Consider the following 144179-nt stretch of genomic DNA (forward strand, 5'->3'; position numbering starts at 1 on the left):
TCAAGTGAACAACAACAAAAAAAATCATGCAATGAAGACTCGTGACTCCCAAAGCAACCAAAAATGGAATACTTCTCAAGCAATTTTTGTAGGATTTGTATTTAAACACACAGTGAACCACTTCAAAATTCCAACGAATCTGGAGAAATTAAACCCTGTTTCCAAGAAGTGCTCAGAGAGCTTTCAATACATTTTTTCATCACTGAAACAGAAGTGACTGGCAAAACTAAGCTGTGTCTCTTTAGCAGGACCCAGTGCCTACCAGACAGCAGCAAGTGGAAAGTGAGCCAACCTGGTGTCCAACGGACACGGAGGACAGGAGTCCTCTCCTCAAGCTGCAACTGCAGTACAGGTTCATGGTAAAGGAAAGGGTTCTTGGCCGGGGGCGGTGGCTCATGCCTGTAATCCCAGCACTTTGGGAGGCCGAACAGGGTGGATCACCTGAGGTCAGGAGTTCGAGACCAGCCTGGCCAACATGGTGAAACTCTGTCTCTACTAGAAATACAAAAATTAGCTGGGTGTGGTGGCAGGCACCTGTAATCTCAGCTACTCAGGAGGCTGCAGCAGAATTGCTGGAACCTGGGAGGTGGAGGTTGCAGTGAGCCGAGACCATTGCACTCCAGCCCGGGTGAGACTCCATCTCAAAAAAACAAAACAAAACAAAACAAAAAAAGGAAAGGGTTCTTTCACTGGGCAGAATTGGCCAGAAATTGTCAGGTCTCATGGAGTTCAGGCTTCAGCCATGACAACCCCAACTAAGCCAGTTCTCAGAATTCAGTCTTTACCATGGTAACTACTTGGGGCACCTCCAAATTGCTGAACTGGAGATTCCAAAGGAAAGCAGCCCAAAGTAGCTGCGTGGTCTGCAAAGACTTTTCCATATTTTATTCAAATAGCACCTCATCAGCAAAACCTTACCGAATATTCAATGTCGGTTTCGAGAGTCTTCTTAATCCCAGTCAAAACATTTCAATGTACATCACTTCATCTGATCCCCCGCAACAGGCCTGGCAGTGACTTGGGGCTGAAACCAGTATCCAGTACCTACCACAGTGCTTGGCACATGGTAATAGCTCAGTGAACTGCCATCATTTTGTAAAGGAAGAGACAGGCGTAGGCAGGTTGAAGTGGCTTCCTAAAAGTGCCTAGCGGCAGGCGGGGCTAGGACTCAGGCCTCCTGACTGTTACCCTGTTGCTTCTCTTATTCCACCACCCTGGACTTCAAAATCCAGCTCCATAAAGGTCAGGAGAGCATTTCACTCCTTTTCAACAAACATGCACTGAGCATCTACCCTAAACCAGACCTTTTCACCACTCTTCCACTCTTCTCTGCCTGGTTGGCTCTTTCGGGTCTTGGTTTTAATGTTACCCCTTAAGCAAGACCTCCTGACTGCCCCTCCTACACCCACCCCACCTCTGCACACCCATCACCCTCTATCTCATTTCCTATTTGTCACTTATCCCAACTTGAATGATTTTGTGTGTATGTTGACTTACGGTCTGCCTTCCCTGACTGGAATGTAAGCTCTATGAGGGCAGGGCACTATTGGTCCAGACTTTCTGTGGACAGTCCACGCACTGTAATATGAGCACGTGAGGCGACCACTGTAACAAAGCCAGTATGTGCTTAGGTGTGTTCATAAAAGAATAATGGACTTCTGGCAGACGTCCTGAAGACAGAAAGGGAATGGAGTTGTTTAGTATGGGGACAAAAAGACTCAGGGAAGACATACCAGCTCCTTTCAAATGTCTGAAGGTGGCAACACAAAAGCAGGGAGTGAACTCGCCCCAAGAGATCCAGTGGGACAGAGGTGAGGGAGAGGATGCTGCGGGGGCAGATTTTGGTCCAAGATGCTCCTCGCTATGCTTATGTAATTGTTGGATACTTACTGTCTTCCCTACTAACCTGTAAGTGCCGCAAGGGTGGCCTGTGTCTATGGTATTCCTCACTGTATGTAAACAGGATAGCATAGCACGTGGTGTGTTTGTCACTCAATAACATTTTGACTGAATAAAGGTCGGGTGGAATATCAGTGTTCGCTCTGCCTGGAATGATCCTTGTCCTCACCCCGCTTCACATGGCTGACCCTTGACTTGCTCGAGATCTAAATGTCACTTTATCAGGACAATCTTCCCCAGTCCCCTTACCACCAGATTACAGTACCCTCTCATAGTGTCCTGCATTTAAAAAAAATTTTTTTGAGACAGGTTCTTGCTCTGTTGCTCAGCCTGGAATGCAGTGGTGTGATCACCACTCACTGGGGCTTTGACCTCCTGGGCTCAAGCAATCCTCTTTCCTCAACCTCCTGGGTTGAGTGTCTGGGACTATAGGTAGGTGCACAACATCACATCCAGCTAGCACTTACATTTTTTTGTTGTTGTTGTTTTTTGACGGAGTCTTGCTCTGTCACCAGGCTGGAGTGCAGTGGTGCAATCTCAGCTCAGTGCAACCTCTGCCTCCCGAGTAGCTGGGACTACAGGCGCACACCACCATGCCCAGCTAATTTTTGTATTTTTAGTAGAGGCTGGGTTTCACCATGTTGTCCAGGATGGTCTCGATCTCTTGACCTCATGATCCACCTGCCTTGGCCTCCCAAAATGCTGGAATTACAGGCCTGAGCCACCGCGCCCAGCCACGATTCTTTTATTTGTTGATTACTTAAGAAAGATATTGGCTGGGTGTGGTGGCTCATGCCTGTAATCCCAGCCCTTTGGGAGGCCGAGGCGGGTGGATCGCCTGAGGTCAGGAGTTCGAGACCAGTCTGGCCAGCGTAGTGAAACCCCGTCTCTACTAAAAATACAAAAATTAGCCCGGCATGGTGGTGGGTGCCTGTAATCCTAGCTACTCGGGAGGCTGAAGCAGGAGAATCGCTTGAACCCGAGAGGCAGAGGTTGCAGTGACCCGAGAACATACCATTGCACTCCAGCCTGGGCGACAAGAGCCAAATGAGTGAAACTCTGTCTCAAAAACAAAACAAAACAAAACAAGATAACCCGCCCCCACTAGAAGGCAAGAAGGCAATCAGTCTTTCCTGCATGAATGATTCCTAAGAACTCCATGAGATTGTTACATCTCCCGTAGAATACTCTCCATGAGAACTGGGATTGTTTAGCTATTTGCCGCTATCTCCACTGTGTGTGGCACAAAGTAAGCACTCAGATATTTCTTGAATGAATTAACTTTACAGCTGAGAAAACTAAAAGGTTCAGTGAAGTAAGTGGTCAACATTATACAATAAGCAAGCAGCAGAGCCTGGGTTTGAACCCAGGTCTGTGTCACTCCAGAGCCTGGGCTTTTTCTACTATGCTTAACTGTGGGGATGCAAAGCCATTGTTCAGGACTGCAAACTCCGCTATAAAATCCGGGCCCCTTGGTGATAATGTTGGGAGTTAGAGCATGAAGAAATGCTGCTAGGCAGGCTGCTTGCCCATAGGCCCAACAAGACACTGGAGGGCCCTTTGCTATGAATGCGAGGACCCTCCCAACCAGGTAACGCATGCCTGACAGCCAAGAGCACAGCAGCAAGTGGAGGGACAGAGCTGAGACTTCATGCTCTAGCCTGGCCTGATGACAAGCAGGTTGGGGGCAGCAGGCTAGAAAGCAATTCTGCAATTCCCTTCATCCTTCTGGTCACACTCAGGATGAATCAGCAGAGCCTGCCTTTGGGGCCAGCAGAGTAGTAAGCATCTGGGCTTTGGAGCCAGACTTGAGTCCTGGCTCTGCCACTTAACTTGCTGTGTGACTTCTCTGCACCTCAGTCTCATCTGTATACTGAGGATGATAGAATGTGCCCTCAACGCATGACTGAATTATAGATTTAAAAATGCCTTGTATACACATGACCAGTACCTAAGAAGGGCTCAAAAATGAGAACTATTATCATTTCCAATTTACTTTCAAGCCTCACACTACATCATCTGTGTGGCATACGTCCTGTCAGGGACTCTCATCTCATTATACTCCTGCATTGGGTCAGGTTAACAACTGTACCTGCTCAGATCTAATGTAGGGTTTTGTGTGGTGAATTAGAAAACATGGGTTCCTTCAAGAAAAGAGCCTGTTGTGTGTGGATCATCCCCCACCAATGTCTCTCACTGGGCCATAAACAAGGAAGCTGGAGTGGATGACAACAAAACACAACAGATAGCGTGGTTGGTGCCATTGCTGGACTAGACAAACTTGCAGTCAGCACACTCTAGACTATAAAACTTCTCATGCACAGAGAGACATGTCTTTAACTTGGAAGGAGGACTATTTGTATTTGTGTGATCATGCTTTCAGCCAAACTTGGAACTGCCTTCCTACCTAACTGGATATACTTGGAACTGCCTTCCTGCCTAACTGGATATAGAATTCTCTCTCCTCATACCAGCATTTTCATAACATTATCCATTACTAAGCTAACAGGCTACAAATCCATGTAACGGAATTTGACTGCTTTGAGTCACATTTCCTAAAGAGTCCAATTGTGACCATAAGCAAATAAATCCACCCTTACACATAAGCACCAAAAATCTGCCACCCCATAAGTTAAGTTCTGTTAGGTTTCTGTTTGTTTATTTGAAAACATTAGTCTTCCCCTTTTCCAGTAGGTATATAGGTAGAAAAATAAATGAAGTCAGCACTCTTTACGTCTCACTAGAATAAACTGTGACTCAAATACTGTGAGTGGTTATTTGCAAGGCTATAACTTTTTTAATGACAGATTTTCCTAAAAGAAACCACTATAACATCTGTCCAAGTACTCCAGAGAAAACAAAAAATACATAAAGATTAAAAGTCTATTACTTTAACAGCACATTGCCAAACACGGACAACTAGGATAAATGCCAAGAAATCTTAAAAAATAACTTTAAAAGATGCAACGTTCAAGTCATTCAAACGTGTAGGTTCCACAAACAACAGGAAAACAAGTCCAAGAGCAGTTCTACTTGTGCATGATGGTAACTCAGACTGGACTTCATCAAAGTTCATTCAGGTGTTTCATAGGCGTCTGAGCAGAGTTTGTATTTTCTTCCTTTCTTGGAGATGTGTACACAGATTAGAGGAGAGGAAAATCTTCCAGATGCTGATGTTAAACACAGCAGGCTTGGTTCCCCTTGATAAAGTATGAAGGCAGATTTATTTGACTCAAGCTTTTTCAGTTTCCCTAGTGAAAAGTCTTATGCATGCTGAAATAGACGAGTTACTGAATTTGTCATGCGAAGTATTTACATAAAGTGAGGTCAGTAACCCGACAGAATAAAAAAAAGTAGTTGTTAAATTATTGTATAACCTTTTACAACTTGAATAACTTTGTGGGTAAATGACACTGACGTTCAAACCCCTCAAACATACATTAACAAGAAACTATTTACTGTGTGAAGAGGCACACATCATGTAAAACATACACTTCATGGGAGGGATTCCTGCATAGCAGGAAAGTCGCTACCACTACGTAACAAATGGCTATGCCAACAGTCAAAGCTGCCACGAAAGGGTACAACATTAGAATTCCCTTAAAATCTCAAGGAGTGTTTGTAATAGCACAGATACCTTTTGGAGAGTAAGTACATGTTTTGTTCGGAAGGGTATTTTTCACTGGAAAATCTGAACATCATGTAAATAAACCAATGTTCTAACTGGGTAAGATTTAAGGCAATGCTACTCAGACCTGAGGGAAAAAAATCCAAAACAGTTTGTTTTTCTTCTGAATCACGAACAGGTCAAAATCAACATCAAAAAGTATTCTTCCAAGCATTCCATGCACCTTTAGGTATTATCAGCATTACAAAATAGAATCTACTTTCATACTCCAAATATGAAATGAGAAATTGTTCTGTGCTCTTCCTTGAAAACTGTAAAAAAAATGCATGGCAGCTTAGATAATTAATATTAAAAAGTACCGTGAAAATGAAGACTACTACACCTCCTGCACACAAAGCAGCCACCTTGCTGCAATCAATGCCCAGAATATTCGATTTCTCTTATGACTGACTTTGGTGTAGTGTGGAACGATCGTGGGTTCATAAATTAACTGTTGACATTAACTACAGACTAACAAATGATGATTAGACACAGTAAGTTCAAAAATTTTACATTTTGCTCCTGTTTGGCTGCTAAAGAGCAGCAATTTAAATTGATATAAAAACTTCTGACGACAAAGCTTGCTATACAGATAAAGTACATAATCAAAAATTAAGCAGCAATTAAATTTCTTATTTAAACTTATCTGCTATAGAATATTTACACATTTGGGAAGAGAGATCTCTGAAACCATCATTCTCTTTACTTGCCTCTTGCTCTCTGCCCACCCCAGCCCCTCCAAATATAAATCAAGTGCCCTGAACTATATACACCTGTACTTTGGCTAAGCCGGCTAGATGCTACTCCTTCTATGGTCTTGGTCTGGAAGAAAAGACATAAGGTCTCAGAAGTCATTTGCAGCCTTCTTTTCTGAACAACAGTGTACTCTAGTCAATGAATCTGTGCTTTCACAGCAAGCGGGGGAAAAGGGTCCCCACACTTCACTCCCCAACCTGAATGGGGCAAGATCAAATGCCATCAGCTCCTTGCACCACAACAGGCCACCAGAGAAAAGGGAAAGAAAACGGTCAGGACAAAGGCAGCAGCTATCAACAAGTTTCCCAATAAAGGAACCTCTCCTCCCTGGGTTCCCAAGGAACTAACATGCCCTCCTCACTCTCCCTCCCCTAGCACACAAAAAAATTAATTCACATCACAAGAACTTGGTACTCTGGTTAAGTGTCAGGTAAGTTTAAGAAAGAGAAAATCCATCACTTTTTGTACTTTAACTGAGACATAAAACTAACAGAACACATAACATCACTGTGAAAGTAACTTTCTAAAACAGATCCAGTCTACAGAGTGCAACCAGGAAAACTTAAAGGAATATAGTTTGTTCACAATCTGCCGTGTACAGGATATTTATATTCTTTCTATGCCATATAAATAGCATTTATATAGCTTACACATTCAGAGACATGCACTGGGACTTTTAGGTAGTACAAATTTCTTCACAATCACATGTGCAAATTTTACAAATCACTAAGTGAGTATTAGTAAGCTTAGGCTGGACCGTGTCTCGTATTATCTAGCAAATTTAGCGGGGGTTCAGAATCATCCATTGGAAGAACCAGGCGTGTTCCTCGAATGACCAGTTCATGGTCCCCAAATGCAAGCTCCCGATCCAAGGCATCTTCAGAACTGTTTCCCATAAATCTCCTTGGAGCGCTGGATGTGGCCGATTCAGTGTTCACAGTAGAATCTCCATATGTCAAACTGATATCACCATCATTGAGAATAAGATCAGAATCATCATCTTTCAACTGTTCCTGGTTCTAAATGCAAACAAAGTAAGATTTAAGAATTGTTGAGTTCAAGAGACATTTCCAACAGGAGTATTTTAGAGGATTCCCTATTTAAAACCTTAAGTGGTAGCCCACTGCCCTCAGGATAAAGTATAAAGTCCACACCTTGGCTTAAAATACAGCGTGACTTGGCCTCTTTAGTTCCTCTCCTGCCACAATCTGCCCCTCCCACACCAACAGCCCCATTGTCTGCCAGCCAGACTGAAGTGCTGACAGCTGCCCAGACTCCTCGTGGTTTCTCTTACCTCCAGGTCCTTCTACATGACCCCTCTTTCCTTTCACATGACTAACACCCTTTTATCACTTTAGCTCTGAAGTCTTCCTTGAGCTTCTAGGACTAGGTTAGGTGTCCTTCCTGTGTGCTTTCATGGCATCCTATACTTGGCCCTCTCCCTGTAGTGGCACTTACCCTTGAGCTGTAACTGTGTGTGTATCAAGCCCTCAAGAGGATTACAGTCTAGTGTGTGAGGGGAGCAGACCGATACACATGTGGTGAAGACACAGGGTAAATGCTACATGGTCCAACCACCTAATACAGTTTGGGGCACAGAGAAACTTATCAAGCCCTCACTGCAGCTCCACAGCAGCTTGGATTCTCATGGAAATATTACAGCCAAAATAGTATACTTAAATAAGGTTCTACGAAAGGGAAAAGTATCAGGAATACATAGTCCTATTTTGGCAAATAAAAAATGTAAGTAAGAGTGCATAGAAAAGTCTTTTCTTCTTTATGTTTCTGTATTATCTGAAATTTTATTATAATGAGTACATATTACTTTTAAAAAACAGAAGAAGTCATTTTTTCTAAATGACTTTAAAGAGAAAGGATCATTCTAAATATGCACATTGATCTAGCATGAAACAGTCTGTCATTAATGCTCCTTGAGGGAAGTATATTCTCCAGATTCCTAAATCCCATGTCTGTTTGAAAATTTTGAATTTGTCTAAGACCGTCAAATAGACTGAGAAGACTATTAGACAAAATCTAAAAAGGAATTTAATCTGCTGTTGCTAGAAATTTCCCCAAATACTCAAAGGCCAAAACAAGTGTGAACTGAAAAACAAATGGCTGGGTATGGGTGGCACATGCCTATTGTCCTAGCTACTGGGGAGGCTAAGGCGGGAGGACTGCTTGAGCCCAGAAGTTTGAGGCTAACCTGGGCAACACAGCCAGAACCCATCTCAAAAACAAACAAACTCATAGCCACCAACCAGCCTAAATCCCTTCCTATCTAATCTAGTTAGGACAGTAAGTCTACCTAACCGGTATCTATCACTTAATTCAGCAATACTCACTAGCTCTGTGGCTCCTTCACAGGTCCTCAGGGGCTCTTCAGCACCTTCTAATATCTTTATTAAGTTTGAGGTTTGGGGCAATATCTATCAAATTGTAAAATGCACATGCCTTTTGACTCAGTGATTTTACCTTTAAAATCTATTCTATATACTTTTACATAGTTGGGTAAGTTTATATGTAAAAGGATATTCACTATAAGTATTGTTTATAATAGCAAAAAAGGAAATGACTGAAATGTCTATCCATAAGAGACTGAATATATGAATTTTGCTATAGCTATGAAATGGAAATTTGTAGCCATGAAAAGAGAAGGTAAGACATTTACTGTACTCACATGTAAAGGTATCCATGATGTATCAGTAATTGAAAAAAAAGCAAGTAATGGGACAATATGCCTATTATAATCCCATTTGTGTAAAATAATAACAAAGCCATATATACACATATTCATTTGCAAGAAAATATATCAGGGAAGTATCCACAGTGAGCCTATAATAAAGACTGCCTCGAGGACTGCAGGTAGGAGGAAGGCAACTTTGATTTTTCACTTTGTACATTCCATACTCCATGGATATTTGGTCATGAGCTTGCCAGTTTTATAACTAAAAAAAGCAGTTAACAAAAATAATATAAATTACGTCTGGGCCAGGTGCAGTGGCTCATGACTGTAATCCTAGCACTTTGGGAGGTCAAGGTGAGTGGATCACTTGAGGCCAGGAGTTCAAGACCAGCCTGGCTGACATGGCGAAACCCATCTCTACTAAAAAATACAGAAAAATGAGCTGGGTGTGGTGGTGCACACCTGTAATCCCAGCTACTTAGGAGGCTAAGGCATAAGAATCATTGAACCCAAGAGGTGGAGGTTGCAGTGAGCCAAGATCGCGCTACTGCACTCCAGCCTGGGTGACAGAGCAAGACTCTGTCTAAAAAAAAATTAAGTGTGATGGTTGTTATGGGTTAAACTGTATCCTCCCCCGCCCTCCCCACCAAAAGATGTTGAAGTCCTAACCCCCAGCACCTGTGAATGTGACCTTGTTTGGAAATAGGGTCTTGTTTAAAATAAGGTAGGCCCTGATTCAGTATGACTGCTGTCCTTATGAATAGGAGGAATTTGGACACAGAGGTAGGTACGCACACAGGTAGAATCCCATGTGAAGATGAAAGTAGAGATACACAGTGATGCATCTATAAGTCAAGGAAGGTCAAAGATCGCCAGGAAGCCACCAGGAGTTGGAAGAGAGGCCTGGAGCAGATTCTCCCTCACAGCCTAGAAGGAACTGACCCTGCCAACAACTTGACCTTGGATTTCAGCCTCCAGAACTAAGAGATGATAAGTTTCTATTGTTTAAGCCATTCGGTTTGTGGTACTTTGTTACAGCTGCCCTAGGGAGCCTGTTGTGTTTTGCTACATTCCAAGGACACAGGGTTGTTGTGGACCTCTTCTGGCTTTTGGTGATGGCGAGTGGGTCTCTGGAATCCAAGAGCCAAGCTTCACTGCCTGAACCAACAGAGCTGGCTGACTTCTCTGCACAGTCATGTGGGTTAACAGGGCATAGCGGAAATGCAGACAATGTTTGAGAGGGGAGCCTGGGCAATGTGGAAGGGAGAGGAGGGGCAACATGGGGTGTGCTCCCCATCTCACGGGCACAGTCTGTCAGAAACATGCATTGACTCGACATAACACAAAGCCGTAGGATGCTCCTCCCTGGCCCAGATGCCACCCCTACTCTGCCTACTCTTTCCTGTCCATTTCTTATACAGCTTCCCCTCTCAAGGTTCTGCGTGTTGCATCTGAGTAGTCAAAACTGGTGGGCTTTGTTAACAAGGGAGCCTATATGATGTCATAGATTATTTCTGAAAGGTTGGTTTAGAATGGAAGGCTTTTTCTTCTTCTTCTTCTTCTTCTTCTTTTTTGGATAGAGTCTCACTCTGTCGCCTAGGCTGGAGTGCAGTGGCATGATCTCTGCTCACCACAACCTCCACCTCTCCAATTCAAGCAATTGTCCTGCCTCAGCCTCCCGAGTGGGATTACAGGCGCGCGCCACTGTGCCCAGCTAATTTTTGTAATTTTGGTAGAGATGGGGTTTCGCCACGTTGACCAGTCTGGTCTTGAACTCCTGACCTCAGGTGATCCGCCACCTCGGCCTCCCAAAGTGCTGGGATTACAGGCATGAGTCACCACGCCTGGCCAGAATGGAAGGTTTTTAAAAAAGAAATTGAAAAATAAAAATGCTCACATTTAAAAACAAAGGCTGGCTAGCATTTCTGTTATTTTTTTTCTTAGTAGCAACATTTATCAAATTACCAATCACATTTTGGTAGCTATGGAAAAAAAATATGGAATCCAGATTCTATCTAGATATGTTCATGCGTCCCAACAAGGTGGAACAGAGGCAGATAAGCTTTCCCAAACATCCAAAGGTTGGGAGGTGTGAAATAATAGACCATCTGTTGCACTTTAGGGATGTCAAAATTGTTTTAAAATCCTCTCAATGTAACTGAGACAACCCTCATTTGTGGATGAAAGCATACACATTTAGTACTGAGCTCAGGACACATACTGCAAAGAAATGAAAGCCAGCATGGAAATAGAACTATTTACTAAAATCACCCACAGTAAGATGAGGCACGATTCTATATCTGTTTTCAAATGCTCTTTCAAAGGCTGTGAATTATATTTATAGGTTTCAGTGTATTTTCTGGTTGAGCAAAATATGCTTAAATTCCCTCATGGAATTTATACCTCAAAGGCAGAAAACCAAACCAAAATAAAATAAAACCAGTGACTCATCCACAGAGCAGATAAATTTAACTTACTGAAGAATTTAGTTTTCGATAAAACCGACTTACTTCGTAAGCCTGGGGGCTGGTGAGGCACCTGGCGATGGGTCCACAGCAGGCAGGGAGTGTTGTTGTCAGCGGAGGCCCGCTGTGAGTCAGCAGAGGCTTCAGATAGCTGCGGTGGTTAAGGAAGAGCTGTGGTCCTTTCTTTACAAATTTAAAAGAGCAATCCGTTTGATAATAATCACCATCACGGTGTAGCAACCACTTCGGAGGACAGCAAAGGGCTTTCACGTCTATGGTCTCATTTCCTCCTCACATTATGGCAGTGAAACAGCAAAGGGGTATTTTATCATCTCCACTTCACAGATATGGAAACTGAGGCTCAGAGAGGTCAATGACCTACCTAAAGCCACACAATGAGGTAAATGGGGACCAATCTGCTAGCCCAAATTGGTCTGAATTTCAAATCTTGTGCCCTTACCACCACATCACATTGCTTTTCTGATTTTACTGAAACCAAAAGGAACATCACTGTAAATTGAGCACTAAAGGAGATAAGGGAGAAAGTAAACAATGTTAATGGCCAGAGAGGAAATTAAATGTTCCAGCAGAACATAGTAATAAAATGTTTTTCATCATTTATTGTGAATTCAGCTGGCCTCCTGCATGCTATAAGTTGAAACTTCAGTATCAGACTGACTTCCTTAGGAAGCTATAAGAAGGAAAGGCAAGTCAAATCTCAAGACATTTTTAAAAACTATGTATCATGAGGCCCTTTATCATAGGCCCTCATTTCAGTATTCATTTATTTGCCAAAAAATAAAAACAGACATGAGAAACATGACAGAAGGAAAAAGAGGGAATCACAAGGAGAAAATGATACAGACACATAAATTCCTCACTTTATTTGTTTATTCATTTGCTTATTTTTTTTTTTTGAGACAGACTGTCACTCTGTCACCCAGGCTAGAGTGCAGTGGGTGATAATAGCAGGTACATGCCACAATGCCCAACTACTTTTTTTAATTTAATTTTTGCAAAGACAGGGTCTCACTATGTTGCTAGGCCTGGTCTTGAACTGAGCCTGCCTCAAGCAATCCTCCCACCTCAGCCTCCCAAAGTGTTGAGTTTACAGGCGTGAGCCTCCATGCCCTCCCTCCTCATTTTCTAAAATGAGAACCTAAGGTGGTTCTCAATTAAAAATGAGAAAGTCAGAGAAAATTTCATGAATCCTCATATTAATAAATTATAAGTAAAGATTAAAGCACTCTATATAAACATGCTTTATAAAACATCTGGCCAAACACAAAGCCACTAAAAAACTGGAATGATGAATTCCACTAGTGTTTTGGGTAAAGAAATGACCAGGTCTTCATCTTCTGGTACTGAATGGGTAGTATTGAGGCTAACAGGTCTTGATGTTTGTCTCTACAAGAAAAAATTCCTTAGAAAACAAAACTTGCCAGATGTTGACAAATGGTTTTTAAAAAAAGAAGAAGAAGAAGAAGAAGAAGAAGAAGAAAAAAGAAAACCTACATAGTCCTGTATTTATTAATGAAATTAAAAACTTTTTCCTACAAAAAGCTCCAGGCTCAAATTGCTTCACTGGTAAAACTTTCCTAACATTAAAAAAAAAACAAAAAACAAACAAACAAAAACCACTAATCTTAACACTCCTTCAGAGAACAGAAAATGAAGGAATACTTCCCCAATTCATTTTATGAGGCCAGCTTAATCTTGTTATAGAAACCTAACACGGACACTATAAGAAAAAATCACAAGCCATTATTGTTCATAAAAATAGATACAGAAACCAGATGCAAAATATTAGCAAATTAAATCCAGTGATATACACAAAGGATAACACATCATGACCAAGTGGAATTTGTTCCAGCAATGCAAGGCTGGTTTAGCATTAAAACAACCAATCAATGGAAATCAAAATAACAGATTAAAGAAGAAAAATATAAACACATCATCATCTCGATGCAGAAAAAGCATCTGATACTAAAAATTTTCAGCAGACAAAAACTAATGATAAAAACTCTCAGCAGACTAGAAATAAAAGAGAATGCTCTTAATCTGCTAAAGGATATATCCAAAAATGTACAGCTAACATCGTACTTAATGGTGAAATATTGAAAAATTTCCCTCTGAGGTCAGGAATAAGATAAGAACGTCCAGTATCATCACTTATATTCAGCATTGCACTGGAGAAGTCCCCTACAAAAGCCAATGTAAAAAGACACAAAAAAGAAATACAGGGATTGGAAAAGAAAAAAAAAAAAAAAACATCATTACTCATAGATCATTTAATTATGAATATAGAAGACCAAAAAGAATCTATCAGAAATCATAAGTGAACTTAGCAAGACTGCTGGACTCAAGGTCCATATATAAAATCAAATTTTAGGCTGGGCGTGGTGGCTCACACCTGTAATCCCAGCACTTTGGGAGGCCAAGGCGGGCAGATCACGAGGTCAGGAGATTGAGACCATCCTGGCTAACATGGTGAAACCCCGCCTCTATTAAAAATACAAAAACCTAGCTGGGCGTGGTGGTAGGCGCCTGTAGTCCCAGCTACTTGGGAGGCTGAGGCAGGAGAATCGCTTGAACCTGGGAGGCAGAGGTTGCAGTGAGCCGAGATCGCGCCACTGCACTCCAATCTGGGTGACAGAGCGAGACTCCGTCTCAAAACAAAACAAACAAACAAACAAACAAAATATATATATATATTTAAATCTATATATTTACATCAAACAAGTATAAAATAGAATAAATACCATTTGCAATAGGATCAAATACTTCAAATACTTAGGGACAAATCTAATGAAAGATGTACAAAAGCTGTGCACTGAAAAGTACAAATCATTAATGAGAGAAATTTTAAAAGACCTAAATGAATGGAGCAATATGCTGTTTATGATATGGAGTCTGAATATTGTTATGATATCATTTCTCTACAAATTCATTTATGGATTCAATACAAACCCAATAAACTTGCCAGCAGTTTTGTGTGTGTGTGTGTGTACGTGTGTGCACGTGTGTAACTTGACAAGCTGTTTCTAAAATTTAAAGGAAAACACAAAGCACCCAAAATAGCCAAGGCAATACTGGAGAAGAAAAAAGCCAGATTTTAATTACTCTACTGGATAGTAAGACTTATTATAAAGTACAGTAATTAAAAGAATGTGGTATTGATATAAAAATAGAGAAACAGGATAAAAAAGAGAGTCCAGAAACTTATCCCCACTTATTCAACAAATCTTTGTTGTATTGCAATTCAGTGGGGTAAGGATGGTATTTTTCAATAAACGGTGCTGCATCGACTGGATATGCATATGGAAAAAAGTAGATCTTGACCCACTATCTCTCATCATGCACAAAAATGAATTTGTGATGGATCAAAGACTTACATGTGATAGTTAAAGCAATCATACTTCTAGAAGAAAACAGGAAAATATCTTCATGACCTTGGGATATGGAAGATTTCTTAAGACACAGAAAACTCTAACCATAAAAGGTGAATAAAATGGACTTCTAGCCTGGGCAACAAAGTGAGACCCTGTCTCTATAAAAAATTTTTTCAAACTAGCTGGGTGTGGTAGCATGCACCTGTTGTCCTAGCTACTCAGGAGGCTGAGGCAAGAGGATCACCTGAGCCCAGGAGGTTGGGGCTACAGTGAACTATGATTGCACCACTCCACTCCAGCCTGGGTGAGAGTGGGAACTGATCCTAAAAATAAACAAAATATAATAGACTTCATTAAATCGAAGAACTTCTACTCCTTAAGTGCAGGATTAAGAAAATGAAAAGGCAAGCTACCAAGAGAAAATATAATAATCAACAACAACAACAAAAAATCCCAATTCAGGAATATAGAGAAACTATAAATCAGTGAGAGAAAAAAACAACTCAGTTAAACAATGGACGAAAGACTTAGACTTCACGAAAGAGGATATCTAAATGGTCAAAACACAAGAAAAGGAGCTCAGCCTCACTGGTCATCAGAGAAATGCAAATTAAACCATATGAGGTATCACTACACACTCATCAAAATGGCTAAAATTTAAAAGACTGAAAAATAGAACTCCCTTACTTTGCTGATGGAAATAATCATAAAGTCACCAAGTTGGTTAAAACCAATTAAACTGGTTGTAATCACTCTGGAAAACTGGTTGGCAATGTCTGTTTTAAAGCTAAACAGGCCGGGCAAGTGGCTCACTCCCATAATTCCAGCACTTTGGGAGGCCAAGGTGGGTGGATCGCTTGAGTCCCGGAGTTCAAGGCCAGGCTGGGCAACATGGTGAAATCCTGTCTCTACATTAAAAAAAAAAAAAAAAAAAAATAGCTGGGCGTGATGACATGCACCAGGAGTCCCAGCTACCCAGGAGGCTGAGTTTAGAGGATCACTTGAGCCTGGGAGGCAGAGGTTGCAGTGAGCCAAGATTGTGCCACTGCATTCCAGCCTGGGTGACAGAGCCAGACACTACTTCCAAAACAAAACAAAACAAACAAACAAAACTTTAAACATATACTTGTCCTGAATTCCACTCCTTGCACTCCTTGGTATATACCCAAGAGAAATGAGTGCTTATGTCCACCAAAAGATATATATTCATGCAGGTTTTCATAATAGCCAAAAGCTAGAAACAACTCAAATATTTATTAACAGTAGGCTGGTTAAAAACAAAAATCCTGTAGTATATTCCTACTAGAGCTCTACCCTACTACAGCAATAAAAAAAGAATGAATTGCTGTTACATGAAACAATATGGATAAATTACACAGATGTCGAGTGAAAGCAGCAAGACAGAAACGAATACCTAATATACGAATCCATATATATAAAGATCAAAATCAGGTAAAACTAACCTGTGTTGATGAAAGTCAGAATCATGGTCACCCCTTTGTGGAGGAGGATAGAGAATGTTCATTTATATCTTTATATGGATGAAGGCACACAGTTGTTGACACAGGTTGAAATTCATTAAGCTGTACACTTAAGATTCATGTACTTTCTTGTATTCAAGTTATATCTCAATTATAACAAATCATTTGCCTACACAAATAAACTGAAATCTAAAATAATGAATATTTAATTATATCAGGGTGCTAGGTATTAAAATGATCAAGTCTTCACTGAGTAGGATTTAATAGGGCAGTACTGAGTCAAACAAGCCTTGGTGTTTACTTCTATAAAATATACAGAAGAATAAGCTATTATTCTACTCTTTCTCAACATTAGGATCATTGAATTGTTTTATATATTATGCAGAAAATGTACAAAACATTTTATGCAGAAAACTCACTAAAAAATTACTGCTAAATTAGAGGGATGAAAAAGTCCCAAGAGATATGGGAGTGGCTTATATCCAAAACCCTGACAATGGAGCCAAAAGTAATGACATAATCTTTAAAAAATTTTAAGAGCCAGGCTCTCTTTCTCTAATGGGAGTCTTAATACCCCAGATAAGCTTGCATTCTTGTTTCCATACAATAATTTAATTTTGAAGTACTTGCAAACAGTGAATGCAAAAATTACCAAAAAGAACATGGTAAGTAGTAGCTTCTAATCATTAAGCGTCAAGTGATTTTTCTTAAATATACAAGGCTTTCATCAGAAAGTTGAAAGCAAGGACATATTTCCTACATGGTTGTCTCCAATTTGCTCCAGTAGAACATAAACCAAGTTTTGAATCAGATAAATCAGAGCCTGAAAGAACTCCATGGCTCTTTTTGCTAGGTGAATTTTCAAATAAGAAATTAATTTTAATAATGATAAAATGTTTAAAAAGCATGATTTAAAGCAGTGGTCCCCAATCCTTTTGGCACCAGGGACCGGTTTTGTGGAAGACAATTTTTCCATGGATAGGGCTGGGGACCAAACAGTTTTGGGATAAAACTGTTCCACCTCACATCATCAGACATTAGATTCTCATAAGGAGTATGTAACCCAGATCCCTCGCATGTGCAGTTCACAATAGGGTTTGGGCTCCTGTGAGAATCTAATGCTGCCAATCTGACAGGAGGCGGAGCTCAGGCAGTAATGTTCACTGGCCCATTGCTCACCTCCTGCTGTGTGGATCAGTACTGCTCCGTGGCCTGGGAGTTGGGGACCCCTGATTTAAAGAGGTTATAGAATATCAACACTACCAGCTATGAAACAGACTTACAACAGGGCAAGAAGGAAATCTGGCAAACAAAAACATTAGCTATCTATGGCATGCTGAATAGAGATAATCTCCTAGTCTTTGGAAAGGTCAGGGGAAAAAAAGTGTATTGCTGAACAGCGCAGTATCGAACATTATCGCATTTTGATTTCATTCTCATGCTTTTCCCTAAGGCTTTCCTCTCTTACCCTGCCAAGTACGCTGACAAGAACCAAGAAATACCTTCCGTGGGATTCACTAAATTAGCTAAAGGACAATAAATATTAAAGTTTGCTCAATAAATAAACCTATATATCAAAGAAAGTATGTCATTTGGGCTTTGGTTCCCTTTACACAGCCAGCTTCTGAAATAACCAGTCCGTATGGTTTCATGGGTTTGCAGAGGAATCTATCTGTGTGGGTTTCCTTTTCCACAGCACTGATGGGGAAAGGAAAGATGAAAGGTAGGTTTTATATTCTGCTCCAGGAAGAGAACAGTCAAAACACTTGTTCCATTAAGCTGTAATTATCTATGTCCACACTATCCTTTTTTTTTTTTTTTTTTTTTCTCAATTAAGGATACTTATGATCAAAGTTGTACCACATCCGGAAAAGCCAAGCACTCTCTGCTTTGGTAGTTCTCCTTTCATTTTCAGGAATACCCTGCAGATAGATAATACATAAATCAATATCTATACAAACATATGAACATTTATTTAGAGCCATTCCTTTGGAGAATCAGAAATAGAGCCTGCTATGCTATAAGACACTCTGCAACAAGGGTAATATTAGAAATGTAATAGCTTGAATATTGAAGCTTTGGAATAAAAAATTGAAATGTTTTTCTGAACACCTCCATTACTCAGGCTGCTTGCTAATTTACGAATCTACTCTCACTTAAAAAAATCCATGTGGGGGCCGGGCGCGGTGGCTCATGCCTGTAATCCCAGCACTTTGGGAGGCTAAGGCGGGCAGATCACGAGATCAGGAGTTTGAGACCAGCCTGACCAACATGGTGAAACCCCATCTCTACTAAAAATACAAAAATTAGCCGGGTGTGGTGGGGTATGCCTGTAATCCCAGCACTTTGGGAGGTCGAGGCGGGCAGATCATGAGATCAGGAGTTCGAGACCAGCCTGACCAATATGGTGAAACCCCGTCTCTACTAAAAATACAAAAACTAGCTGGGGATGGTGGGGCGCACCTGTAATCCCAGCTACTCAGGAGGCTGAGGCAGGAGGTTCACTTGAACCCAGGAGGTGGAGGTTGCAGTGAGCTGAGATTGTGCCACCGCACTCCATCTGGGTGACAGAGCGAGACTCCATCTCAAAAAAAAAGAAAAAAAGAAAAAAAAAATCAATGTGGAATAATTCATGTACTGAACCTGAAAGATTTAACTCTCAAAGTAATAGCACCTTAGAAAACATCACATCAACATCCCTATATTTGGGAGTTGTCATGGATCTGGAAAGTAACTAGCAACTTCAAAGTTGCTACTATGTTCTTGAAACATTAGCAAAATAAAAACAAGTACTGAAATTCCATGGTAAGCCTGACCAGCCAGGAGGAGAAACTAACACAGCAAGTAGGCCTCTCCTAAAAGTTTCCAAAAATATAAACTGTGTCTTTATCTGTAATGTGGTGCAGTCAGCAGTTGGGCAGTTAGGCAATCTGCTTCCAGTCCCAGCTTATTGACATTAAGTAGTTTAAGGAAGTCCCTTTCTCTCTCTGGGCTCGAATTTCTTTATGTATAAAAACATGATGAGGTTTAGAGAATCCTGAAGGTCCTTTCCAGTGCTCATGTTCTATGGTTCCATAATCTTCTTTTCTAAAAGCACATAATTTAGGCCAGACACAGTGGCTCATGCCTGTAATCCCAACACTTTGGGAAGCCGAGGTGGGTGTATCGCTTGAGGTCAGGAGTTCGAGTCCAGCCTGACCAACATGGCAAAACCCCATCTCTATGAAAAACACACCAAAAAAATGAGCCAGGCATGGTGGCAGGCACCTATAGTCTCAGCTACCTGGAAGGGTGAGGCAAGAGAATTGCCTGAATCCAGGAGGTGGAGGTTGCAGTAAGCTGAGATCGTGCCACTGCACTCTAGCATGGCCGACAGAGTGAAACTTCATCTCAGTAAGTAAATAAACAAATAAGCAAGCAAGCAAGCAAGCATAGAGTTTAGATTCTGGGTTTTGGTTTCTTCCTGTCCTTTCTAATGCTCAAAATAAATTTCTCTCTCCCTCAACGTGTCATGTGTCATATATCAACTTATACACAACACAAAAATGTTTGGAAATACTGTATGGGCTTACAAAAGCTGAAGAACACCTGCAATTCCTTTCACATCATTAGAAGTATCTGTGTGCCTCCACCTCTTGAAAAGCAACATTTCACCATCCCTCACCACATGAACACCTGTACATCCCACCCCCACACACTCCACACTTAGTATAATGTTCCTCTGCGCTTTCTGGTGGACATTCAAAATATTAAAGAAACAATATAACCAAGACAGCCACAGGGTTTTTGTTTTCTTTTAATTTTGTTTTTGTTTTTCGAGACAGTCTCTCGCACTGTTGCCCAGGTTGGAGTACAGTGGCACGATCTCAGCTCACTGTAACCTCCACCTCCCGGATTGAAGTGATTCTCCTGCCTCAGTTTCCTGAGTAGCACCCACCACCACGCCCAGCTAATTTCTGTATTTTTAGCAGAGACAGGGTTTCGCCATGTTGGCCAGGCTGGTCTCAAACTCCTGACTCGCCATGTTGGCCCTGCTGGTCTCAAACTCCTGACCTCAGGTGATTCACCCACCTTGGCCTCCCAATGTGCTGGGATTACAGGCATGAGCCACCATGCCAGGCCCAGCCGTAGAGTTTTGAAGGTAAGGGAAAAAAAACAGTTCTTTGTTCTGTATGTCATGACTGGCACTCACCTACCTGGCTCTCTCCCTGTCACTCCTTTTCCATTTCTCCTCTGTGGTTACAGAGGTGACACAGCTGGTGGAGACTTGTACAGAGAGTGATCGAGCATTTGTCTTTTGAACGGCATGATTAACTTTATTCTTGTTTTGACACAGGGAGAAGGCACTGAGGAGTTATTACTCCTTGGACATTACCCCAGGAGCCTGGCATCATGGGAATTTATCCAGCTTGGTTTTTACAAGTATGTCAAGCCCATGGAATTCTACTTTAAGGGTCTGATCACAAGAGGCAAGTACTTACTATATCTCATACATACATTCACACTCATCACTCAACAGCTAACAAAATTAGCATTTAGGAAATGAATCTGACAAATTTTTTTTTAACCTCACCCTGAAGACAAATATACTGACTGGGGTTTGTTTCAGACAAGAAAAAAACTGTGTTTTGAAAGAGATGCTTTCCATGTTCAAAAATCTAATTTCTGTGATTTCTCATCTAATGTCTATACGGAGGCATGTATTCAATGGTGCTCAGAAGCGATTGAAAAACAGATGGAAAATACCAGACAAGGGTGGTCAGTCTAGAGAGGGCAGCGAGTTACAATGCATTCAGTCCAACGGGCTCAAGTTCATAGCAACAACTGAGAAACTGACACAACAGAAGGAAGGAAGCAAGGAAACCTGGCCAAGGCTGAGGGGCAAGGTAAGAAAGTGCGTTCCCCTGAGCAGGCAGGGAAGACTGGTTGAAGACTCAAAAGCTTCTAGGCAGTTCTCTAGGGCAGCTGCTGGTCATCCAATTTGAAAGTTACACAGGAAGAGCAGCTGGAGTGGGGCTTACATCAGAGACAAGGCTTCATGCGCAAACAAAAGTGGAAAAAGCCTCCCCGTGCCAGAGGAGTCACTCGAAAACCCAGAAGTCCTTAAGAGACTGCTCTCCTCTGGGGCAAAAGCCCAGGCAGGATGGCCCAGAGACATGAAAGCTGTCGCCCTTGATAACCACACACTATGGCACTGGGGCAAACTTGGTTTTGTCTCTATGGAGCAGTGAGAAAAGCCAGGAATGATGTCAGTTAAAAGCTGAGGCAAAGAGGACAGGATCTAAATAGAAGGATGAAGTTTACAGTAGGTTGTTTTCTTTCCAAATGACTGCACATTTGATAGAAATGCCAGGAACAACAAAAACGCATATTTACCAAGTGTTCTTGGTCTGAATCAACACCAACCCTAAAGGAGAAACACAAAGAGCAAATGAGATTTGGAAGCCAAAAAATGGTCTACTCACACATGTACATTGTCAGGCAACCACTTTTCTCAACACAGAAGCTGCTATGGAATGGTTAATGTTTTCTTGCTTCTCTATGGCTGTTGATGCAGATTTTTGGCTCCTGCCACTTTCCTTAGCAACAGCTTGGATTCTAAGGCAAGCAGGGTGTACCCATGATTCTCTTCCTGCAATCTTACTTACCAGTTTCAGAAAAAAATAGCATTTTCTTCTCTGAATATAGGTCCATTCGAAGCAGAATCAGAGAGAGCAGCACTGCCCCAGTTGCTAAATAAGAATTACTGGGTAGCTCCAAAAACAAGGCTGGCACAGTGCAATTCACCTCGCAGCTCTCATGGCAACATTCTGTTTCGATGACTGAAGAGAGGGTCCAATTACAGGTTTTTCTTTTTTTTTTTTTTTTTTTTTTTTTTTTTTTTTGAGTCGGAGTCTCGCTCTGTTGCCCACGCTGGAGTGCAGTGGCACAATCTCGGCTCACTGCAAGCTCCGCCTCCCGGGTTCACGCCATTCTCCTGCCTCAGCCTCCTGAGTAGCTGGGACTACAGGCGCCCGCCACCGCGCCCGGCTAATTTTTTGTATTTTTAGTAGAAACGGGGTTTCACCGTGGTCTCGATCTCCTGACCTTGTGATCCGCCCGCCTCTGCCTCCCAAAGTGCTGGGATTACAGGCGTGAGCCACCGCGCCCGGCCAATTACAGGTTTTTCATAGGCTAATGGATAGACATTAGCCTTGCTTCTTCACAATTCTTTTTTTATCTGGTTAAAATTCCTGCTTTCTGTATCCCAGGGAAAAGCTTCATTACAAAGTTCTCTAGCTTCTCTCTATTCCCTAAACACGGGCACTCACCAACTCTGTTCACTCCTCCTCTTAATGCTCTCTCAAGTCTTCTCTCCTGTCCATCCCAACTGCTCAAGGGCAGCCCTCATCCTGAGGCTCATGGGCTCTGTCATGGAAGCTTTTTCAGCTGCCAGGCTCTCCCTGAGAGTCAGCTGTCGCCAGCATAGAGCTTGCTGTGTTACTCCCTTGACAAAGGACTCTGAGAGTGGCTTACAACCCAGAGGGTCAAGTCTGAAGTCCTTTGTGGGGCATTCAAGACGCTCTACAAACTAGCATCCTCACCCCACTCCAATCTACTTTTCCATCCTCATTTTCCATCATTCTCTTCTACATGCCCCATTCTAGCCATACCTGCCTGCTCCTCTCCCCAAATCTGTCCTCTCCTGAGCCTCCCATGCCATTGCTCATGCTGTTCTCTCCAGCTGCAATGTGCTTTCCCTCATTTTTAACGTGTTTTTCAAGTTCCAAAGTAACCTTTCTATGACCCCTTCAAGCAGAATCATTTTTTCCTCTGTGCATCTGCAGCATTTTCTACAGTCCTTTGTTATGATACTTAGCACAGTAGAGTATAGTTATTTACCTGTCAGTCTCCCCAAAAAGACTGTGAGCTCCTTGAGGGTAAAGGCCATGTCTCAATTCATCTCTGTATGCCCAGAGTCTAGCACAGTACCTGACACACAATAGGTGCTCAAATGTTTATTGATTAAATTAACTACTACAGACAACACAGAAAAAAAAAGCAGTACTAGAAGCTGTAGCAGTAGCATCCCAGAACACAAATAACACTGAAGGGAGAAAATGATGCAAGGCTGCATCTGGAAAGCAAGGGAATCATGGTCAAGGACTTGAAAACAGATCGCTATGACCAGATTCATAATTCAAAGAATGGCTCATTTTTCCTTTGTTAAAATGGCCAGGAGCTGTTTAACATCTTCTCAGTCACATTAGACTCTAACCACATTTATGCATCTCGAGTGACATCTAGTGGTCTTGAAGATAGCACACTTGCAATACTCAGAGGGTACATTATCAGAAGCTAAGTCAATGTAATAAACATTTATAGAGCACTTATTATTTGCCAGGCACTGTACTAGGCACAGGGCATAGAAATGAATTAAACATGGCCCCTGCCATCAAGGAACTCACAGACTAGTGGGGGAAACCGACACAACTAGGGCATAATCCCTAAGGGCTTCTATCAGGGAGCTCTGGCTTCAAATCTGGACTTGGCTGCTTTCTAGCTGTGTGAACTCAGCCAAGTGATACAGTCCTATAAATCATCACTTTATCACCTGGAAAATGAGGCTAATATCCACCACACAGAGTTGCTGCAAGGATTTAATGAAAAAATGTATGAAAAGGTTTTAAAAGAGTATCTGAAACATTAACACTAAGTGGTAGCTCTTATAACAATATTATTACAAGACTGAATAAAGTAAGTTCTACAATGGGAGAGGCCCAATGTTGCACCAACAGAAGAGTGGTTCTGAGGGAAAAGAACAGGGGGAAAAGGAGGTGGCACTTGAGCTGTGTCATTTACTAACAGCGAAAGAGCATTCCAGGCAGAGGGAACAGTATGAGCAAAGGCTCAGAGACACAGAAGTGCAAAGGATGTGTAGTAAATGATAGAGAGCCAAATGTGACTGTCACAAACTATGCGAAAGGACATGGGAATAGCTGGCTGTTTCAAATTTACTGAGGATCCACTGTCCACATGACAGCTAAAGTGAACCTTTTACACTGTAAATGACTTCATGTCACTCCCTTGCTTTAAAATCCTCCAGGATTTCCAATTGTATTTTAAAATCCAAATCCCTTACCATGTTCCACAAAACTTTGTATTAGGGGTCCACAAACTACAGCCTACAGGCCACACCAGTACCTCTTCTGTTTTGTAAATAATAAAGTTTTACTGGGATACAACCATGCCAATTGATTTACGTATTGTCTAGGGCTGCTTTTACACTATAGTTGAGTAGCTGAGACAGACTGTATGGCCTCTAAAGCCTGACATATTTACTCTCTGGCCCTTGACAGTAAAAGTTGGCAGACCTCTGCTTCCATAGGATCTTGCCAACCTCACTTCCTACCTACCCTTCAGTCACTATACTCCAGCCATGAGAGCTTTTTTCCTGTTCATTCAACAGGCCAAGTTTGCCCCTGCCTCACGATTTCTGTAACTTGCTCTTCCCTCTGCCTAGACTGCTCTTCTTCCTGATAACTGTTTAACTGGCAACATCTAGTCACGCAGGTAAGACTGAACTCAAACGTAACCTCTTAGAGAAACCGTCCCTGGCCTCCCTGTATAAAATACATACCCATCCCCAGTCACTATCACAGTACCTTGCCCGATTCCCATCATAGCATTTAATATCATCTACAGTTGTCAGGTTCATTTATGTGTTACTAGTTTATTGTCTGTCTTCTCTCACTAAAGTTTAGATGTTATGAGTCTAGGAACCTTCTCTATCTTATTATGATCACTGTGCTTCTCTAGAGCAGGATTTCTTAACCCTAGCATTACTGATATTCTGGCCTAGATAATTCTCTGTTGGCAGGTGGTGAGAGTTGGTGAGGAGCCTGTCCTATGCATTGTAGCATGTTAAGCAGCATCCTTGGCCTCTACTCACTAGATGCCAGCAGCAGCTCCCTCTTCCAGTTGTGACAACCAAAAATGTCTCCATAAAGTGCCAAATGTCCCTTGCGGGGAGGGGGGCAAAAGTATCCTTAAGAAGCACTGAGGCTGGGCGAGGTGGCTCATACCTGTAATCCCGACACTGAGGCAGGCAAATCACTTGAGGTCAGGAGTTTGAGACCAGCCTGGCCAACATGGTGAAATCCCATCTCTACTAAAAATACAAAAATTAACCAGGCGTGGTGGTGCATGCATGTAGTCCCAGCTACTTAGGAGACTGAGGGAGGAGAACTGCTTGAACCTGGGAAGTGGAGGTTGCAATGAGCCAAGATTGCACCACTGCACTCCAGCCTGAGCAACAGAGCAAGACTCTGTCTCCAAAAAAAAAAAAAAAAAAAAAAAAAAACCACTGAGTTGTAACCTACAGTGCCCGGCACATGGCTGGTGTTCTGTAAATGTTTATCAAATGAATGAATAAAAGGTATATTTGAAATGCTGTGCTAAGAACTTTACAGATACTAGCTCACTGAATCCTTACAACAACCCAAGGAGGTAGGTACTATAACATACATGTTACAGATGAGGAAACTGAGGCTTTAAAAGGTTAAAGAACTTGCCTAAGATCACAGAATTTGTCAGTGAAGGGGCAAGAAGTCAAAGCCAAGTCTAAGTCTGCATGAATCTTAAACTTTCAGGACTTAGCAGTGCCCTTAAAACTGTACTAGACAAATTTGGGGGGAGGAAAGAGAAGCTTAAAATACAGCCCCTGTTCACGAACAGGCCAAGAATAATACCAATAAAACAAGAAAACAATAAGAAGTAACCTAAGACTATAAGACAATATTATAATTAAGTGACAAACTGTTACAGGACAGGCACTATGCTGCCAAAGAGCTTTGACAGCTAGTGATGTAGATTACATTTTGTGTGAGTAGGTATTTTTTTTTTTTTTGTCTTTTCTTTTTGGGAAGATGGTAAGCATAGATATTTTGTTTGGTTTGTTCTTACATTTAATTTTGTTATCCTTAGGAAAATGAGGGAAAGTCTTCATCTACAAGCTCTTGAGAAAAGAAAGGAACTGTGTCCTTTCAAAATGTACCATGCCCATTGTTTGATGAAATTAATTTCTAAAAGAAATTAAGAAAGACTGGAGGCTCCTCTGCCTGCCATTTAATTATCCAGATGACCCTGAACAACTCAGAACCTTTCTAAGCCTCTATTTCATCACTTGTGAAATGGAGTTATCACGTTTGGATAAATATGTAAAATGTACTTAACACAATGCCCAGCACATAGTAAGTGTTCAATAAATGCCAGGTCCTCCCTAAAGTAGTAATTAAGGTTATAAGAATATTGTGTATTTTGTACTATGCACAATAAAAGCACAGAAATTATAAGGGATTTGAATAGTAAAGAGAAATTAAGACAATAACAACAACATTCAAAGTGTGATTTAGGGCTGGCTGGTTTTTAGAATGTTTTTAAAAAGGCATAATAGAATTTAAAAAATGGAGGACAGGATCTATAAAGTGTGAAACACTGTTTTCTCTAATGAGCCCTATGTATTCTGGAAGCTTGGTCGCTCTTAATGTCTATGAAGTTTCAGCCAAACACAGAACTAAAATCTACAAAGGCTTTAGCAGCATAGGCTGCTGTATCCATGGAAACAAATGCAGAACTCTTGAGATACAAGGAAGCTTTCAAATTGAATACATTAACTGGTACACATTCAAGACTAAGACCTCACGATCTTGGCTTTGGATTGTTAGGTTAAAAACAGTGCTGATGAGAAAAATGATAATATCTAGTAGTGATTAGGGTTGGGGTAAACTGCACTGTCTCATACATTGCAGGTAGAAGGCAAATTTTTTATCTGACCTGGTGATACTGATCAAAAGCCTTAAATATATACATATCCTTTTGAGCAAGCAATTTCATTTCTAGACATGCAAAGAATCAAACAAGTACACAGTGGTGTACACATTTAAGAATGTTCACACTGTTAATGGTAATAGTAATAGCAAAATCCTCAAATTGTAATGGTAATAGCAAAATCCTAGAAACAATACAAAAGCCCAACAACAGGGACTTGAGTAAATAAATCAGGATATATGCAGCCATTAAAACAATGATGTAAACATATTTACAATGTAAATGTCCATGCTATTTTACATTCAAAAGTCAGGCTACAAGAGTACCTTTAGTATTGCCCCTTTTTGTCAAAAATACATATCATATATAGCAAAAGGTCTGGAAAGATATCCCTCAAAGTGTTAACAATGAATTTTTCTTTTGCGTATACATTTTCCTTTTTCTGTACTACATACTACATATTTTTTAAAAGGAAAAAATTAAACATTACAGATTCACCAAAGCTTAAAAATTGAAAATGGGCAGAAAAATAAACCAAATTAAAATTTAATCTTAAAATTAGGTCTCCAGTTAGTACTTACCTGATATGCAAGCATGACAGCATTGCAGTGGTGCCACCTCCAAATACCCACACGGTAAAAAACACAATCAGAAGCGTGGTGCTGAACATCATTTGCCGTGCATAAGTGGCAGTATCTCGAATGGCCAAGGCAAATGCCATTGCACCACGAAGGCCTACAGGGGAACAGAAAAGGTATTTCTTCAATAACTCATTACCAATGCAAGCTTCATAAATTCAGAGCAATAAAGTGCATTCTAAAAACTTAGAAGCATGTGAACAAATATGCAGTAAATATTAACATACTTAAATATGTATAGGCTGCGCAAGGTGGCTCACACCCTGTAATCAGCACTTTGGGAGGCCAAGGTGGGCAGATCACCTGAGGTCAGGAGTTCGAGACCAGCCTGGTCAACATGCTGAAACCCCATCTCTACCAAAAATACAAAAATCAGCCGGGCATGGTGGCACACGCCTGTAATCCCAGCTACTCGGGAGGCTGAGGCAGAATTGCTTGAACCAGGGAGGCAGAAGTTACAGTGAGCCAAGATTGTACCACTGTACTCCACCTGGGTGACAGAGCAAGACTCTATCTCGGGAAAAAAAAAAAAAAAAAAAAGTACAAATAGAAATAGAATTTGTATATGTTACTGACATGTACTGATGTTTTAATAATTTTTTAAAATTCATTTTTTATTTACAAACAGTAAAATTCACTCTTTTTGGTCCATAGCCACATGAGTTTTGGCAAATTAATAGAGGTGTGTGTGACTACTACTATAATCAAGACACAGAATGGTTTAAACATCCTTCCCCCAGTGAAATTTCTTTGTGTTACCCTTTTTTAGTCTAACCTCTTGTCACTCCATCAAACCCCTGGCAACCACTGATGCATTCCCCATCGCTATGACTTTGTCTTTTTGCGAATGTCATGTAAAGGGAATCACACAGCAGGTAACCTTTCAAGACTGGCTTCTTGCACTTAGCATAATGCCTCTGAGATTCATCCATGCTGTATGGGTAAATTGTTTGTTCTTTTTAGTGCACAGTAGTATTCCATAGCATGGATGTATCACAGTTTGATTAGCTATTTGTGCATTGAGAGACAGACAAGTGGGTTGTTTCCAGGTTTTGGCAATTATGAAAAGAACTGCTATAAACATTCACCTCCAGGTTTTTGTTTGAAAATGACTTCATCTTTATCTTTCTCACTTTCTATGACATAATTCTAAACCAAGGATTTGGAACCAGAGTATGAAAAATTCCCACAGAAGGGAATGGGACAAAAAAAAAAAAAAAATATATATATATATATATATATATATATATATATATGTGTGTGTGTGTGTGTGTGTGTGTATGTATATACATATTATATTGTCCCATAAAATATATGTATATACATATATATAAAATATATACATATATATATTTTCTATTCAAGGATGCAACTTCAATGTTTAAAGGAGTATTATAGGTCAGGCACGGTGGCTCATGCCTATAATCCTAGCACTTTGAAAGGCCAAGGTGGGTGGATTACTTGAGGTCAGGAGTTCGTGACCAGCCTGGCCAACATGGTGAAACCCCATCTCTACTAAAAATACAAAAATTAGCCAGGCATATTGGTGCACGCCTGTAATCCCAGCTACTCGGGAGGCTAAGGCACGAGAATTGCTTGAACCTGGGACGCAGAGGTTGCAGTGAGCCAAGATGGTGCCACTGCACTATAGCCTGGGTGACAGAGTGAAACAGTGTCTCTAAATAAATAAATAATATAAAAATAAAGGAGTATTATATGACCAGCATAACATCTCAGTGTTACATCAAGCTGGCATACGCATTGTGAATGGTCGCTTGAGGTGGGCAAGAGAAGAAAGTTATAACTTACCAGCAAACATCATCATATGTTGAAAATTTGATCCAATCTTACTTCTTCTACCTAAATTAAGTAAGAGGGACAAGGGGTAAATATTGGCAGCTCTTCCCAAGAAAATAGCAACCTAAAATTATTAATAGGTTAAGGATCATTTCATTTTACTATTAATATTATTTAGACTATACATTCAAGATGGTGAAAGACTATTTTAGCGAACTCAGTTTCTAACACACAGTCTTTTGGTTCCATTGTCTAACATAGCACTGTCCAACAGAACTTTCTGCAACAATGGAAATTTTCTATATCTGCACTGTCCAATTCGGTGAGCACCTGAAATGTGGCTAGAGTGACCAAGGAACTGAAAATTTATTTCATTTTAATTACTTCAAATTAAAATAATCACATTTGGCTAACTGCTACCAAATTGGACAGAGCAGGTGTAACATGCAGGAAATTTACTAGATTAAGAGAAACGTGTTTAAAAGCGGAGTTTCTTTACTATACTTCTAAGATTATTAATAGAACAGGTTAATTCACTTTCATTGTTAGTGTTGGTAGGAAAAAGAGCAATGCTGAGAAAACTTCCCCTTCCTTCCTCAGAATAAAGAAAAGTGCAGCTGAATCACCACCTCATAGCACTAAAATGGCTGCCAGACCCACTGTACTCCACTGAGTTTATACTTCCAACTTGCTTCAAAGGGAAAGTTTAATGTGAATTCAGACTGGTTTTAACTAGAAACCAATTTTAGTATCTTTTTCTCCAGTTTGCTGTCTGTAGGACTCCTACTTTATGATGGCAATTTTTATTTCAGGAGTCATGATACAGTCTCCACCTCATTTCCTAAGAAAAATATAAGGGAAAATTTAAGATTAAAAACAAAATAAGGCCATGTGCAGTGGCTCACACTTGTCATCCCAGTACTTTGGGAGGCCGGGGCGGAAGGACAGCTTGAGGCCAGGAGTTCAAGACCAGCCTGGCCATCATGGTAAAAACCTGTCTCTATTAAAAATACAAAAATGAGCTGGGCATGGTGGTGTACACCTGTAATCCCAGCTATTCCAGTGGCTGAAGCACGAGAATTGCTTGAACACAGGACACAGAGGCTGCAGTGAGCTGAGATTGTGCCACTGCACTCCAGCCTGGGTGACAGAGTGAGACCCTGTCTCAATAACAAACAAATAAAAAAACAAGGTGGGGGGAATGGTGTTGGTCTAAGTAACTTTGGAAAAGAGTAGAATCTGTAAGACTAAAGGCAGAAGAACTGCACAAAAGCATTCTATGCTCATGACAAAGCTGTTTCCCATGGGAACACTGGTTAACAATTCTGATACTATTATACATGTATACTGAAACTGAACAATTAGGTAAACGAACGGCAAGTGGTGACAGCAAAGTTTCTTACTGTTAGAATGGGAGTTTACAGTTCAGAAAGGGGAGGAGGCCAGAATAATCCATGTGGTAATGGATTAAAGTTGGAGACATCAGTATGAACCCATATTGAGCTTAATAGAGATATACATGGTTATATGCAGAAATATGTATATATATGCATATATGAGTTAGCGTATATTATATCTATGTATATGGATATATAGATATATACATATATAATTCCTTGCTCTGTCAGCTGAGAGAGCCTAGAAGCAAAGACACCAAGTAACACTGAGCACACCTAGTGCTCAGATTTTGATTTCTAATACTATTCTCCAACAAAAGGAACCAGGAGTTCTTGGAGAAATGGCCAATTCTTGGGCTGAGCCAGAACAGATACAAGATGAGCCTGAAGCATCCTGTAGTTCCAGGGAGTAAGGAAGTACTCAAAAAAAAAAAAAAAATTAAAAACAATGATGAGAATAAAAATTTAAAACGATGAGGCTATATCCAAGGCACACAGAAGAGCCTGCCAAAAGAGCTCTCAATGGCCAAGCTGGAACAGTTTGAGCAACAAAATAAAAAAAGTTGTATTATAACTCAGAGTATAAAATAAATATCAATGAATCCATATTGATATAAATAAATGACTGGGCTGGGTGCGGTGGCTCACGCCTGTAATTCCAACACTTTGGGAGGCTGAGACGTGTGGATCACTTGAGGTCAGGAGTTCGAGACCAGCATGGCCGACATGGCGAAACTCCGCCTCTACTGAAAACATAAAAATTAGCCAGGTGTGGTGGCGCATGCCTGTAATCTCAGCTCATGCCTATAATCTCAGCTACTCAGGAGGATGAGACAGGAGAATCACTTGAACCCGGGAGGTGGGGGTTGCAGTGAGCTGAGATCACGCCATTGCACTCCAGCCTGGGCAACAAGAGTGAAACTGTCTCAAAAAATAATAATAATAATAATAATAAATGACTGAATAAAACAAATGAGGAATACATAAATCTCCTGGGTGAAAAATTCCAAATAATTTTGCTGATACTCTGTCCTCAAGGAGGTGGAACCTAACTCCCCATTCCTCAATCTTTGCTCATAGCAACTTCCTTCCAAGCAGTACAACATGGGGAGGGGAGGGGGGAAATGTGTAACTTTATAATGGATAAATCTGACAAACACTATCTTAACCAAGTGATTAAGACTATCATCAACATTATTAAGTATATACCCTTGATATAATGTCATGAGAATGGCATTTTACCTCTGTGGTCTTCCTCTCAAAGAACATGTAACTCCAGTCTAATCATGGGGAAAATATCAGACAAGTTCCAACTGCAGGACATTCTACAAAAGACATGGCTAGTACCCTTCAATACTGTCAAGGGTCACCAAAAACAAAGAACACATATGAGAAACTGTCACAGGCAGAGCCTAAGGGGACATGACAACTAAATGTAATGTGGTATCCTGGATGGGACCTTGGAATAGAGAAAGGACCTTAGGGAAAAACTATGGGAATCAGAATAAAGTTTGAACTTTAATTAGTAATATCAATATTAGTTCATTCATTGTGACAAATGTACCATGCTAATATGTTAATAATAGGGGAAACTCAGTGTGGGGCATATGAGAACTTTCTGTATTATATTCACAATTTTTCTGTAAACCTAAAACTATTCTAAAATCAAAAATTTTAAAAAGCGATTCCGGCCGGGCGCGGTGGCTCACGCCTGTAATCCCGGCACTTTCGGAGGCTGAGGCGGGTGGATCACGAGGTCAGGAGATCGAGACCATGGTGAAACCCCGTCTCTACTAAAAATACAAAAACTTAGCCAGGCGCGGTGGCAGGCGCCTGTAGTCCCAGCTACTACTCGGGAGGCTGAGGCAGGAGAATGGCGTGAACCCGGGAGGCGGAGCTTGCAGTGAGCAAGATCGCGCCACGGCACTCCAGCCTGGGTGACAGAGGGAGACTCCATCTCACAAAAAAAAAAAAAAAAAAAAAAAAAAAAAAAAGTGATTCCCCAAAAAGAAAAGAAAACATAACCACTAAACATGTGGGCCAATGCAGCAGTGACTGCTAGTTCTCCCCAACATCTGTTCTTGCTTTCTTCCTTGGTAGTTGGCACTCCTCCCTTTCATCTTTATGCAGCCGTCCAGATAAAGTATATAACTCCTAGCCTTCCTTGTGAGTAGGTGTAATCAATGATGTTAAGTGGAAGGGACGTGTGCACATTCTGGGTCAAGCCCTTCAAGGCAACCGGCAGACAGGGGTGAGACACGTTGGATCACAAGAACAAGAGCAAGTCCCTAAGGATGTTAGCAACAATATTGCTTCAGTCCCTGATGACCGTATGGAGCAGAACTGCCATACCAGTTCAGATTTTTAGATAAGAAAGAAATTTCTATGCTGTTTAAACCTGGATTAGTTTGAGTCTTTTCACATGAAACCAAACCTATGTCCTAACTAATATAGCCAGAAATAGAGCAACTCTCTCCTGTTAAGAGGCCATTTTCATGGTAGGATTTTGTATTGAGGAATTTTAATTCCTAACAGACTCAGAAACCTATAGAGAATATTTAGCTTTGTTTCCAGATTAAGTATAGTGAATAGAGCCATTTGACTGTTCAAAATTTTCTCCAAGACTAGCAGGACATTAAGTTACTGATCTTGTGGTTGTCCTTCAGCTAAGATCTTCTCCTATTAACAGTACTTTATCTTTTTTGCCTAAAGTTCAGTTGCAGACTAAGGCTCTGAAGAATGGTATTTCAGTAATACTTCACTTTCTAACAGAGATCCTATCTAGAGTTTTAATTAAAAACAAAACAAAACAAAACTTCTGCTAATCTCTTTGGCAGAATCTTCATTCTGAGGTGAGGTTTTAAAATATTTCTTTTAAAAATTCCTTATTCAAACATTCCCACTGACCACAATTGCTCCTTCCATATTTTGTGTTCAACTATCCCACTCTGATCATTCCTCCATAGCACTGGGACCTTCAGTCCAAAGATCCCTATATTCTTTCCTGAAACAATGTCTTCTTTCCTCACTTCCCTTCTTACCATCATGTTAATAACACCTTTTAATGTTAAACATTAAATGAAGTGTTTAGATTGCATCAGTCATGTAATAACACTATGATCTCTTGTCCTTCTGTTTTCCTTGCACCCACTTGAAAAAACTCCAAACCTGGAAGCTCACAGTAAGTACTGCTGGATAAAGTCATTCAACGGGGAAGACTGGTTCTACTGCTAATTCCTATTCCTCAAACACAATGGATCCCTAGTACTTCTCAGCAGTCCCGTTGAGTTTCTTTGGTTAACTTATTCTTCCACTCTCTACAACTATTTCACAAACCTGCACCTTCCTCAAAATCCCTATGATCTGTGTAAGCCATCCTCCAAGATAGTCCCTAACCATCCCTGCCTCTTAGTATTCACACCCTTGCGTAGTCCCCACCCACACTGTACCAGGTTGGTCGGTATAACCAATAGAATATTATGGAAGTGATGCTGGTATGTCTCTTCAAAGATTAGGTTACAAAAGGCATTTCAGCTTTCATTTTAGGGCTCTCTCAGCTCACTCAGTTTGGGGGAAGAAGCCATGGTGTAAGCTGCCCTATGGAGATATCCACGTGGAGAAGAATAGAAGCCTCTTGCTGACAGTGATGTGAGTTGAGTGAGCTTGCAGTGGATTCCCTGGCCCTAGTCAAGTCTTGAGAAGGTGCAGTCCCAGCCAAGAGCACAACTGCAACCTCTTGAGAGATCCTGGAGCCAGAACCACTCAGGTGAGCTGCTCCAGGATTCCTGACCCTCAGAAACTGTGTGAGATAATAACTGTCTGTTGTTTTAAGCTGCTAAATTTAAGGTAATTTGTTACACAATAGACAACTCCCCATCTTACTCTCAGCAGATGATCTCACCTCCTACTTAACAGATAAACATAGAAGCCATCAGAGAGGAGCTCCATCTTACAAATATGCCTTCATTTCTACATACCCTATCCTCTCCTGTAGTCATGGTAGAGTTGTCTCTCCTCCCAGTGAAGGCAAAATTTCTCTCTACATGCTTTAGATTTCATTCCTGCTTTCTCAAGAGGCTTTCACTATTGCCTCCTCTCTTTCATATACCCAGTTTCTTCCTTCCAATTTTTTTTTTTTTGAGACAGGGTCTCCCTTTGTCACCCAGGCTGGAGTGCAGTGACCCAATCACGGCTCACTGCAGCCTCAAACTCCTGGGCTCAAGGGATCCTTCTACCTTACCCTCCCAAGTAGCTGGGACTACAGGCATGTACCACCATACTTGGCTAGTTTTTAAAATTTTGTTTGTAAAGATGGGGTCTTGCTACATTGCCCAGGCTGGGTTTTTTTTTTTTAAGACTCTTTGTATATATGCGATAGAAAGAGAGAGGGAGAGAAAGGGGTTGGGGAGGGAGAGAAAGAGAAAGAAAGTGGCCTCATTCAACGTTTCCTTATCTTTCACCTTCTGCCGTGTGGCATAGACTGCTAACTGTTCCCCCGTATCCAACCTCTCCTTCCCTGTAGTAATAAAGGGAAAACACTTATCTTTTGGGGTTGGCAGAACAGTGGGACACTTGTCTGTCATTTTAATCTGTCAACATTATTTGTGCAATAACCACAAATTGAAATAGAATATAATAAAATAAATATACTAGAAAAAAGAACTGGAATCCTTATTTGTTTTACTCAAAAGAAAACTGTATATATTTAAATGTATTCTTATGAACCACATACTCAAAACCCACATAAAAATCTCAATTAAAAATAGTTTTCATAATAAAACACATAACAAAGGATACAAATGCTCCTACTACAAATGTTGGGTTAAAGACGTGGTTCTGGAAGGTGAACAGTGTCAGTCCCATGTAGGAGAAGATGAAATTCTCTGCCAAGAAATTGAGAAGCTCAAACAACTGAAACGAAATTGTAAAAGATTAGTCCAGTAAATAAAGTTACATAATTTGAAAGCATGAGTATTACTAAGATAATAAAACAGACACTCAAATAGATAAAGTTCATGCATACACACAAAATGTGTGGTTCAGAAGGGAGCAAATGTGGAGATGACATTTCTAGTCCTGCAGAAAAAGCCAGAAACGTTCCCCCCTCATTTCCCCTAATCAGCTTTCCTTCTCCAAAGCCCCATCTCCAATTATTCCTCTCCTCCTCCTCCAAACTCTGTCAGTTTTTTTTGAATGTTCCTTGTGTTCCTGCTACTGCCCTAGTCAAACTTTCATCACTTCCTACCCATAATGATGAAAAAGGACCTCTAACCATCCCTCGTCCTCCAGCTCCCCCAAACCAATGAATCTCTAAAACTGATAGTTTCAAGATACTTTCCTCTTGCAAGCTATAAGATTCTTTTCAACTTTTTGATCCTGGCATAGAGTGCTTCGTGAGAACTCTCGTATTCCCGGCTTGCCCTGTGACTTCACTTTTTGCGTGGGTCTTACCCTTGTGTAGGGAGTAAGCATCCTACAGATAGGGCTTCCACATTGTGGAAGAGATCGATGTGTAGGATAGCAGAACTATCTGTGGGGAGAACTAAACCCTGCTGCCCACCTGCCCCATCCCATTCCCATCATAGCCTTGGCAAGGGTATATGATACTTGCTGAATGAAGTTAAGGCCCTTCATAATCTGGTGTCCCTCTGGCCACCAGTGTTATCTACAATGGCTTGTTACTATGAGCCCTCTGACACATAACAGAAAAGTGGTTAAGAAATGGGCTTAGGAATCAAAATGCCTAGGCTTTAGCCCTGTCTTCCCCTTTGCTGGCTGTGTGGCTTTGGGCAAGTTAGTTAATCTCTTTAAACCAGGGTTGCCTTATTACCCAAAAATGAGAATAAAAATTAAAATAAGTAAACGTGTATTTAACTTTCTTTAAATTATTTAATATGTTATTATTACTACTTATTTATACTTAATGATAACAGTTATACCTTTTTCAGTTTTTACTGTGTGTCCAACACTATACTAAGGACTTCATATGCATTATCTCATTTTAATCCCGCAAAAACTCAGTGAGGTAGGTATTATTATTATCTCCATTTTCAAAGATGGCAAAACTGAAGCACAGAGAAGTTATGGAACTTGCTCCTGGTCACACAGCCAGCAAGTGGTAGAACCAGGATTTAAAACAATACAGAGACTCCAGAGTCCCGGCTTTACTTTGCAACACAGGGATCGGCAAACTTGCCCATGAATGGCCAGAGAGTAAACATGAGAGGATTTGCAGGCCAAGAGGTCTCTGTCACAACTACTTCACTCTGCCAGTGGAGCACAAAAGTAGCCATAGACTACATATTTTTAAAAATGGGTGTGGCTGTGTGCCCAGAAAATCTTATTGGTGGACACGGAAATGTGAATTTCATATAACTGTCATGGGTCACAACATATTCTTCTTTTGATCTTTTGCCAATCAATTAAAAATGGATGGAAAGAAAAACATTCTTAGCTCACTGACTGGCAAGGGCCGGATGTGGCCTAAGGGCTGGAGTCCGCCACCCTCTGCTCTACACTTTACTGCCTTCTTTTTATCCCTGCCTTTATCTGTACTGCCTCCCCTAGGCCTTCCTGAATCTTCCCCATCCTTCTAAGGGTACTGTTTCTTCTAGGATAGCTTTCCGGATCCTCAAGCCTCAAACCATTTCCCCTACTTCTCTGATGTCTTCTATGACATATAATCTGAAGTACATAATCTAGGATTCCTATTCCTCATATTTTTTAAATGTACATAAGCTTCATATCACCAACAACACTGGAAGCTCTTACTCTTTTCCTGTTTACTGTTGTTGTTTTTTGTTTGTTTGTTATTGAGACGGAGTCTTGCTCTGTCATCCAGGCTGGAGTGCAGTGGCACAATCTCAGTTCACTGCAACCTCTGCCTCCCAGGTTCAAGCGATTCTCCTGCCTCAGCCTCCTGAGTAGCTGGGAATATAGGCGCATGCTATTACATCCAGCTAATTTTTGTATTTTTAGTAGAGACAGGGTTTCACCATGTTGGCCAGGCTGGTCTCAAATTCCTGACCTCGGGTGATCCGCCCACTTCAACCTCCCAAAATGTTGGGATTACAGGTGTGAGCCACAGCACCCGGCCTGTTCTTGTTTTTTATTCCCCACCCATGACTTGGAAAAATGCTGACTCCCCTCCCACCCTGCCCCCCGCCAGCTGATTTTCTTCTCTTTACTTATTGCACTGAATTAATTTGTAAAAAAGATTTGTAGCCCTAATGTATATGCTTGGGGGGAAAAAGCCTTATCTCTTTTGAGGAGCTGGGGAAAAGCATAGGTCATAAACTTAATTTGTGGCTCCAGCAGGAAGAAGAAATACTGTTGCTCCTGCTTTTAGAACCACTCCTTTTCAGGTGAATCCCATAACCTTCTTGTCATTTGGCAAAATTTAAACCTGTTTCTCACTATAGCCATAGTCAAGTATGTACCTGTTTCTATTCCAGATATTACATTTTGTTCATGTATTTGTCCTCTATACCTCCTAAGACTAGAAAATTCTATTCTATCTCCTTTATAATTCCCTTCAGATACCCTGCACAACTGATCATTCAGTACCAAATAAAACCAGACCACTGACTAGTCCCGACATTCCTGGAAACATAGTAGCTTTGCAGCACCTGAGCAAAGACTGAAGGAAGTTGATCTTCTTTTAGTAGGGCTAATCAGATCAGAAGTTAATCTTATCTACGTCATCTCTTAGAAGGTCTAGTAAGATCAGAAGTTAATCTTCTTTACGTCATCTCTTAGTAGGTCTGGTCAGATCAGAAGTTAATCTTGTCTACGTCACACAACAGTAGTTCGAGTAAAACCAGAGTGAGCTTCTAAAACATTCCCCTATAAAGCCATTAAATTGGGAAAACACTGAGAGAAAGGGAAGCTACTCCACTGGTTATTGAAGCCACGATAATAATAGTCTCTGGCTATTCTGCTGATCTATTTCCACCCTAAACGCTGTCACTCTTCAGTTTGCCAATCTCACCTACTTTTAGAGTCAAAGAAAGAGGAGCTGAAATGAGTAGATATCATCTTGAACAGATCAAAGACTTTTTTTTTTTTTTTTTTTAGTAAAAAAGACTTCTGTTTTGCTGAAAGAAGGAAAAGTCTATTCACAAACTATAAAGTTCCTCTTACCTGTTTAGTTCTATGCTGAGACTCCGTGGACAAATTATTATATGTATAATGTGCTTGTGTGATGCCACAAAACAATACTGCAACCACACCTATAAAGACAACAAATTTCAAGTTCACATAAAAGGATGGTTCCCACCTTTTATACTGAGATTCTTTTTTCACAGTAGATTATAGGCTTTGTCTGGAAATTCTCATTTGTGACTTACTTTGTTAAGAGGAACCACTTCCACTGAAAATTTTTTTGATGTTCTAAAGTGACAACCTAAATCCCAACCATAATAAGTATGTTCAAATACTAATGGAGCTGATCCACTTGGAGCAAAATTGACTGGCAAAGTCACTCCTTTTAAGGGTTGACAATCAAAGGGAGCAAGTCACCTACCTGTGAAGCCCCATGCTTCAGCCAAGAGGAAGGTACTCCAGGACATCAAGAAGAACAGGCCTGTCTCCAACAACTGGAACTCCCGTAATTTGGTGAACTTTGTCACGTAAGACTGTTAAGGCTGGTAATGAGATCTTGTAACACAAAAGTGTGACTAGAAAGAAACGACAGTTTAAGCAAGGCAACCATGAAAGAAGGTTCTCTAGCTTCTCTAACACAAAAATCCCAGAATAAGGAGGTACCACCAGAGTGGGGAAACTTTTTAAATGAGCATCTCACTGAGGAGTCAGCTGCCTTCCCTTCAGTGAGGAAGCCTTACGGCTTAGCCACTCCAATTGTTTCATGGGTATCACATACCTTGCCAGAAACCATGCAGTAAAGGATGGACAGAGATGGGAATAACAGATCAGATCCATAACATGCCACCTCTATTAATCTGAGACCTAAAGCTAGACAGCTTCCATAATTATAGCAATTTACATTTATAAAAATACATAATTTCCAAGAGAGTTTACACTAATTTGATCTTCTACCACCTCTGTGATATACAGCATTCATTCCATGATGAAGAAATTGAGGCACTTCACTCCCTTATACTAGTTGAACAACTATTTGTTAGCTGACGGTGGAAGGGCCTGTGCCAAGTTACGACCAATCTCAGGCTAGAATCTAGAGTCATGTCTACAGCTAGGCACTACAACAAAATGATTAACAAGATATATTCTCTCCCCTCAAGGAACTTGTAATGGGGAAGAGAGACTACCTGTCTTGGCATCACCTTCAGAACACTTTTTACTGCTGCTTTATGCCTCAGTTCACCTATAAAAAGCCATAAAAGAAGCCTCTTCCAGCACAAGGCTGAAGTATACCAACTAAGAGGTCCTTGACAAAGAGTAAGATATTTGTTTTATACAGGTATCATAGAAGTTTTAGAGAGTTGGAAACTTTTTTTTTTTTGATTCGGAGTCTCGCACTGTCACCCAGGCTGGAGTGCAGTGGCACAATCTCGGCACACTGCAAGCTCCACCTCCTGGATTCACGCCATTCTCCCTCCTCAGCCTCCCAAGTAGCTGGGACTACAGGCGCCCACCACAACACCCGGCTAATTTTTTGTATTTTTAGTAGAGAGAGGGTTTCACCGTGTTAGCCAGGATGGTCTCGATCTCCTGACATTGTGATCCGCCTGCCTCGGCCTCCCAAAGTGCTGGGATTACAGGTGTGAGCCACGATGCTCGGTCTAGAGCTGGAAACTCTTTAGACATCATCTAGTCCCACTCCTCTTTCCTACCATCCCCACCCTCCACTTTCCTACACTGAGATCCAAAGAGGTGAAGTGTCAAAGCTTCTAGCATGTTTGTGTCTGCCACTATACTGAAAGCAGCAGGGAGGCAGGGGTCATGTTTGTCTTCTTTAGCTTTGATACACAGAGCACAGCACATATAGCAGGTGATCAAGATATTCCTTCTGGCTTTTTGTTTTGGGTTGGGAGTTTATAACATGTTTTTAGGCCAGGCACGGTGGCTCATGACTGTAACCCCAGCACTTTAGGAGGCCGAGGTGGGTGGATCACCTGATGTCAGGAGTTCGAGACCAGCCTGGCCAACATGGTGAAACCCCATCTCCGCTAAAAATACAAAAAAACTTGCTGGGTGTGGTGTTGCACACCTGTAATCCCAGCTACTTGGGAGACTGAGGCGGGGGAACTGCTTGAACCTGGGAGGCGGAGGTTGCAGTGAGCCGAGATCATGCCATTGCACTCCAGCCTGGGGGAAAGAGCAAGACTCTGTCTCAAAAAATAAATAAATAAATAAAAATAAAATTTGTTTTTATAGATTCAGGATGCACAAGTGCAGTTTTATGACATGGATGTATTGCATGGTGGTGAAGTCCAGGATAAAATGGCCTTTGCATGAACACAAGAATAACTTGACTAGTGGTAGTGCCAGGACTACAACTCAGGTCCTTTGAGCTGCCCATCCAGGGCTCTAGAGCACAAAGGTTAAAATCCGGAGAACTGAGATGAACTCTTACTTATCCTAACCAGGGAACCACCTTTTGTTCACTTGGCATCGCCGTTGTACATTTCCTATTTGTCCTATTAAAAAAAGAGCAAAAGACTGCCAGGCTGACCAGCAACACAGAACACCCAGAGGCTCTTTGGAATATGGCTACCTTTATAGTTATTTAATCTACAACTATAAAATTCACCCTCAAAGAGATACCATCTCTAATTACATGCTTGCAGTGAAAGTTTTAGGGCATGAAACCCTACGCAGAACAATACAGTTCTTTTATGTTGCTTAATGTTTTCAAACCAAGTACTTAGTTATAAGATTAATAATTCTAACACAGTTCTAATCATAGAACTAAGAAAAACAATGGAATACAGCATTCGACTACTGCATTATGTTAACAAGAAAAGATAAATATAACAAAAGGATATTAAAGCTGTCACCACTCCAGTAGCAGCACCCATCGCAAAAGATCCACTGAAGATTCCAAGGAAGATTCCAATAGACTTGAACATCGCTGTGACATCAAAGGTGTGACTGTTGTCTCCAGCTGGCTGGTATGCCACTATTGAGCTACAGAAGAGAGACTGCTTTTACTTCTGGAAGCAACTTTTACTTAAAAAAAAAACAAAAAACATTATGTAGTATAGAGCTTGAAAGATGAAATTAGAGGGAGAAGAAAAAAAATGTTTTGATTGGAATTGCCAAAATAAGGACAAAATTACCCAAAAATCCTGCAATGTGTCTGGCTAGCAAGAAAACTTGGCTTTTCCTTAAATGTTAATTTCAGGAGGGTAGAACATTGTAAAATCCTCTATATGAAATTTGCACCAAGCTTTTTCCCCCATCCCCAAGATACTGTGCAGTATTATTCTTTTGTGATTCTATTTCAGAATTACTAGTACTGAGTGTCCGAAAGCCTTAACATACTAATGTGAACAAACTAATGAAAAATCCCACTTGTTTCCAGTAGAGGCATAAGAACATAAAGAACATTATTCAATACTCAACCCAGTCACATTTTGTTTTTCCTATGAGAAAAAAAGGTAACTGACAGACCCTTCCAACTTTCAGAATACCAGAATGGGCCAAATGCCTAATATCTATTCATTCACTGAAATGGACTATTATAGGAGAAAGCACTCGAAAGACCTCCCAAGGAATTAGAATCCACTCAACAGTACTTTCAGCATAACCAGCTGGATCTTCCACCTAAAGCTTCTGAAAGAAAGTCACTCTATACCAGGCCAAGACAGGCAATTATAGGAGATGCTCTCCATCTTGAACTCACAGTCCAAACCTGGTCTGAAAAAGCTTCTTTTATAACAGTTACCAACCCAGGAAATAGAAATGCCTGAGAAAATTGCTGTTGCCAGCAGGTCTCTGGCAACGGTGCTTACCGTTACTAAATCAGTTCTCATCTCAGTTAATTGAGACCAGCATTATAAAAAGTCCAGACTCAACAACATCATACAAATCACGTCAAAGAAAAGAAGGAAAAACACATTCCTAAAAATATAATGAATTCTCCCTGTGGTTGCTGCAATGTTTTTTTCTGATTCAAGGCTGAAAAATGTGTTTGCTATACCACGTACAAGTTCTTTTCATATCTCCCAGGTTAAAAAAAAAAATCTAAGATCAAACTAAAATCTCCTAATTTGTACTTATTTTATTGAAATATAGCACTAATATTAATTTCTGATAATGGGATCCAGAAATTTCTGAGACTCACTCTAAATTGAAAATGTTAAACATTTACGTTTAAATGTGCAAAGTAACCACATCATTTTGGAGAGGATTTGATATCATTTTGATAAATATGAAATGGCCTTTAACATCAGGCTACCTTACCTACACATAAAGGGTCCTACTACCATGAACGAGACCTGATTCCATTATAACATGAAAATACAGTAGCTGGCTGGAGAAAAGAAAAAAATTGCTATACAACCTTCTTTTCCTTTGGTGGTATTTTTCAAAATGCTGTCTGGAACAAAGTATCTATGCTATGCCTCCTGAGGTTGCTTTCCCTGGATTAATTCACGTAAATTCAAGATTCACACTAATCATTATTTCATTCTTTAATCATTAAAATGTATAAGAACACATGGGAAACGTGATGGGCTGAGAGCAATGACAGGCTTGTTCTTTCTTAGGCAGACACTGGCCTCTGGATTGAAATTTTAACTCATCTTTTCCATATCAATTGATATTTTATCTTGAGGCAGTAACATTTTTTATGAATAGTTTTTTTAAAATCCTGAAAGTAATATAATGTACAGTTGAGGTGGAAAAATCTTCCCATCATTCCACTACCCTGATAGATCGATTTTATTTTCCTTCTGTATTCCTTTCCCCTCTTTGTGTTACATGCATGCTAATTCTTATTTAGCTGTAATCACAGTGAATGTGTGATTTTGAATTCTGCTTTTTTAACTGACAATGACATAAAAATATTCATAGTCTTGGCCGGACGCAGTGGCTCACTCCTGTAATCTCAGCACTTTGGGAGGCCGAGGTGGGCAGATCACCTGAGGTGGGGGTTCAAGACCAGCCTGACCAACATGGAGAAACCCCGTCTCTACTAAAAATAAAAATACAAAATTAGCCGGGCGTGGTGGCGCATGCCTGTAATCCCAGCTACTTGGGAGGCTAAGGCAGGAGAATTGCTTGAACCCAGGAGGTGGAGGTTACAGTGAGCTGAGATCACGCCATTGCACTCCAGCCTGGGCAGTAAAAACAAAATTCCATCTAAAAAAAAAAAAATCATAGTCTTTATAACTACAGTTAAGACTTCACAATGGTCCAAATGGATATAGTACAATTTATTCAACCATTTCCTCATTGTTAGACATTAAAAGTTGCTTCTACTATTTTTGCTACTATAAATAACTGAAAGAACATCTTCTTGCTTTTTACATATTTTAGACTATTCCTTGCACTATATTTCTAAAAATAGACTATTACCATACCTATGGCTCATTTTACATGTTGCTCCACTGCCTTCCAAAAGGTCTCTGATACATTTTGGGAGGGAAATATGATAATATCTCCCAATTTTTTAAATGATCATACCCACTGACCTAGCAATTCTACTCCTAAAAAATTCCCTACAGAAATATTCACAGGGATTCACAAAGATTTACACATAAATATGCTCACTGCCATGCTAGTCATAATAATACAATATTAGAAAACACCAAATATTAATCAGTCAATAGGAGATTGGAGAGGTAAATTTGTAATGCATCCATCCAATGTGATAAATAGAGGTATTAATATAGTATAATATCCAAGTAAAAAAGCTAGTTACAGAAAAGTATATATACTACTATGCCTTTTTCTGTTTATAAAAATTATTAACACATTATATGCATATTACTATCTTAATGGAAAAAGTCTGGATTAAAATCCTAATAGTGGTTATTTCTGAGCTGAAATTTCAGGAGTTTTCTACTTTCTGAGTCAAATGCTTTGAATTTTTGCCACAAATATATTTTAACATTATCACAAATAGTGATAAAAGGTAATACCAATTTCAATATTAACAGCAACATATGAGTGGTCTAGTTTTACTACACCAGGGTTTCTCAACCACAGCATTATTGATATTTGTGGCCAGATATTTATTTGTTGGCTGTGATGCAGGTGGGGTGAGGGGAATGCTGTCCTGTGCATTGAAAGCTTCTACCCACTAGGCCATGTCAGTTGGAACCCCCTCCCATTGATGACAGCCAGAATGCCCCCAGACACTGTGAAATATCCCGTGTGTGTGTGTGGTGGTGGGGTGGGGGGTGGTAAATTGTAAGAATGACTGTACTATATCATTACCAGTAGTAACTATTACCATTAACAATTCTGGCCAAGCACAGTGGCTCCTGCCTGTCATCCCAGCATTTTGGGAGGCCAAGGAGGGTGGATCACCTGAGGTCAGGAATTCGAGACCATCCTGGCCAACACAGTGAAACCCCATCTCTACTAAAAATACAAAATTAGCCAGGCATAGTGGTGTGCACCTGTAATCCCAGCTACTTGGGAGGCTAAGGCAGGAGAATCGCTTGAACCTGGGAGGTGGAGGTAGCAGTGAGCAAAACTCACATAAATGACTAAACAACATATTTTAAACTAATGTGAATTTAGGTCTCCAGGCTAATCACAGTAATCTATTCAGTGGAATACTATGCAACTTATAATTTACCTCTAACTACATATACTTTATTTACCATAATATAACAATATACATATAGATCTACCTCATGCAGCCATGTATGAGGGAGTCAATTTCACTTCACCCTCACTGGATTAAAAGTATTACTAAAAATAAAAATAAAAATAAAAGAACTGCTACTCCAATAGGTTAAAAACAAAACAAAAAACAGTGCTTCAGGAAGAATAGCTAATGGATGCTGCGCTTAATACCTCGGTGATGGGTTGACCTGTGCAGTAAACCACCACGGCACATATTTACCTATGTAACAAACTTGCACATCCTGTACATGTACCCTTGAACTTAAAAGTTGGAAAAAAAAATCAGACAGAAACAAAAACAACCTCCAACATAAACTTCAAGATGAGTTGCCTTAACCTGTTAACTGCCAAACAGAACTCCTTTTGGGTTCCCTCCCCTTGATGCAAAGCTGCTTACACAGAATATAGACAATCCTCAAACTAAGAAAATTCAACACAAAGTAGATTATCTGCATCTAACCCACTTCAAAACACATAAAAGGTAAATGAAGAATGATGAGCATCATACCACTGATCATTCCAGCTAGTAAACTCCCACAGCGAGCACACAACTGCTTTCCCTTCAGCTTTTGGGCAGTAACTCATTTTTTCAACTCTATTAAGACAGAGCTAACAATTTATCTGTTATGCTCCTCTCTAGATAGAGTCCTTCTCCACCAGAGTCCCACTGAGGTTGTAATGAGTTAACGTATTATCTCTTACAAATCTAAAATGGCACTAGCTCGCTATCATCCTTAGGTGAAATGAGAAAAGACTCACTCAAATCGTTTCCCGTAAGGCTTCATTCTCTCACAGAAAACCCTGTTTGAGAAAGGCTGCAAGAGAAGGAGAAGTATGGCCCTTTGTGAGAAATGCTATGGAAAGGGCTCGCTCTCTTTTTTTTTTTTTTTTTTGAGACAGTCTTGCTCCATTGCTCAGGCTGGAGGGCAGTGCCGTGATTTCAGCTCACTGCAACCTCCGTCTCCTGGGTTCAAGAAATTCTCCTGCCTCAGCCTCCCAGGTAGCTAGGATTATAGGCATGTGCCACCACGCCCGACTAATTTTTGTACTTTTAGTAGAGACAGGGTTTTGCCATGTTGGCCAGGCTGGTCTCGAACTCCTGACCTCAGGTGATCCGCCCGCCTCGGTCTCCCAAAGTGCTGGGATTACAGGTGTGAGCCACTGTACCCAGCTGGCTCTCTCTTTTTAGCATTTATTCTTCACCAACATTGGTATGTACACCCCCAAGCTTAAAATCTTTCAATGAAGTTTTGCCCCCTTTCACACTAATCAACTATTCCTGACGTTGCAGGAAATAGGTTATTTATAACCCCAAACTCAAAATCTTTCAATGAGGGTTTTTATCTTTTCCGCTAACACTAATCAACTGTTCCTTAAAATGCAGAAAATAGGCTATTTTATTAACAGGAAAAAACTAAGGCACAGGGCACATCATTTAAAGATAAGACCAGAACAGAGATTTTCTAACTCTTAATCCATTAGGCCGTTAGGGCAATGACAAGACAACAGTTACTAGTAAAATGATTGAACAGTGGAATAGTTGTCTAGGATAGGGAATCGATGCTAAAAGTGACTGCCTGTACCTACTCTCTTCACTTTTTACTGCTGGTAATCGCTCATGTACCTACGTACTGGAAGCTTCAACAATCTTTGTTGCTCCATTTTTTATAGAATGTTTTACAACCACACTATCCATTTCTCCCTTACTTCAAATAATATAAAACTCTTATTCTGCACCTATCATCACTGAACGTGCTAAAGTTCAGTATCAATATGAGTTACAGCCTTTAGGTTTTATTTCTCAAGTTAAATTTATATTAGTTGCAGACAGCTGCAAAAAAAATCTGGCAATAAATATGGTGGGGAGGGGGTAATATTTACATATACTGCATTCACAAAAAAGGATATGGCCTTTTGTATATCTTCATACACAGCATTTAAGGGATTAATGTTACATCTCAGAAATAATTATTTCCAACTTTGCAGAAGACAATCAGGCTATGCAAAACAGAGCCAGTGATGTTTTACTCTTTCATAACTAACAAAGTGGAAATTAAGGAGAGAAATAAAAATAAAGAGAAAATGTGAAGGGCTCTTACTTCTCTCTCACAGAAAGTTCTGGTATGAAGTAAAGGCAACTGCCCATAGAGTTAGATATTTGCCTAATAAGAGTAGGTAGGCAGGGGCCAGGCATGGTGGCTCATGCCTGTAATCCCAGCACTTGGGGAGGCCGAGGCAGGTGGATCACCTGAGGTCAGGAGTTCGAAACCAGCCTGGTCAACACAGTGAAACCCTGTCTCTACTACACATACAAAAATTGGCCAGGCGTCGTAGTGCATGCCTGTAGTCCCAGCTACTCAGGAGGCTGAGGCAGGAAAATTGCTTGAACCTGGGAGGTAGAGGTTGCAGTGAGCCAATATTGTGCCACTGCACTCCAGCCTGGGTGACAGAGCAAAGCTCCATCTTAGAAAAAAAAAAAAAAAGAGTAGGGAGGCAGGATTGAAATCCTCAGAGGTTCAGACTCATTCTTCAACCTGCAAACACTTTATAGTAACATGTATAGTATTTTCTATAATTAGATAAAAAATATTGCTCATTCAAAATTGTCTGCAATTAAATTGTTATAAGTAATATATTATATAATTACATATCCATAATATATATTAACACTTCTAGAGATTAAAATGCTTTGAAGTGATTATGTCAAATAAGAGAAACACAAATTAAGCTACAATGAGGTATTTCTCAATTATCAAGTTAGCAAAAATATAAAAGTTTGACAAATATTCTGCTGGCAAAACTGTGAGGAAACAGACCAGTAATTTAATGGTGAAAGTGCAAAGTGCTACAATTCCTTTGATGAGCAACTTAATAATGTCGAACAAAATTACAAATGGCTTTTACCCTTTATCCTACCTACCAACCTCACTTTGGGGCATTCAGCCTACCAATATACCTATGCATGTATAAAACAAGGTAAGTTCAAGGTTAATCACTGCAGCACCGTTTGGGACAGCAAAGGATTAAAAACCCTTCAAATGTGCTGCAATAGGAGACTGAGCAAATAAACAATAATGCAGTTCACACACAGAATACTATATAGCTGCAAAGAATGAGAATACTCACTCTTCTGATATGCAAAGTTCTCCAGAAGATAGACAGTGTGTGACTTTAAAAATAAGAAATGAGAGGTAAACGAGACTATTTATTCACAGTTGTGCCTGCATTTGAATAAAGAAATACTAAGATAGGTAAGACACTAATAAAAATGGTTATCTAGGCCAGGCGCGGTGGCTCACACCTGTAATCTCAGCACTTTGGGAGGCTGAGGCGGGCAAACCATCTGAGGTCAGGAGTTTAAGACCAGACTGGCCAATGTGGTGAAACACTGTCTTTACTAAAAATACAAAAATTAGCTGGGCGTGGTGGCAGGAGCCTGTAATCCCAGCTACTCAGGAGGCTGAGGCAGAAGAATCACTTGAACCTGGGAGGCAGAGGTTGCAGCGAGCCGAGACCGTGCCATTGCACTCCAGCCTGGGGAACAAGAGCAAGACTTCACCTCAAAAAAAAAAAAAGTAGGGGGACAGGTGGATGAGGACAGATGTAAGAGTGTAAATTTTCTGTGTGTAACTTTTTACATGGTTTTGATTTATGAGCCACATGAATATATTATATATTCAGAAAAAATTAAGGCCGGGCACAGTGGCTCACGCCTGTAATCCCAGCACTTTGGGAGATTGAGGTAGGTCGATCACCTGAGGTCAGGAGAAGACCAGCCTGAGCAATATGGTGAAACCCCATCTCTACTAAAATACAAAAATTAGCCGGGCATGGTGGCGGGCACCTGTAATCCCAGCTACTCAGGAGGCTGAGGCAGGAGAATCACTTGAACCTGGGAGGCAGAGGTTGTACTGAGCCGAGATCATGCCACTGCACTCCAGCCTGTGTGACAGAGTGAGACTCTTATTTCCAAAAAAAAAGAAAAAGAAAAGAAAATATTAAATCTAATTTAAAAAATAAAATGTTCATGTTGTAATGTTAAAACTGAATACAAAATTATATAGACACTACAATCACAACTATGTAACAATATCATACATAGAAAAGGGAAATGTTCTAGAATGTTTACAGTAATTGTCTTTAGGTGGTGGCAGTACATATTTTTTTCTTCCCTGTATTTTCCAATTTATCTATAAAATATGGATTTTTTCAAGAGGGAAAAAAATGCCTCATTCTTCCAAATGTTTCCATTCATAATGTACTTTATTCAATACGTGACTTTCAGTTCCTAGTACCCTCACACTTAATATTCAGAATATAATAAGAAAACAAACACTTACGAGGACAGCACTATGGCAACAGCATCATTGAGGACACTTTCACCAAAAAGAAGTGCATAGAGTTCAACATCAACTTGAAGCTCGTGGAATATAGCAAGAACAGTCACTAGCAAGTAAAAAGAGTCAGAGGAATACTTAGACATTACAAGTATAATATATTCTCCTCAGTAGATGACTATAAGAGTTATTTAGAAATTCATTTCTTCCTCCTAGAATTCAATCGTAATAAACATTCTCTTACCATATTAAAGATCCTGTAATTTTATGTAAATATTTTTCTTTCTAATTGTGTACCTGCACAAACTTCTCCTCTCTCTCTTAAAAATGGCTGAAAGTAAACTTGAAGAACTGAGTTGACCTACATTCTTCATGCAGATGTTAATAATCATGTCTTGTACATTTCTTTCCCACCTTCCTCGATCTTACAAATAATATATTCAGAATTTCTTATAGACCATGTAGTCATTAATCTTTAATGAAGAAGAAGATTATGAAAAGAATCTAATGTTGCAAACTGTGTTTCTTTGGGCCTTACAACTCATTTGTACTTGACTTACAAATTGCAAGCACAAAGGTTTAGCAAAGACAGTAGGAAATGAAAACATAGGTTTAGTTTTTGGTTGGGGGAAAATTTATGACCAGGATTACAGCTGCTGTAGTTGTCTTAATAAGAAGCCAACTATGAGGATACTCCAGCTTAAGAAGAAAAACAATAAATCTTCCTTTTAGGAAAGCAATTATGTGATAAATCTCAGAAAATCAGATGAGATTGAAGTTATATTTTAACTTTAATTACTAAGTCACATAGCTCAGTTACTAAAGAAACCCAAGCGGACATGAAAGATTAATATAACCAGAGGTGAGAGAGCCTTTTTTTTTTTTTTTTTTTTTAAGACAGAGTCTTGCTCTGTTGCCCAACCTGGAATGCAGTGGCGCAATCTCGGCTCACTGCAACCTCCGCCTCCCAGGTTCACGCCATTCTCCTGCCTCAGCCTCCCAAGTAGCTGGGACTACAGGTGCCTGCCACAACGCCCGGCTAAGTTTTTGTATTTTTAGTAGAGACAGGGTTTCACTGTGTTAGTCAGGATGGTCTCAATCTCCTGGCCTCGTGATCCACCTGTCTCAGCCTCCCAAAGTGCTGGGATTATAGGCGTGAGCCACCACGCCTGGCCGAGAGAGCTTTTTCAAATGCCAATCATAAAAACAAGAAACCTGCATTTTATTTATTTAACTTTTTTTTAAGAGACAGGGTCTTGCTTTGTCACTCAGGCTGGAATGTAGTAACACAATCACAGTTCACTGCTGCCTCAAACCCCTAGGTTCAAGTGATCCTCCTGACTCAGCCTCCTGAGTCACTGGGATTAAAGACATGAGCCATCATGTCCAGTACATTTTAAAAGTTCTAGTTTCTACTACAAAGCATTGAAGCTGGAATATACTGATACCAAAGCTCACTAAGACAAGGGAGAAGGAGAGTAGAGCAATAGTGCAGAATTTCTTAAAGAAATCCATACCTCACCCACCTAAGAGCAAGTTAACTATGGCAAAATAATAGAAATGGGGCAAGTACCTACGTAATTCAGAAAAAAATAACAGTTCAACTTTATATAAGCAAAAGATATTTGCTTGGGCTATTCAGGCAATAGTCCTACCAAACAAAACCAGAAAGTTGAAATAATGTAGCCAAGCCAATAGACTGAGATTTCTCATAGGATTTGAAAAGTTGAGAAGTTTGCTTATAATGAAAGGACACAGAAGCCAGAGACCACTGGCTCCTTGCAAAAACCATCCTACCTTCATGTTGATAATGGGAGTAGCTACAAACAACAAGAGGACAGCCTTGGTGGTCTTTAAGGAAGCAATTTAATTTCCAGTTTTAAAAATGCTAAACTACACAAATTCTCTAAAATGGCCTTCTAACTAATCTTTAAATCTTTTTTTTTTTTTTTTTTTGGAGACAAGTTCTTGCTCTTGTCGCCCAGGCAGAGTGAGACTGCAGCCTCATTGCAGCTCACTGCAGCCTCAAACTCCTAGGCTCAAGTGGTCCTCCCACCTCAGCCTCCCAACTAGCTAGGACTACAGGCATGCACTTCCATGCTCAGCTATTTTTTTTTTCTTTTTTTTTTGTAGAGACAGGGTGTCACTGTGTTGCCTAGGCTGGTCTTGAACTCATAGTCTCAAGTGATCCTACAGCCTTGGCCTCCCAAAGCACTGGCATTTATATGCATGAGCCACTGTGCCCAGCCAAAATATCTCTCATAGAGTATTGAACACATTTTTCTCCTTCCCACAAAGCCCTGTGTTATCAGAGTTAACACAGGAATTCAGAGATAACCTTAGGATTCTACCTTTAATTGTGCTGGGTGACAATTAAAGATGATTAACTTACAAGGTTAAAAAGCAAAACAAAATGAACTTCAACGAGTCTTAAAGCATGCTAAAAGAAAACTTCCATCCTTAGTTCAAAAACATCAGTCTATGTTCCTACCCCAACCTTTCCATTCTGTATCTTCTCCAAATTCCTAATTTGAATGTAGCTGTTAAGTTTACCAATACTCTATCAGGAAAACTAAACCCTAACTCAGTACAATTAAAATCATTCTGGAACACAACTTCTAGAAGATCTGACACTAAAAGTACAGGGGAACAAGTTGTGTTAATATTAAACAAACAACTGTACAATCATAAAGCTAATTTTATAAAAACAATTCTTTAATGTATATTAAAGTCCTCCAATGACTACAAATCAAACCTGTATTAGCACAACTGCCTTCTAACAATCATTTTTAAACATTTTTTCTTACTGTTAAATGCATACAGCTGAATAGAAACAGAAAGATTTTTAGGGAACTGGTTTTCTAAAAGCTTGAATGGAAACATATAATTACTACCCATTTAAACTAATCTATAATCTAGTTCATCTTCTTCTATACCCAATCACTAGGGATAAAGACCAACATGAATTTCTGAAGAAAGTACCTTACGGTCCTTGTTGAAACAGCATCAACTTGTGGACCAGTAATAGGCAAATGTAATAAAAACAAAAAAAGTAAAAGGAAACAAATTTGTGCTGAAGCCAAAAGGAATCATGAATTTTGTTTTTTCCTCCACAATTAGAAAGTATAGTACTAAGGAAGTACCTAATCATGAATTCTACACCTCAAAGAAAGAAAAACCCACATGTATTTGACTGCCAAACAATGTACCTCAAGTATGTAAACTCCACTCATATAAAACATACCTGGATCAGTTGCTGATACAATGGCACCAAACAGTAGGCAATCTGTAAAGTAAAAATCTCCTGCAAGTTGTCCCGTTACTTTCATCAGCGTTACACAGCCATACATTATTGACCTGTTCAATAAACACAGTCCTACTTTAGAAAAAAAATCAACTGTTAAAAAATTAGGATAAAGTAAGAATAAGAAGATGGGTTTACTGTAGTACTTTGTGACTAATCCCAAATTTAATTCATGTCATTGAAATATGGTAATACTTTGGTCTTAAGGAAAATTCAAACAACTTATTACCTATGAGAATACTGCAAAAGTCTTTAGACCCAGTCAGGAATATAACACTGCATAAATCAAAAATATATGACTTTAAAATTATAATTTGAAGGCTACAAAGTATTTTAAGCTTCAAATACTTACCCAATAACGAAACAAGAAATTGCTGTTCCAAGAAAAGCGTATGCTAGGATAGACCCGAGATTTCGGAAAAAATGTCTCTGACCAAAAAAAAAAAAAAAAGTTACACTGTTAGAATACTTACCAGTTATTTGAAAAAGAAAAGGTTTTCTATGCTATGCTAATATTAAATGCATTATTCACTAGGACTAAATGCATTATTCACTAGGATAAATAAGAGAAAGCATTCTTGTACAGGTATAAATTTTAACATCTAAAAAGGGTATGGAGAGGAGAAAGGAGGGAATCTGGAAAGAACAGCCCATTTCTGAAGTGTCAAATATTACAAAGCCCACGGAGTTTCAGATTATTCAAAGTATATGAAAGACAAAAGGACTTACCCTTTTCAGGCTATAACCTGCATAAAATATGATAGGAGGAAGTAATATGTTGAAAAATACTTCTGGATCAAAAGTAACCTGTTAAAATAAAGAGTTCTTTTAGATCAATTCCCTAGAAGATCTCATATTCCATTATCAAATAATCAAAAAGAAAAAATACTAAATGTTAAACTAGTCAAAAGCAAGAACATTACTGTGTTAACTTTAAAATATTTCATATAGGATAGCTTCTGTTCTACTTCTCAACCAAACGACCAGGAGATAGCATTGAAACAATCAGTTAAGGCCTATCTGTGGAAGGTGTATTAAAATACTATGCGATTAAAAAATGTTTCAGGAGGCTGAGGCAGGAGAATTGCTTGAACCTGGGAGGCAGAGGCTATAGTGAGCTGAGATTGCACCACCGCACTCCAGCCTGGGTGACAGAGCAAGACTCCAGCTAAACAAACAAAAAGTTAAAAATAGGGCCAGGCGCAGTGGCTCACACCTGTAATCCCAGCACTTTGAGAGGCCGAGGTGGGTGGATCACCTGAAGTCAGGAGTTCAAGACCAGCCTAGCCAACATGGTGAAACCCCATCTCTACTAAAAATACAAAAATTAGCCGGGTGTAGTGGCACGTGCCTGTAATCCCAGCTACTCAGGAGGCTGAGGCAGGAGAATCGCTTGAACTCGGGAGGCAGAGATTGCAGTGAGCCAAGATCGTGCCAGTGCACTCCAGCCTGGGCAAAAGAGTGAGACTTTGTCTCAAAAAAAAAAAAAAAATAATAAATAAATAAATAAATAAATAAGAGAAAGGATGAACATTATTTTTACTTTAAATAAAAGAAACCTGGCTGGGTGCAGTGGCCCACGCCTGTAATCCCAGCACTTTGGGATCCCGAGGCAGGTGGATCACTTGAGGTCAGGAGTTCGAGACCTGCCTGACGGACATGGCAAAACCCCATCTCTATTAAAAATATAAAATTAGCCAGGTATGGTGGTGCATGCCTGTAATCCCCGCTACTCGGGAGGCTGAGACAGGAGAAATGCTTGAACCTGGGAGGCGGAGGAGTCACAATCGTGCCACTGCACTCCAGCTTGGGCAACAAGAGCGAAACTCCGTCCCAAAAATAAATGAATGAATGAACGAAACCCCAAACTGGTAATATAAAACTTAAGAGTACAGTATTATTGTTGGCAAAAAGAAACAGATTTCTTACATAGATAACATCTCTAAAGGTGTATAATATTGTAGTAAAAAGTTTCTGTACGGCTCAGATTTTTACTTCCGATAGTCCACTCATTGTAAGATCTAGTCACCATAAAAATGTAAATGCTCCCTTCGTTCATAAGGCTGCAGCAGAATGTGACATGAACACAAAGCAGCTACACACAAACCCATGCTAAAACTTCATTTACTAAAACTTTTAAGGAATTGGAATTTTCCACAGGTGGAAAGAACTCTTGCTGCAAGGTAAACCTCAAGTTCATATGAAATTTTAAAAGCATTAAATATGGTCAGAAACACAACCAAGTAGCTATAAAAGTCAAGTCCTGTCTGCACTCCTAGCACTTTGGGAGGCTGAGGTGGGTGGTTCGCCTGAGCCCAGGAGTTTGAGACGAGCCTAGACAACATGGTGAAACTCCAGCTCTACTAAAAATACAAAAATTAGTTGGGTATGGTGGCACGTGCTTGTAGTCTGAGTTACTAAGGAGGCTGAGGTTGGAGGGTCGCCTGAGCCTGGGAGGCAGGGGTTGCAGAGAGCTGAGATCATGCCACTACACTCCAACCTGGGTGACAGAGTAAAACCCTATGTCAAAAAAAAAAAAAAAAAAGTCAAGTCCTGCCAGTGTAGCAGACAGAAGTGAAGGCAAACAGCAAAGGGCAGGAGAAAACAAAGAGATATGAGCAAAGTAGCACTGAGAAACACCACGATAAACCTATGAGGGAGACAGGAGAAAGCAGCTCCAGGGATGGCTGGGAGCGAGTACAATTGCAACCCAAACTCTAACATAAAGCTTTATGCACAGCATGGTACAATACCTCAGACTCACACTTAGGGCCCCTGAAGTTGTGTCAGATTGTGAATCAAAGAAAGATTAAATTGTGATCAGTATAGAATACAAGCAAGGCAAGAAAGAATTGAAAGAAATATTAATAGAATATTTTAGGTATTATCAAATAAAGCCAATGTGCTGAAGTACTATAAAACTATAAGGATCGGCTGGGCACAGTGGCTCACGCCTGTAATCCCAGCACTTTGGGAGGCCGAGGCGGGGGAATCACTTGAGGTCAGGAGTTGGAGACCAGCCTGGCCAACATGGTAGAACCCCCTCTCTACTAAAAAATACAAAAATTAGCCGGGCGTGGTGGTGGGCGCCTGTCATCCCAGCTACTTGGGAGGCTGAGGCAGGAGAACTGCTTGAACCCAGGAGGCAGAGGCTGCAGTGAGCCACACCACTGCACTCTAGCCTGGGCGACAGAGTGAGACTCCATCTCAGAAAAAATAAAACAAATAAAGAAAAAGAAAAAGAAAACTATAAGGACCATCTGCAAATGGAAAGAAACGCTTATAAATTCTGCTTAACTCAATCCCAGTCTCCATTTATCACAACAAGCTGTAAACAACCCAGAGTGAAACAAAAAGAGTTATACTACTTAGCCTCAATCAGAAAATGAGTTGTACAGGCATATCCATTTCCTTACATTATTACATTTGTTAATTCAGGTTTTACTCCATTTAAAAAGACTCATTATTTTAAATATCATTAAAAATCCATTACTTATTTTCTCCTGAATCATTTTGCTGCTAGACACAAAAAAGATTCAAACATTTCCTTTAAGAACTTACCTTTCTAAGCATTTCATTATCTTGAACATTATTGAGTTCATGTGAACTAATCTCTCCTTTCAGCGTATACTCATAAAATTTTCCACTAACATTTACCAGTAAGGTAGTTGGACTTGACTGCACTTCACAGCTCAGGGTCACATTATTTACATCACTCGGAACGTGAATGCCATACCGAAGCACAAGGCCCACCAAAAGACCTGGAAAAAAGAACAACATAAGCTCTTCTTGCCAACAGAGACCACTTCTTTTGTACCCCACGCATAACTATGAATAAGAGAAAATCTCTTATGGTAGTTCCCTGTAGGTCAGAACTGATTTTTAGATGGAAAGCAGTTAAGTTTTAAAGTATTACTAAATTCATACAACAAACAGCCCAGTCTTCATATAATCCAGTGAAACAGGAGAGAAAAACATTCCCTAGGACAGCAGCACAGATTGCTGCATTTCTAGATCAATATCTAAACAAGTAATGAGGAAGGTAACAAAAGGAGAAAATATCTTCACATCATCTGTAGACAGAATGTACTCCAATGTGTCCCAACTCGACAGTGCAATCATGTTGGAAATGTGTTTTCTGGCCAGGCGTGGTGGCTTATGCCTGTAATCTTAGCACTTTGGGAGGCTGAGATGGGCGGATTGCCTGAGAGCTCAGGAGTTCGAGACCAGCCTGGGAAACATGGTGAAACCCCATCTCTACTAAAATACAAAAAAATCAGCCGGGCGTGGTGGCGGGTGCCTGTAATCCCAGCTACTCAGGAGGCTGAGGTGTGAGAATTGCTTGAACCCAGGAGGCAGAAGTTGCAGTGAGCCGAGATCATGCCACTTCACTACAGCCTGGGCAACAAAGCAACACTCTGTCTCAAAAAAATAAAAATTAAATAAATAAAACAGAAAAAGAAAAAGAAATGTGTTTTTCACCTCCATCCATCAATTTATAAGACCTAAACAATGCACTTCATAAGTTTATTCCCAAAGCACATGGTTGGCCAAATAATGCACATTTAACAAATTGAAAAGTCAATAATATTTGTAGGTTGATTGAGTTCTTCTACTTCTAAAAGATCAGATTTTAATTTTAAATTATCTGCTTCAAAATCAAAACATGGAACAGAAGTCCTGAATCTGGCACTATGACATACAGATTGCTAAGATTATACCTGGATCATCCAATTGACATTCAAATATGCACAATGTTTTAGGTACTATAAAACTAATTTTTTTTTTTTTTCCTGAGATGGAATCTTGCTCTGTTGCCCAGGCTGGAGTACAGTGGCATGATCTCGGCTCACTGCAACCTCCGCCTCCTGGGTCCAATCAATTATCCTGCCTCAGCCTCCCGAGTAGCTGGGATTATAGGCGCACACCACCACGCCCGGCTAATTTTTGTATTTTTAGTAGAGATGGGGTTTCACCATGTTGGCCAGGCTGGTCTCAAACTCCTGACCTTGTAATCCATCCACCTTGGCCTCCCAAACTGCTGGGATTACAGGCGTGAGCCACCATGCCCAGCCCTATAAAACCACATTGATCAACTTAATTGTTTAATAATGGCTTTACTGATATCTAATTCAAACACCAAAAGTTTATCCTTTTAAACTGTACAATTCAGTAGTCTTTAGTATATTCACGAAGTTGGATATCAATCACCACTATCTAATTCTAGAACATTTTCATCCCTCCAAAAAGAACCTCACACCTACTAGCAGTCACTCTCCATTCCCCCATGTCCGAATCCAAGGTCCCTGCAACCAGTCATCTACTTTCTTTCTTTATGGACCTGCCTTTTCTAGACATTTCATACAAATGAACTCCTACAATATATGGCCTTTTGTGTCTGACTTCTCTCACTCAGCATAATATTTTCTTTTTTTTTTTTTTTTTTTTTTTGAGATGGAGTCTCGCTCTGTTGCCCAGGCTGGAGTGCAGTGGCCCGATCTCAGCTCACTGCAAGCTCCGCCTCCTGGGTTCACGCCATTCTCCGGCCTCAGCCTCCCGAGTAGCTGGGACTACAGGCGCCCGCCACGTCGCCCGGCTAGTTTTTTGTATTTCTTAATAGAGACGGGGTTTCACCGTGTTAGCCAGGATGGTCTCGATCTCCTGACCTCGTGATCCGCCCGTCTCGGCCTCCCAAAGTGCTGGGATTACAGGCTTGAGCCACCGCGCCCGGCCAGCATAATATTTTCAAGGTTTATCTATGTTGTAGCATGGATCAGAACCTCATTTACTTTTATGGCCAAATGATATTTCATTGTATGGACATACCTCAACTACAAATAAAACCTAAACTTCTGGAACTTTCCTTAACTCCAAGATGCATAGTATACCACTACTAACTGCATTTTACCTTCCTATTGCCTTTCATTCTGACTAGCCAGCTATTCTTTTAACATGTGAATGAGTGTATTATGCTAGGTAGGCCTCCAGGGTTCAGAGATGAAAACAAGGTCCCTCCTTCAAGGAAAACTTGGACAATCATAATGCTATATATATATATATATATACATACACACACACACGTACACACACATACACACACACACAAGGTATTATAAAAACAGAAAAGAGACAACTACCCAAGCCTGGGGGAGTAAGACATTAGGGAAGTCCTTCCGGAGATGTCACCTGGGCAGGTAACAAACTAGAAGAAATAGGTATATTCCAAGTAGGGGAATAGTAGTACATATCCAGTCAAGGATGGAGAGAACACAGCCCATCCAGTGAATCAAGTAGTTCAGTATGGCCGGCTTATAAAGTGACAAGAGTTGAGGTTTGAAAGATTGGCAGGAGTTGAATCATAAAAGATCTTATCTGTTGGGGAAGGGAATTTGAAGTTTATCCGAAAAGTAAAATGAAGTCATGGAAGGCAGAGGCTTGATATCAGATTTCTACTTTAGAAAGACTGGCCTAGACTAGAGAGGGTCTAAAAGGCTAGATACAGGGCTACTGCAGGCATTCAGGCAATAGGAGTTTAGGTCCTAACCTAAGAGAGTACTGACAGGAGGGGAGAAGGATTTTAAGAAGGTATTATATTTTAGTAAGATTTATTGACTGAGTAAAATAGACTGTGAGGAAGGGAGATGAAAGACTAAGAGGAACCTTAATTGACTTGGTAACCAGGTAGGTAAGTTGGCCTGAGCACCGAGGGGGATAGCAAGGCCATTCAATGAGGTAAGGAACATATACAGATGAACAGATTTACAGGGGAAAAGGCTACGTTCAGTTTTGGACAGGTTGAGTTGGATGTACTTGTGACACACGCATAGTTGAGTATATGGTATCTGGAGCTAAAGCCAGGGGTCTCAACTGGAGTTATACACTGTGCAGTCATAAGATGGTTGAAGTCAGATGTAGATGAGATCGCCAGGGGAGCAAATAAAATGGGAAGAAGACCATGATATAGATCTGGGGTTTGATCTATTAATAGCCAACATTAAGGGTCTGCTAGAGGAGAAGGAGCTGATGAAGGAGTCTGAGAAGGAAAACCCCACAGGTGTAGAAAAAAAAAGGAACCAGTGGTGGCAAAGTCAGGAAGAAAGGGAAAAAAAATCGTTTTTGAGGAGAAGGAAGTGACAAAAACTATCAAATGCTACAGTAAAGTGAAGTAAGGCAGGCATTAGAAATATCCATTGGGTTTAGCAACAAGGAGACCATAGGTGACCTCGATAAGAGCAGTTTCAGTGGAGTAGCGGGGGTGGAAACCAGACCCAAGTGAGAAGTGATGAAGCAGAAATGAGGAGGTATAAGAGCAGTAGTTGCCAGCCGGGCACAGTGCCTCACACCTGTAATCCTAGCACTTTGGGAGGCCAAGGCGGGTGGATCACTTGAGGTCAAGAGTTTGAGACCAGCCTGGTCAACAAGGTGAAACCTCATCTCTACTAAAAATACAAAAATTAGCTGAGGGTGGTGGCGGGCGCCTGTAATCCCAGCTACTTGGGAGGCTGAGGCAGGATAATTGCTTGAACCCAGGAGGTGGAGGTTGCAGTGAGCCGAGACCATGCCACCGCACTCCAGCCTGGACAATGGAGCAAAAACTCTGTCCAAAAAAAAGGGCAGTAGTTGCCCAGGAAGCAGGGAGGGAGTAGAGAGGAGTGATCCTTCTAGTCAATTTAGAGTCACATATATTTTTTAGAGTAGTAATGATTAATTCCTGAACAGTAATATAATGACACCAACTTTAAAAACGTTTAAACAAAGGTTCAAATTTAAAATAAACGAAAGACACCCTTTAAAAATATCTTACCTCCAAAAACAAAATTAAAAACTGACTGTTAGATAGCAACTGTGCTTGACAGACATAACCTAGAAAAGCCTGTAGATCCAGTCGTTCTGCCTGTATGAGATAGAAACAGCTCTTTTCTCTACTATTCCACGAGAGCTAATTAAGAGGCTCAGGAAAAGCTGTCCTCTTATATTTACATGCAAAAATCACAGACAAGCTACTACAAATACTAATAATGGCAGCATAAATTCCTTCCATGTCCCCAAGCCCAACCATGGTTTTTTTGGTTTTTTTTTTGCTTTGTTTTGTTTTTTGGAGACGGCGTCCTACTCTGTTGCTGAGGCTGGAGTGCAGTGGCGTGATCTCGGCTCACTGCAACCTCCGCTTCCCGAGTGCCCACTGGTTCTACTGTCAGTCCAACCCTATGCTGAAGCATCACTGGGTACCCCGAGGAGAGCTCAGCACTTGGGCAAATTTGAAACACATACTTTGGTCAATAAAACAACAGCATGGAGAATAATTATTTAGGTTGGAAACAAAATCAAGATCCCTTTATTATGGCACCAGCCATCTGAAAAATTGGGATTTATCTGAAAAAAATTCACAGATAAAGTTAACAAGGGTTCTTTAAAAGGCCAAATCCTAGTCAGAGAGTCAAAGCAATTCTCAGTGAAGGGATACAAAAACAGTGCTTTGTTAAGAGGCTAAAGCAGAAACTTCTAGCCTCCTACATAGAGGGAGGCACAGAAAATATTTATATTATGAAATTTTAAATGACCACTAACAGGCAACAAAGAACACAACCACAGCTGGACGCTGTGGCTCACGCCTGTAATCCTAGCACTTTGGGAGGCCGAGGCGGGTGGATCACGAGGTCAGAAGATCGAGACCATTCTGGCTAACACGGTGAAACCCCCGTCTCTACTAAAATTACAAAAAATTTAGCTGGGCGTGGTGGCGGGCACCTGTAGTCCCAGCTACTCTGGAGGCTGAGGCAGGAGAATGGTGTGAACCCAGGAGGCGGAGCTTGCAGTGAGCCAGATAGCGCCACTGCATTCCAGCCTGGACAACAGAGCGAGACTCCATCTCAAAACAAAAACAAAAACAGAAAAACATAACCATAAAGAGATATCTTTCACAAAACAGAGAGGTCCTATCCCTCCTACACATTTCTGACCCTCCTGTGCTGAAAACTCCCCCAGTGATACAAAATTCAGCATCACCCAAGGCCCCACTAATGTGTGATTCTCCCAGGCTGGCAGCGACTGGTTTCCTCATGGATTTCAGCCCATTCTTCCAGCCAATCACACCTGAAGCCTCTGATAGTCAAAAAATATAGGAAGAACATCAGATCTAGGGCATTAAGTGTGACCAAAACTGATACAATTTCTACAGATTAGTTTTGTGAAAGATATGATGAGAAATAAGGTATGAGCCATAGTCATTAGATGATAAGTGCTTTGTGGGCAGATACTGTGGCTTAGACATGTATTTCTCATCATATCCCATACATCATAGACATCTAATCAATATTTATTGATGAATCACATTGGTTAAGCCTCAGACTCCGGATGCCTTAAGCTTAAGGCAAAACAAATATTTCTGCCATATTTTGCTTTTTACACCATCTATAAGCACACCATAGTGAGTGATCACTTTTCAGACTTAAATTTTAACTACCTCGGCAACTTTTACTAACAGTGACTCACTTTTAAGCTTCTTAAGAAAGCTAGCCCAATGAGCAAAACATGTGGGTGCTTTGTGATTGTGTGTTTGTAACTGGAGCAATTGGTCTATATTACAATCTAGAAACTGACTACTTTGGCAATTTAAACTGTTTTTACTCTTGCTTCTCAGATAAAGGAAAAGCTCATTTTTAATAGCATTTTCCAGGATTTACATAGCTAACCCAATATCACAGGAATAAGATCACTGGTGGGCTGAATCTTAGAGGTTTAGGCATTCCATTTTGACCCCAGAGTCATGCTGAAAAATAAAGGTCTTAAAATAATATATTATTAATAATAAGATAGCCATGATGTTGTGAGAGCTGTAAGAAAAATGACAGACATTAAATAGGACTAGAAAATTTCAATTTCTGGCCAGGCGAGATGGCTCACACTTATAATCCCAGCACTTTGGGAGGCCAAGGTGGGAGGAGAGCTTGAGCCCAAGAGCTTGAGACCAGCCTGGGCAACATGTGAAGACCCCCCTACATTCGCGTCTCCACAAATATAAAAATAAAAAATTAGCCAGGTGTGGTGGTGCACACCTGTAGTTAGTTACTCAGAAGGGTGAGGTGGGAGGATCGCTTAAGCCCAGGACATTGAGGCTGCAGTGAGCTATGACCCCACCACTGCACTCCAGCCTAGGCAACAGAGCAACACTCTATCAAAAATAGAAAAAAAAAAAAGAAAAAGAAAACTTCAATTTTCATGGTATTGAAAATACTTTGACCCCCCCACAAAAATAAAAGAAGGAAGGAAGGAAGGAGGGAGGGAGGGAGGGAGGGAGGGAGGGAGGGAAGGAAGAAGGAAGGAAGGAAGGAAGGAAGGAAGGGAAGGAAGGGAAGGGAAGGAAGGAAGGAAGGAAGGGGAAAGGAAGGAAGGAAGGAAATATTTTGACCCAATCCCATCTATTCTCAAACTGGACTTGCAAGTTAAGTTAGGAGGCTGTTTGGTCCACAGCACCCATTGCCCACAATGAGAAAATAGGATAGGTTAAAGAACGCCAAGTCAACTCCAGATTTGACTCCCAGACTAACACTCTCGCACTCTACAGTCCACAAGAGATACCCTTGTTTTTCCTTCAAAAAATATTAACACCAAGGTACTCTATCACTTTTTATTAACTTAGAAACCTCACAAAATGCAATCGGTAATCCTTCTTTTCCACTTCAGTCCTAGAGTTAGATGAGGTTAGTGATATCAGCTACCAAAGAGAAAATATATCCAGGGCAATTCAAAGCCCCTATTTGATTCTATTAAAAAGACTGTTATTTGTCCCTTGACTTATGAGACTGACCAATTAAAAGAGTTGTTCTGGGCCTAATCTGAGAAAATGCAGTTTTAACAGCAATAATAATAATAATAGCACAGCTATCATTTCTTGGGCATTTACTTAAGGGTCAGTTACTAGTCTAAAAACATGTCTTCCTCACAGTAATCCTACTATCATCATCCCCAAAGTATAGATGATGGTAAAAAAGAGTAAGGGACTTGTCTAAGATCACACATACCTATGGGCAGAGTGGGGTGGGAATCTAGGTCTGATTCTAAAGCAGGGGTTGGAAAACTACAGCCCTTGGTCTGTTTTTGTACGGCCCGAGAGCTAAGAATAGTTTTTATGTTTGTCAAACTTTGTAAAAAAAAAAAAAATCAAAGAAAAAATGCAACAGAGACAGAGATCTATGTATCCACAAGGTCAACAATCATTACCACCTGGCCTTTTACAGAAAAAAAAAAATTGCTGACCTCTGGTCTAAAGCCTTGTACCTTTAATTACCACATCATACTATGTCCCTCTATAAAAGAAGTATCTGTGATCAGTTCATTACTTTAATTCGATAACACTCATTTGGCATTTAACCAAATTTAAGATGCCATTATTTTACTTATATGATCTGCCTACAAGTTCCTTGAAGGCAAAGATCTTACACCTCTTTGTATTTTCTGAGCATAATACATAGAAGGTTTATCAATAAATGTTTGTTGAGGATAGTAAATCACACACTGTTATGCAGAAAATTACATAGAAATGTATAGCTTATCTGGCCAATGTGGCTTAAGGCGCACTGCAAATGAAATGCAAAATATATGAAATATAAAAGCCATCTAATATGTCTAAAAACTAGGCATCTTAGTGAGCAGAGATATTTTACACGCAGGCTCAAAACTGTATTCTCTTACAAAGGAAAAATAAGCCTGAGTTCATGCATTTTCCTGAGGCACACAACTACCTTTCCTTGCTACCCTTGAAAGATGCACATTCCAGAAGTCTGGATTTACTGGGGGGCAGGGGTTTGCATGGAGAAATGTCTTTTGTGCCAAAGCTTCATCTACCTATCTGCAAGTCTGAGAGACAAACCTCGACAAGCTCATTGGTTTAAATGTTCCAAATGAAGATAATCTTCACAAATGTACTGCACAGAAAGAATTGTTTGTCCGCCCTCATCTCTTCAGCAATACCCGCACAGTCAGAGTAATACAGTCGGCAATATGTATCTTCTTTTCCCCTCTTGAGGCCCCAGCACAGCTCAAAATGCCTCTGAGCCCACACTTTGATTTACCCTTCTCGCCTTGTCACCAAAAAACAAATAAATAAACCTCAGAAAGCAGACTGAGACACAAGAACCGAAGCCATTTATTCTACAATCGGTCAATAACCTCATGCCAACAGCAAGTCACCCATACTGCATATGCGTGGTGTTTGTAATTACTGTTTGTCTGAACTGTCCTGATCATCGTATAGTACACTACACTGCTGGAAGGACCTTAACTCTTCCTCGTCCTCACTTTTGTTCGCCTGAATTGAAAGGGTCAACCATATGTATCCATATCAGATATTAGAGGAATAGTACAATAAATGGGACGTCATTAAAAATGCCCTAAGCCTTCTGTAGCCTATTTCACGTTCGGGGTTTTTTTTTCGGACTCCACAGGAATAAGATCTTCCTTTGCAACCTCGAAAGGACAGGGCGTAGCAGGAGCTAGATGATGAGTAAAGGTCGACTCTGGCTCCAGAAGAACGCCAGATTCTGGGCAGTAGAGATACTACTGCAGTTTCAATGAACCTTAAACAAACTGACACCCCAGAGAAATGGATCGCAATGGTGTCTCCCCTCCCCCAGGCTCCAGCCCAATTCCAGACACCGCACCCACTCCTTTTCCATCCTCAGCCCCGGGTCCCGAGCTTGGTAGGCAAGGAAAGGGTGGGGGGTGGGGGTGCGGAGGAAAAAGGGGGTGGGGTCGGAAGCGAAAAAGGTGTGGAGAGGCAAAGAAAATGGGGCGCGAGGCTTAAGAGGAAAGGGGGTGAGGCAGAGAAACGCGGGGTAGGGGGAAGGCGAGGCAGAAAATGGAAGGAATTGGAAGGGGAGCCGAACGTAGGCCGAGCAGGGCCAGGAGAGGAGGCGAAGCAGCCGGCGGGCAGAGAAAGGGGCAGCGCCAAGGGGCTGACAAGGGTTCAGGCACTTGCCATAAATCATAGCCAGGCCGGTTTCGTGCAGGAAGCGGGCCCGGCGGTGCTTGAAGAGCCAGATCGTGAGAATAGTGAGGGTGAGCAGCAGGATGAAGATGAGCAGGTTGGCGCTGTCCTGCCGGTGGCTCTCCTCGGCTTGCTTCTCCGACACGATCTCCTCGTCCATGGCTCTCGCCTCTCCGCCGCCGCCGTCCGAAGCCCCTGCCCAGTCAAAGACGCCCACTGCGAGGAGCAACCAAAGGGGCCGCATGAGCCTGCGGGCTCGGGGACCGCCGCCGACGCCTCGGCGGAGGGGTGCCCGCCGCCAGCCGCGCCGAGCCATGTCTCCCCCCGCCTCCCGCCCCTACCTCACCGGCGGCCGCCCGCGGTCGGACCACTCCCCGAGGGCTCACGGGAAAGGGGCGGGGCCCGGGGGTAGCCGTCGGAGCGCGCGCCGCCGCAGCCGCTCTTAAAGGGGCCGCGGCATCCCAAGCTCGCTCTGCCCGGTTCCTTTGCCCCTCTGTCCTAGGTCACACGCACCCATAGGCGCTGCCGGGGAATGAAAGGCCGTCTAAACTAGCCCACTGCCTTCGGCTAAAGAAATATCAGCTCAGTGTAATCAAGCAGAGGCAGACTGCGCTGTCTACTTTGATCCTATTCTTAGAGCTCTCAGGGGAATCGATCTTTCATAACCCATCTCAATATCGTCCCCCAGTGTCTCTTAACAGGATAAGTCGTCCCCTTGGGAGGAGCCTCAATCTCCATCTCTGTAATTTAAATTTAAATCGGATTCTCCTTGTATTGTCCTCATTGGAACACACACACACACACACACACACACACACACACACTGCACTGTAGCAGTTCATAAAACAATCGACTCGAAGGTATGGATTATGTGTGTGTCTGTGTAGTCGGTTTTCTTTACATGTAAACATCTGATATAAGTCATCTCTCATAATAGGAATCTGTACACAGAAACTCATCAACCTTACAGCAAAGATTGGATCGGTTTGTGCTTAGATTTTCCAATGCTCGTAAACACTTCCCTCCTGAAGAACAAATCTTGGGTAGTGTGGTGGATTTCTCCTTCTCCTCTTGCTCCTTTTAACTGCTGTTTTAAAGTAAATGTTCCCAGCTCAGAAGTCACCTTTGACCCCTATCTCTCATCTCTCCTCTTTAGTATTTCTCAGGATAGTATTTTTCTTTCTGTTCTCAGCCTGTCCAACCTCTCTCACCAGAATTTTCAGTTATCGCCTCCATACTGGAGCTTTGTTTTTTGAGAACAGTGACTTCCTATTTTTTCCATATTTCTCAGATCGCTCCTTAGTTTGTGTGGGCTCTTCGTTTTCTCAAGACTTTGATTTCAACATGAATGAGCTACAAGTCTCAAGCCCTGGCCTGCTGCCCTAACTTCAGGCCTCTACCTGTTGGATTCTGAGCATACCCTGTTGAGGCTCCTACCACCCTCAAAACTAAAAATATTTTGAAATGAGCTCATTTGAAATGAGTTCCCCCTACAAGTGCAAATTCCTTCTCAAATTCTTCATACCATCAGTGGTACCACTATCAGTTCAATTCCTATCATTCTGCCTGGAACTCATGATTCTCAAATCTTTCTTTCCATCTCATGGCCATATAACCTCCTTGCTAAAACAAGTAATACTCAGGCAACTCCAAGCTGTCCCTCTGTGTATTCATCCTCACTAACTGGCTCTCTAAGCTCTCAGGATGATAAGCTAAACAAAAAAAGCACTCAAACGATGTCCAATTCCACTTTCTGTCCATCGGGTCAGGAACTGTCCCAGATCAGAGCCAGTGACTGTGTGCCCATTCTCTGCTGTTAATACTTGGGTCTGTGTCTTCCCAAGAAACCTCATGGCTGCCTGTTCCCATATACTCTGATTCCACTCGAACCACACTGTCCTGTTCACGCAGGGCTGGGGTTTGTGGAAGCAAGAAACCTAGGTGAGGATCCTTCCCAGTCTCCCCATCATCCCCTCCCCAGAAGACCTAGTAAATGAGCTTACCTGCTTCTTCACGCCTAACTGCTCATTTCAAGGCTGTTTTGTCCCAGCACAAACCCACTTTTCACTGAGTGTTTGGAACTTGAAGAAAAAAAAAGGAGCCACAGATTGCTTCCCTGACCAGAGTCAGCAAATGTGTTCAAGCACCAGACTCTACCTCTGTTTATGTGGCCCCAGCAACTTAGTATGCCCCTCAGCAACCTCTTTGTATTCGAGTTCCAGGAGGAATCTTGAAATGGTAATAACTTCTACAGGGCAGCCAATCCCCCTGTGGCATCCGCTCCCCCCAGAATGTACTTCTTTCTTCATCTAACACTGCTTTATACTTCTGACGCCTACACCCCGGTTTCTCCTCTTGCTACTGCCCTCCCTTTCCATCTTTGTCATTGTGCTCCCTGGAATGTTCTTCCTTGTAAACATACTACTCAATCCTCTCAGTCACTGCATGGATGGCCCCTCCATCTCCTTTCATTACCAGAACCCACGTCTCTCCCAGGATATCACACGCTCAGACGCTGTTGCAAGTGGAGGTTGTTCATTCTCATTTGGTCACAGCCCCACTGTCCTACACACATAACACACGTATACACAACTCACACCCTGCATCAGGTGACCTGAAGGAGTTGGCACTGTGCTCACTTCCCATTGTTTCACATTGTTTCAAACTCATTACCCCTCCACCCTCCACTGAAGCTCTAACACCTTCTCCTTCCCCATGGTCGTCACTTATTGGCTTCCTGGTCACTCCTACACATTCGCTGAGTACTAGGGAATCTGGTTCACAGGCTTCCTCTTTCCTCCCACCCCACTCCCCAGGCCTGACATCATCCTGAGTGACTTCACTGCTCATATAGACAACTCACCCCGAATCCAGCCTTGCTTCCTTTGTCACTGAGAAAGTCAAGGCATTCTGGAAAAATCCTACCCTGCTATCTACTTAAATATCCCAGCAGTGCCCATCCTTTCTTTCTCCTCTCAGCCACAGTGGAAGAGGTGTTTCCTTCTCCCTTAAGAAGCTAATTGGCCAGGCATGGTGGCTTATGCCTATGATCTCAGTACTTTGGGAGGCCAAGGCAGGTGCATCACTTGAGCCCAGGAGTTCAAGACCAGCCTGAGCAACATAGCGAAACCCTGTCTCTACAAAAATCACAGAAATTAGCTGGGCGTGGTGCGCGCGTGCCTGTAGCACCAGCTACTGAGGAGGTTGAGGAAGGAGGAGGGCTTGAGCCCAGGAGATGGAGGTTGTAGTGAGCTGAGATCGGGCCAGCCTGGGTGACAGAGTGAGACCTTGTCTCAAAAAAAAAAAAAAAAAAAAAGTGAATTGATCAAACTGTACTCTGCATGTCATCACTTCCTTTCCTCTTCTTCTAAGATCTACTCCAACAATCACCGCCCCCCCCACCAACCCGCCCCCGCCTCCACTATCTTCAGTGGCTCCTTCTCTATCATTTCTTTCTGCTCTCCATGAACATTTTCAGGTCTCCTCTGAGAAACACCTTTTCATCCACACCCCTCTGGCTACTGCACTATCTCTCCTTTCCTCTTCAGAGATAAGCTTCTCAAAGGAGTTATCTGCGTTCTCTGCACTCCCATCCAGGGAGTGCAGGGATAGTCCAGGGATTATCAAAAATCAGACTACAGTCTGAGGGCCAAATCCAGCCTCCTACCTCTTTTTGTATGTCTTGAAACTAAGAATGTTTTTCACATGTTTTAAGGGCTGAGGCCGGGCGCGGTGGCTCAAGCCTGTAATCCCAGCACTTTGGGAGGCCGAGACGGGCAGATCACGAGGTCAGGAGATCGAGACAATCATGGCTATGTCCATTCCTTTACTTATTGTCTATGGCTGCTTTAGCGCTACAAGGGCAGAGTTGAGCAGTTATGAAAGAGACTGTGGACTGCAAAGTCTACATATATAGTATCTGGCCTTTTGCCAGAAAGATATGCTGACCTTTTCTTTAGTCTCTGCCAATCATTCCTCTACACTTTTATAAGAGGGGTGATTCTGGAACACAAATCCTCTAATACCCCCGCCTTGCTTTTGGCTATGGCTCCTTAGCCTGACACCCAATGCCCCACACACCCTGCCTCCAGACTGCCTCTTCATCCTTATATCCTGTCCGTATTTCCCAAATATATTTTGCTTCCGCCATTCTGAATTCCTTCTAGTTCCTTGAATGCTTCATGTGGTTTCTTGCCATCTATGTGCCTTTCCATGTGTTCCTTCTGCTTAGATAGTCCTCAACTTTTTCCCTCACCTAACTAAGTTCTACTTGTCTGACAAAACTCAGATTAAAGATCACCAAATTTTCCAGGATGCCCTCAGGCTGAGTTAGGAGCCTGATATGGTTAGGCTCTGTCTCCCCATCCAAATCTCATGTAGAATTGTCATCCCCACGTGTTGGGGGAGGGACCTGGTGGGAGGCGATTGGATCATGGGGACAATTTCCCCCATGCTGTTCTTGTGATAGTGAGTGCGTTCTCAGGCTATCTGAGGGTTTAAAAGTGTGTGGCGGTTCCTCCCTCGCTCTTTGTTTCCTGCTGCCATAAGAAGACATTCCTTGCTTCCTTTTTGCCTTCCACCATGATTGCAAGTTGCCTGAGATCCCCCTCCCCAAGTCATGCTTCCTGTACAGCCTCCAGAACTGTGAGTCAATTAAACCTCTTTTCTTCATAAATTACCCAGTCCTCAGGTAGTTCATTGTAGCGGTGTGAGAATAGACTAATACAGGGCCCCTCTTCAGAAAGGGTTCCATGGCCCCCTGGGAAGATCTCTATCCTAGTAGCTCTCATGATGTATTGTCATGTTTGATTGACAAGTTCGTCATTCAACAGGTCATGAGCATCTTGAGGGCAGGAACTAGGCTTCATTTATTTCCTTACAGACAGCATCTAGCATAAGGCCTAACCAAAACAGAAACTTAATAAAACATATCTGTGCATCAATAAATGTCTCTTAGGCCAAGCATGGTGGCTCACACCTATAATCCCAGCACTTTAGGAGGCTGAGGCAGGAGGATTGTTTAAGGCCAGAAGTTTGAGACCAGCCTGGGCAACATAGTGAGAACTCATCTCTACAAAAATTTTAAAAATTAGCTAGGTATGGTGGTGTGCACCTGTGGTCCCAACTATTTCGGAAGCTGAGGTGGGAGGATTGCTTGAGCCCAGAAGTTCGAGGTTACGGTGACCTATGATCATGCCACTGCACTCCAGCCTAGACAACAGAGTGAGACCCCGACTCTAAAAATAATAAATAAATATCTCTTAAATTTAATTAAGTGCCAAAGAAGTCTTCATATCTGCAGATAACATTACATTTTTCCAGGTAGAGAGATTCAATTCAAGGATACACTGAAAAGAGAGCTTCACTCAGTGTAATACTAGATGACTGAACAGCATAGATAAGTTTAGTCAACATAGTCATTGATTCATTGGAGGTGCTTGATAAACACCGAATTGAATAATTCATGTATTGGCGGGAGGCTGAGGCAGGAGAATCACTTGAACCGGGGAGGCCAAGGTTGCAGTGAGCCGAGACTGCACCATTGCACTGCAGCCTGGGCAACAGAGTGAGACTCTGTCCTTAAAAAAAAAAAAAAAAAAAAAAAAAAAATCACATATTGGGGACAGGCTGAAAAACTAGGTTGATGTCATATTGTGGAAGTTCTCTATGCCACAGAAAATTTTAACTCATTCATTTTCCTGGTCAAAAACCTCCCCAATATTAATTTGGCAACAGGAAAGAGGGTGAATGAAATGTGGAGGCCAGTGCAGTGACTCATGCCTGTAATCCCAGTATTTTGGGTGGCTAAGGTGGGCAGATCACTTGAGGTCAAGAGTTCAAGACCAGCCTGGGCAACATGGTGAAACACCATCTCTACTAAAAATACAAAAATTAGCTGGGCGTGGTGGTGTGCACCTGTAATTCCAGCTACTCGGGAGGCTGAGGTGGGAGAATCGCTTGGACCTGGGAGGTGGAGGTTGCAGTGAGCTGAGATCGTGCCACTGCACTCCAGCCTGGGCAACAGAGCAAGACCGCATTTCAATAAAAAAAAAAAAAAAAAGAAGAAATGTGGAAAGATAAGTACTAGGGAGGCCAGTTAGGAGGTTAGAAAGGTCATCTTGCTGAAAAGTAGTGAGGCCTTAACTTAGCAGGTGCAGTAGGAATGTATATGGAAAGTTAGATGCAAAGAGCCAATGCAGAGGTAGGATTAACCTGTCTTGGAATTGATTGGGTGGGTGAGTGGGGAGTGCCTGAGGAAGAAGAACTGAGAGATGACTCCAAAGGTTTGAACTTGCATAACTGAAAAACAGAGGGCTGTCAGTAGCATTAATGTGGGAGTCAGAAAGTAGAGCTCAACTATAGACAGGTTGGATTTAAGGAACTGGTAGGATATCCAAGAACAGATGTCAACATAGGCACTTAGAAACTTGGCTCTGCAGTTCAGGAGTAAAGACTGGACCAGCGATGGATTTTTGAGCTATATGCATAATATTGACGCTGTGACAGCGCCAAAGAAGAGAAGGTGTAAAGAGACTTGGACTTGAGGTAGTAGTATAGAAAATGCCTATATTCGTGTGGAACAAAGAATAGGTCACAGATATACCCAGGATAAGGATGCTGAGGTTTTCAGTTTTGTTACTGAAATACCAGGAGTCCCATCTAGGCCCTGCTGCTCGCTGCACAGAAAACCAATCACTGAGACAGTGAGTACTGCCAAGGAAGAAAGCTTTAATTGGGTGCTGCAGCGGAGAAGATGGGAGCTCAGTCTCAAATCCATCTCCCTGACCGACTAAAACTAGGGGTTTACAAAGCAGGGAAGAAATGCAATAATGTATAAGAAGACAAAAAGTGGGGAGGGGAAAGGAAGCAATCATGATGAATGAGGGGTCTGGCATCTGGTGTGGTGGTATCTGCTGTGGTGGTCTGGTGAATTTCAGTTACTTGATGCTTTTTTTTGAGAGGCCTGAAGGTCCTTTCCTGAGAAAGGAACTCAGATCAAACAAATGTAAGTTTCAAGTTTTAAGACCAGAAGGATCAATTTCTACGTTTATCAAAAAGAACAGTCTACAGGACTACTGGATCAGTTTCAGTTTATTTTCTCAACAGACCAACCCAATGTGCTCAAAGAGCAAATAAGATTTGCAGTGTCATTAGCAAGGTTATTTGATTTTTTCTTTTTCTTTTCTTTTTTTTTTTTTTTTTGAGATGGAATCTTGCTCTGTTGCCCGGGCTGGAGTGCGGTGGTGTGATCTTGGCTCACTGCAACCTCCACCTCCCAGGTTCAAGTGATTCTCCTGCCTCAGCCTCCCAAGTAGCTGGGATTACAGGCATGCACCACCACACCTGGCTAATTTTTGTATTTTTAGTAGAGATGGGGTTTCACCATGTTGGCTAGGCTGGTCTTGAACTCCTGACCTCAAGTGATCTGCCCGCCTCAGCTTCCCAAAGTGCTGGGATTACAAGCGTGAGCCACCGCGCCCAGCTAGGAAGGCTATTTGAAATGAATAATCATATTAACCTCATACAAGTAACCTAGGATACTTTGTGCAGATGTGGTAATGAAACCCTAAGAGAAATATTAGTAGATCTGGAAATGGTCCAGAGAAGAGCAATTAAAATAGTCAAAGGGGAGAAGCAACTGACGTTTTCGGAAAGACTAAAAAGGTAAGGAACCTCTTTAGCTTGGAAAAATAGCTAGAAGAGTCAATAGCAACAACAACAATGGCTAACATTTATTTAGTGTTTACTATGTGTAAGACTATTCTAATCACTTTATATGTATCATCTCACTCAATGCTGATAACAACCTAGGCAGGTAAACACTATTATTATCCTCACTTCACAGATGAGAAAACTGGGGCATGGTGAAGTTAAGTAACTTCTCCGATCTCTCAGAGGTAGAAAAGGAAAAGCAAGGATTCAAACCCAATAGGATTCCAGAGCATATGCTTTTAACCACTGTAATGTAAATCATCCAGTAAATAAACAAAACTTAAAGATATGAATCATGTAACCACAGTACTGTTTACTAAGATTCAAAACTTAAAATACCAAGGTACCACTCAATGCCTCAAGACAAATACTTTTTTTATTGCTTGAATTTCTTACAGTGAGCTCATACCACTTTGGTAAAGATGAAAAAAGTAAACAGGATGCGATTTCAATATTGAAAGTACTAGTTTACTCAGCAGGTAGTAAACTTCTAGAATGTGTTACCCAGAGAGGTTGTACAAAATATAAATAGCTCGAAGAAACGTTTAGTGCCTACAATAGATATATACATCATAAATATCTATAATAGTCAGGAGCATATTCCTAAGGAAAGTGGAATTTTGAACCAGGTGGGAAAGGACAGAGTGTGCCAGAGAGAGGGAGAATCTGCATGGAAAATGGAGACGTGGATAAGTAGTGTGTGAAGATACTCGTGGAGCTGGGTGGCATGTAATAAAGTCAATTAGCCTGAAGACAAGTCTGGGATAGCAGTGCTTTCTCTATTCAGTGAACTACCCTGGGAAACATGATGAGTCTTCACAAATAACATCTCAGTAGGAAACGCTTTAGAGACCATTATCCCCATCTTTAATAACATCCACATCATTTATCCAAGGTACATATGGAAAATGGTTCTTTCTTTGGAAAAACAAACAGCACTTCTGGGTCACTTAGGAATTTAAATGCACTTTCTCATGAGGTTTGACTTTTGTTCTAAAAGCTCATGAAAATAGTGCTACCACTAGCTGTACCTTGCACCTTTGGGATTAACTGCAACTTAAAGAACCATGTATGAGTGAACCCAAGGTACTTGTTTCAGTGATAGAGTCCTTGGTAACTGTGACTATGAATACCTTGGCTTCCCTTCAGGTTGGAATCTACAGAAAAGACAATTAAAATCTCACTCCCTGAACATAATTTAACCATGTATTACTAGAAAACGTGAAACAAGGCTAGTTTCTCTTGCACTCAATATATGGGTAAACAGGTAAAAAAGAAGAGCGTGAGAAATGCATCTTAACAAGGCAATAGAGAAAACAAAACTCAATATCTGGACATGGGTGACCTCCCCGAAGACTAGGATAAGGCGTCGGTGGTTTATACAAATACCAGATTCATTATTGAATTTCCTTTTTCCTATAACCTCATCTTTTTAAAGGAAAAGAACCATAGCTCAGGTCTTACAAGAAAACTCTTAATCATTTTCTGCTTCAGATAAATTGATATTAAAATGGTTTTTTCTTTTTCTTTTTTTTTTTTTTTTTTTGAGGTGGAGTTTCTCTCTTGTTGCCCAGGCTGGAGTGCAATGGTGCGATCTTGGCTCACTGCAACCTCCGCCTCGTGGGTTCAAGTGATTCTCCTGCCTCAGCCTCCTGAGTAGTTGGAATTACAGGCGCCCACCACCACGCCTGGCTAACTTTTTTGTATTTTTAATAGAGATGGGGTTTCACCATGTTGGCCAGGCTGGTCTTGAAGAAGGGGTAATTTTATAGGGGATCTGAAAAGGCTAATTTCAATTTGACTATTATCTTAGCTAAAACAAAGCTGTAAGAGTTTTTTGGTCAACTATCTTTTCTATCTTACTACCTCCCAGGGGCAGAGAAGGAAGCACTTTCCTGTCAACTACAGAGAGATTATCTCCTGGTTCTTCCTGATTGTGAAGTTTATAAATAGAACTACATTTGTAAGGAATGCATTATACTGCACTTGACATCGATCAAGTATTGTGTAAAATTTTGTCTTAGAGGTGAAGAAATTGGAGAGGGCCCAGAAAAGAATAATGACCATGACTAAAGGTTTGGAAAATGAGATCCTGCACAAAAATTATATAAGTAAAGTTGAGTAAATATGATTCATCTTAGATGTCTTCTTCTTCTTCTTTTTTTTTTTTTTTTTGGTTAGAGAAAGCGTCTCGCTCTGTCACTCAGGGTGTAGTGCAGTGGCATAATCACGGCTCACTGCAGCCTTGAACTCCTGGGATCAAACAATCCTCCTTCCTTAGCTTCCCAAGTAGCTAGGACTACAAGCATGTGCTACTATGCCCAGCTAATGAGATGTCTTATTTGTTTTCTCTGGCTTTGAGGAAGCTCAAGCATATCGGAAAATGTTTACCATCAAAAGGTTGTCAAAATGTGAGAGTACATGCAAGTCTATAGGGATTTTTGAGCCCAATTCAAAAGATTGGAAGGACTCTCTGTAGAGATCCTTTCAAATAGGGATACTCTCCCACTTCTTTTCCACAATTCATTCATTTGTCATTCAACAAGCATTTATTGAATGCTTACCATATGACAGTCAAAGTTTTAGGTACAGAGAAATCTCTGTCCTCTCAGAGCTTACATTCCAGTGGAGAAAGGCAGTAAACAGTAACACAACGAACATAATAAACAGGTAAATTATATAGTATAGTGTTAGAAAGTGATATAAAAGGTAGAACAGAGTAAGGGGATCAGGAATAGGAATTTTGCACATTTAAAAGGGGTGATCAGGATTGGAGGCATCTTTGAACAAAAGCAAATTGATGCAACTAAAACGTAGAACTCTGATTGGGTTAAAGGAAAAGAATGGTGATCATACTTTGTGTTTACCTTGTGATATGCAGTTTACAAAGCTTTACCACTCAGTCAGGGGTCACTGGAGGAACTGGTGCAGAATTTGGAAAAAAAAGATGAATTCCATTTTGGCCATATTACGTTTGAAGTGCCACAGGAAATAAATGCCTAGCAGGTAGTCAGAAATGCAGCCCTGGAGCTAAGGAGAGATATTTGTGATAAAGATGTCGTTTTGGAATCACTGTAATACCTTTGCTGGCTGAAGCGGTGGGAATGAATGGGTGAACTCGCCAGGGGACAGCAGAGTGATGAGGTCAAGGGGAGAAGCTCACTATTAAATGTCTACATTTTAGGAGATGAAGACAAAGAAAAATGGATAGGGGAGTATACGTTTTACCCGGATCAGAGTTAGAGACAAGAAGACCGCATTATTAGCATTTTAAAATTTCCTCTTTCATTTCTTCCTTAATGTAAGCTGGTTCTTTTCATGACAAAACACTCCCCGCAAGCTACACCTCTTTTTTGCGCGAATCTTCCTCCAGGACCTTAAAAGGGTTTACTGAGCACTTCCTGCGGGCCAAGTGTTTGGGGCTCTAAATCCTGGGATTTTGTCCTTGACACTGCCTCCTCGTTTTAACACCCTTGCCTCTTTCCGCAGTGCCAGTTCCCAGAGAGTTGAAGCACAGGAAAGGCCTACAGAAAACAAAAGGCACAGTTTGAAGAAAACCCAAAACCAACCAACCCACAAAACACAACTGTCCGGGGTCTGTATCCAGCACCTACCGCCTTTCCCCAACGCCCCCAGCCCCGCCCCTCGGCCCCACCTCCTCCCCGCCCCTCGGCCCCACCTCCTCCCCGCCCCTCGGCCCCACCTCCTCCTCTCGCGGCCCGCGCTTATTTGCCGGCGCCCTTCCTCTTCGCTTCCCCATTGCTCCGGCTTTTGCCTCTTCGTTTACGACTCCGTTGAGCTCCGCCCCTCCCAGAGAGGGCCTCCATAGCGCAGGTTCGTGGGTTCTCGCGGACCTTTTTCCGTGTAGCTTTCTCCTTCTTCCCGGCATTCCTGTTTCCGTTTTCTCACGGCCCTCTGCCTTTTCCACCACTGAGACACTTCGCGCTCAGGACTTCAGTGACGTCATCTTTCTGCGGCGCGCGGACACCCGCCGGTGGAAGAAGAAACAGCTCCGCCGCCCTTCGCTTCTTTTGCTGGGCTGCTGCTCCTTCGGCATCATGGCGCCGTCGCTGTGGAAGGGGCTGGTGGGCATCGGTCTCTTTGCCCTAGCCCACGCCGCCTTTTCCGCGGCGCAGCGTAAGTGCCTGGGGCACGGGGACCGCTTCGGTGTGAAACCCTAGGGGCGGTGTGTGGGCGCACTTCTAAGGGACCATCGGACCGAGTGTCCGATTAATGGTCCTTTGAGACCTTACAGTTTGGTGTGACTAAGAAAATCAGTGCAGGAGTTCCCAGTGGAAGGTTCGGAGTTTGAATTTGAAGATAGTGTGGCATCTGAAATTGGAGGAAGGTTGGAAGGAGGTGTCTGGGAGAGGATTCAGAATAGGAGTCTCCAGGAATCCAGGACAAGTGATGTCAGATCCAGCATGGGGCAGATCAGGCACAGTTGTGAGATTGAGAACTTTGGATGCTCATGATCCCACGACAACCAAGTGGACAACATCTTGGGCACTCTTGGGCTGTCCAGGCAGAGACTGAGTAGTTAAGTGACCGATTGCCTCAGGGAGGCACTGTGGTACAGGAGAAAGAGCACTGGACTGGGAGTCTCAAGGGCTGGTTGTTAAAAACTTGCATTACCGCTACATCTGTGTGACCTTGGGCAAAAGATTTGTGCTACAGTGCGTTATGAAATTCAGTTTTGGGTCGCTGGTTGAAATTGTGCTGTGGTTAGGTGCTAGAGATACAGTGATGCCCTGAGCCAGTTCAAAGTCTAGAGGAAAGCAACTGGATCGAGAAGTAATTACAGTAAAGTGATATGCTAAAAGTATATAAGGATGCGTGGAAGCAGGGACAGTCATATTTTGGGGGAACTGGGAGGTTAAGGAAAGTATCCTAGATCCTTTCTGCTTACAGTGTGATCAACAGACCAGCATCATGAGCATCACCTGGCAGGTAGTTAGAAGACGCTGTTCAATCAGAATCTGGGTTTTAACAGAATCAGAATTCTGTTCAATCAGAATCTGGGTTTTAATAAGATCCCCAGGTGATTTGTATGCACATTAGTTTGAGAAACACTGTCCTAGAGGAGATTAGGATGCACTGGAGTACTGTGTCATTTTCTACAGTAAGTTTTAACTGTAGAATTATAAGATTGTAGGGCGAGAAGTGCCCTTGGAGTTTACTGAAGTCCAACCCCTTCATTTTACAGATGAGGAAATTCCTGGTTAAAGGTAGTGTTAGCAGCAGACGAGGCTTCATGCAAACTAGCAAGCTAGCTAGGAATTGAACCAGATAGGAGTTTAGTCAAAATCGATTTTTGGTATTGGTTTGATGTTTCTTTTACACTTGTCTTCATGACAGACCTATAGGTTAAAACTAAAGAAATGTCTCTAAACACATTCTTCTTTAAGAGTCAATACACATGCACTCAAAAACAGTTTATTTAGTCCAAAGTACTATTACATAGGGATTGCCCTAGGTTCATCTAGAATTAAGATTTTTGTATTTTATGTTTTGGGTGATGAGAATGCCTTGTGGATTTGCCACTGCAGTGAGACCTCTTTATATATAATGCTCAGGGAGAGAGTAATATATACCTTTAAGACTTAAGTGTGTCATGTCAGACTGTGGCAGCAGATAGCACAATGTGGCGCTGCGGCATGCTCATCTTTGCTGTAATGAACTTTGTTGTAATAGGGCACCAGTCATTTACTGTATCTTGTTTAATCCTCACCTCACATTATTCTCATTTTACCGTTGTGGAAATTCAGGTAATGAAAAAAAATAGATACTGTATTTCTTTGATTCTAAGACACCCCCCATTTTAACACTCTGAACTTGAGATATGTATTATGATCACTGAGGGCTTCTTTAATTAAATGAAATTATAGTAAATTGAAGAGCTGGCACTGATTTAGGCTTACCAGTTTCCAAATCCTGATCCTTTTCTTTTATCCCTTGCTGTCTCCTGAGGTTAAGGCAGCAGCAGCAGAATTATAATTAACTAGTAGAGGCAGAAATTGATTTCATGGAATTCCTGTTCCACCACTGCCCCGGCGTACCCTCTCAGGAGAACCATTTCCATACCAGTATTATTTTGTCCATACAGTGGTGGTGCTATTTCAGAGTTGAGATTTTCTGTAGACTTTACTTTTTAAATAATTGTGATTTCTTTGACGAGTTAGTGTAACAGTTTTTAGAAGTTTCTAGTATTTCTATAATAATGAAAGAAAAATTATACTGAGGTATTTCTGCCTCATACTTGCTCACTTGTCACTCTTACCCATTTTATAAGGTGACAAAGCAGGTCATGATGAAAATAAAATAGTTGACTAAGATAGGCTGACTGCCTTAGAAGATAGAAGGTTTTGAGGAATCCAGGATTAGCATTACTTTATGTAGCATATAAGTTAGCCACTTCTTTGGTATATTGATTTGCTTCATTTTAAGAAAGAAAAATGAGCTACAATTTCCTTAATGGTATGCTTCTGGTTTATAGATCGTTCTTATATGCGATTAACAGAAAAAGAAGATGAATCACTGCCAATAGACGTAAGTTGGTCATTTATATTCCATTACATGTATGTTTAAAATTAGCCACATGGCTCATAATAATTTTTTTTACTGGTTTTTATACTCTTAAAATTTTCCAGACATGAAATAACATCTGATCTCCACTTTTTTTTTTTTTTTTTGAGATGGAGTCTCACTCTGTTGCCCAGGCTGGAGTGCAGTGGTGTGATATTGGCTCACTGCACACTCTACCTCCCAGGTTCACGCCATTTTCCTGCCACAGCCTCCTGAGTAGCTGGGACTACAGGCGCCCGCCACTGTGCCTGGCTAATTTTTTGTATTTTTAGTAGAGACAGGGTTTCACCGTGTTAGCCAGGATGGTCTCGATCTCCTGACCTTGCGATCTGCCCGCCTCGGCCTCCCAAAGTGCTGGGATTACAGGCATGAACCACCACGCCTGGCCTCTGATCTCCACTTTTCATCACTCACAAAGCTCAAAGATTTGGAAAGCTTTCTCTATTTGGTTTCCAGAGCTGTAGTCGAAATAGTCTTTCTAGAAGATGCTCTGTCCATAGTATGGGATGGACTTAAAAAGTTGATTATTTAGCTTTATTGCTTAGAAAAGTTCTTTTTTATGTAAAGGAAATAAAGCCAACAATACAGTGTTTAGGGACATACATAGGTGGTAAAATGAAAGTGGTTTTTTTTTTTTTTTTTCTTTTTTTGAGACAGTGTTTTGCTCTTGTTGCCCAGGCCGGAGTGCAGTGACGTGATCTGGGCTCATTGCAACCTCTGCCTCCCAGGTTCAAGCAATTCTCCTGCCTCAGCCTCCCAAGTTGCTGGGATTACAGGCACCCACCACCATGCCCGGCTAATTTTTTTATATTTTTAGTAGAGACAGGGTTTCTCCATGTTGGCCAGGCTAGTCTTGAACTCCTGACCTCAGGTGATCCACCCCCCTCAGCCTCCCAAAGTGCTGGGATTACAGCGCCCGGCCAGGAAAGTGTTTTTTAAACTAAAATGGTAAGTATTCCAGCATCACTCACAATTTTTATCTTTACTAGACTTGAAATTACACAAGTAGTAAGTTCTTTGTAACAGAGTCAAACAGTAAAAACTAAAACTGACCCTACACAATTATCAGAACACCCAACAACAGAAAAACTGACCCCATTCCTTGGCAGTTCCACTTCTACTCCCAACAGTTTGGAGTATAGCAGTAGTTCAGTCTTGTTCCTATACACAAACATTATGTATGTGTAGTTTTACCTAATCCAAACACATATTATTTTTTCTTTTTTTTTTTTTTTTTTTTTTTTTTTTTTGAGACGGAGTCTCGCTCTGTCGCCCAGGCTGGAGTGCAGTGGCCGGATCTCAGCTCACTGCAAGCTCCGCCTCCCGGGTTCCCGCCATTCTCCTGCCTCAGCCTCCCGAGTAGCTGGGACTACAGGCGCCGCCACCTCGCCCGGCTAATTTTTTGTGTTTTTAGTAGAGACGGGGTTTCGCCGTGTTAGCCAGGATGGTCTCGATCTCCTGACCTTGTGATCCGCCCGTCTCGGCCTCCCAAAGTGCTGGGATTACAGGCTTGAGCTACCGCGCCCGGCCTTTTTTTCTTTAAAAAGCTATACATGTGTATATATGCATAGTTTTATAATTAACTTTTTTATTACATAACAACTTCAGTCTTATTTTCATGACAGATCATATAGATTCTCGTTAAAAGTGCCTGTGACTGCATTGTATAAAACAAGTCTTCTGGCCAGGCATGGTGGCTCAAGCCTGTAATCCCAGCACTTTGGGAGGCCGAGGCAGGCAGATCACGAGGTTAGGAGATCAAGGCCATCCTGGCTAACACGGTGAAACCCTGTCTCTACTAAAAACACAAAAAATTAGCTGGGTGTGGTGGTGGGTGCCTGTAATCCCAGATACTCAGGAGACTGAGGCAGGAGTATCATTTGAACCCGGGAGGCAGAGGTTGCAGTGAGCCAAGATCATGCCACTGCACTCCAACCTGGGCGACAGAGTGAGACTCCATCTTAAAAACAAAAACAAAAGCCAAGTGTTCTTGGTAGACTGGTGGTGGGAATGTAAATTGGTATCGTATATGATGTTAGATTTTAATTTAAACAGGAAAATAGATTGTGGCTAATTTTGACTTTATTTGTCTGTAATTAAAGGTATGATTGATGAGGCTATTAACTCCTCCTATCACCTTTTTTTTTTTTTTTTTTTTTTTTGTGGTGGATTCACATACACACACACACACACATTTATGTCTATTTTAAAGAACTTTTTTCTATAATCTGAACATGCCTGTAATCCCATGTTGGTTAAAACATTCCGCGGCTTTGCTTGCTCAACCTCTTTGGAAAGCAGTTGGTATTACCCAATAAAATTGAACGTGTGCATACTCTACACTCAATATTTCCATGTGTGAACTGAGAGACATGCATATGAATATTCATGTTGATTGTGAAAGTAACAGGAAACAACCCACATATCCAACAGCAACAGCAGAATGGATAAATGGTGGTATTTTTCATATCATGAAATACAAAGCACAGCGAAAACTGGCCAAGCGCGGGGGCTCATGCATGTAATCCCAGCAATTTGGGAGGCTGAGACGGGTGGATCACCTGAGGTCAGAGTTTGAAACCAGCCTGGCCAACATGGTGAAACCCCATCTCTACTAAAAATGCAAAAATTGGCCGGGTGCAGTGGCGGGCACCTGTAATCCTAGCTACTTGGGGGGCTGAGGCATGAGAATCGCTTGAACCTGGGAGGCCGAGGTTGCAGTGAGCTGAGATTGCACCACTGCACTACAGCCTGGGTGACAGAGCAAGATTCCATCTCAGAAAAAGAAAAATAAAACACACACACACACACACACACACAATGACGTAATGTTGAGCGAGGAAAGCTAGACACAAAAGAATACATTTGAGTCCATTTAAATAAAGTTCAGTATGGGCAAAAGTAAGGCATATATGTTTTAGAGATTCATATATATTTAATAGCTGGTAAAATTATCAAGAAAAGCAAGAAACTGAGTAATATACAATTCAGGACAATAGTTAACTTTGAGAGGGAAGGTAAAGGATATAATCTGAGAGGGACATGTGGGATTTGAAAGGTACTAGGAATGTGGGATTTGAAAGGTACTAGGAATGGTCTATTTCTTAAACTGGGTGGTGGGTACATGTTCTTTTAATTGCTTTATACTGTGTACATACGCTTTCTGCACTCTATGATATGTAACAATAATACTGGCTGGGCATGGTGGCTCACGCCTGTAATCCCAGCACTTTGGGAAGCCGTGGCGAGCAGATCATCTGAGGTCGGGAGTTCAAGACCAGCCTGACCAACATGGAGAAACCCCGTCTCTACTAAAAATACAAAATTAGCCGGGCATGGTGGCGCATGCCAGTAATCTATTCAAGAGGCTGAGACAGGAGAATTGCTTGAACCTGGGAGGTGGAGTTTGCAGTGAGCCGAGATAGCGTCATTGCACTCCAGCCTGGATAACAAGAGGGAAACTCCGTCTCAAAAACAAAAAGCGAAAAACAAAAACAATAATACCTTAAAAATTCTTAGTTGCTCTTGGAAGCAGGTAATATTTGATCATTGAGTTCTAAGTGGCTCAGTACCATTCAGTACTCAGTGATTTTGCTTATTTGAACATGTCACTAGATTTATTTATTGAAGCATCAGAGGTATTTTTGCAGCCAAGCCACAGAATTTATAGATTGTATTGCATCTGAATCCCAATCATTTCAAGTGAGCATTGTCTCCCTGATGGTGGCCCTGAGAGGACTACCTGTTAGAGGCGATAAAGAGGTAGAGAGGAAATTGTAAATGTTTATAATAATGTTTGTGTTATTTAGTAATCTCAATCTTTATACTCACAGATAGTGCTTCAGACACTTCTGGCCTTTGCGGTTACCTGTTATGGTATAGTTCATATTGCAGGGGAATTTAAAGACATGGATGCCACTTCAGAACTGAAAAATAAGTAAGTCTTTCTCTTTTCATAGGCATCGCATTTCATAGAGGTTTGCTGTATTCACATAATTTTTAAAAGTACGTTTTCTGGTACATAAAAGTTGGTTTTGTTTCTACATTTTGATTATGTAGTTTGTGTGAATAATGAGGTAAAAACATTGAGGTGGTATTTGATACTGTAAGAAAAATGGAAGATGAATGCCATATTATTCACAGTAGAATCAAAAAAATACGTTGCTTAAAATTATTGGTTGGTTGTATGGACAGATGGATGAAAATATATAGAAAAATAATGCCTCAGAATTTTTAACCTTCCTCCCTTCCCCCCTCCCTTCTTTCCCCCCTCCCTTCCTTCCCCCCTCCCTTCCTCTCTCCTTCCATCCCTCTCTTCCTACCATCCTCTTTCTATCCTCTTGTCTCAGCTTAGTCTTTGGGAGAATAAGTGGTTTTCTGTTTCCTCTCTCACTTGAACCTAGTCTGTGAGATAAGCTCTGCTTCCAGGCCCTTTTCTACTACTGGATTAAAAGTATATTTGTTATTCTGCTTTCCTTTTTCTTCTGGAATACTTCTAAGCTATTTTCATGAACGGTGTTTGCTTTTATTTTTCATATTTTTACTTTCCTAAAATCACCCTTTAGGTTTGTTCGATTCTATCTCTGGACTTTACTCACCTCCTTGATCCTGGACATGATACCCCTTTACAATATTTTCTTAGAAGGAATCACAGTAAACATTTATGTGTTAGAGGAAAGTCATATCCCCCTTTTACTTTTAGTTCATTATGTACATTTTATTATTTATTTTTATTTATTTATGGGGACAGAGTCTCTATCAACCAGGCTGGAGTGCAGTGGCATGATCTTGGCTCACTGCAACCTCTGCCTCCTAAGTTCAAGTGATTCTCCTGCCTCAGCCTGCTGAGTAGCTGGGATTACAGGCACCTACCACCACACCCGACTAATTTTTGTATTTTTAGTAGAGACGGGGTTTCACCATGTTGGCCAGGATGGTCTCGAACTCCTGACCTCAAGTGATCCACCCGCCTTGGGTTCCCAAAGTTCTGGGATTACAGGTGTGAGCCACTGTGCCCCGCCCAATATGTACATTTTAAGGAGTTACATATCAGGCCTCCTTTTTTGTATGGGGGTATGCTTGGATGTTTAGGTGGGCTGACTTGAGATTTGAGTTCTTATCAAAGGAAGAGTTCTCCTATCCTTTCCAGGAAAATAATGTTGAAAAACAAAAACCGTAAAGGCCACAGACCAAAGTATTTGAACTCTTTTAGACTACATGTCTCTCCCTGGAAAAGTAGAAAGGATATTTTACTGTCATCACTGCTTGCTCTTACAAAGAGTCTACCAAGAATCACAGGCAAGGGACCAGGAAAGAAAGAAGTAAAACAATGTCATTAAGTAGGTGGTGGAAAAATATGTGTTTGGACAATAGTAGGTACAGAGGGCCAAAAGGAGTTTTTTGTTGTACTTGAAAGATTCTTGGAAAACAGATCTGTGAAACGATCATATAGCTTGAATAATGAGGGCCAAATGAGAATAATCAAAGCTGTAATCTATGTGCTGCTTTTTTAAAAAGACTGTTCGGCATGGGTTACTGTTAGATTTACAGGGGAGATTAATAGTTGAGCTAGTATTTGTGTTGTTATTCATAGGCATTCTGGAAGGAATGGCTGAATTTAAAAAATGTATTAGAAGCCGGGCATGGTGGCTCACACCTGTAATCTCAGCTCTTTGAGAGGCTGAGGTAGGAGAATTGCTTGAGCCCAGGAGTCTGAGACCACCTGGGCAACATTGGGAGACCCTGTCTCTACAAAAAATAATAATAAAAAAATAGCCATGCCGGGCGCGGTCGCTCAAGCCTGTAATCCCAGCACTTTGGGAGGCCGAGACGGGCGGATCACGAGGTCAGGAGATCGAGACCATCCTGGCTAACACGATGAAACCCCGTCTCTACTAAAAAACTACAAAAAACTAGCCGGGCGAGGTGGCGGGCGCCTGTAGTCCCAGCTACTCGGGAGGCTGAGGCAGGAGAATGGCGTGAACCGGGGAGGCGGAGCTTGCAGTGAGCTGAGATCAGGCCACTGCACTCCAGCCTGGGCGACAGAGCGAGACTCCGTCTCAAAAAAAAAAAAAAAAAAATAGCCATGTGTGGTGGTGTGCAGCTGTAGTGCCAGCACCTGGGGGGGCTGAGATGAGAGGGTCGCTTGAGTCCAGGAGTTTGAGGCTGCAGTGAGCTATGATTGCGCTATTGCACTCCAGCCTGGGCAACAGAATGAGACCCTATCTCTATTTTTTTAAAAAAGAAGAAATTTGAGAGCTTTATGCTGCTTTTTCAGGTTTCTTATTTTCTTTATATAGGAAAAGAGATACAGTATGATTATTATTTACAGTCTGATTTCATGTGTTAATAGTTGTTAAAAAATATAACCCATAGTAAATTGATAATTCATTAGAAGCCTACTTATTTTCAAGTAGGGTTTTATAAAGGTTTATCTAAAATTGATGCTTTTTTTTCTTTTAAGGACATTTGATACGTTAAGGAATCACCCATCCTTTTATGTATTTAATCATCGTGGTCGAGTACTTTTCCGGCCTTCGGATACAACAAATTCTTCAAACCAAGATGCATTGTCCTCTAACACATCATTGAAGTTACGAAAACTCGAATCGCTGCGTCGTTAAGATTTTTACAAATTATAATAATAGGACAGGACACAGAGCTGGAATATTGGAGTTTGGGGTATAAAACACTCCTCCCTGCCCCCATTAGTATTTATATTGATCTTTCAGACCTACTTTAGAAAAAACCATGGCCCTCATTTATATACTGTTAATCCAATCATTAATGCAGTGTAAGTTATATGTGAAATAAGTCTTTGGTATTTCATATAGGAATGTTTTTTTCATTTAAATCAAATCCACATCTTTTGTAAAAGCCACGGTTTTGAACACATTTCCTTGAAAAATGTTGGTGGTTTTTGTGATTATTTATTTTTTTAGATTTCTTTTGCACTACAGTTTTTGGAATCCTTTTGGAAATACTGTGTGACTGCTGCATTTTGCAGCGTGAATTATGGTAAAATGGTCTTCAATTCTTAACAAATGGACTTCCCTAATGAGACCAAAATGGTGATTTAACAGTTTTTTTTGTGTCCCCTAAAAAGTGGCTCTGCTTCAGAAGTACTTGCCAGTTTTTAATTTATTTGTGACTTTTCACCCTACCCTGCTCCCATATACCTTCTACCATCGGCTGTCTTGTTTCATCATTTCTCTGAGATTCTGTGTGCAGTGAGCAATTTTTGTGTCAGAAATTCTTTGTCAGAACAAATATATTTAACAAGCTCAACTTGCTGTAAAGCTGCTTGTGTTCTCTTAATTTGTCTGTAAAAATTTCCCTAATTGATTATATAGTGTAAGAATAGTTGAAGACTAGTTGAAGACCTTTTGTGATTTCATTATCTTGCCTATGCAGAAGAAAAATCGTTGAGGAAAATTGTCATTAGCCAGTTTAACTGATTCAAACTCTTGTTTATTTCATACTAAACTAGTGAATAAGTGAAATAAAGGAAACTCGTCATTAATCTAAAGACAGAGTTCAAAGGAATAGGGCCAAATATATTCTCAATATTTGGAACTAATGTTTTTAAGGTTTTTAGAAAAATCAGGTCATTTAAGAAATTGTTTTGTAGTTTCTGATTTATAGAGGCTTCAAGTTTTCCATCTTCACTGTATGTTGCTGAAAGTGAGGATGAGGATACACAGTTGATATTTTTAGAAACAGTAATTTTACTTTTAAGGAAATTGGCTAGCTCTTTGAGCTAGAGAGCTGTAGGAAGCTCAACATTCTTTGTAGAGAACGTTGCTTTTGTTGGATTGTACAGGTATAAAAACATTGCTTTTGTTGAATTGTATAGGTGTAAAGGGAATAACTGTATGCAGGTTTGAAAAGGAAATGTGCTTTAGGCACGAGTCATAAGATGCCATTGTACTTGTAGGCATTTTATTTTCCATTAGAAATGAACATCAGCTCTTCTCTTCTGACTGGTAACACATAGCCCCAAAGCACGAGATTATTTTTTCATTGGGTTTTTATTGCTGTTGTTTAGTTTTGGTTTGTTAACGCCAACCCAGTTTGTCTGTGGAACACTGACTCTGCTCTCTAATGAGAACAAAGTTAGAAATCTGCTGATAACCTAAAATAATTTAGAAATGAATTAAAAATGTGAAGTCAGGGGTTAAAGTGATGATGATAAAATAGAATGCAAGAAACAAGCTCCTTCCATCAGACTTGGCTACTGTTTTCTTCTAGTATGATTTGGTTTGGAAGAGCCTCTTATTTCCTTCTCTTTGAGGTATGTCTTCCTTTCTTAATGTGTTTGTAACATTATTGAGATATAATTCACATACCTTACAATTCACCCATTTTAAGGGTACAATTCAGTGGTTTTTAGTGTATTCACAAAGTGGTGTAACTGTGACCACAGTCAATTTTAGAACATTTTGTTACCCCAAAAAGAAACCCTGTACCCTTGAGCAGTCACCTCTCATTTTCTCCCAGTGTCCACCCACCCCCAGCCCCTGGCGACCACTAATCTATATCTCTCTCTGTAGATTTGCCTATTCTGATCGTTTCATATAAATGGAATTCTACAATATTTGGTCTTTTGGGACTGGATTCCCAAATGTCGTTTTCTATTTGGAGTGAGAAAATTCTTCTCATCTTGAGAACTCTTACTGCTGTGAAAGGGAGTGGTTGGTAAAATCAATAGATTTCAGGCAGGAGGGCCAGATACTTAACAGGTTTTTCTCCGTGAATCTTACGCCGAATAGTTTTTCCTCATAACCAAGCATTTATGATGTATTACTACTTAAAATATTGTGGCTAGTCTCTAGAATGGATGTTGAAATCTTTGCCTCCTCAGTCGGGAAGAGTCCTGCTAAAAATCAGGCCAAATGGCTTGGCAAATAATTGACAAGTGTTTTTCAAGTGTGTCTATCTTTGCTAGCAGCTTGTATACCTCAGGCCAGGTGAGCTCCCCAAATTTCTTTTTTCATTTACTCCAGTGAGTTTCTGCTGTCTCTTCAAGTATGTACCATAGGACTTAAAGGTGATTTGGATGCGTTGTAACACTGCTAAATGTACTAAGTACAGAATTTTATTTACAGTACTATGAGACAGTCAGTTATTGCCTAGGGTAGTTCAAAAATATGATGTCAGCTAGTTAAGCTTTTATTTGACTGATGTCAGTGATATTCAGAAGTGTGTACCAATCAAGGCTCTTTAAAATACAGAACGACTCAATAACCAGGGAACCAGCCAAATACTGTGCAGCCGCAGAATATGCATATCAATGAATTGGAGACGATTATTCTCTGTAACTCCCTAATGATTGTTTTCTAAGCATTGTGGCTTCTCAGTGGCTTGACAGCATCTTCCTGGTTGTATGTGGCCTGTTTACATGAAGTATTGAGTAATGTTTGTTGTGAGCATCAATGCCTGTAACACCAAACTAAACACATGTTTTTGGGATATGTTTCCAATCTTTAAATGACCTTGCCCTGTCCAATAAATGAATGATTGTCTCACCCTGTTTTTGGTGGTGTTTTTTGGGTTGTTTTTTTTTTTTTTTTTGGACTTTTAATCTCGTTTCTTCTACTTTTCTGTCCCCAGAAAAATGTAAGAGCTAATTTTATGACTGTATTTTTCTACTGTGATGCTGTTTTACTAAATTCAATGGATAATTTAATTGTACATGTAAAATCTTACTGCAGTTTTATGTTTTGAATAGTCAAAATAGAATATATAATCTTGATGATGTTTATAAATCATCAAATGCCCCTTGGGGTGTAAAAATGGGTTCTTGAGCAGCAATGTCTAATGATTCCATCACAAATTTGTTATAAAGTCAAACTCCCATTAAAAATGTCACTTTATACTTAATAGGAAATTGTTATGATTAAAGCATCAAGGGAGCAAATATAAAGTTTAATGAAAATCCAAGGGGAAGTTCTAAATTGCAAAAGTTGGCACTTATCTACAGTATTTTGAAAAATAACACCACCGGTATTCAAACCTACCTAGGAATATCTCAAAATAACCTGCTAATCAAGTGTTCTTAGAAAGGGGAGTGGGGGCAAGAAAGAGAATATATGCACATGGCAAAAAGATCTGATGGTACAGAAAGATATAAAATCTTGGCCCCTTCCCTCCTACCCTAATACTTCTCTCCAAAAGTAACCAGTTTCAAGTGTCTCGTATGTTCTCACAGGAAAACAATTTTTTATTTTTTATCAGCAAATTTGTAGTTTAAAAAATTTCACATTAATGGAATCAGACTATATATACTCTTCTGTACCTTGCTTTTTTTTTTGCTACCTGTGTTTTATGAGATCTTTCTGTATCAGTATATATAGAAATACTTCATTATTTTTAGTGGCTGTGTGGTATTCTAATGTTTGAATGTATTACAAATGTTTAAACATTGATAGGCTCTTTAGGTTGTTTCCAATATTTTATTAAATCACATTGTGGTGAATATACTTGTACATATAATGAATTTATATTCTACAGGGTTCCTAGCAATAGAGTTGCTGGATCAGAGGGCATTTTTTATTTTCAGTTCAGTAGTTACTGCCAAATTGTCCTCTAGAAATCTTTGCCCAGTATGCTTCCACATATAATGTATGAGAATGATTATTTACCAAACCATGCCAATACTGGGTACTAAACTTTTGAAGTCTGATCACGTGAAAGTGAATAAATGGTATCTTGCATTTTAATGAAGTTCTAATGCATTTTAATGAAGGTCTAATATATTTTAATGAAGGAGATGGAACACATTTTCCTGTTTATTGATTACTGAGATTTCCTGTGAAATGTGTAGTCATGTTCTGTTTTCTATTAGGTGATATGTGTTTTATTGATTTGTATGAGTTTTTTGTAAGCTAAGAAAATTGGTCCATTGTCATGTTTAATAATATTTTGCTAAGTTTTATTTATGTAGTTAAACTTAAGTCTTTACGGCTTCTGAGATTTTGCCTTGCTTAGAAAGGCCACCTTTGCATTTAAGAATAAATTTAATGTATTTTTCCAATACTTTAAAGGTTTTTTTTTCAACTTTTAAATATTTGATTCATTTGGAATTTAGGTAGTAGGAGTGAGGAGAGAATTCAACATTTTTCTTTCGAATAGCAATCTATTCTAACTCCATTTATTAACTTTTTCCACACTGATTAGAAAAACCATCATCCTCATTCATACATCAAATTTCCATATGTTTGGTTAGATATGCTTCTGGGCTCTGTAGTCTGTTGCAAAAAATACCAGTCTTTTAATTATTTTCAATTGTTACACATTTTCTGTTACACATTTTCGTCTTGGGTATTGCTAATCCATACCTCATTCTTTAGGATTTTTTTCTAGTTATTCTTGCATTTTTTTTTTTAGATAAGCTTTCGTATCATTTTGTCCAAATCTAAAATCATATTGATATTTTCCCTGAAATTTTATTTTAAAAAATTTCAAATCTACAGAAAATATGAAAGAATAGTAGAGTGGACATTTAGGCTCACCATTTTTAACATTTTACCACTGTTGCTTTTCCTCTCTCCAAATGTGCTTTTCTTCCCCTCCTGATTCATTTGAGCTAAGTTGCAGACTTCATCACACTTCAGGACATCACTAAATATGTCAGCATGCCTTTCCTGCAAGAGTGAGGAGATTCTCCCATTTAACCACAGTTCTATTATCACAAGTAAAAAATGGATCAACCACCCAACATTTCATATTCCTATTTCCCCATGTATCCCCCAAATAGCTTTTATTGCTGTCCCCACCAAAGTTCACAAATTACATTATTAGTGTGTCTCCATAGTCTCTTTTCAAGTCTGTCTACCTCTTTTTTAAACTGGTATTTTCTAGACAAACTTTATTTTTTAGAACTGTTTTAGATTTGTGGAGAAAATGGGAAGAGAGTACAGTGAATTCCCACGTACCCCGCACTCAATTTCCTCTATTAACATGTTAGCATGAGGCATTTGACACAATGAGCCAATGTCAATACATTACTATTATTATTACTGGAGTGCAATGGTGTGATCTCGGCCCACTGCAACCTCTGCCTCCCAGGTTCAAGTGATTTTTCTGCCTCAGCCTCTTGAGTAGCTGGGAATACAGGCATGCACCACCATGCCCGGCTAATTTTGTATTTTTAGTAGAGACGGTGTTTCTCTATGTTAGTCAGGTTGGTCTCAAACTCCCGACCTCAGGTGATCCACCCGCCTGGGCCTCCCAAAGTGCTGGGATTACAGGCATGAGACAACGTGCCTGGCCTAATACATTATTATTAATTACAGTCTATATTCAGATTTCCTTTGGTTTTACCTAGTATCCTTTTTGTGTTCTAGGATTCCATCAAGAGGACCACATTATGTTTGGTCATCATGTCTTGGCTCCTCTTGGCTGTGACAGTTTCTTAGACTTTTCTTGTTTTTGATGATCTTGACAGTTTTCAGGAGTGCCGGTCAGGTATGTTGTAGAATCTTGCTCTACTGGGATTTGTTTGATGATTTTTCGGTTATTAAACTGGAGTTGTGTGTGTTTTTGGAGGAAGACCACTAAGGTAAAATGCTATTCTTATCATATCAAGGACGCATTTATACTGCTGATGTTAATCTTGATCACCTGGCTGAGGTAGTGTTTGTCAGGTTTCCCCACTGTAAAGTACTCTTTTTCCCCTTTCCATACTGTATTTTTTGGAAGGAAGTCACTCTGCACAGCCCACACATAAGGAGTAATATGTTATGCTTCACCTCCTTGAGGACAGAATATCTACATAACTTATTTGGAATTCTTCTGCATGGAAGATATTCTTCTTCCCCATTTATTCATTTATTTTTATGAGTTTAAATTCATACCTTGCTTTATCCTTTAATACTATATTTTGTTGAAATTGTTCCAGTTTTAGACATTGGTAGCTTTTTCAGTAAACTCCTGTGTCCCTTTGACATATTCCCATCATTGTCATTGTGGGTTTTCTATTTTTATTTTATTTTATTTTATATATTTTATTTATTTTATATTTTATTTTATTTTATTATTTTTATTTTTTATTTTATAATTTTACTTTATTTTATTTTATTTATTTTATTTTATTTTTGAGCACTTCCTTCCTGGCACTACGAAGATGTTCCGGGCTTGTGTTGTATATTTCCTTCCCCAGTCCTGGAATCTGCCATTTCTCCAAGGAACCTGGTTCCTTTTATTGAAGAATGGTATTATAAACCAAGGTCTGGCCACTAGGTTCACTCATTGCTACTGACGTTTCATTGCCTCTAGGCCTTTTCAGCAGACAGATCAAGGAAATATATATGTTCATACTAACCTGTGCATTTATGCCTAAGTGTAAATATGTAACATCTGTATTTCTATTAAATGAAACATGAGTTCATACTGATGTTCAATCCATTACCACATAGATCATTCTAACATCTTCCCTTTGCATATCTGTAAACCTCCATTCCAACTGAGAAACCCGACTCCCACCATCCGCTCTCTTCTTGCTTCAGTTGTTTAATTACAGTATACATATAAACTGGCTTCAGAATTGTTAACCCTTTCCCCCACAAGAAACAACTAGAGCACAGTGATTATGTGGCTTTATTGGTTGTTCATTTGCCGCCATTAGTTTCACAGACTACTCATTTTGAAAGTTACTTAGGTCAGCACCTTTTCCCTCACCTCCTTCGGTGAGATTGTTTCATAAATTTGTGATAAACTTAGATTGTTTTGTCACATTCTACGTTCTATTTTGGTATCCCCCTGACCTCCCAAATGGTTTTTTTAAATGTGTGTACATTAAGGTTCACTTTTTGCTTTTGGAAGTTCAGTGGGTTTTGATGGATTCATAATGTTATGTATCCACAATTGTATTATCATATAGAATAGTTTCACAGCCATAAGAATCCCTGTGCTTCACATATTTATCCCTCCCGCCCCTTCTCCTGAGCCTCTGTTAACCACTGATCTTTTTAGTGTCTCTATAGTTTTGCCTTTTCCAGAATGTCATGTGGTTGGAATCATGCAGTATGTAGTCTTTTTAGACTGGCTTCTTTCACTTAGCAATATGCATTCAGGCTTCCTCCATTTCTTTCTGTGGTTTGATAATTCATTTCTTCTTATCTCTGAATAATAGTTTTTATTGTATGAATGTTCCCACACTGTGTTTATCCATTCACCTATTGAAGGACATCTTGGTTGCTATGGATAGTGCCAGGAAGTTAAGAGGTAGTTTTGTTGTATATTATCTTTTATGAGCTCAATTTTTCAGGTCTGAGATTTCTGTCTGGTTTATCATTTTACTTTATGAAATAATAATTTCCTAGAAACTGCAGAGTACAGTGATGTCCCTGTGGGGGTGATGAAATGCATCTGTTTTGCAGCTCAACCATTTAATTTGCAAGTTTCAGAAATCATGACATCATGTGAGATTTTTTTATGTGAAACCACTTAATTTGGTTTCCAGATGCTACGTCATTTGCGATGTCCATGAGGAGAAGATGGAAGTGGTCAAACTCCACCTGATGATTCCTTGTCAAAATCTGCTCCACCAGAGGTTATGAACATTGCAGGATATGGTATTCTACCCAACTAATTGAATTATCTGTTTAATGAATTAACTAGTCTCAGCAAATATAGGCTGATTCAGAAAGCTGGTAGTAGTGTGCACTTTTCGGTCTTATGTGTGCTTGCACCCTCAATTATCTCTGTATTTGCTAGAGGGTATCTTTCCATGAGAATTCATTTTTCATTAAATTTTTAAATTGTGGGAAAAATACATGGCATACAATTTAACATCGTAACCATTTTTAAGTGTGCAGTTCAGTAGTGTTAAGTATATTAACATTGTTGTGAAACAGATCTCCAGAAATTTTTCAACTTGCAAATCTGAAACTTTACCCATTAGAAAAAAAAAAAAAAAATTTACCCCTCCCCTAACCCCTAGCAACCACTGTTCTACTTTCCGTCTCTATGGATTTAACTAATTTAGGCTGGGTGCAGTGGTTCACACCTGTAATCCCAGCACTTTGGGAGGCCAAGGTGGGCAGATCACTTGAGGTCTGGAGTTGGAGACCAGCTTGACCAACATGGTGAAACCTTGTCTTTACCAAAAATACAAAAAAATTAGCCAGGTGTGGTGGTGGGTGCCTGTGATCCCAGCTACTCAGGAGGCTGAAGCACAAGGATCGCTTGAACCCGGGAGGCAGAAGTTGCAGTGAGCCGAGATTGCATCACTGCACTCCAGCCTGGGTGACAGAGTGAGACTCTGTCTTAAAAAAAAAAAAAAAAATTAGCTAGTTTATAAACCTCATGTAAGTGGAATCATATAATATTTATCTTTTTGTGACTGACTCATTTCCCTTAGCAAAATGTCCTCAGTGTTCATCCATGTTGTAGTCTGTGACAAGATTTCCTTCCTTTTTAAGGCTAAATAATATTCTCTATGTGTATACTGCATTTCATTTATCCATTCCTCTGCTGATGGACATTTGGGATGCTTCCACGTCTTGGCTGCTATGAATAATGCTGCTATGAACATGGGTATGCAAATATTTCTTTGAGATCCAGTTTCAATTCCTTTGGATATATATCCAAGTGGGATTGCTGCATCATATGGTAGTTTTATTTCATTTTTTGAGGAACCTTCATAATATTTTACACAGCCACTGCATCAATTCTATCCACAGTGCAGAGCTGTTCTAATTTTTCCACATCCTTAGCAGCACTTGTTATAGCCATGCTAATGGGGGTGAGGTTTTCATTGTGGTTTTGATTTGCATTTCTTTGATGATTAGTGATGTTGAGCATCTTTTCATATACTTGTTACGTATTTATATATCATCTTTGGAGATATGCAGATATGTTTATTCAAGTCATTTGTTTGTGCTACCCTAGAACATGTGAAACTTTCCCCCATTTTTAACTTAAGTTATTTTATTTTATTGTTATTGTTGCAATGCAGTGGCAAGATCTTGGCTCGTGGCTACCTCCACCTCCTGGGTTCAAGCGATTCTCCTGCCTCAGCATCCTGAGTAGCTAGGACTACAGCCTCGCAACACCACTTCCGGATAAGGAGCTCTTTACATATTCTGGATATTAACCCCTTATTAGATATATAATTTGCCAATGTTTTCCCTCATTTCATAGGTTGCCTTTACATTCTGTTGATTATGTCCTTTGATGCACAAAACTTTTTCAGTTCATGTAGTCCCATTTGTCTATTTTTGCTTTTGGTGTTGTATTCAAGAAATCATTGCCAAGTCCAATATCGTGAAGCTTTTCCTGTATGTTTTCTTCTGGGAGTTTTATAGTTTTAGGTCTTACATTTAGGTCTTTAATCCTTTTTGAGTTGATTTTTGTATAATTTTTGTATATGGTGTAAGGTCCAACTTCAATAGTGAGGGGTGACACTTTCATTTCCACACCTTGATTGCAGGAACTGTGAATGCAAGCTATGGGAGAAACAGCACCATATATCTATGCATATAAATGCTTGGATAGAGAATTACCATCTTCTAAAGGCTGTTGCCTCTCAAGTTATTGCCACCTAACCAAAAACATAACTGAGTCTTCCAAAGGTCATTACGCTTCAGGATGAGGGGAAGCATAATAAGACCAGTGAGTTCTATGAGTATTGCTCCATTGCCACACTCATTTTCTGTGAGGTGAGTTCCTTGTTTAGAAGTGATGCTGTGTGGAATATCATGATGGTGGATAAGATATTTTTCAAATCCAAAATATTGGTTTTCTCAAAAGCACTGCAAGTGGGAAGGAAAATCCATATCTAGACTAAATGTCTGTTCAGGTAAGAAGAAAGCACTTCTCTTTTTATAATAGAAGTGATCCACTGTAATCCACATACCAACTAGTGGCTGGCAGATCATTCTGGAGTCTGGGGCCAAATTGAGGGCTTAGTGTTGGTCTCCATTCCTGGAAGTTTGTTCACTCAGCAATGACCATAGCCAGGTTTGAAATGGTGAGTGGAAGTCCATGCTACTGCGCATAATCTCCATCCCTGCCAGTTTGACCACTTTGTTTGTTGAGCCCATAAGATTGTGACACAGGTGTTGGGGAAAGGGGCTGATTAATATCTAGATAATAAGTACCTTATCCATCCAATTACTAAAATTCTGCTCTGCTGAGGATACCCTTTGCTGAGAACTCTCATGAGACCCCGATATCTTCACATTGTATGTCCGTTTGGAAAGGTCTGTCCACATATGTTTTTTTCTCAGACCTCCTTGTCACAAATTTTTAATCATGTGTCATCAAAGTCCCTGACAAATCAGCTAATAAGTGGGACACAGCCTATGCATGATACATACTTACACGTTTGGATATGTCTCCGCCAAGAAGGTGCACTGCTCAAAGTTCTTCCCTCTGGGAGGATGTCCCATCACCACTGTCCTTCAGGGCTGTCCCAGTCAGGACTGTCATATGCAGCTGTTCACTTGTGGCTTGTGTGGTAGGCAGGATTTTAATTATGCCCCTCCAAGAATCCAGTCTCATGGTTATTCAATCAAATACGCATATGAGTACTGCTGTGGTGGGATTTTTTAATGCAAAAAAGAGTATTTTATTTTGGTAGCACTAGAATAAACAAACAAAACAACTGTGTTCCTACATCGAAGTGAAAACAATGTTTAAGCTTCCTTATCAATCAAATATATTCCAAAAGAAAATGTGTTCTGTGAAGGTTCTGCAGCACAGGCAAATATTAACACGATAGGCTAGGAAGCTGTAATACTGAAAATGACTCTCTTCTGACAGGGTACTTAACGAACATAACTTTTTAATTTTAATTTTAATTTATTTATTTTGAGATGGAGTCTCCCTTTGTCACCCAGGCTGGAGTGCAGTGACGCGATCTCTGCTCACTGAAGCTTGCACCTCCCAGGTTCAAGCGATTCTTCTGCCTCTGCCTCCTGAGTAGCTGGGATTACAGGTGCCCACCACTATGCCTGGCTATATTTTTTAATTTTAATCTTAATTTTTTTATAAACATAACTTTGAATTACAAAACCAGTGAAATAATCCCTTCTAAATAATTGTGTCAAGAGTGAAACTGCTTGTTCCATTAAAACTCTAAAAATTTTGCTGTAATATTTTTTACCACTATGAACATTTCAGGTAAATTTTGCTGCACTTAAAATAAGTTGTGAAAGTGGAAAAATGGGCTGGGCACGGTGGCTCACACCTGTAATCCCAGCATTTTGGGAGGCCAAGGCAGACGAATCACTTGAAGTCAGGAGTTTGAGACCAGCCTGGCCAACATGGTGAAGCACCGTCTCTATTAAAAATACAAAAATTAGCCAGGCATGATGGTGCACACCTATAATCCCAGCTTCTCGGGAGGCTGAGGCAGGAGAATTGCTTGAACCTGGGAAGCGGAGGTTGCAGTGAGCCAAGATCATGCCACTGCACTCCAGCCTGGGTGACAGAGCCAGACTCTGTCTCAAAAAAATTTTTTTAAAAAGTGGAAAAATATACAAAGTTCCAGATTAAAATGATTAATAGGTGTAATATAATAAGGTTTCCCCTCCTTTCTTTTTTTCTGTCTTTTTGTTTTGTTTTGTTTTTTAGACAGTCTCACTCTGTCACCCAGGCTGTAGTGCAGTGGTGTGATCAAAGCTCAATGCAGCCTCAACCTCCTGGTCTCAAGCCTCCCAAGTAGCTGGGACCACAGGTACACACTCAGCTAATTTTTGTATTTAGTGTAGAGAGGGGGTTTCACCATGCTGCCCAGGCTGCTCTTGAACTCCTGAGCCCAAGGAATCCACCCACCTTGACCTCCCAAAATGCTGGGATTACAGGCATGAGCCACCGCACTGGGGCCCTCATTTTTCTTATCAATTAACAATAATGATTACCTTTAACAGATAGAGGTTGACTTTATTTATTTTTATTTATTTATTTATTTTTATTTTTAGACAGAGTCTCACTCTGTTACCCAGGCTGGAGTGCAGTGGCTGATCTCAGCTCACTGCAAACTCCGACTCCCTGGTTCAAAATTTCTCCTGCCTCAGCCTCCCAAGTAGCTGGTGGGACTACGGGTGCGCGCCACCATGCCAGGCTAATTTTCTGTATTTTTAGTAGACACGGGATTCACCATGTTGGCCAGGCTGGTCTCGAACTCCTGATCTCAGGTGGTCCAGCCGCTTTGTCCTTCCAATGTGCTGAGATTACAGGCGTGAGCCACTTGCCTGGTCGGGGTTGACTTTAAAACACAACTCCCTCAAATGCAAATTTCAGTTTGTTGTTGTTTTTTCTTTTTTTTTTTTCTTTTTCTTTTTTTCTTTTTTTTAAGATGGAGTCTCCTCTATTGCCTGGACTGGAGTGCAGTAGCGCGATCTCGGCTCACTGCTACCTCCGCCTCCCGAGTTCAAGCGATCCTCCCACCTCAACTTCCCAAGTAGTTGGGACCACAGGCGCGCGCCACCATGCCCGGCTGATTTTTGTGTTTTTCTTTTTCTTTCTTTTTTTTTTTTTTTTAGGTTGGTTGGTTGCTTTGCAGAGTCGGGGTCTCACTATGTTACCCAGGCGATTTCAAGCCGCTGTGTGAGAAGATTCTGCGTTTCTCCACTTATGTTGCTGTGCAGTTGTTACTGAAGGTGGCCTGTAGAGGGCGCCAGAGTCAGCGAAGGGGAGGGCTGCGCTTCCTGGTTCTCTGGGGCATGAGGCTTCTCCTCAGGACTCTGGCGCCCCCAACAGGTTCCCAGTGTTCGGCTGGGGCAGGCACGCTGTGGCTGGTTATTTCCCCTCCTTCTATCCCCCTTGGGCCGAACGGAATCGATGCTTCTGGTGAGACGCCTCGCCATGCACATCACTCCCAGGTGCCCTAGGGGGCACATTTCCCACAACTCCCGGAGGGCAGGTTTCTAGAAACTGCCACCACTAGGGAGGCGCCACAGCTTCACTGCCATTTTGTGAGGTGCCGCCGTCACTCCTCCAGCGAGGTCAGGACTTCAGGACTGTGAGTGGGCTGTTTTTCCCTGGATGCTTTAATTTCACCCCGGAAAGTGTCCTTTTTCCTCGGAAAGCGTCTTTTCTGTGGTGTTCTCTGTCCGGTGTATGGTAGGGCTCCCTTGGGAAAGTGGCTCCGCTCTGGGGACACCGCCATGGGCACCTGTGTTAGCCATCGGGGAGCGTTTTCCCTGGGCACCCCGTCTCGGCTATGTTGTGGGGCCAGGGGGCTTTTCTTGGGGACTCCCTCTCGGTGATGTGAGGGACTTTTCCTACTGAAATGACCTAAGCCCAGGGGTGGGGGGCATGCCTTGGTTGCCTGTGTTGGCCTCGGGTGCGGCGGTGTTTCTTTCCTGCTCAGTTGCAGGCCTGAGGGGGGACTCTGCCTTGGGGACCCTGTCTCTGCTCATGGAACGTGGTGGGGGTGGCTGTGCCTCGGACGCATAATCGCAGCCCTGTGGGGTCACTGTTGGTGGCTTTATCTCGACCCCCGAGGGACTCTTCCTTGGGTGCTGATGTTGGCCGTGAGGCACATTTGTCCTTGGATGTCGCTCGCTCTCAGCTATAATGTGTTGGCTTTTCTTTGGTTCTACTTATCCCCATGTAGATGCTTACCGGATGCTTTCTCTTGATGCTGGGTTTTTAAAATTATTATCTGTGGGTGCTCTCTCCCGGTGTCCCGGGCGAATGGGGATTCCTTGGATTCTCTAAGCCTATGGTGGGACTCAGGGAGTGTCAGCCATGAGGGAGGCCACGTGACCTTGGGAACTCGGTCTCGCCCCGGGTTGGGATGCTTTTCCTCGGTTGGTTGATCTCGATTCTGAAGGAACTCTTTCCCAGGATTCTGTCCGACCTTTCGGTCACAGCCTCAGGTGTCTGTGTGGGAATGGGGGTCCAGAAATATTCGAAGGTTCCAGCTGTGCCACATTCGAACACTCGCTGTACAGTTAGTCTTTCATTCCAGCCACTCTGATGGCTGTGCAGTGATCCCTCCTTATGTCTACACTCGCATTTTTCTGCTGATTAATGAGCTTGAGCACCTTTTTTAATATTGTTTTTATTTATTGATTTTTGTTTGTCTTTTGAAACAGGGTCTCCGTCTGTCGCCCAGGCTGGCTTGCAGTGCCACCACACCCAGCTATTTATCGTTTTTTTTTTTTCCACCATTTTATGTGTTTATTGGTCATTTAACTTTGTCTTTTATGAAGTTCCTTTTCAGGTATTTTTCCCCAGCTTTTACTAAGATGTTTGCATTTCAAAAATGGATTTGTAGTTTCCATATAATCTGTATTTGAGTTATACACCCATGCACACAGGCATATATGTACATATATAAAAATGCATGTACAATTTTAGTATCTTCTATAAATATTTTTTGCTTTTACAAGATCTCAATAATGTGTTTTAGATGAACAGATTCTCTTAATTTTATTAATCAGTGAATTATTTATGGCTAGTGCTTTTTATTTTTTTAAGAAATATCTTTGCTTCACCCGATGCCATTATGATCATATTTTTTTATTATTATTGTACTTTAAGTTCTGGGATACATGTGCAGAATGTGCAGGTTTGTTACATAGGTAGACACAAGTCATGGTGGTTTGCTGCACCCATCAACCTGTCAGCTACGTTAGGTATTTCTCTAATGCTATCCCTCCCCTCCCCCCTCCCGACCCCTGTCAGGCCCGGCTGTGTGATGTTCTCCTCCCTATGTCCATGTGTTCTCACTGTTCAATTCCCACTTATGAGTGAGAACATGTGGTGTTTGGTTTTCTGTTCCTGTGTTAGCTTGCTGACACCGGTACCTTCAAAGGACATGAACTCATTCTTTTTTATGGCTGCATAGTATTTCATGGTGTATATGTGCCACATTTTCTTTATCCAGTCTATCACTGTTGGGCATTTGGGTTGGTTCCAAGTCTTTGCTGTTGTGAATAGTGCTGCAATAAACATACTTGTGCATGTGTCTTTATAGTCGAATGATTTATAATCCTTTGGGTATATACCCAGTGATGGGATTGCTGGGTCAGATGGTATTTCTGGTTCTAGATCCTTGAGGAGTCACCACACTGTCTTCCACAATGGTTGAACTAATTTACACTCATGATGATAATATTCTAAGTTTTCTTCTAGATCTTCTAATCATCTGAAATAAATTCTCATGAAATGGAGTAAAGTCATAGACCAGGTATATTCGATGTGCTTATTAGCCATTTGAGTATGACTCCTATGAAGTGCATATTCAGCTTTTCCCCCAAATTTTATTGGGATGTTTGTTTTTTAGAAATTGATTTGTAGTTCTGGATATATTCTGGATTCCACTCATTTGTTGCCAGATATATATGTATATATGTGTGTAACTACTATATATTTTTATGTATAACCTATACTATATACTACATAATGTATAATCTACAAACATGCTTTGGTTTTTCAGTCTCTTAATAGTGTCTTTGAGAAACGGAAGTTTTCCATTTAATTATGTCTAATTAAACAATTCATTCTTTATGGTTAGTGCTTGTTTATCCTCATTAAAAACATCTTTGTCTATTCTATAGTTGTGAAGACAATATCTTAAGTGTTTACTAGATTGTCTATTCATCTTTAGTAAAGTTTTATGGAGTGGGAAGAGGTAAGAGTCAAGGTTTGTATTTTCCTTGCATTTATCAAGTGCATTTATTAAAAGCACTGTCCTTTCCACAATGATTTACAGCTCTTCTGTACTTTGTATTTCCATATTGTTTCTGGCCTCTGTGTCCTCTTCCCTTGGTGTATTTGCCTGTCATTGCTCCAATACCACACTGTTTTAATTATTCTACCTTTATAGTAAATTTCCTATATAGTAGTGCATTTCTACTAACTTAGTTCTTTTCTTTAAAAAAAATTTGTTTTTCCCTTGGCTTAAAAAACTTGGCTTTTCCAAATCTTTAATTTGCATATACTTACAAAATGATCTGCTTGTCAATTTTCAGAAAAGCTTTTGTTAACATGGTGGAATTTTAAATATGATTGCTATGATCATTCTGAGAGACTTGACAATAATGTCTCTTAATAATGTCTTCTGGCTGGGTGTGGTGGCTCACACCTGTATTCCCAGCACTTTGGGAGACCGAGGTGGGCAGATCACTTGAGGTCAGGAGTTTGAGACTAGTATGGCTAACAAAGTGAAACCCCTTCTCTACTAAAAATACAAAACATTAGCCAGGCATTATGGCAGGCGCCTGTAATCTCAGCTACTTGGGAGGCTGAGGCAGGAGAATCGTTTGAATCCTCCAGGAGGTGGAGGTCGCAGTGAGCAGAGACTGTGCCACTCCACTCCAGCCTGGGTGACAGAGCAAGGCTCCGTCTCCAAAAAAAGAAAAAAAAAAAAAAGATGTCTTCCAACACATCGAAAGAATATTTTTCTCCATTTACTGCAGTCTTGAATTTCTCTGAGTGATGTTTTATAATTTTTGTGTAGTACTCTAGCACATCTTGATTAGATTTATTCCTAAATATTTGATGATTTTGGTACTGTTTTTAATGACATTTGAAATCTCATATTCTAATTATTTGTTGCTATTAATTATACAGAAATGCCATTGGTTTTTATTAGATCTAGTATGTTGACTAAATTTGCTTATTAACCATAATGATTTTATTCTTCTGCATTATGTACAGAACAATGTCATCTGTGAATGGCATGTAAATCACAACATGCCATGTCGCTCCTGAAAACCCATCCTCAAGTCTCCTAAGCACTCAGAACCAACTGTGAACCAGCTTTGGTCTGCGAGGTTACTTCTTTCCAAATTTTAAACATATTATATTTTCCTGATGCTATGGCACTTTTTAGAACTTCCAGTAAATTGTTGAATGGATAGTGGACATCTTTGTCTTGTTTTCAAACTCAGGGAGAAAATACTGATACGTCACTATGAAGTATCGCATTTACTATTTTTTTGTAGATATGCTAACCAAAATAGGAAAGTTGCCCTTTTTTCTAAGTTGGTGATAGTTTTTATCACGAATGGACTTTAAACATTGACCCATGTATGAAAATAATCATGTGGTGTTTCCGTTTACTTGTTGTTGTTAATATGGTGCATTACATTTATTGATTTTCAAATGTTAGATCAGTGTTGCCTTTCTGCAATATACTCCACCATGGCTGATGTATGTCCTTTTTAAGTACTATTGCATTTTACTTGCTCACGTTTAGTTTGAATTTTTTGTGTCTAAGTTCAGGGGTGATCTTGGCTTGTAATTTGGCCTGATCTTGTAGTTTTTCTTTCTTCTAAAGTCCTTGTCAGATGTTGTTATCAGTTTTGTATCAATCTTCTACAATCCTTTTCTTTGTCCTCATTTTTCCTAATAAGGGTTAATACAGATTTGTTTATACATCCATTTGAATATATAAGTATATATACTTATGTATTAAATATATGTGATGTATAATATAATGTATAATATATGTAGTTTAAAATATAATGTATAATAAGGGTTAATACAGATTGGCTTATACATCTATTTTTCCTAATAAGGGTTAATACAGACTGGCTTATACATCTTCAAATAGGTAATAATATTTTCATCTATTTTTGGTTGATGGCAGCTGCTTATTCCACAGGCATTCTGATTGATTTGTTTGTACCATTTTTCTTCTTTTTTTACTTAGTGTTCAATAAAATTAGGTTTCTTTTCCTGAGAACAGAGTGTTTGTTGAGACTTGGTAAATCTTGGCTCATGATTAAAAGTGAAATTAATGTAAAAGTGAAATTAATGATTCAAAGTCTTGGTTGTATACACATATGCAAACTGTTTGCCATTTTGTGATTGTTAGATTTTTGTCATGAATGGAATATGTTCACTGATGTTTTTCAGGAAACAATGACCGATAAAACAGAGAAAGTGGCTGTAGATCCTGAAACCATGTTTAAACGTCCCAGGGAATGTGACAGTCCTTCATATCAGAAAAGGCAGAGGATTGCCCTATTGGCAAGGAAACAAGGAGCAGGAGACAGCCTTCCTGCAGGCTCTGCCATGTCCAAAGAAAAGAGTAAGTAAGCCTGTCGTCACCTCCTCTTCATGCTGTATCCAGTGCAGTCAGCCTCCTGCCTCACCCCCTCCAGAGAAACTGTCCTTGTCAAGGTCAACGGTTTCAGCTGACACTGCCATTAATTTCTCAGCAGCATTTGACAGTTGTTCACTCGCTTCTTCATGAAAACCTTCTAGCATTTCCATTTTCCCAATATTTTTTTTTTTTAATTTCTTGTCCGTATTGGTGAATCCCTATCATTTTTTTCTTGAGATGGAGTTTCATTCTTCTCGGCCAAGCTGGAGTCCAGTGACATGATCTCGGCTCACTGAAACCTCAGGCTCCTGGGTTCAAGTGATTCTCCTGCTGCAGCCTCCCGAGTAGCTGGGATCACAAGTACCAGCCACCGCACCCAGCTAATTTTTGTAATTTTAGTAGAGATGGAGTTTTGCCATATCAGCCAGGCTGGTCTCGAACTCCTTACCTCAGGTGATCTACCCACCTCAGCCTCCCAAAGTGCTGGGATTACAGGCACGAGCCACTGCATCCGACCCCTGTCATTCTTTTTTTTCTGTCTTTCTTTTTCTTCTCTTCTCTAAATACTCTAAAAAAATTTCTGAACCCCAGCATCTCTCTCTCTCCTTCTGTTCCAGTCTGCCATGATCAATCACTGAGGTCCCGTGATACCTCCACATTTCCCATTATTGTCCCCATCGAATACATACGCTCCAACCCGGCAGCCAGATCATCATGTTGGCATGTAAATCACATCATGCCATGTCACTCCTGAAAACCCATCCTCCACTCTCCTTAGCACTCAGAACCGACTGTGAACCAGCTTTGGTCTGCAAGGTTCTGCATGGCCTGGCCTCCATCACCCTCTCCTCACACGGGCCTGATCCATCTCCTGACTCTGTCTGCTTCTGTCCTTCACCCCGTAGTGCCTGGTCCATCCCCACTCCAGCCCATACCCTTGGCCTCACAGCAACCTGGAACTCCCCCTCTGCCTCTGCGCAGGCAGCTCTGCTTCTTCCTTCAAGCCCTGCCCAAGGGTACATCCACAGAAGACTCTGCCCAACCAGTGGCAACTCCTGGGGCTCCCTCTGCTGCTGTTGCCCACAGGCCTGTGGACTGCTTCCCTACCACTAGCCCAACACTGTTTGTTTCATTTGCTCATTCATTGTGCACGTACTGTCTGACTGCCCCACATGAGGATGTGAGCTCCACAAGGGCAGGGAACGTTGCTCTCTGGGCTGTTTACTGCTGATCCCTAGCTACTGGCATGCTGCCTGCCACAGACGATGAATAAATGAGAGGTGTCAGACCTGGAGTGAAAAGAAAGTCACTTTTCTGAGACAGAAAGGAAGGATGAGGAAAATCATACACTAAAAGGGATTTTTTGGTGATGGAGTGCGTATAGAACTTTCAGCAGTAATGGCCACCTCTATTTTCTGAGAACATATTTGATGTAGAGAGAAGGCTGCTTGAGGTGTTTCCAAGCTGTCTGGCTTCCAGCTCAGTAAAGCCTGGTGGTTTGTAAGTGAATTTGAGAAATCGTGATATCAAGTGAGACTTGCTGCTTTCAACTTGTAAAGCATAACAAACTGAAACTATCCCATGAGTACCAGGGATCTGTGAATGTTGCTTTAGAGTTGTATTGTCTTACTTGGTTTCCATATCTATTCATAGGACCAGAAAATAAGAGGTGGTTTTATTGTATTATGTGTCCTGGCCTCAGTTCATCAGGTCTGAGATTTCTCCCGGTATATCCTCCCATTTATGAAAGATATAATTCCCTAGAAACTGAGGAGCACATAGATGTACCCAGAGGGGTGATGAAACACATATTTCTCACAGCTCAGCTTCTCAGTTTGGTTTCCAGATCTGTCATTCATGATATCTATGTGGAGGGGAAAGAAAATGGTCAAACACCAACTGACGGCTTTTTGTCAAAATCTGTTTCACCAGAGCATAAGACAGGAGATGGTATTCCACCCATCCAATTGGATTCTCAGATTGATGACTTCGCTGGTTTCAGCAAAGATAAGCTGATTCAGAAACCTGGTAGCAATGCACCTGTAGGAGGAATCATTACCAGCAATTTCTCTGGAGATGACCTAAAATGCAGAGAAATAGACCCTATTCCCAAAAGCCAAGAAGAAATTAATGCTGATATAAAACGTCAATTAGTGAAGGAAATCCGAAGCATTGGACGAAGTAAGTAGTATAAGAATATCTGTTTCATAAAACTATAGGAAGTCTCTCTTTCTATGATTCAGAAGATATTCATGTTACCTGTTGAGGCTCATTCTTTGCCAGAGTTGAGTTTGCCCATAGTTTATGGTGGTTCCTCTTTTCTTTGACTAAAGCATAGTACACCTTTTGCTTTTCTTTTCTTACTTGGTTATGGTTAAAAGAGTTTCATTCATACGTATGTGCAGGTGTCTTTTTTATTATTTAGTTTTTGTATGTGTGGGTATCTTGATTTAAGCATTTAAAACATTTTAGCCTATGAAGCATGATTGCTGAGGTATAGATTCACTTCTATTCTTCTTTATATTTGATAATACTGAAGGTTTTTTTTTTTAAACATCTTCAGAATACGAAAAGATCTTCAAATTGCTTGAAGGAGTGCAAGGACCTATAGAAGTCAAGAAACTATTTTTTGAATCCATCATCAAGGAAGCAGCAAGGTGGGTAGAAACAGGAACTGTCCAATTTCTTTAAGCACTTGGACTCAATAGAGTACTGGGGGTGAGCGTGGGGGAACAGCCCCTGTCTTGAGTTTCTCAAACCCTGGTCCTCACTCATAGTTACGGCTGTCTCCACAGTTACTTAGGTAATGTTATCTGAATCTAACTCATTCTTCGAAGACTATGGAGACTCCCATTCCTACCATAGTCTGAGGTGCGCATTGTCCCTCGATTGACACTCTTTGTATTTGCTAGACTACCTCTTTTTAAAAAATTTTTGTACGGACATAGCAGATGCATATATTTCTGGGGTATATGAGATGTTGTGATACAGACAACAATGTGTAATAATCACATCAAGGTAAATGGGGTATCTATCACCTCAAGCTTTTATCCTTTGTGTTACAGACAATCCAATTATACTCTTCACTATTTTTAAATGTACAATTAAATTATTACCGACAATAGTCACCCTGTTGGGCTATGAAATACTACATCTTATTTATTCTATTTTTCTACCTATTAATCATCCCCACTTCCCACACCGTCCACTCCCACTAACCTTCCCAGCCTCTGGTAACCGTCATTCTATTCTCTATCTCCATTAGTTCAGTTGTTTTACATTTCTGCTCCCAGAAATAAGTGAGAAAATACAAAGTTTGTCTTTCTGTGCCTGGCTTATTTCACTTAACATCATGACCTTTGATTCCATCCATGTTGTTGCAAATGTCTGAATCTCATTCTTTTTTATGTCTGAACAATACTCTATTGTGTATATGTACCATATTTTTTTATCCATTCATCTGTTAGTGGACACTTCAGTTGCTTCCAAATCTTGGCTACTGTGAATGGTTGTGCAACAAACATGGGAGTGCAGATATCTCTTCGGTACCCTGACTTCCTTTCTCTTGGGCATATACCCAGCAGTGGGATTGCTGGACCATATGATAGCTCCGTTTTTAGTTTTTCGAGGAACCTCCATACTGTTCTTCGTAGTTATTGTAGTAATTTTTATTCCCACCAACAGTATATGAAGGTTCCCTTTTCTCCAGACCCTCACCATCATTTGTTATTGCCAGCTAGACTACCTCTTACCATGCAGTTGAATTTCTATTTCCATGCTGACTGTAACTTCATCTTTCTATCCTTCACAGTGCTTCCTACAGCATAGGTTCTTTGGCTATCTTGTAGTTAATGGCATGTCTCTGTCTTTTCAGATGTATGAGCCGAGACTTCGTTCAGCTCCTTGAGAAGAAACTGGAGCATATGATTTGGGAGTACTTGTCCATGGAGGATTATGACAACTCAAATGCATAATCTCATTAATGATTGAGGAGAGAAAAGGATCAGATTGCTGTTTTCTACAGTGGAGCAGGATATTGCTGAAGTCTCCTGGCATATGTTACTGAATCAAATGGCCTTTCAGAGGCTAAGAAATGTCTGTTAGTAAAAGTTGTTCTTTTTCCCTAAGCATTTCATTTGAAAGAATAACTTGTTTTTTGGTTGTTTTGTATTCCCACCTATGCTGGTAGATATTATTAACCCATTAAGTAAACACTATTACAGTCGTGGTTTCTGCAGCAGCTCACATTGCTGAAGCTGGTATTAAAGCCTTCTTTCACTATCCATTTCACATTCCCTTTGCCCTAAGATAGCATGTCAGTTGGTTCATGGAGCTTGGCCTGGCAGGATGGCTCAAACCTTCATTATGGAAGAGTCTGAACCATTAGATGTCCTACCTGGATGGGGTTGCTGTGATTTTCCATTAACTCTAATCACAAAACACGGGAGAACTAAGAAGCTCTCTAGACATATCAGACTTACTTTTACTTAGCCCCTGGTGTAGTAGGAACCTGATCTCCTTTTTTTTTCAGTTTCCATCACCCAAGCCAGTAACAGAATCCCTACTTTGTCTCTTGGTTGAGAGGAATGAAGAGTTCAAAGTGGTCAGCTGGCAGACACAATTTTCATTTCAATGGAATCATTTTTTATTCCCCCGTTGAAAAAATTTCTCAATTTGTAACTAAGACCTCTAGTCCAGCAGAGCCAAAAGTTTGCTTCTTGAGAGCAAAGTTTGCTTCTTGAGCACAAAAAGAAAAATTTTGCTACTAGATACCCAAGAGTAATAGTGAGAGGAGGCCCGCATCTTGGCTCTTTCATTCTTGAAGACATAGATGTGGCTATGGGAGAAATAGTTCCATATACTTGATGCTGGGATCCAGCATTGCCACCTCTGAGATTGTCAGCCAAGCCCCTCAAGGCACTGCCACAAAGCTAGAACTACAACTCAGGTTTTAAAGATCACTCCACTGTTCTATTGAGCCAGCCACTTCAGGATGTTGAGGAACATCACAAGACTAGTGAAATCCATTACCATGAGCCCATTCCCATACTTCATTTCCTGTAAAGTGAGTTTCATGTTTAAAACTGGTGCAGTGTGGGCTGTTTCCAGTTCCAAGATGGCCGAATAGGAACAGCTCCAGTCTATAACTCCCAGCGTGAGCGATTCAGAAGATGGGTGATATCTGCATTTCCAACTGAAGAACCAGGTTCATCTTACTGGGGCTTGTTGGACAGTGAGTGCAGTCCACGGAGTGTGAGCTGAAGCAGGGCAGGGCATCGCCTCACCCGGGAATTGCAAGGGTTCAGGGAATTCCCTTTCGTAGCCAAGGGAATCCATGACAGATGTTTCCTGGAAAATTGGGACACTCCCACCCTAATACTGCACTTTTCCAACAGTCTTAGCAAATGGCACACCAGGAGGTTATATCCCATGCCTGGTTCAGAGGGTCCCATGCCCACAGAGCCTTGCTTACCACTAGCACAGCAGTCTGAGATCGAACTGCAAGGTGGCAGTGAGGCTGGGGGAGGGGTGTCCGCCATTGCTGAGGCTTGAGTAGGTAAAGTGGCTGGGAAGCTCGAACTGGGTGGAGCTCAAGAAGGCTGCAGCTCAATGAGGCCTGCCTGCCTCTGTAGACTCCACCTCTGGGGGCAGGGCATAGCTGAACAAAAGGCAGCAGAAACTTATGCAGACTTAAACATCCCTGTCTGACAGCTTTGAAGAGAGTAGTGGTTCTCCCAGCATGGAGTTTGAGATCTGAGAATGGACAGACTGCCTCCTTAGTGGGTCCCTGACCCTCGAGTAGCCTAACTGGGAGACACCTCCCAGTAGGGGCCGACTGACACCTCATACAGCCAGGTGCCCCTCTGAGAGGAAGCTTCCAGGGAAAGGAGGCAGCAACATTTGTCGTTCTGCAATAGTTGCTGTTCTGCAGCCTCTGCTGGTGATAACCAGGCAAACAAGGTCTGGAGTGGACCTCCAGCAAACTCCAAGAGACCTGCAGCTCAGGGTCCTGACTGTTAGAAGGAAAACTAACAAACAGAAAGGACATCCACACCAAAACCCCATCTGTATGTCACCATCATCAAAGATCAAAGGTAGATAAAACCGCAAAGATGGGGAGAAACCGGGGCAGAAAAGCTGAAAATTCTAATCAGAGTGCCTCTTCTCCTCCAAAGGAATGCAACTCCTTGTCAGCAACGGAACAAAGCTGGATGGAGAATGACTTTGACGAGTTGAGAGAAGAAGGCTTCAGACGATCAGTAATAACAAACTTCTCTGAGCTAAAGGAGGATGTTCAAACCCATCGCAAAGAAGCTAAAACCCTTAAAAAAAGATTAGACGAATGGCTAACTAGAATGAACAGTGTAGAGAAGACCTCAAATGACCTGATGGAGCTGAAAACCATGGCATGAGAACTACGTGATGCATGCACAAGCTTCAGTAGTCAATTCGATCAAGTGGAAGAAAGGGTATCAGTGATTGAAGATCAAATGAATGAAATGGAGCGAGAAGAGAAGTTTAGAGGAAAAAGAGTAAAAATAAATGAACAAAGCCACCAAGAAATAGGGGACTATGTGAAAAGACCAAATCTACATCTGATTGGTGTACCTGAAAATGATGGGGAAAATGGAACCAAGTTGGAAAACACTCTTCAGGATAGTATCCAGGGGAACTTCCCCAACCTAGCAAGACAGGCCAACATTCAAATTCAGGAAATACCGAGAACACCACAAAGATACTCCTCGAGAAGAGCAACTCCAAGACACATAATTGTCAGATTCACCAAAGTTGAAATGAAGGAAAAAATATTAAGGGCAGCCAGAGAGAAAGGTTGGGTTACACACAAAGGGTAGACCATCAGACTAACAGCGGATCTCTCAGCAGAAATTCTACAAGCCAGAAGAGATTGGGGGCCAATATTCAACATTCTTAAAGAAAATAATTTTCAATGCAGAATTTCATATCCAGCCAAACTAAGCTTCATAAGTGAAGGAGAAATAAAATCCTCTACAGACAAGCAAATGCTGAGAGATTTTTGTCACCACCAGGCCTGCCCTACAAGAGCTCCTGAAGGAAGCAGTAAACATGGAAAAGAACAACCGGTACCAGCCACTGCAAAAACATGCCAAATTGTAAAGACCATTGATGCTAGGAAGAAACTGCATCAACTAACAAGCAAAATAATCAGCTAATATCATAAAGACAGGATCAAATTCACACATAAAAATATTAACCTTAAATGTAAATGGGCTAAATGCTCCAATTAAAAGACACAGACTGGCAAACTGGATAAAGAGTCAAGACCCATCAGTGTGCAGTATCCAGGAGACCCATCTCACGTGCAGAGACACACATAGGCTCAAAATAAAGGGATGGAGGAAGATCTACCAAGCAAATGGAAAACAAACAAACGAAAAAAGGAGGGGTTGCAATCCTAGTCTCTGACAAAACAGACTTTAAACCAACAAAGATCAAAAGAGACAACGAAGGCCATTACGTAATGGTAAGGAGATCAATTCAATAAGAAGAGCTAACTATCCTAAATACATATGCACCCAATACAGGAGCACCCAGATTCATAAAGCAAGTCCTTAGAGACCAACAAAGAGACTTAGACTCCCACACAATAATAATGGGAGACTTTAACATCCCACTGTCAACATTAGATAGATCAACGAGACAGAAAGTTAACAAGAATATCCAGGAATTGAACTCAGCTCTGCACCAAGTGGACCTAATAGACATCTATAGAACTCTCCACCCCAAGTCAACAGAGTATACATTCTTCTCAGCAACACATTGCACTTATTCCAAAATTGACCACATAGTTGGAAGTAAAACAATCCTCAGCAAATGTAAAAGAACAGAAATTATAACAAACTGTCTCTCAGACCACAGTGCAATCAAACTAGAACTCAGGATTAAGAAACTCACTCAAAACCACCCAACTATAAGGAAACTGAACAACCAACTCCTGAATGACTACTGGGTACATAACAAAATGAAGGCAGAAATAAAGATGTTCTTTGAAACCAATGAGAACAAAGACACAACATACCAGAATCTCTGGGACTTATTTAAAGCAGTGGTGTCCAGGGAAATTTATAGCACTACATGCCCACAAGAGAAAGCAGGAAAGGTCTAAAATTGACACCCTAACATCACAATTAAAAGAACTAGAGAAGCAAGAGCAAACACATTCAAAAGCTAGCAGAAGGCAAGAAATAACTAAGATCAGAGCAGAACTTAAGGAGATAGAGACACAAAAAAACCCTTCAAAAAAATCAATGAATCCAGGAGCTGATTTTTTGAAAAGATCAACAAAATTGATAGACTGCTAGCAAGACTAATAAAGAAGAAAAGAGAGAATAATCAAATAGACACAATAAAAAATGATAAAGGGGATATTACCACCGATCCCATAGAAATACAAACTACCATCAGAGAATACTATAAACACATCTATGCAAATAAACTAGAAAATCTAGAAGAAATGGAAAAATTCCTGGACACATACACCCTCCCAAGACTAAACCAGGAAGAATTTGAATCCCTGAATAGACCAATAATAGGTTCTGAAATTGAGGCAATAATTAATAGCCTACCAAACAAAAAAAGTCCAGGACCGGATGGATTCACAGCCGAATTCTAACAGAGGTACAAAGAGGAGCTGGTACCATTCCTTCTGAAACTATTCCAATCAGTAGAAAAAGAGGGAATCCTCCCTAATTCATTTTATGAGGCCAGCGTGATCCTCAATAAAATACTGGCAAACTGAATCCAGCAGCACATCAAAAAGCTTATCCACCACGATCAAGTTGGCTTCATCCCTGGGATGCAAGGCTGGTTCAACATATGCAAACCAATAAATGTAATCCATCATATAAACAGAACCAAAGGCAAAAACCACATGATTATCTCAATAGATGCAGAAAAGGCCTTTGACAGAATTCAACAGCCCTCCATGCTAAAAGTTCTCAATAAACTAGATATTGATGGGACGTATCTCAAAATGATGAGCTATTTATGACAAACCCACAGCCAATGTCATACTGAATGGGCAAAAACTGGAGGCATTCCCTTTGAAAACTGACACAAGACAGGGATGCCTTCTCTCACCACTCCTATTCAGCATTGTGTTGGAAGTTCTGGCCAGGGCAATCAGGCAAGAGAAAGAAATAAAAGGTATTCAATTAGGAAAAGAGGAAGTCAAATTGTCCCTGTTTGCAGATGACATGATTGTATATTTAGAAAACTCCATCGTCTCAGCCCAAAAAGTCCTTAAGCTGATAAGCAACTTCAGCAAAGTCTCAGGATACAAAATCAGTGTGCAAAAATCACAACCATTCCTATACACCAATAACAGGCAAACAGAGAGCCAAATCATGAATGAACTCCCACTCACAATTGCTTCAAAGAGAACAAAATACCTAGGAATCCAACTTACAAGAGATGTGAAGGACCTCTTCAAGGAAAACTACAAACCACTGCTCAGTGAAATAAAAGAGGACACAAACAAATGGAGGAACATTCCATGCTCATGGATAGGAAGAATCAGTCTCATGAAAATGGCCATACTGCCCAAGTTAATTTATAGGTTCAATGCCATCCCCATCAAGCTACCAATGACTTTCTTCACAGAATTGGAGAAAACAACTTTAAAGTTCATATGGAAGCAAAAAGAGCCCGCATTGCCAAGACAATCCTAAGGAAAAAGAACAAAGCTGTAGGCATCATGCTACCTGACTTCAAACTATACTACAAGCCTACAGTAACCAAAACAGCATGGTACTGGTACCAAAACAGAGATATAGACCAATGGAACAGAACAGAGCCCTCAGAAATAATACCACACATCTACAACCATCTGATCTTTGACAAACCTGACAAAAACAAGAAATGGGGAAAGGATTCCCTGTTTAATAAATGGTGCTGGGAAAATTGGCTAGCCATAAGTAGAAAGCTGAAACTGGATCCCTTCCTTACACCTTATACAAAAATTAATTCAAGATGGATTAGAGACTTAAATGTTAGACCTAAAACCATAAAAACCCTAGAAGAAAACCTAGGTAATACCATTCAGGACATAGGCATGGGCAAGGACTTCATGACTAAAACACCAAAAGCAATGGCAACAAAAGCCAAAATAGACAAATGGGATCTAATTAAACTAAGGGGTTCTGCACAGCAAAAGAAACTACCATCAGAGTGAACAGGCAACCTACAGAATGGGAAAAAGTTTTTACAATCTACCCATCTGACAAAGGGCTAATATCCAGAATGTACAAAGAACTTAAACAAATTTACAAGAAAAAATCATAACAACCCCATCAAAAAGTGGGCAAAGGATATGAGGAGACACTTCTCAAAAGAATACATTTATGCAGCCAACAGACACATGAAAAAATACTCGACATCACTGGCCATCAGAGAAATGCAAATCAAAACCACAATGAGATACCATCTCACACCAGTTAGAATGGCGATCATTAAAAAGTCAGGAAACAACACGTGATGGAGAGGATGTGGAGAAATAGAAACACTTTTACACTGTTGGTGGGACTGTAAACTAGTTCAACCATTGTGGAAGACAATGTGGTGATTCCTCAAGGATCTAGAACTAGAAATACCATTTGACCCAGTCATCCCATTACTGGGTATATACCCAAAGGATTATAAATCATGCTGCTATAAAGACACATGCACATGTATGTTTATTGTGGCACTATTCACAATAGCAAAGACTTGGAACCAACCCAAATGTCCATTAATGATAGACTGGATTAAGAAAATGTGGCACATATAGACCATGGAATACTATGCATCCATAAAAAAGGATGAGTTCGTGTCCTTTGTAGGGACATGGATGCAGCTGGAAACCATCATTCTGAGCAAACTATTGCAAGGACAGAAAACCAAACACCGCATGTTCTCTCATAGGTGGGAATTGAACAATAAGAACACTTGGACACAGGGTGGGGAACATCACACACTGGGGCCTGTCGTGGGGTGGGAGGATGGGGGAGGAATAGCGTTAGAAGATATTCTTAATGTAAATGATGAGTTAATGGGTGCAGCACACCAACATGGCACATGTGTACATATGTAACAAACCTGCACGTTGTGCACATGTACCATAGAACTTAAAGTATTAAAACAAAACAAAACAAAAACAAAAAACTGGTGCAGTGTGGGATACCACGATGGTGGATACAGGCTTTCCTAATAACGCAGTATTGGTTTCCTTGAAGTACCGTGGGTGGGAATGAAAATCCATATGCAGAATAAGTGTCTATTTGTGCAAGATCAAAGTGATGCCCCTTCAATTGTGGAAGCAGACCCAAGTAATCACAGTGCTGCCTGGAACCTGACTGATCACTCTGGGACACGGTGCCATAATGGGGACTCAGTGTTGGTCTCTGCTGCTGGCAGACTGAATAGTGAGCAGTGGCTGTAGTGAGATGGACCTGGTAAGTGAAAGTTCATGTTGCCAAACCCATGAATAATCTTTATGTCAGCCGCCATAATCATAATGCACCATTACCGCTTAGAAGATAGAGGGGTGCACCTAAGGAGGTATGGAGGTGGCTCAAGTAGCTTAGAGTGGTCTCAGCCAAGACCGCAAATATACGGCTACCTCAGTTCTACAACTTTAAGAAGTTAGACCTGCCTGTAACCCAAATGAGCTTGAAAACGGTTTCTCTCTGAGTCCTCAGTTAGTAAGCAGCCTAGTTGATACCTTAACTTTGATTTTGTGAGATCCTAAGCAGAGAAAAAAATCCAGGCTGCATGGATTTCTGATCTACAGAACTGCTTATATATTTGTGTTGTTTTAAGCTGCTAAATTGGGGATAATTTGTTTTGTAGCGTTAACAAATTAATACATGTTGTGCCTGAGTATTCTGAAGTAACAAATGAAAATCAGGCATGATTTTTTTTATTTTCTAGTCAAGTGGTCACAGGGAACTCCACATGAGACCACAGGTGCAGGATCAGAGAAGTTTCTCTTTTTCTGGGCCCAAATCCATGCTAGCAGGGTTTCAGGCACTTGTCAATGGATCATGGTACTGCACAACATTGAGGTATATGTGAAAACAAGCATCTATTATACAATTCGTTTCTGTGTTCCTTATTTAGTGGTAAGAAAGGCAAGATGTAGGAACCTGCTGTTCACCTTATAAACACCATCTTGACATACAGACTACTAGATCATTATACGTTTCACTCAGTCAGAAGGCCCCTGATTTTGTGTGAGAATTATTTCTCACATAATGTCTTGCAAGTGTGTTACTAATGCGTCTGGATTAGTTGCTACCTCCCACTCAGTCAGGATAGTGTCATCAGTGCAAAGAATGGTGTCACATCTAGTATAAGGAATCGGTGGTCAAGGTCCCTTAAGGACTCGCTTAGGATGTAAGCCTAGAGAGTTGATATAAGCTTGAAATAGGAGGTGATAGTACATTGCTGATCTTTCCAGCCGAACCCAAACTCGTTTGTCATAATTACTGAAAGAGAAAAAAACCATTCACCTAATTGATATTATATGTCAGGTTCCCAGGGATGTCACAGTTACTAAAGCAACAAAACCACCTGTAGCACAGCAGCTGCAGTACCTCCTGGGTCCAAGCAATTCTCCTGCCTCAACCTCCTGAGCAGCTGGGACTGTAGTTGTGCACCATCACACCTGGCTAATTGTTTGTATTTTTTAGTAGAGACAGGGATTCACCATGTTGGTCAGGTTGGTCTTGAACTCCTGACCTCAAGTGATCCACCTGCCTCGGCTTCCCAAAGTGCTGGGATTATAGGCATGAACCACTGTGCCTGGCCACAAATCCATGTATTTCTGCACAGGAGAAATAGTTCAGTTGAAAGGGATGGCTGAAGAATCACCAGCCTGTGTCCTTCAAATGCTTGCTGTTATCACCAGTTACTGCAGTCCCTCCAGGAAAGTAGTGTTGCTTGTGGATTATGATTTTAATAATTAGGGCAGTTCTAGTGGCTTCAACTTGGCCTCTCCATCCATAGCATCCCTCACGCCACAGGTCAGAGAACCAATATGGGGATTCTGCCAGTCACTGTGTATGTTCCCAACTATGCATTCTGAAACTGGGAAACAACCAGAGGGTGGATTCATGGACCAACTTAGTCCAGTGTACATTGAACCTGATGTAAAACCACATGGATTCGCTGATGTAAAACCACATGATTAACAGAACTCTTATTGGAAGAGCATAGAGACATTTTGGATATCCTGGAATTAGTACCAGTTCAAAGCCTTTATCAAACAATCCCTGAGAATTCTGATTACTTTTCCACCATGCACTGCCACAGTAAGAACTGGGCACAGATCTGTTGAGGAAGGTTGGGACAATGATTAACAGCAAGTTATTAGGCAGTGCAGCATCGTCTTTCCTGAAGTGCAAGCCTGCAGTAATGTCTGAGTAAAGAAGAGAGCTACGGCAAACTCCTCACAGATTTCTGGGCTCCCCATACAAAGTAATTTCTTGCAGCCTTGGTGAAAGTCATGTCCTCTGGACCTACCAGCGTGGCTGAGCAGTTCTTCCATGATAAATTCACTCTAACATTCCAGTGTCCTTAAGCCTTTGGAGTATACAAAGGAAGTCCTTGAATTTCTCCTTAATTGAGGATAGTCAACATTTGCTTCCTTATTTTAGTCAACCAACCAAGCAAACTGCTAGAGCCATCCTTATCCTCTCAAAGAGAAACACTGAATCCAGAGCCTTGGGTTGATGACTCTATATTGATAAATTTGGCGTGTATCAAACTTATTTTTTTCTACCTTCATATCCCACCCTCAAGGAGCATTTTCACACAAAGTCCCTAGGTTTCTGCCTATTAGCATTGGAAAAAAAATCAGTAGTTGTTATAGTAAATTCTACCCCTACTAAAGGGTCACGCTACGTACCCTCTAATTTGGGGCTGGTGGAAACTTGAGTTTTACAGGGTTTTAAAGGAAATAAAGGTGGTAGGTGCAGTTTCTCAGGAGGATCAGCAGTGTCCTGCAAGGCCACTACCTTAAATGAGACTATTGCAGGTTCTTCAGGCAGCGGAGAAATAAACTCCTCAGACGGGAGTGAAGGTGTTTTTTGTTTGTTTGTTTGTTTTTTACTTTTTTACACCTTTTTTTAGGTGTCTGAAAGACATATCTCACAGAATTTAGGGGTTCAAGGTACCCAGCTTCATCAAAGTCTGCATATATGTCACATTAAAATGTTCAGGATCCCATTCATTCCCAATCAGTGCTCTAACATGAACAGAAGAGACCTTGAGAGATTAGGAAGTGCATTCGTGTTGTAATTCAGTCAACCACAGGATTCAGCTTTGGACTTGGTTTTCCCAAATATCAGTTCTGCGGCTACAGGAGATAATGGGTTCTTTCACAGATGCTTTCTAGTCCTTTTGTGGATCTTGATATGGATAATGCTGTAAGGACCTGAGATAATAATTTTCTTTTCCTATGTTCTCCAGCACATTTAGAGGCAACCAGTCATCTCCATTATACTCCTCATTTTCACTACAATGTTATTTTTTTCTACTTCATTTACTTATCCATTTATTTAGATTTTGAGAAAAGGTGTCTTTCTGTTGCCCAGTTGGAGTGCAGTGGCATGATCCCGACTCACTGCAACCTCCGCCTCCTGTGCTGTGGGCGTCAAGCCACCCAGGCGCGGAGGCAAGAGACCAAAGGCACAAGCTGTTTCAGTATAATAAAGGAAATACATACAATAAGAATAGTTATTCTAGAAATAGATTATAGATGTGATTATATATGAATATTACTAATCATTAGTTTGTAGCATTACTCTTTATTCCAATATCATAATAATATTTGTTCTACAATGATAACCTAGGAAAAACCAGGCCATACAGAGATTGGAGCTGAAGGGACACGGTGAGAAGTAACCAGAAAAGTGTGAGCCCTGTTATGCCCGGACAGGGCCACTAGAGGGCTCTCTGGTCTAGCGGTATCGCCAGTGCCTGGGCCTTACTCTGCCCCCTTGCCTTGCATCCAGTGAATAACAACGCAGCCAGGCAATCGGAGCCACTACGGGTCTCCGCGTCTGGGTGGCAGTGGTCCCCCAGGCCCAGCTGTCTTTTCTTCTATCTCTTTGTCTTGTGTCTTTGTTTCTACGATCTCTCATCTCTGCAAACGAGGAGAAAACCCCACAGGCCCAGTAGGGCTGGACTCTACACTGAGCCCAAGCAACCTCCCCACCTCAGTCCCCAGAGTAGCTGGGACTATAGGCCTGCACCACCATACTAGACTATTTTTGTACTTTTTAAATTTTTATTTTATTTTACGTTCCGGGATACTTGTTTACGGAAATCACCTACTTGGTCACCTATACCCTGGCATTCTTATAGGTGCTTGAGTGCAAGTAACTAAACGTGATAATTTAAGAAAAGCCCTTGCCACTTGTTGCCGTAGACTACCAGTGCACTTTTACCATTAGAAACAGGGTCATGAAGGCCTTTAAAACAAATCAGATAAAAGAGAGAACTCCAGAAACCCAGAACAATTTCAGAGAATTTCTTCTTAAAATTTTGTTCTTCTGGAATCACACTTAATACCAAAATCTATGTCAATCAAACTTCAACCAGGAAAGCAGAACCAGTAGGCGATAATATCTGTGTATACAGATTTTTCATAATGAAAGGGCCTTCTGTAATGGTAGGAGCTCATTAAGCAGTCTCTGTAAGATTGATGTCTCCTAATCTGGTGCTGGAGCAGGGCAGACATTCAGACGAAAAGATTACATGCAGACTGCACCCACAGATATGAGCTGGAAACCCTTAAGAAGACTTACTAAAATCTGTGTCCCTCCTTTTTCTCTGACCTTGGGGTCTCTGACCTTAGGGGAGAGGGGACTCTGCAGAAGCTGAGCCCTTCAGAGCTGAGCTAAATGCACAAGGTTCTTTACTCCTGTCTCAGCTTAGATGTCTCTTCCTCAGAGAGGCCTTCCTTGACTACCAAGCTCAAAGTACCATCCACTCTTGTTCCATCGCTTCACCTGATTTCTGCTTTGGGTGAATAACGTGTTCTGTAGTTGCTCTGGTTGTTTACTGCATTTCCCCTCCACTGGAATGTAAGATCCACAAGAACAGTTTACTTCACTGTTTTTTTCTTTTTTCTTTTTTTTTTTTTTTTTTTTTTTTTTTTTTTTGGGGGCCCAGTCTCGGCTCTGTATCGCCCAGGCTGGAGTGCAGTGGCTGGGTCTGGCTCACTGCAAGCTCCGCCTCGAGGGTTCACGCCATTCTCCTGCCTCAGCCTCCTGAGTAGCTGGGACTACAGAGCCGCCACCTCCCGGCTAGTTTTTGTATTTTTTAGTAGAGACGAGGGTTTCACTGTGTTAGCCAGGATGGTCTCGATCTCCTGACCTCGTGATCTGCCCGTCTCGGCCTCCCAAAGTGCTGGGATTACAGGCTTGAGCCACCGCGCCCAGCCTGTTTTTTTCATGCCTAGATTAGTGTCTGGCACTTAGAGGGTTTTTAGTCAATATTGAATAAACGAATTAATTCTTTTACTATTCACAACAATCCTAGGAAATAGCTGCTGTTATCACCCTCTGTTTACAGAAGAGGTATGGAAACACAGAGAGGTTAAGTAACTAGTGTCATGTCATAGGCACATAAGCGCATACCCATAACTGAACCTCATCTCCAGCTCTGTCTTGAACCCAAAGCACTTTCCACTTGTCCAATGCAGCCTCATCATACTCTCCAGCTTTAGACTCCTCCTGATACACAGCCTCCCATTGTGTTCTACTCATCACATGACGCTGACTCCAGAACTTTCTCTACTCACTGGTCATCTCTTACAGCGTCTCTCAGGAGAAGGAGGGCTTAGCTCCCAACTTCCGCTTCTGCCTCTGCCTTAGTCTGTCAGCTCTGAGTACTCCTAGGAGGGTGTCTCCTGTCAGGGCCCAGTTACCCTCATTCAGCTTATTGCTGGCTTCCGGGCTAGTCTTCACTCTGGTTACCCTAGAACAGATCACTGAAAATTAGCAAATGACCCAGTTTGAACTTCGTTCTGCCCCAGAGTTGCAACATCTACTAGGTACTAGGCCATGTCCGCTTCCTATATGCCGTACCAACCCAGGGAGGACGTCGCATGAGCAATGAAAACGTGCTAGACACTGCCTATGACTTCTTACATTCATGCTCACCTTCAATCCCCACACAACCTTTTGAGATAGGAGCTATGGTTTCTACTTAACACCTGAGGAGACTGAGCCACGAGAGATTAAGTCACTTGCCCAAGGTCAGACAACTAGCTGGTAGCTAAACCCAGATTTAAACCCAGGTGTTTCTAACTCCACTGCCAATGCTCTAAGAACTCTACTGCAATGTGACTGTGCTACACAAAAGGGCAACTAGATTCCTTAGTAAACTGAGATCCCCAAACTAAAAAGTACAAAGATTTTGCTTCACCAAGTGGAGCAGTCCATGGCAAAAACCCCTTTCATCTTAAAATATGATGCAACTCTGTATCAGGTTCAAGAGCCCGTAATACAAGGCTAAGTGTCCCTTGGCAGACGCCTGATATTCCTGCAACACGGAGCTTGTATAAAACGGGATGTCGCACTTTTCCTTTGAAACCTGCCTAGAACAACAGTCTCTTTTCCGGGAGATACTCAGAAAATCAATTCACTAGACAGTGGAGATTCTGCTTAAAGCTCAATAGGCATCTTTTTATATATATACTTTAAGTTCTAGGTACATGTACTTTGCGTGCGGAGTTTTTATATGTATACATGTACCCGTTGGTGTGCTGCACCCATTAACTCTCGTCATTTACATTAGGCATATCTCCTAATTATCCTTCCCCCCTCTCCTCCCACAGGACCCGGTGTGTGATGTTTCCCTTCCTGTGTCCAAGAGTGATCTCATTGTTCAATCCCCACCTATGGTGAGAATATGCAGTATTTGGTTTTCTGTTCTTGCGTTAGTTTGCTGGGAATGATGGTTTCCAGCCGCATTCATGTCCTATGAAGGACATGAACTCATCCTTTTATGGCTGCATAGTATTCCATGTGTATATGTGCCACATTTTCTTAATCCAGTCTGTCACTGATGGACATTTGGGTTGATTCCAAGTCTTTGCTATTGTGAATAGTGCCACAATAGAAACATACATGTGCATGTGTGTCTTTGGCAGCATGATTTATAATCCTTTAGGTATATCCCCAGTAATGGGATGACTGGGTCAAATGGGTATTCTAGTTCCTAGATCCTTGAGGAATTTTACCATACTGTTTTCCACAATGGTTGAACTAGTTTACAGTCCCACCAGCAGTGTAAAGTGTTCTTATTTCTCCACATTCTCTCCAGCACCTGTTGTTTCAGTTTTTTTTTAATGATTGCCATTCCTTTGGTGTAGGGATGGTATCTCATTGTGGTTTTTTGATTTGCATTTCTCAATGTGTCTGTTGGCTGTATGAATGTCTTCTTTCGAAATGTCTGTTCATATCCTTTGCCCACTTTTTGATGGGGTTGTTTGTTTTCTTGTAAATTTGATTGGCAGGTTCTTTATAGGCTCTGGATATTAGCCCTTTGTCAGATGGTAGATTGCAAGAATTTTCTCCCATTCTGTAGGTTGCCTGTTCACTCTGATGGTAGTTTCTTTTGCTGTGCAAAATCTTTAGTTTAATTAAATCCCATTTGTCAATTTTGCAGCTTGTGTTGCCATTGTTTTGGTGTTTTAGACTTGAAGTCCTTGCCCATGCCTATGTCCTGAATGGTATTACCTAGGTTTTCTTCTAGGGTTTTATGGTTTTAGGTCCTAACATTTAAGTCTCTAATCCATCTTGAATTAATTTTCATATAAGGGGTAAGGAAAGGATCAGTTTCAACTTTCTGCTTATGGCTAGCCAATTTTCCAACTGCATTTATTAAATAGGGAATCCTCTCCCCATTTCTGGTTTTTGTCAGGTTTGTCAAGATCAGATGGCTGTATATGTGTGTGGTATTATTTCTGAGGGGCTCTGTTCTGTTCCATTGGTCTATATCTCTGTTTTGGTACCAGTACCATGCTGTTTGCAGTTACTGTAGGCTTGTAGTATGGTTTGAGTCAGGTGGCATGATGCCTCCCAGCTTTGTTCTTTGGCTTTAGGATTGTCTTGGTAATGCGGGGTCTTTTTTGGTTCCATATGAACTTTAAAGCAGTTTTTCAATTCTGTGAAGAAAGTCATTGTGAGTAGCTTAATGGGGATGGCATTGAATCTATAAATTACCTTGGGCAGTATGGCCATTTTCACAATATTGATTCTTCCTATCCATGAGCATGGAATGTTCTTCCATTTGTTGTGTCCTCTTTTATTTCACTGAGCAGTGGTTTATGGATTCTCTTTGAGGGTCCTTTACATCCTTATGGTTGGATTCCTAGGTATTTTATTCTCTTTGAAGCTATTGTGAATGGGAGTTCATTCATGATTTGGCTCTCTGTTTGTCTCTTACTGGTGTATAAGAATGCTTGTGAATTTTGCACACTGATTTTGTACCCTGAGACTTTGCTGAAGTTGCTTATCAATACCTGGGAGATTTGGGGCTGAGACAGTGGGGATTTCTAAATGTCACAATCATGTCATCTGCAGCAGGGACAATTTGACTTCTTCTTCCTAACTGAAAGGCATCTCAAATCAGGCTATATTCCTGCCTCCAAAGTGCATGTTGCCCTGTACAGGCTGTGCTCCATGGCCGACATCCTCTGTGCCTTTCAGTTTCTTCTGGGGGTTAGGGGTCACCAGGTCTGTCTCCCCTGTAGGTGTCATGCAGCACTGATGAGCCCAGCCAGTATCATTCATCTTTGCCCCTCATCGTTAGCCCACAAATTTTCTGAGTGTCACCCATGCCCTGGCATGGTACAGACTCTTGGAATGTTACACCTCCTTCACTCCTGCTGAGGATTCCAGGGGTAGAAATTGCTCACCCCATTTTACTGAGTGAGGAAGTTAGACCAAAAGATGAGGTGATGACCCAAGTCCAGTCAGTAAATATGGCAAATCCAAATCTTGATAGTTGAGGACAACCAGACAGGGCCACCGGAGCCAGCCAATGTTTTTTAGAGCCTTGGTGAGGGAATGACAGCTAACTTGTTCTAATGTCCTGCCCCTGCTGCCATGCCAAGCACAACCTGATGATTCTCACAAAGAGCTTTGCTTTGAAATAGGTCTTCTCTGATGGTGGAAAGCATAAGTTTGCCACAGGTTTTGCCCACAGATCTGTAGGTGGTCCATCAATATACTTGATATTCTGCTTAAGCTGACTTTCACAGAATTGGGATATCCAATGTAGTATATTACCATTAGTCTCAGAACCAGAATGAAAGTTTCTGAACAGAGTTATTCCCTCAGATAGCAAAATTATGTATACAAGAGATCTTTCCATTTTGAGAAAGTTCAAGTGCTCTGCCAAGTCTTGTAGGGAGATTAGTAAAAGTGATTCCCAAGGAAATGTAAAGGGAATATAGATATTTGCCTTTTCCCAGTGTCTGCTGTGCAGCCAGCAGTGGGCTGTACAAAACTGTGTTGAACTCAGACAGGTAGTGCCTGCATCAGAATTCAGCTTAGCCACTGCGGGTTTCTCTGAACTGGGAAGGGAAGGCCTTAGGATGGACTGGTGCCCATGGGACACTGGAATCACAATGCATCTCTACAGGGCCCGGAGCTTGCCTGAGTCCCTGGAGAGCCTCAACATTTGCAGTTTCCAAGGGGAGAGCCTAGAGCCCAAGAAGGAGTCTTACTGGAAGGGTCCAATCCAAGAGGCACCAACGTGCCCGCCAGTAATCTCTTTAAGAAAGGGAAGAAAAGGAGATACAAAAGAGCAGGTTTGGGCCTCTATGGAAAATGCAGTGCAAGATTTTGTAAACTGAGGGATTTGGAAAATACATGGAAGGTTCTGTAGACTCCAGGTTTTAGGGTCAGAATTGCTTTTCAAGGGAAACTGAGCAGAAGTGCAGTCCCACAAAGCTGGCCCATGTCTAGAGTAAAAGGGCTTTTTAAAGAATTCTGTGAACACAGGCTGAGGCTCATCCCCTGTGCATCAGCTAGCAGGTTAGCCTTAAGACCAATCCCAGGCTGTGGCTGCTGAGAGGAACTGGAGAATAATGGGCTTCTGCTGCCAGCCACTGCACCAACTCCCAGCATCGGCAGGGGGAGGATATTGTGGATGGGAGGCCAAAAACAAAGAAACAAATCCCAAATCCCTTATTCTTAGACTTTTTCATCAGAAGGACTGATGTGATCACAGAAGGGCAGTTGGAAGAATGTTTTCATGCTGAGGCCCCTGCTTCATGTCCCAACCACATGGTGCCACCCACCTGTCCCTGTCCCATCCATCCCTGTGCTGAAGCCACTCCTGGCCTCTTTGCGTTCCTCAAGAGCATGGCGGGCATGTATCTATTTCACAGGCCTTTATAGTTTATCTTTCCTCTGCCCAAATAACTGCTTCCCATTTTGTTCATTTTTCTTCATTTTATCTTATTTTGTTTTATTTGTAGAGATGGAGTCTTTTTTGTTTTTTGCCTAGGCTAGTCTTGAGACTCTTGGTCTCAAGTAGTCCCTCCTGTCTCGACCTTCGAGTGTTGGGTTTGATCTTGAACCACTGCTCCTGGTCATCTTTTTCATCTCTTTTGTCATCCAGTCTAAAAGTAAGACCCTCTGTAATTTCAGCCCCTTGTTTTTTCCACCATAGCACTACAGCTTGCAGACAGTCTAATTGAGTCATGGTTCCAGTATCTCATTTGTAGGCTGAGCATTGCTACCTTCCACCACCACCATCCATTCCCCTTTCTTCCTCTCTATTGGAACCCTGATTTTGTTTTGAGCAGTCTTTTAAAAAATATTTTCCTTGTGAACTCCCTTTTCAGTAAAGGGTCCTCTGATGATTGTTGACAGTGAGATGTCAGCTGAGATGAATGGGAGAGACCTCTGCTTTCGACCACCCACCTTCTTCCACTTCTCTCCTTTTTATATTCGGGAAGGAGTCACTCCGCGATGCCTGGATGTGGAAGCGCTAATCCCCAGCCCTTACTTAGTGCTATGCAGTCACACTGGAGCCCAAGGCACGGGGGAAATGTGCACCTCAATAAACATATTTTCATAAATTTTTTTAACAATTAGTGTTTTTCAGAACATTAAAGTTGTTGCAAAGATATTGAAAAATTGGAAGTAGGTGCATAAACCTTACAATATTATTTTAAATTTATTTTTATTTACTATATAGCTATAGTATATAACTGTATTTTTGTTATTTACTATATTTATTTTTGTTATTTACTATATATAGTAGATATATCATATATAGTACTATATATAGTAGATATATGATATATAATATACGGTAAATATATAATATATATATTTTATATATAAAGTAAATATATTATATATTTTTATATATATATATATATATTATGTTGAGACAGGGTCCTGCTCTGTCACCAAGGCTGGGGTGTGAGTGGCATGGACCTTGGCTCACTGCAGTCAAACTCACGAGGTTCAAACAATCCCTCCCTGCCTCCAGCTCACAAGTAGTTGGGATTACAGGTGCACACCACCACACCTGGCTAGTTTTTATATATTTTTGTAGGATGGGATTTGCCATGTTGACCAGGCTGATCGGTCTTGAACTCATGGGCTCAAGCTGTCCACCTGCCTCGGCCTCCTGTAGTGCTGGGATTATAGGTGTGAGCTACTGTGCCCTCTTGCAAGATTATTTTAAATTGGAATATTTTATTTATGCTCCAAATATAATTTATTAACATCTTACTTTCTGGCTCTAATGCAAACAAACTTGTGATATTTTCAAAATATACTACTTTCTCGATCTCATTTTCAATGAGAAGAATTGCCATGTGTGACAATTTCTCTTGACCAAGTGATAATCTCAAGGGATTTTTATTCAGCTTCAGCTTACTGAAAGTTCTTTTTGCAGGATGCCACTGTGACTGGTATTGTTCAATAAAAATCTTAAGGCTAAACTTGGATAAGACTGGGCAAAGGGAGATTAGTGATTCAGTTTTACAAGATCCAAATGTGATGTTGTTGTGTTACAAAGTATTGATACTCTGTTCTGTTTTAAACCAATTATTGCAGATGAAACTCTACAAGACATATCAGCAGAATACTTATAAGTACATAAGTGGCTTCCTTTGTAGATCAGATGTATTCATAGAAAGTAATATTTCTCCAGTTAAAGAGTCCAAACACTTTGTTTACTTTGTCATATCTCCCTTACTAATATGAAATTATGGCATTTATAAACTTCTGCCTCCCAAATCCTGGGATTACAGGCATGAACCACTTATGAAAGCCACCAGTGAAAACTTCACTTTTAAATAAAACGCAGAAGCATTAGCCGATAATCAGAAAATGAGATACAGCACGTTCTCATTCATATGTGGGAGCTAAACAATGGGTACACATGAACATAAAGGTAGAAACCATTGACTCTGAGGACTCCAAAATGGAGGTGGAGGGGAGGAAGGGAGCAGGTCGGAGGGTTGAGAAACTGCCTATTGGATACTCTCTTCACTATTTGGGTGATGGGTTCAGTAGAAGCCCAAACCCTGGCATTATGCAATTATACCCAGGTGAGAAACCTGTACATGTATCCTTTCGGCATCAAAATTTTAAAAAGGTTGAAAAAGAAAGCTTCAGTTTTAAATCTTAAGCAGATATACATAAAAAGGATTACTATACTGAGACACCTTTACAGGTTTCTATGTTAGTTTTTGGTATTAAGGCAGAAACCTGTTCCTCAAGCACTTTATTAATTATATATCCTCTTTGTACAAACATCCAAAATAGAAGACTGTCACTTTTCGTTCTGTAACTGTGATTCTTCACTGCAGTCTTCTACAGCTTTTACAGAGTTAATGGTCCCTAATATCTGCCATTCTCCAATTGTCCTGGGTGGCAAAATGGCTGCCATAGTAAACTTTTCACTGATAAATAGAGTTTCTGGAAACATGCAGGGCTCGTTATTTAAGAGTGACTCCATTTGGGCACTCGAGTGGATGGCCTACAGGTTTTCTTGCAGTGTATACTAGAGTCTCCAGAATAACCCTAGGAAGTTGAGGAACTAGCATTTTCCAGAATTTTGGAAGCCAAAATACAAATATTGGTTTTCTCAAAAGCACTGCAAGTGGGAAGGAAAATCCATATCTAGACTAAATGTCTGTTCAGGTAAGAAGAAAGCACTTCTCTTTCTATAATAGAAGTGATCCATTGTAATCCACATACCAACTAGTGACTGTCAGATCATTCTGGAGTCTGGGGCCAAATTGGTGGCTTAGTATTGGTCTCCATTCTTGGAAGATTGTTCACTCAGCAATAACCGTAGCAAGGTTTGCCATGGTGAGTGGAAGTCCATGCTACTGCACATAATCTCCATCCCTGCCAGTTTGACCACTTTGTTTGTTGAGCCCATAAGATTGTGACACAGGTGTTGGGGAAAGGGGCTGATTAATATCTAGATAATAAGTACCTTATCCATCCGATTATTAAAATTCTGCTCTGCTGAGGATACCCTTTGCTGAGAACTCTCATGAGACCCCAATATCTTCACATTGTATGTCCATTTGCAAAGGTCCGTCCACATATGTTTTTTTCTCAGACCTCCTTGTCACAAGTTTTTAATCATGTGTCCTCAAAGTCCCTGACAATTCAGCTAATAAGTGGGACACAGCCTATGCATGATACATACTTACACGTCTGGATATGTCTCCGCCAAGAAGGTGCACTGCTCAAAGTTCTTCCCTCTGGGAGGATGTCCCATCACCACTGTCCTTCAGGGCTGTCCCAGTCAGGACTGTCGTATGCAGCTGTCCACTTGTGGCTTGTGTGGTAGGCAGGATTCTAATTATGCCCCTCCAAGAATCCAGTCTCATGGTTATTCAATCAAATACGCATATGAGTACTGCTGTGGTGGGATTTTTTAATGCAAAAATGAGTATTTCACTTTGATAGCACTAGAAGAAACAAACAAAACAACTGTGTTCCTACTTCGAATGATAACAATGTTTAAGCTTCCTTATCAGTCAAATATATTCCAAAAGAAAATGTGTTCTATGAAGGTTCTGAAGCACAGGCAAATATTAACACAATAGGCCAAGAAGCTGTAATACTGAAAATGACTCTCTTCTAACAGGGTACTTAACAAACATAATTTTTAATTTTTATTTATTTATTTATTTTGAGGTGGAGTCTCCCTTTGTCCCCCAGTGACAATGGATCTCTGCTCCTTTGAAGTGCAGTGACGTGATCTCTGCTCACCAAAGCTTGCACCTCTCAGGTTCAAGTGATTCTCCTGCCTCTGTCTCCCGAGTAGCAGGGATTACAGGCACCCACCACCATGCCTGGCTATATTTTATAATTTTAATTTTAATTTTTTTACAAACATAACTTTTGAATTACAAAACCAGTGAAGTAATCCCTTCCAAATAATTGTGTCAAGAGTGAAACTGCTTGTTCCATTAAAACTCTAAAAATTTTGCTGTAATATTTTTTTGCCACTATAGACAATTCAAGTAAATTTTGCTGCACTTAAAATAAGTTGTGAAAGTGGAAAAATGGTCCAGGCACAGTGGCTCACACCTGTAATCCTAGCACTTTGGGAGACCAAGGCAGACGAACCACTTAAAGTCAGGAGTCTGAGACCAGCCTGGCCAACATTGTGAAATACCATTTCTACTAAGAATACAAAAATTAGCCAGGCATGATGGTGCATGCCTGTAATCCCAGCTTCTCGGGAGGCTGAGGAAGGAGAATCGCTTGAATCTGGGAGGCAGAGGTAGCAGTGAGCCAAGATCCTGCCACTGCACTCCACCCTGGGCGACAGAGCCAGATTCTGTCTCAAAAAAATAAAAAAGGTGGAAAAATATACAAAGTTCCATATTAAAATGATTAATAGATGCAATATATTAAGGTTTCCCCTCCTTTCTTTTTTTCTTTCTTTCTTCTTTTGTTTGTTTTTTACAGTCTCACTCGGTCACCCAGGCTGTAGTGCAGTGGTGCGATCGAAGGTCAATGCAGCCTCAACCTCCTGGTCTCAAGCCTCCCAAGCAGCTGGGACCACAGGTACACACTCAGCTAATTTTTCTATTTTGTGTAAAGACAGGGTTTCACCATGCTGCCCAAGCTGCTCTTGAACTCCTGGGCTCAAGGAATCCACCCATCCTGGCCTCCCAAATTGCTGGGATTACAGGTGTGAGCCACTGCACTGCGGCCCTCATTTTTCTTATCAATTAACAATAATGGTTACCTTTAACAGATAGAGGTTGGCTATTTATTTATTTATTTATTTTTATTCGTAGACAGAGTCTCACTCTTTTACCCAGGCTGGAGTGCAGTGGTGTGATTTCAGCTCACTGCAAACTCTGCCTCCCCAGTTCAAGTGATTCTCCTGCCTCAGCCTCCCAAGTAGCTGGTGGGACTACAGGTGCGCACCACCATGCCTGGATAATTTTCTGTATTTTTAGTAGACACGGAATTCACCATGTTGGTCAGACTGGTCTTGAACTCCTCACCTCAGGTGTTCTAGCCACTTTGGCTTCCCGAAGTGCTGAGATTACAGGTGTGAGCCACTGTGCCTGGTCGGGGTTGACTTTAAAACACAACACCCTCAAATGAAAATTTTGGTTTCTTGTTGCTGTTTATTTGTCTTTGCTTTTCCTTTTTTCTTTTTTTTTTTTTGAGATGGAGTCTCCTGTATCGCCTGGGCTGGAGTGCAGTGGCTCACTGCTACCTCCATCTCCTGGGTTCAAGCGATCTCCCCACCTCAACTTCCCGAGTAGTTGGGACTACAGGCGTGCGCCACCATGTCGGGCTGATTTTTGATTTTTGCGTCTTTCTTTCTTCTTCTTTTTTTTTTTTTTTTTTTTTTTTTTTTTTATTGGTTGATTGCTTTGTAGAGCCGGGGTCTCACTATGTTACCCAGGCGATTTCATCCCGCTGTGTTGAGAAGGTTCTGTGTTACTCTGCTTATGTTGCTGTGCAGTTGTTACTGAAGGTCGCCTGTAGAAGGCGCCAGAGTCAGCGAAGGGGAGGGCTGCGTTTCCTGGTTCTCTGTGGCACGAGGCTGCTCCTCAGGACCCTGGCGCCCCCGACAGGTTCCCAATGTTCGGCTGGGGCAGGCACGCTGTGGCTGGCTATTTCCCTTCCTTCCATCCCCCTTGGGCCGAACGGATCGCTGCTTCTGGTGAGAGGCCTCCTCATGCACATCACTCCCAGGTGCCCTAGGGGGCACATTTCCCACAACTCCCAGAGGGCAGGTTTCTAGAAACTGCCACCACTAGGGAGGCGCCACAGCTTCACTGCCATTTTGTGAGGTGCCGCCGTCACTCCTCCAGCGAGGTCAGGACTTCAGGACTGTGAGTGGGCAGTTTTTCCCTGGATACTTTTAATTTCACCCCAGAAAGTGTCCTTTTTCCTTGGAAAGCATCTTTTCTGTGGTGTTCTCTGTCCGGTGTGTGGTAGGGCTCCCTTGGGGAAGTGGCTCCGCTCTGGGGACACCGCCATGGGAGCCTGTGTCAGCCATGGGGGAGCGTTTTCCGTGGGCACCCCATCTCGGCTATGTTGTTGGGCTGGCGGTCTTTTCTTGGGGGCTCCCTCTCGGTGATGCTAGGGACTTTTCCTGCTGAAATGACCTGAGCCCAGGGATGGGGGGCATGCCTTGGTTGCCTGTGTCGGCCTTGGGTGCGGCGGCGTTTCTTTCCCGCTCAGTCGCCGTTCTGAGGGAGCATTCTGCCTTGGGGACCCTTTCTGTGCTCATGGAACGTGGTGGGGGTGGCTGTGCCCCAGACGCATGATCGTAGCCTTGTGGGGTTACTGTTGGGGGCTTTATCTCGACCCCCGAGGGACTCTTCCTTGGGTGCTGATGTCGGCCGTGGGGCGCATTTGTCCTTGGATGTTGCTCGCTCTCAGGTAGAATGTGTTGGCTTTTATTTGGTTCTGCTTTTCCCTGATGTAGACGTTTACTGTATGCTTTCTCTTGGTGCTAGGTTTCTAAAATTATTATCTGTGGGTGCTCTCTCCTGGTGCCGCAGGGGAATGGGGTGCTGTTCCTTGGATTCTCTAAGCCCATGGAGAGACTCAGGGAGCTCTGTGTCAGCCATGAAGGAGGTCATGTGACATTGAGAACGCTGTTCTGCCCAGGGTTGGGGTGCGTTTCCTCGGTTGGTTGATCTCAATTCTGAAGGAACTCTTCGCGGGGATTCTATCTGACCTTTCAGCCACAGCCTCAGGTGTCTGTGCAGGAATGGGAGTCCAGAAATATTCGAAGGTTCCAGCTGTGCCACATTGGAACACTCGCAATACAGTTAGTCTTTCATTCCAGCCACTCTGATGGGGGTGCAGTGATCTCTCCTTATGTCTACACTCACATTTCTCTGCTGATTAATGAGATCGAGCACCTATTTAAAAATTGTTTTTATTTATTGATTTTTGTTTGTCTTTTGAGACGGGGTCTCCGTCTGTCGCCCAGGCTGGCTTGCAGTGCCACCACACCCAGCTATTTATCGTTTTTTTTTTCCCCACCATTTTATGTGTTTATTGGTCATTTAACTTTGTCTTTTTTTTTTTTTTTTTTGAGACGGAGTCTCGCTGTGCTCCCAGGCTGGAGTGCAGTGGCGTGATCTCAGCTCACTGCAAGCTCCGCCTCCCGGGTTCACGCCATTCTCCCGCCTCAGCCTCCCAAGTAGCTGAGACTACAGGCGCCCGCCACCACGCCCGGCTAGTTTTTTGTATTTTTAGTAGAGACGGGGTTTCACCATGTTAGCCAGGATAGTCTCGATCTCCTGACCTCGTGATCCACCCGCCTCGGCCTCCCAAAGTGCTGGGATTACAGGCGTGAGCCACCGCGCCCGGCCTAACTTTGTCTTTTATGAAGTTCCTTTTCAGGTATTTTTCCCCAGCTTTTACTAAGATGTTTGCATTTCAAAAATGGATTTGTAGTTTCCATATAATCTGTATTTGAGTTATACACCCATGCACACAGGCATATATGTACATATATAAAAATACATATACAATTTTAGTATCTTCTATAAATCTTTTTTGCTTTTACACGATCTCAATGATGTGTTTTAGATGAACAGATTCTCTTAATTTTATTAATCAGTGTATTATTTATGGCTAGTGCTTTTTATTATTTTAAGAAACATCTTTGCCTCACCCAATGCCATTACGATAATATTCTTTTTTTATTATTATTATACTTTAAGTTCTGGGATACATGTGCAGAATGTGCAGGTTTGTTACATAAGTAGGCACATGCCATGGTGGTTTGCTGCACCCATCGACCTGTCAGCTACATTAGGTATTTCTCTAATGCTTTCCCTCCCCTAGCCCCCCAACCCCTGACAGGCCCCGCTATGTGATGTTCTCCTCCCTGTGTCCATGTGTTACTCATTGTTCAACTCCCACTTATGAGTGAGAACATGTGGTGTTTGGTTTTCTGTTCCTGTGTTAGCTTGCTGACACCGGTACCTTCAAAGGACATGAACTCATTCTTTTTCATGGCTGCAGAGTATTCCGTGGTGTATATGTACCACATTATCTTTATCCAGTCTATCATTGATGGGCATTTGGGTTGGTTCCAAGTCTTTGCTGTTGTGAATAGTGCTATAATAAACATACATGTGCATGTGTCTTTATAGTCGAATGATTTAAAATCCTTTGGGTGTATACCCAGTGATGGGATTGCTGGGTCAGATGGTATTTCTGGTTCTAGATCCTTGAGGAATCACCACACTGTCTTCCACAATGGTTAAACTAATTTACACTCATGATGATAATATTCTAAGTTTTCTTCTAGATCTCCCAATCATCTGAAATAAATTCTCATGGAATGGAGTAAAGTCAGAGACCAGATATATTTGATGTGCTTATTAGCCATTTGAGTATGACTCTTATGAAGTGAATCTTCAGCTTTTCCCCCCAAATTTTATTGGGATGTTTTTTTTTTAGAAATTGATTTGTAGTTCTGGATATATTCTGGATTCCACTCATTTGTTGCCAGATATATATGTATATGTGTGTGTAATTAATATATATTTTTATATATAACCTATACTATATACTACATAATGTATAATCTATAAACATGCTTTGGTTTTCAGTATCTTAATAGTGTCTTTGAGGAATGGAAGTTTTCCATTTAATTATGTCTAATTAAAGAATTCATTCTTTATGGTTAGTGCTTGTTTATCCTCATTAAAAACATCTTTGCCTATTCTATAGTTGTGAAGACGATATCTTAAGTGTTTACTAGATTGTCTATCCATCTTTAACAAAGTTCTGTGGAGTGGGAAGAGGTAAGAGTCAAGGTTTGTATTTTCCCTGCATTTATCAAGTGCATTTATTAAAAGCACTGTCCTTTCCACAGTGATTTACAGCTCTTCTGTATTTTGTATTGCCAGATTGTTTCTGGCCTCTGTGTCCTCTTCCCTTTGGTATTTGCCTGTCATTGCTCTGATACCATACTGTTTTAATTACTCTACCTTTATGGTAAATTTCATATATAGTAGTGCATTTCTACTAACTTAGTTCTTTTTGTTGTTGTTGTTGTTGTTGTTGTTTGTTTGTTTGTTTGAGACAGAGTCCCGCCCTGTCGCCCAGGCTGGAGTACAGTGGCGTAATCTCAGCTCACTGCAAGCTTTGCCTCCTGTGTTCATGCCATTCTCCTGCCTCAGCCTCCTGAGTAGCTGGGACTATAGGTGCCCGCCACCATGCCCAAGTAATGTTTCGTATTTTCAGTGGAGATGGGGTTTCATCATGTTAGCCAGGATCTCCTGACCTTGTGATCCGCCCGCCTCGGCCTCCCAAAGTGCTGGGATTACAGGCATGAGCCACTGCACCTAGCCAGTTCTTTTTCTTAAAAAAACTTTGTCTTTTCCTTGACTTAAAAAAACTTGGCTTTTCCAAATCTTTAATTTGCATGTACTTAAAAAATGATCTGCTCGTCAATTTCCAGAAAAACTTTTGTTAACATGGTGGAATTTTAAATATGATTGCTATGATCATTCTGAGAGACTTGACAATAATGTCTCTTAATAATGTCTTCCGGCTGGGGGCGGTGGCTCACGCCTGTAATCCCAGCACTTTGTGAGGCCGAGTCGAATGGATCACTTGAGGTCAGGAGTTCGAGACCAGTATGGCTAACATAGCGAAACCCCGTCTGTACTAAAAATACAAAAATTAGCCAGGCGTCATGGCAGGCGCCTGTAATCTCAGCTACTTGGGAGGCTGAAGCAGGAGAATCGCTTGAACCCAGGAGGTAGAGTTTGCAGTGAGCAGAGACGGTGCCATTCCACTCCACCCTGGGCGACAGAGCGAGGCTCCGTCACCAAAAAAAAAAAAAAAGAAAAAAGAAAAAAAAGTCTTCCAATGCATGGAAAGAATATTTTTCTCCATCTACTGCAGTCTTGAATTTCTCTGAGTGATGTTTTATAATTTTTGTGTAGTACTCTAGCACATCTGGGTTAGATTTATTCTTAAATATTTGATGTTTTGGTACTGTTTTTAATGACATTTGAAATCTCATATTCTAATTTTTTGTTGCTATTAATTATACGGAAATGCCGTTGGTTTTTATTATATCTAGTAAGTTGACTAGATTTGCTTATTAACCATAATGATTTTATTCTTCTGCATTTTCTATGTACAGAACAATGTCATCTGTGAATATTGACAGTTTTATTTCTTTCCAAATTTTAAACCTATTAAATTTTCCTGATGCTACTGCTCTTTTAGAACCTCCAGTAAATTGTTGAATGGATAGTGGACATCTTTATCTTGTTTTCACACTCAGGGAGAAAATACTGATACGTCACTATGAAATATGACATTTACAATTTTTTTGTACATATGCTAACCAGAATAGGAAAGTTGCCCTTTTTTCTAAGTTGGTGATAGTTTTTATCACGAATGGACTTTAAACATTGACCCATGTATGAAAATGATCATGTGGTTGTTTCCCTGTTTTTGTTGTCATCGTTGTTAATGTGGTGCGTTACATTTATTGATTTTCAAATGTTAAATCAATGTTGTCTTTCTGCAATATACTCCACCATGGCTGATGTATGTCCTTTTTAAGTACTATTGCATTTTATTTGCTCACCTTTAATTTGGAATTTTTGTGTCTAAGTTCAGGGGTGATCTTGGCTTGTATTTTTGCCTTGATCTTGTAGTTTTTCTTTCTTCTAAAGTCCTTGTCAGATGTTGTTATCAGTTTTTTATCAGTCTTCTAATAAGAGTTCCTAATAAGGGTTAATACAGATTGGTTTATACATCTATTTGAATATATAAGTATAAATACTTATATATTAAATATATATGATGTATAATATAATGTATAATATATATAATTTAAAACATAATGTATAGTAAGGGTTAATACAGATGGCTTTATACATCTATTTTTCCTAATAAGGGTTAATACAGATTGGCTTACACATCTTCAAATAGGTAATAATATTTTCATCTGTTTTTGGTTGATGACAGCTGCTTATTCCACAAGCATTCTGACTGATTTGGTTATACCATCTTTCTTCTTTTTTTACTTAGTGTACATTAAAATTAGGTTTCTTTTCCTGAGAACAGAGTGTTTGCTGAGACTTGGTAAATCTTGGCTCATGATTAAAAGTGAAATTAATGATTCAAAGTCTTGGTTGTATACACATATGAAGACAGTTTGCCATTTTGTGATTGTTAGATTTTTGTCATGAATGGAATATGTTCATTGATGTTTTTCAGGAAACAATGACCGATGAAACAGAGAAGGTGGCTGTAGATCCTGAAACCGTGTTTAAACGTCCCAGGGAATGTGACAGTCCTTCATATCAGAAAAGGCAGAAGATGGCCCTGTTGGCAAGGAAACAAGGAGCAGGAGACAGCCTTACTGCAGGCTCTGCCATGTCCAAAGAAAAGAGTAAGTAAGCCTGTCGTCACCTCCTCTTCATGCTGTATCCAGTGCAGTCAGCCTCCTGCCTCATCCCCTCCAGAGAAACTGTCCTTGTCAAGGTCAACGGTTTCAGCTGACATTGCCATTAATTTCTCAGCAGCATTTGACAGTTGTTCACTCGCTTCTTCATGAAAACCTTCTAGGCCGGGCGCAGTGGCTCACGCCTGTAATCCCAGCACTTTGGGAGGCCGAGGCAGGCGGATCACGAGGTCAGGAGATCGAGACCACCCTGGCTAACACGGTGAAACCCCGTCTCTACTAAAAATACAAAAAACTAGCCGGGTGTGGTGGCGGGCGCCTGTAGTCCCAGCTACTCGGGAGGCTGAGCCAGGAGAATGGCCTGAACCTGGGAGGCGGAGCTTGCAGTGAGCCGAGATCGCGCCACTGCACTCCAGCCTGGGCAACAGAGCGAGACTCTGTCTCAAAAAAAAAACAAAAAAAAACAAAATGAAAACCTTCTAGCATTTCCATTTTCCACAATTTTTTTTTTTTAATTTCTTGTCTGTATTGGTGAATCCCTATCATTTTTTTCTTGAGATGGAGTTTTGCTCTTCCCGGTCAGGCCGGAGTCCAGTGGTGCGATCTTGGCTCACTGAAACCTCAGTCTCCTGGATTCAAGTAATTCTCCTGCCGCAGCCTCCCAAGTAGCTGGGATTACAAGCACCAGCCACCACACCCAGTTAAGTTTTGTAATTTTAGTAGAGATGGGGTTTCGTCATGTTGGCCAGGCTGGTCTCGAACTCCTCACCTCAGGTGATCCACCCACCTCAGCCTCCCAAAGTGCTGGGATTATAGGCACGAGCCACCGCCCCCGACCCCTATCATTCTTTTTTTCTACCTTTCTTTTTCTTCTCTTCTCTAAATACTGTAAAAATTTTCTGAACCCCGACATCTCTCTCTCTCCTTCTATTCCACTCTGCCATGATCACTCACTGAGCTCCTGTGATACCTCCACGTTTCCCATTACTGTCCCCATCTAACTCATACGCTCTAACCCTACAGCCAGTTCATCATGCTGGCATGTAAATCACATCATTGCATGTCACTCCTGAACATCCATCCTCAACTCTCCTAAGCACTCAGAACTGACTGTGAACCAGCTTTTGTCTGCAAGGTTCTGCATGGCCTGGCCTCTGTCACCCTCTCCTAACAGGGGCCCATCATCTCCTGACTCTCTCTGCTTCTGTCCTTCCCAGTCCATCCCCACTCCAGTCCATCCCCACTCCAGTCCATACCCTTGGCCTCATGGCAACCTGGAACTCCCCCTCTGCCTCTGCGCAGGCAGCTCTGCTTCTTCCTTCAAGCCCTGCCTAAGGGTACATCCACAGAAGGCTCTGCACAACCAGTGAGAGCTCCTGGGGCTCCCTCTGCTGCTGTTGCCCACAGGCCTGTGGACGGCTTCCCTACCACTAGCCCAGTGCCATTTGTTTCATTTGCTTATTGTGCTTGTACTGTCTGACCGCCCCATGAAGATGTGAGCTCCACAAGGGCAGGGAACGTTGTTCTCTGGGCTGTTTATTGCTGATCCCCAGCTACTAGCATGCTGCCTGCCACAGACGATGAATAAATGAGAGGTGTCAGACCTAGAGTGAAAAGAAAGTCATTTTCTGGGACAGAAAGGAAGGATGAGGAAAATCATACACTAAAAGGGATTTTTGGTGATGGAGTGCATATAGCACTTTCAGCAGTAATGGCCGCCTCTATTTTCTTGGAATATATTTGATGTAGAGAGGAGGCTGCTTGTGGTGTATCCAAGTTGTCTGGCTTCCAGCTCAGTAAAGCATGGCAGTTTGTAAGTGAATTTGAGAAATCACGATATCAAGTGAGACTTGCTGCTTTCAACTTGTAAAGCATAACAAGCTGAAACTATCCCATGAGTACCAGGGATCTGTGAATGTTGCTTTAGAGTTGTACTGTCTTACTTGGTTTCCATATCTATTCATAGGGCCAGAAAATAAGAGGTGGTTTTATTGTATTATGTGTCCTGGCCTCAGTTCGTCAGGTCTGGGATTTCCCCCTGGTATATCTTCCCATTTATGAAATAAATAATTCCCTAGAAACTGAGTAGCCCATAGATGTACCCAGAGGAGGGATGAAACACACATTTCTCACAGCTCAACTTCTCAGTTTGGTTTCCAGATCTGTCATTCATGATATCTATGTGGAGGGGAAAGAAAATGGTCAAACACCAACTGATGGCTTTTTGTCAAAATCTGTTTCACCAGAGCATAAGACAGGACATGGTGTTCTACCAAGCCAGTTGGATTCTCAGATTGATGACTTCGCTGGTTTCAGCAAAGATGAGCTGATGCAGAAACCTGGTAGCAATGCACCTGTGGGAGGAATCATTACCAGCAATTTCTCTGAAGATGACCTAAAATGCAGAGAAATAGTCCCTTTTCCGAAAAGCCAAGAAGAAATTAATGCTGATATAAAATGTCAATTAGTGAAGGAAATCCGAAGCATTGGACGAAGTAAGTAGTATGAGAATGTCTGTTTTATAAAACTATAGGAAGTCTCTCTTTCTATGATTCAGAAGATATTCATGTTACCTGTTGAGACTCATTCTTTGCCAGAGTTGAGTTTGCCCATAATTTACGGTAGTTCCTCTTTTCTTTGACTAAAGCATAGTACACCTTTTGCTTTGCTTTTCTGCTTGGTTATGGTTAAAAGAGTTTCATTCGTATGTATGTGCAGGTGTCTTTTTATTATTTAGTTTTTGTATGTGCAGGTATCTTGATTTAAGGATTTAAAACATTTTAGCCTGTGAATCATGATTGCTGAGGTATACATTCTCTTGTATTCTTCTTTATATTTGATAATACTGAAGGTTCTTTTTAAACATCTTCAGAATACGAAAAAATCTTCAAATTGCTTGAAGGAGTGCAAGGACCTATAGAAGTCAAGAAACTATTTTTTGAATCCATCATCAAGGAAGCAGCAAGGTGGGTAGAAATAGGAACTGTCCAATTTCTTTAAGCACTTGGGTCCAATAGAGTACTGGGGGTGAGTGTTGGGGAACAGCCCCTGCCTTGAATTTCTCAAACCCTGGTCCTCACTCATAGTTACGGCTGTCTCCACAGTTACTTAGGCTAATGTTATCTGAATCTAACTCATTCTTCGAAGACTATGGAGATTTCCATTCTCACCATAGTCTGAGGTGCGCATTGTCCCTTGATTGACACTCTTTGTATTTGCTAGACTACCTCTTTTTAAAAAATGTGTGTAGGCACATAGCAGATGCATATATTTCTGGGGTATATGAGATATTGTGATACAGACAACAATGTGTAATAATCACATCAAAGTAAATGGGGTATCTATCACCTCAAGCTTTTATCCTTTGTGTTACAGACAATCCAATTATACTCTTCATTATTTTTAAATGTACAATTAAATTATTACCTACAATAGTCACCCTATAGGGCTATAAAATACTACATCTTATTTATTCTATTTTTCTACCTATTAATCATCCCCACTTCCCACACCGTCCACCCCCACTAACCTTCCCAGCCTCTGGCAACCATCATTCTACTCTCTATCTCCATTAGTTCAGTTGTTTTACATTTTTGCTCCCACAAATAAGTGAGAACATATGAAGTTTGTCTTTCTGTGCCTGGCTTATTTCACTTAACATAACGACCTTCGGTTCCATCCATGTCATTGCAAATGACTGAATCTCATCCTTTTTTTATGTCTGAAGAATACTCTATGGTGTATGTGTACCATATTTTCTTTATCCATTCATCTGTTAGTGGACACTTAGGTTGCTTCCAAATCTTGGCTACTGTGAATGGTGCTGCAACAAACATGGGAATGCAGATATCTCTTCAGTACACTGACTTCCTTTCTCTTGGGCATATACCCAGCAGTGGGATTGCTGGATCATATGACAGCTTCGTTTTTAGTTTTTTGAGCAACCTCCGTACTGTTCTTCATAGTTGTTGTAGTAACTTATATTCCCACCAACAGTGGGTGAAGGTTCCCTTTTCTCCACACCCTCGCCAGCATTTGTTATTGCCAACTAGACTACCTCTTACCGTGCAGATACATTTCTGTTTCCATGCTGACATGTTACTTCATTTTTGTATCCTTCAAAATGCTTCCTACAGCATAGGTTCTTCGGCTATCTTTTGGTTAATGACATGTCTCTTTATTTTCAGATATATGAGCCGAGACTTCGTTCAGCTCCTTGAGAAGAAACTGGAGCATATGATTTGGGAGTACTTGTCCATGGAGGATTATGACAACTCAAATGCATAATCTCATTAATGATTGAGGAGAGAAAAGGATCAGATTGCTGTTTTCTACAGTGGAGCAGGATATTGCTGAAGTCTCCTGGCATATGTTACTGAATCAAATGGCCTTCCAGAGGCTAAGAAATGTCTGTTAGTAAAAGTTGTTCTTTTTCCCTAAGCATTTCATTTGAAAGAATAACTTGTTTTTTGGTTGTTTTGTATTCCCACCTATGCTGGTAGATATTATTAACCCATTAAGTAAACACTATTACAGTCATGGTTTCTGCAGCAGCTCACATTGTTGTAAGTGGTATTTATAACTGCCTTCTTTCACTACCCATTTCGCATTCCCTTTGCCCTGAGATAGCATGTCAGTTGGTCATGGTGCTTGGTCTGGCAGGATGACTCAAACCTTCATCAAACCTTCATTATGGAAGAGTCTGAACCATTAGATATCCTGTCTTGATGGGGTTGCTGTGATTTTCCATTAACTCTAATTGCAAACACGGGAGGGCTAAGAAGCTCTCTAGACATATCAGACTTACTCTTCCTGAGCCCCTAGTGTAGTAGAAACCTAATCTCTCTTTTTTTTTTTTTTCGGTTTTCATCACCCGAGCCAGTAGTGGACCCCCTACTTTGTCTCTTGGTTGAAAGGAATGAAGAGTTCAAAGTGGTCAGCTGGCAGACACAATTTTCATTTCAATGGAATCATTTTTGGTTCCCCTGTTGAAAAAATGTCTCAATTTGTAACTAAGACCTCTAGTTCAATAGAGCCAAAAGTTGGTTACTTGAGAGCAAACTTTGCTTCTTGAGCACAAAAAGAAAAATTTGGCTACTAGATACCCAGGAGTAATAGTGAGAGGAGGCCCGAATCTTGCCTCTTTCATTCTTGAAGACATAGGTGTTGCTATGGGAGAAATAGTTCCTTATACTTAAGGCTGGGATACAGCATTGCCACCTCTGAGATTGTCAGCCAAGCTCCTCAAGGCACTGCCACAGAGTAGAACTACAGTCAGGCTTTAAAGATCACTCCACTGTTCTACTGAGCCAGCCACTTCAGGATGTTGAGGAACATCACAAGGCTAGTGAAATCCATTAGCATGAACCCATTCCCATACTTCATTTCCTGTCATGTGAGTTTCATGTTGAAAACTGGTGCAGTGTGGTATACCATGATGGTGGATACAGCCTTTCCTAATACCACAGTATTGATTTTCTTGAAGTACCGTGGGTGGGAATGAAA

General features: G+C 41.1%; 4 protein-coding genes across 12 annotated transcripts; 3 read left to right on the forward strand and 1 right to left on the reverse strand.

The window, feature by feature from the left end:
- Positions 1-4661: 4661 nt before the first annotated feature.
- SLC9A6 (solute carrier family 9 member A6) lies at positions 4662-66804 on the reverse strand. 5 transcript variants are annotated; one of them, XM_017954410.2, is made up of 18 exons: positions 66739-66804; positions 66389-66613; positions 56974-57173; positions 54142-54219; positions 53765-53841; positions 53353-53465; positions 50112-50217; positions 41955-42096; positions 39512-39617; positions 39130-39218; positions 35785-35898; positions 29603-29714; positions 27737-27890; positions 23229-23318; positions 21723-21753; positions 18189-18268; positions 11519-11624; positions 4662-7341 (listed from the first exon to the last, which is right to left on the reverse strand). In XM_017954410.2, exons 2-18 carry the CDS (start codon positions 66555-66557, stop codon positions 7069-7071), a joined length of 2040 nt encoding a protein of 679 aa, XP_017809899.1. In that variant the 5' UTR covers positions 66558-66613; positions 66739-66804; the 3' UTR covers positions 4662-7068. The 5 variants fall into 5 exon arrangements, with proteins under 5 accessions (XP_017809899.1, XP_017809900.1, XP_009196596.1 ...); XM_017954411.3 differs by having other exon boundaries at positions 66744-66778; XM_009198332.4 differs by lacking the exon at positions 23229-23318 and having other exon boundaries at positions 66739-66796.
- A 10996-nt stretch (positions 66805-77800) lies between these two features.
- On the forward strand, positions 77801-90227 carry MMGT1 (membrane magnesium transporter 1). The gene is made up of 4 exons (XM_009198331.3): positions 77801-78247; positions 80607-80659; positions 84529-84632; positions 87159-90227. Exons 1-4 carry the CDS (start codon positions 78169-78171, stop codon positions 87316-87318), a joined length of 396 nt encoding a protein of 131 aa, XP_009196595.1. The 5' UTR covers positions 77801-78168; the 3' UTR covers positions 87319-90227.
- A 9967-nt stretch (positions 90228-100194) lies between these two features.
- LOC101000973 (cancer/testis antigen family 45 member A2-like) lies at positions 100195-109959 on the forward strand. Of its 2 annotated transcripts, XM_003918321.5 has the most exons (5): positions 100195-100667; positions 105521-105695; positions 107643-107891; positions 108274-108367; positions 109585-109959. In XM_003918321.5, exons 2-5 carry the CDS (start codon positions 105527-105529, stop codon positions 109682-109684), a joined length of 612 nt encoding a protein of 203 aa, XP_003918370.1. In that variant the 5' UTR covers positions 100195-100667; positions 105521-105526; the 3' UTR covers positions 109685-109959. The 2 variants fall into 2 exon arrangements, with proteins under 2 accessions (XP_003918370.1, XP_021788413.1); XM_021932721.2 differs by lacking the exon at positions 100195-100667 and having other exon boundaries at positions 104054-105695.
- Positions 109960-132642: 22683 nt separating this feature from the next.
- LOC101000632 (cancer/testis antigen family 45 member A10) lies at positions 132643-143232 on the forward strand. 4 transcript variants are annotated; one of them, XM_009198326.4, is made up of 5 exons: positions 132643-133087; positions 138488-138662; positions 140921-141169; positions 141547-141640; positions 142862-143232. In XM_009198326.4, exons 2-5 carry the CDS (start codon positions 138494-138496, stop codon positions 142959-142961), a joined length of 612 nt encoding a protein of 203 aa, XP_009196590.1. In that variant the 5' UTR covers positions 132643-133087; positions 138488-138493; the 3' UTR covers positions 142962-143232. The 4 variants fall into 4 exon arrangements, with proteins under 4 accessions (XP_009196590.1, XP_009196592.1, XP_009196591.1 ...); XM_009198328.3 differs by having other exon boundaries at positions 132643-132932; XM_009198327.3 differs by having other exon boundaries at positions 132941-133104.
- Positions 143233-144179: the final 947 nt, after the last annotated feature.

Source organism: Papio anubis, chromosome X (assembly GCF_008728515.1).
Source record: "Papio anubis isolate 15944 chromosome X, Panubis1.0, whole genome shotgun sequence".
NCBI classification, from domain to species: Eukaryota; Metazoa; Chordata; class Mammalia; order Primates; family Cercopithecidae; genus Papio; species Papio anubis.

Excerpts from the sequence above, each read along its gene's own strand:
- SLC9A6 (XM_017954409.2), bottom strand. The coding sequence starts at position 66,713 with ATGGCTCGGCGCGGCTGGCGGCGGGCACCCCTCCGCCGAGGCGTCGGC. Across the intron at positions 53,842-54,141 it reads CAGGTTATAGCCTGAAAAGG|AGACATTTTTTCCGAAATCT; the intron begins GTAAGTCCTTTT and ends TTTTTTGGTCAG. Across the intron at positions 23,319-27,736 it reads CTGTCATGCTTGCATATCAG|GTACTGTGCTAGACTCTGGG; the intron begins GTAAGTACTAAC and ends ATTGTGTGTCAG.
- LOC101000632 (XM_021932720.2), top strand. The coding sequence starts at position 138,467 with ATGTTCATTGATGTTTTTCAGGAAACAATGACCGATGAAACAGAGAAG. Across the intron at positions 141,170-141,546 it reads AATCCGAAGCATTGGACGAA|AATACGAAAAAATCTTCAAA; the intron begins GTAAGTAGTATG and ends AAACATCTTCAG. Across the intron at positions 141,641-142,861 it reads ATCATCAAGGAAGCAGCAAG|ATATATGAGCCGAGACTTCG; the intron begins GTGGGTAGAAAT and ends CTTTATTTTCAG.
- MMGT1 (XM_009198331.3), top strand. The coding sequence starts at position 78,169 with ATGGCGCCGTCGCTGTGGAAGGGGCTGGTGGGCATCGGTCTCTTTGCC. Across the intron at positions 78,248-80,606 it reads CGCCTTTTCCGCGGCGCAGC|ATCGTTCTTATATGCGATTA; the intron begins GTAAGTGCCTGG and ends TCTGGTTTATAG. Across the intron at positions 80,660-84,528 it reads ATGAATCACTGCCAATAGAC|ATAGTGCTTCAGACACTTCT; the intron begins GTAAGTTGGTCA and ends TTATACTCACAG.
- LOC101000973 (XM_021932721.2), top strand. The coding sequence starts at position 105,500 with ATGTTCACTGATGTTTTTCAGGAAACAATGACCGATAAAACAGAGAAA. Across the intron at positions 107,892-108,273 it reads AATCCGAAGCATTGGACGAA|AATACGAAAAGATCTTCAAA; the intron begins GTAAGTAGTATA and ends AAACATCTTCAG. Across the intron at positions 108,368-109,584 it reads ATCATCAAGGAAGCAGCAAG|ATGTATGAGCCGAGACTTCG; the intron begins GTGGGTAGAAAC and ends CTGTCTTTTCAG.